This window comes from Archocentrus centrarchus, chromosome 3 (genome assembly GCF_007364275.1).
Source record: "Archocentrus centrarchus isolate MPI-CPG fArcCen1 chromosome 3, fArcCen1, whole genome shotgun sequence".
In the NCBI taxonomy this organism is placed as follows: domain Eukaryota; kingdom Metazoa; phylum Chordata; class Actinopteri; order Cichliformes; family Cichlidae; genus Archocentrus; species Archocentrus centrarchus.
The window spans coordinates 17751412-17862197 of record NC_044348.1 but is presented as its reverse complement, the minus strand read 5'-3'; the positions used below and the strand labels follow the sequence as shown (position 1 = coordinate 17862197).

Here is a 110786-nt window from a genome sequence, read left to right as displayed (position 1 = left end):
TACAACTGCTATCATTTTAAGAAGTACAGTACTGTAAAAAAAAAGTCTTGAACCACCCCTCATTTCTTTTTGCTTCCAAGGAGCCAGACTTTCTTGTAGTTGTTTTGAAGTGGTCTTGAGTAATAGCTGTCCGAGCTTTCTGAAGGACTTTCAAAGTTTTTCTTTGGTCATTGGCTTCTTTTTCACTCATGTTCAGTCCAGTCTCTTTGTACCTGACCATTCTTTTGTTTGTTCATCCACTGAACACTCACCGATGAATCATTCAAGCATAAAAAAGGCACCTAACTCAAGGGATGAACCAGTGTTGTGTCTACACATAACAGACAACTTAGCAAAGAACCAATTTTAAATCATCTCTTTAGGCACTTTTGTCACTGGCAGCCTGTTGCAAAAACACATCATTTGTATCCATTTCTTTAATTGATTCTGTGGCAACAGGTCTTATGGAGTCATAAATCCATATTTGAAAGTTTTGTTTCAAAATCATCAGCAATATGTATGAAGGAAGTCATGAGAGAGACACAACAGTGAGTGTCTACAGCCATCTGTAAAACACGATGGAGGCTCTGTCAGGGTTGGGGCTGCATTTCAGACAGTGGTGTTGGAAAACTTGGCAAAATTGATCTAATTAAGAACAGAAAAGTACCATCAAATTTTGATTTAACATGCAATACCATCTGGAAAGCATCTGATTGGCAGCAGCTTCATTTTTCAGCATGGCAATGATCCCAAAAACACTGCCAATGTATTGAAAACATACCTGGATAGAAACACATCCAATGAACACTATCAGTCATGGCTTGGCTTCTCCAGTGACCTCAACATTACTGAAGCAGTGTGGATTCATCCTGACAGAGAACAGAACAAAAGGCAGAAGAGCCTTGAATGTCTTTCAAGAAGCCTGGAGAACTCTTCCTGAAGACTGCTTAAAGAAATGACAAGAAAGCTGCCTCAGAGAGTTCAGACTGTGTTGAAGGTGGCCACACCAAATATTGACTTTCAAGATCATTAGAATTGTTCAAACTCTATTTTTACCTTATTTATTGTAATTTCATCTATGTTTGCATGTTTCAACAAATCACTGCAACATTTTCCCATTTTCCTAGCAAATGGTGTGAGGACATTTCCTCTTTTTTTTGCAGCTTTCTTTGTGTTTTGTTTTATTTGAATTAATATTTTTGTTTTGTTTTGTTTTGTTTTGTTTTGGCCAAGTTCTTAGAAAAGTTTGTTTGCCTGAGTGTGCGCACACCTGCTCTGTTTAGTACACTTTATGAACTGTTCTAGTTTCACACCACATACACATTTTCAACCATGTGCAGGCTCTCTGTGGCTGAACACGCAGCATAAAATATGGTTTGATTTTAAAGCTTTGGATTACTAAAAAGGGCTTAAAAGGTTTGGCCAGAAAGGCCAACCTTCACAGGCCAAACTGCAGCTTTGGAAAGAGATTAATACATACCTGAATAACACTAACAAGAGCCCTGCGATATACTGTACACTCCTGCAAATCTATTGCATGTTTAAGATGGTACAAAAATGCCATAGGAGCACATTTTCACTCCTGATATCTGAATGTTTCTAAAATGATAATGGTAAATTCTTCTTGTTTTAACTTATTTGATGTTTGCTTTAAATGTTTTTGATATATTTGAAATAATTTTTTTTTTTTTTTAGCATCTTATCTTGTGACACTTTGTCGTCGCTTGGTGAGGTTTTGGTTGATGGCAGTGACAGGAAAGCCTGGATGGCCTTACATTTTTTAAAGCTTTAATGAGAGCAAGACTCAGGTCATTATACCTGTACAGTAGTTTCAGCGGTGCTGCAAAATGTCCCTGGCTTCTTGTGTGCTTCAGGATTGATTTCAAAATTTTATTGTATGTTTTTAAACTTTTTACTGGGTTGGCATCACCATATTTTACTGACCTTTACTTTACCTTTCCTTCAAGATCACTGAGATCTGCCGAGCAGTTACTCCCCTGTGTCCTGAAGAGCAGATTTAAGAACAAATTGAGCTTTCTCAGCCACAGCCCCAAAACTGTGGAAAGAGTTCCCCCTCCATGTTAGGCTGGGCCCCAACTTGCAGATTTTTAAAGTATGCCTTAAAACTCAATTTTATGTTTATTGGCTTTCAACTCAAAGTGAGAGTTGTAGGTACTTAAGCTGTTTTGTGTTTTTGGGAGCCTTTTAGATGTTTATTGATGTGTGGGTATGTGCGTGTGTCTGTAGTGTTTTATTGTATAACCCTCATTTTTCATTTACAGCACTTTGATCAACTTTGTTGTTTTGAATGTGAATGTGCTTTCTAAATAAAAGCGGATTGGGAAAACCGGGGTGATCTGTATTTGTCCAACAGGTGGCAGCCTGGAATTAATAATGTAAGGCAGGAGAGCCTTCCATGGATCCATTTTAACTCAATGAGAAAACATGTTTTTAATTTACACTTTCAACACATTTTGGTTTTACTTCAAAATACGGCTTTGAATACTTTAGGAGTATTTAAAGGAAGTGAATGCAAGTCCTGCTGTTTCACTCGTCCAGTAGGTTCAGCTGTGTTTCAGTTGGTAATAAATCATGTGAGGCACTATCTTCAGTTACACAATGTGGAAATCACCTCTCTCCTACAATCTTCTGGCTTTATTGTGCTGTGTTTTTCCTTTGCTTGGATCCTTTATTTCCACTTGTCTATAAATAATTCCACTTACTTTAATGGGGTAACTGATAGAAAACTAACGACAGTAATGCGGGTGACATATAATGTGGATGCTCTTCTCAAATGAATTCAGGGGCCCTGCAGAAAAAAAAAGAAAAAAAACTCCACTGAGATCACACAGCCATGCACCCATGTAATGATCAGCAGCATTTCCCAGATTTAATAAATGGTTCCCCTGTATGATGCCACATTCAGTGACTGTTGTATCATTTGAAAACTATTGTGAGTAACAGGTTTTAACGAAGCTGGGTTTCATTTGTATTCCATTTTGTCAGAAACTGACTCAGAGTGAGTGACGAGGGAGTCCACAGTACAGGTTCAGAGCTGATTAAAAATAAGCACCAATAAGTGTCGGTTTAATTCAATTTCAATTCAATTTAAGGTGTAACAAAGCGATCCAGTGAACACAGGGATCTGCTTGTTGTCAGCCACTTGTCAGTAAGTGACAACTGAATTTCACTAAATTTTTCTTTGAGTTCAGGACTAGGCTTAATCCATGTCTGGGAAACTGTCAGTGTCTTCTGTCTTAATCTCAGCCAAACTTTATGATGTTGAGATCGGGGCTCTGTAGGAGCCATGACATCTGTTCCAGGGCTCTTCTTTTCCCTGAAGGTAGCTTTATAGGCTGTTTAATCTAAGAACTTGTGCACGCTACTGAAGCTGCAATATTAAGACCTAAACCAAAGCAGCACTGCTTAGCTGATACACTACGTTGTGCATTGTGTTGTACGTTGTATATAAAAAGCTGGATCACACCTGCAGTACAGAAAAAGCACAAAATGTCAGCTATCTGTGTAATTTTTAATGGCGGTTGCTTCGGAGATTGCTTTGAGCTGCAAGATTTCAGTCTCATCTACTCACCTTCCCACACACTTAAAACCTTTTGTATGAGACTGATGAGAAACTGCAAATCCACAGAACCAACAGTGAGCTTTTTAAATATCACAGCTAGTCATGCAGCACATGGCTGGTCACATCTCCCATAGAAGAGAAGCCCCCAGATCAATTTGTGGCCACTGTCTAAAGACAAGTTTGCATCTCTGTTTATTTCTAGAACAAATAAACAGCCTTTAAACTCAGAGTATAAACAGAGACAAGGGCTAGATATTAATTTTAATTTGCAACACAGGATATCAGCAGAAAATGTGGCCAAAGAGAGTCTGCACAATCACTGCAACAAAGGAATAAACATTTGTCCTCTCGTATCCTGGTGGGCCTCCTTTCCCAGCCTCTCATGTCCATTTAGTTTTTTACATGAATCAGTGAGAGGGGTGCCAGAAGTGTGTGGGTGGTTCTGGGACAAAGTTTACTGAAGCTCATGTAGGTGGAACAGGCTCCATTCAATAAAACATCTGGATAAGATGGGAGGGGAAAGCCCGAGTGATGCACACCCCTCACGCTCCTCATGAAGTTCACACATGGGTTTTATGACACCTTGTTCCATCAGTGATTTGTAGCTGTAGCTTTTACATTTAGAGTTTGGATTGCAGTGAAGTCCTTAAATTAAAAAATAATAATAATAATGCTGAGTGGAGAAACTTTGTTGTAATTTAGGCAGCTGGGAGCATGGCTGTTGCAGAGCTTTGATTTTACTGATTAAGACAGCTATAAGTAAGCAACAAAGGCCGGCACATGCAGAGGCAAGTGTGCAATCTAGCCCTTGCACTTGATGAAAATGAAGTTGCAAACATGTTCCCTTTTCAGTCATAACAGTTTCAGTCAACCTTGAACACCCACACCTAACTGTCCTCTCAGTCAAACGCAACCTGTCAAACAGAAAGAGGATGTGCTTTTCATTCAAAGATCTGGTCTTTAAGTTCAGGTTAAAGAGGTACTTATTTTAATTAAAGAGCCAGTGTGTAGGAGTCAGTGGCATCAAGTGAAAATCCCTCCCTTTGCAAGCATGCAGGAGAATCTACTGTGTCTATCAGGTGCTAGTAACTACTTCTAAAATGATCTCAGTTTAAACTCAATTGCCTATCCAACAGAAAACATCCGGAAAAGGCCAAACCGGTGTTTAATACTTCTTTTCTCTTGTGGCCTGTCCCAATTTTGTTTCAGTCCTTTTATTTATTTATTTCATTTTTTTTTTTTTTTTTGCTTCTTTGACAACAAGGATTGCACCCTTTCTTTTTCTAAATAACAAGTATGATAATTCATTTGTCAAAATTTGGTCCAACTTCAATGTGAAAACACAAACAGCCCAACTCTACAGCCACTATCTGCTTTATCTGTTCTTGGCTGCTGCAGAAACATTGCAGTGCGACATGGTGGGCCGTGGAAGAGGACCCACACCATATGAAAAGAGCTCATTTTAAGTTAGCAAAAATGCAACAGTTTCGAGTTTCAGGTAATTGTGCACTAAGGACCTAAGAAACTAAGGAAAATTATGCATAATCAACGTTAAATCCCTCATTCTTTTCCTTTAAATCTTGGGTCAGGGTGGAGGGATCTGCATTTGTGATTGACTAGAGTGAATCTTTGCTTATTATGAGCTTCTACACATTTTTTCCAGGCTCAGAATGGCCTTTGGAGTGTGGCTATGAAAAAAGCACAATTGGTTTGCCTATATTAAAAGCAGTGAGTCTACAAACCAAGGACTTTAGTGTGTGAATCAGAAATACCCAAATTTGCAGTCATATCTATATACCAGGGTTAGTGAAAAACATTTGCAGTAACAAGAAATCAAGAAAATCAGAAACGTGTTAGAAAGTCTGATGGGTCACAGAATATAAGAGACAGCTCAGGAAAAAATTGAAGCTAACTTAGTTTGATGAAACATGAATCATTTGATTGTGCTAGCTGAAGTGACTGGAGAAGTAATCATAGAGACGTAGCAGTTACCTATTTAAGAATGATGAGCAATGTTGACCTGCTCACTAATAACTACAGACTGTATGGCCACCAAGATGTCACCAAGACTGAGTATTTTCACTGGTGGTGTTTTGAAACTGGAGTTGAGGGGTGAAGGGTGGAGCTGACTGTGAAACTGAAGACGTCCCATGCTTCTGATTGACATGTCGTTAGGCAATCAGTACACCCTGGATAATCCTCCTTTGTAACTGTTAGAATGACCACCATTTACAAAACTGACTTCACATTTTATTCAATATGACCTGAAGCTGCCCACCAAGCCCATAAACTTATCAGGAAAGTGTTTACAGTGGTCACAGAGCAAGAGAGCTCATAGGGCCACTTTAACCCTGACTTCTATACAACCTGAAGTCTTGTTGCAACAACAGGAGTTGCCCCCTGCTGGATTATTGCCTGTCTAACGAATTGTGCCAAAGTCCCAGACTCAGAATAGGGTTTTCAGAATTTTACATAATGATTATCATGTGAAAAGAATACATGATAATGCAGGTATTATTACTAATATTATTCATGTGTCATAAACATGGAATTACGTCCTTTAATGCGGCATCCAAAGAGTTGTTTTAAAGTTACCACATGGTTTCTAAGCTTCTGCTAAAAGTTATTACAGTGAAAGAAAAAATAACTGTTATAATTTCAGATGTTAAAAGCTTAACAAGTATAAAATAATTTTTAGGATTTATGCATTTGGGAAAATGTACTGGTTTGGCTTAATTAGGCCACATAAAGGACCCTTTCCTTCTTTTACTTCTGCTTATCCCTCCTCTTTCAAATCTTGCCTCAAAACCCATCTGTTTAGACAGGCTTACTCAATGTAATCTGGCATTAATCATTAATCTGCCATAATTTCTCTTGTTTGTTCACCTATCGGACTATGCTGTCATGGATGGCACACTAATCTATACTATTGATTGATTGATTTTAGTGATTTTATTGTATCTGATTTCTGTGCATATATATATATAAAATGAAATTATAGCAAAATCAAACAAAAGTCAACATATACCCTCTCTCACACAGAATCTTGCCCAGGACACACACACACACACACACACACACACACACACACACACACACACACACACACACACACACACACACACACACGCACCTTGCAATCAGCTGGTCAAATTGTAAAAGACAAGCAGACCCAAAAGTAGCCTATAAAATGCAAAAATCTATATCTAATTGTGTTAACAAAACATGGTGCTGCAGAGCAACTAAGAAGGCAGTAAAGTCCCCCAAAACACCCAACTATAGTAGAAAAAAAGAAGCTCAATCTAAAAACTTTAAATAACAAAACCCGAGACATGAGAAAAGCTAAATCTGAGAAATACTTCTGTGGTGCTGATGTTACTCTAGGAATATACTGACAGTGAGTTTCAAAGAGGGATATACTTGACTTCTAAGTGTAATGTAAATTAAAATGTAAGGTTAATAGATTTTAAATAAAGGTCTTACACACAAAGCAGATAATAATAATACAGAGCCCACCCTGTTGTTGTTTTAATTCACTCACTGGTTTCCCTTACACATTTATAACAAATCAAATAACCATATCTGGCTTATATGCAGTGAACTTGCAGTTTTTTAGAATCTGGAGGTGTGTGGTCCTGCAAGCAGCTATGCTGTATTTTGTATTAGATTTATGCAGGGAAGATAACAAAATACAGCTTAGGTTCAGGTTCAGGTAGCTTTATTTGAATGTAGTAGGTAGATATAATCTGCAGTAGGCAAACCATCCCTCCTCTCATGCACATTTTCAAACAAACAGAAACAACAGACAGTGATTAAACGTATGCAACACGATGAAGGAATGCAAGAATTGCAATAAAGACAAATCTTTAATAAAACTTATCTAAACTGGACAGTCTTGCATCATTTCATTGCCCTTTCTTTTGCATTATAAGGATCAGTGCTACCCCACAGTCCTCTAAAACCTATGAAATGAGTCCGTCAGTGATAATAACGCAGAGAAAAAGCTGTCGTACATCGGTGTGACCCAGGACAGGAGCTCGCGCTGACTCCCGCAGCATCTCCCCCTGTGTGGGACCATCATGTCACTGCGCTCGGCGGAGGGATACAGTAACCAATGTCATCGTGGTGCTGAGGCTTTTGCAAAGCAAAAATGTCTGCCTAAGGGAAACTCGTAACTGATATATATAGAGGATATTCCCCCAGTTATTGCTGTTTAAACCCACATTTTGCTGTTTTGAGGCGTCTTGTCAGAAAGCGACTCTTCACCAGATCACCCTAGTCGGGATTTTAATCGGAAAACAGGTAAAATATCAGAGGGAGTTTGCCAAAAAGCTTTCGGACCCGTGAAAGAAGTTGGGAGTTGAGAAAGACCATCATTGCGTTTTGTATTGCGGAGCTGGAGACTGAGATTATCATTTGCAATATTTGTTTTATCTGTGTTGCCTGTCTTGAAGCGGTCTGTAATTTCCGTTTCAGTCATTTGGACGGCATTCTCTTCTCCGTACTGCTGTCTACACGGACTAAAAACCGCTGCAGCTGCCTACAGCTCGCTAGCTGTTTTCAGCCCATATGAACCAGCTAGCTAGCCGCTTAGCTAAGCGACGTTAGGTGCCTCCGCTAACAGCAGGCGATAACCATCATTATACATAGAAAACAAGCCACACAAATCGCTGACATTAACACTGTCAAGGACAGCCTGAGCAGAGAGTCGTTTAAATGTCTTAGAGCGACAATAGAGACACATTGTCGGTGCTCTAACGCGATGCTGCAGGTCCTGGCTTTAACAAGCCGAGCCATCCATTCAGAGCGCTCTCACTAACGGTCCCATCTCTCTTAATCAGCGCCGCCAAAGAAAAGTAAAGAGCAAGATTTCTGCACACTTTCATCAGTTATTATGCGCCTACTCTGTCCGTGTTTGCTGCATGAAGATAAGGCCAGAGACAACTTTACTTTACACTGATGGTCTTTATTCTGCATCCATAACAAACGCCTCCCGCGGCAGTCATTTCCTGTGGCACTAGTCCCCCTCTGCTCAATAAACCAGCAAAGATGTAATCTGATGGACTTTTGTCTTCTCCAGTTTTCTAGATCGCCAGGATGAATCCTCAGCAGCGGATTGCCGCTCTCGGAACTGACAAGGAACTAAGTGACCTGCTGGATTTTAGTGCGGTAGGGTGGATTTTTTTTTTTTTAACGCTTTGCCATGCAGCTCTGAGAGCTGTGATGATTAAATAGGCTTAATAATGACTAATTGATCAATTCCTATTAGTGCTGACTAATGTGATTTCACAGGCAACTCTTGATTTAGGATAATTGCAGTGGATTATCTGAATGGTTGCTTTTGTACAGCTGACTTACTCTAATTGTATATATATATATATATATATATATATATATATATATATATATATATATATATATATATATATATATATATATATTGTTTTTATCCTTTCAGATGTTCTCTCCACCTGTAAGCGGAGGGAAAAATAGACCTACCACACTTGGAAGCAGTCAGTTCAGTACACCAGGTAGGACCTGATCCCTCAGACCTATCTCTATAAACCCTCTGATATATAGTCTCTCTTCATCCCTGCTTGCATGACTCATAAATCTGCACATGAAGATAGGTTGTTTACACGCTTCTGATTTGTTTAAGTGCTGTTTGGACTTATTTGTATAAATGGAGACTGGAGGAAAACTGTCTTAGTTTTCAGCCTTGCATGTGATTCTTCTCCCTCGTCTGTGTGTGTATGTGTGTGTGCTTTTCACATCTGGTGCTTGAAACATGAGCTCTCCACCTGGAATTGTAGTGCAGTGCTGTAGTAAAGATGTAGAACAAAGCTCGGTTTAGGACACAGACATGTGTAAATGTTTTATTGATCTAATGTGATTATTATATATTTTTTACCCCATTGTCAGATGCAAAGATTAGGCTGTTTTTGTGTCAACGTGTTGTTAAGGATTTACTGTAAGGTTTCCTTCAGGAAAATGTAGTTAATATGTTTGTAGATTGTAGCGCCACCTAATTGGATTTTGTGACATCCTCTCATTGAGTAAGATGTGAGAAGCATTTTGATGAGTGCCCCTCAAATATACACATAGATTTAAGTGTATTTTCCACAAATTTCTGGTCTCTTTTGTTTAACTTTGTGGATGGTTTGGTTATAATAACAAGAGTTCAGCTTTTCTGCTTCTGGATTGCTTCCTATAGCTATAAACGCTACAGGACATGAATCCGAAGCACATCTATTGTCTGATGTGCCACTAGAGAAAGTCAACAATCAAGCTTTATGTGTTGTGAAAGCATGTCTTGTGTGCATCCACAAAGCCTCGTTGTCGTCAGTTATCTGCGAAACGAAAGACACACATTGAGCAGAAATGACAAAGAAACAAGAGCAGAGCTGTCACACATGAACTGTGGAGCTGACTTTTATAATACCTAATCACTCAAGTGAGGAGGATGCTGTGTGTGAGTGCATTTGTGCGCATGCACGTTTATGCTCTGTTCAGTAAAACAAATGACAAAGAAATTCTAGTGAAATTGCTCTGAGGGTTTTTAAAAAGTCCCACCTTTCTGGTAAGCTTCCCACACATAGGTTCATTCTATTTATTAATAACACAAAGTTTCACATTGTCAGCAGCGTGGCTGATTTTTAGAAACACATTCAAGGTTTTTTTTTTTTTTTTTAATGTGAACAAAATATTAGGTATACCTTTAAAAAGTAAGAAATCTGAGTAAACCACCAGCATCCTGAAAAGTTACTGCAGATTTGAAACAAGCAAAAGAGTATCAAACAGGAAATTTATTGTAGAGCTTTTTCACTTGATTGTGTCAGATTACACAGGTGAAAACCTCAGTGAACATTTCTCTAATTGCGTGTTTTCAGCAGCCAGTTTGTTTTGTCAGAGCTACAGCAAACTGATGATAAATAATGAAACATGTGATTCTTTAATGTTGGTTTATCTGCAGAAGAAGCATATGTACCAGTTTGACTGTTAATATCAATGTTGTCCGTGCACTGCATTGAAAGGCATAACTATGTGCTGTTATGATTTAATCTAGTAAGATGCTCTGACTGTGATAGCCAAAGCTCAATATCACTGCTGTGTGATCTGGACTGTTTAAAAAAAAAAAACAAAAACCCAACAACGTGGATGTGACTGTGTAATTTAAAGTTTTGGGTTTTTTAATAGATTTTATTTGCAATCTTTAAATGTAATATTTTGTTAGACATGCACTATCGTAAGCTTTTATCATCATTATGCCATGGGTATGTAGAGCAGATTCAAGGAGCTCAGATTAGGTGTTACAGTTTGACTCAGTCATGCAGACATAAGTCTCCCTAAACATATGCATTAATGCTTCCTTTTGCTTATTTCATTGACAGATTTGATCCAGTTACAAACACTAAAACTAGAGACATCTATATATTTTTCTTTTTTTTTTTTTTTAGTTAGATTTGTAAATAGGCAGGATTGTTTCTGTTCTTGTTTTCTATAGTCTAGTTTTTGCTTTCTATGTTAGATAATTAAAATGTTTTTCCACATAGTCTTAATTTAGAACTAATGTCTCTGTTGTTTTATGATAACACTTAAGAAGTTTATTTTTAATTCACAACATATCTTTGTTTGTCATTGGTAACTGTTTATTAACCACATTTGTGTGTAAAAATAAAATATCAGTTATTATTAAGAATTATACAAAAAGGTATCTTCTAGGAATGAAGGTGGGGTGGGTTTTTTAGGTGTTTTTCAAGGAAACTACCTGTGACTTTTTTAAATATGGACTCAAAGGAGTGTGACTTAAGTTAACTAAAATCGATGGATGCCTGAAGTACCTAAAATATTTGTATGTCTCTGACAGCAGAGTTGTAGAAACTGTAATTTTGCAAGTAGGGGACTGTTTTTTATTTACAGCTTCTCGTATACAAGGCACATAATATTCTTTAAAACAGTCCAAATCAGATAAATGGTTTCAGTATCAGTGTGATATGAGACCGTATACCAAATCTAAATGAATGTTTTTAGAAAGAGCAACTTTCTGTTAATAGTGCATCTAAAATTTGTGAGGACTGATTACTTGTAGGACACAGAGCTGATACTCAAGCATTTTTTAGTTACATGATATTTCTAACTTGCGTTTATGGGTAGGTGTCACAGGATACATTTTGCTGTAAGGGAAGCAGTCATGAAAGATTTTGCATGTGCTTTTGCTTGTGGTTTTTAATTTCAAATGTCTGAGTGTTTGGTATTTTTTTTAGTCACATCTTAAACAGAATTCACTGTATATTGTGGATAGGATGAGCCACTCAAAGTGCCTCACATTCAGATAATGAGACAGAATTAATTTGCAGTTTTAGTTTTTAGTGTTTTTGTGGTAAAAACTGCACATATGAGATATACCACTTTTTTTTTCCCTTCTACAAACAAGCACCCCCACAACTTTGGCTCTGCAGTGGATTGTAATTTCAGGAGGTTAAATTTAGTTTGCATATGTATGCACGTATAGATTCTGATTTAAATATTCCACTACTGAAGGCCTATAGTGGGTAAATCCCTCCTCCCTTCAGCCTACAGCCAGAGCTCATGTCTCTCTGATCCTCAAGGTAGGGGAAGAAGCACCTACATAAGTGATTGTGAACTTAAGGCAAGTGAGTGTGCAGTCATGAGTGTGGAAATTGCAGGGAATGAGGGTTTGGATTATTGCATCTCAGCTGGGCATAGCTAGATAATTGAGGCAGAGTGGGACATGCAGGACCCTTCAAAAGTGTGCCAGAGAAAGATGGATTGGAAAAAATAGCCAAAGTGGCTCTAACGGAGATTCATCATTTCTCTCCTCCAGCTGTGTTGATGCAAATCTGATGAGGGCATTGACTCTTCAGTGGAGTGGGGCTGCTGTGAAATGGGTAATTTTCATTTAGTGGGTATGTAGTGGTACATTTGTTGGCTGTGACCAGCAGCTGTTGTAGGTTGGTTTGTCAGTCAGACGGATCCCAAAATGAAATGTCTTATTGCTGGTCGTCGCTACAAAGAGACTACAAAGAGAGCATCACTGCTGCTGCTTCACTTTGAGGTTAGGTTTGTGTGCAAAGCAGCAGAGAGCTGAGGCTGCAGTACGAGGTGTGAGTGGGTTTTCACACTTGGCAAAAATGGTTCAGTTATTAATTAGCGGATTGATGTCACCTATCAAAAACAAATACTCTTGTCTGCAAAGTCAAGATAGGTTTAATTGATTTAGAAATACATAACAGAGAAGATACATGCAGTATGTAAACATGAAGCAGTTGACATTGTTCGGCAGCATGTAAAGAAAAAAATACCCACTGATTGGTTAATAACAGTTAGCAAGGCTGATAGCAGCATAGTGTTGCAGTGCAGTGCTACCTCACAGGAAGAGGGTTCTGGGTTTGAATTCACCGACCGGCTCCGGCCCTTATGTGTGGCATTTGCATGTTCTCCCTGTGCCTGTGTGAGTCCTCCATATACCCCGATTTCCTACCACGGTCTGAAGAAGTGTGTTCGGTAAAGGGGTGATTCTAAATTGGGTGCTTGTGTGAATGTGAGCGTGAATGCTTGTCTGTCTCTCTGTGTTAGCAGTCTGACAGACATGTTTACGCCCTATGAATAGGCTCCAGCCGCCCCTGGTGGATATCAGCAAATAAAACAACGTTTAAAGTGGCTAATATTTGTCTGGCCAAAGGTTTAAGATAGTTATAGCAACAGTTCTGTGTCCCCGGAAGAAAATCAGAAATAAAAAAAAAACAGCAACCCAAAAACAAACAAAAAAATATCAGGTATTAGACAGATTGTTATAAGGTGTAAGTTCTGGGCACCAGTTCATAAAAATCGCAAACCATACCTGATTTAAATTTGGCTGATCTCCCCCATTAAGATTATTTTCACATGCACCTCTGGACCGTTATCAGCTATTTTTAGATTGCTTCCTGCATGTCCACTTGCATTATGTGCTTTGTGATTTCTACACAGACCTCAAACTTATTCAGAGAACAGACATAAAGTTCTCTTTCAGACTGACCCAACTTTCCTGTGGAAGATCACCGCTGGTGATGAGACCTGCGTGTCCAGCTACAAACAAGCAGTTTTCAGTTAAAGAATCCCCAGTGACAAAGCACGCAGGCGACGAGTGAAAGTCAGGAGCACATCCAGGAGCATGCTGTTTAGTTTTTTTTTTGTTTTTTTTTTACATCCACAAGGTTGTGCATAATGAGATGTCTGAGGGAGAAGATTCAGAGCAAACGACCTGAACTGGGCTTAATTCCTTTGTCTTGTGTTAACAGTTTGAGGTTGTACATAGTGGTCGTGGACATAGTGGGGATTGTGGATTGTTTTTTGGTTAATGGGTTTTATTATTTATTAGTTTTTTCTTTGTACTTTGGTATTATGTACCAAAGATTCTCTGTGAAATTCATTGTTCCTGTTTATTATCATGGTCATGTTTGTTTTGTAGCCAGTGTTTGGTCAGACCTATGGGCATTATGACTTTCTGCAAATGGGTGCAAAATATTTTAAATTACACGTGTGGTGTGTAAGGTGGAATTTACGGTTCAGCGTGTGGCGTGCTTGCCAGGGTTATAATAGTTTTGGATTTTACATTATAGTTTAGTTTTAGTTAGTTTTTACTTTTTTTTTCTCTAATTCAGTTAGTTTTAATTAGTTTTCAGAGTGGTTTTTCTCGTTTTTATTAGTTTTTATTTTTGGTTTCATGCTTAGTTTTAGTTAGTTTCAGTATTAGTTTTAGTATTTTCATACCTAATCAGGTGCAAGATTCAAGGCGCAAAAGTGACTATTGTGTAATGAAAACTTGACAAAAGATACCGTTTAAAGAAATATATTCAACAACCAGCTGTTCACAAGACATGCTAAATGTGTGTAATATTAAGGACACACATGAACATCAACAGGGAGAAACAAAGAAAAACATGAATTCCCAAACTCAATAAATTCTACAATAAACTTCAGCATCAGTGCAGCAGATTAACAACACCTACATGTGGTGTTTGACAAAAACAAACTCTTTGAAGGAGTCAAAGCTCAAATCCAGCTGCATTCTGATGTTCTCACCAACTGATGCTGCTTCTGTTTTGGAGCTAGCTTGGTTAGATGCTCGCTAATTAAACTTGCAAGGTCTTTGCGGCCTCTGTACATAACCTACGGAAGTTGCCGACCTCATGTTCACATTTATGCTTGAGTAGCTGGATTGTGTGTGTTAATTACGTTGTGGTCGTGTGCAGGTGTTTTATATGTGGCGCAGCCTGGGACTTCTTTTTTGGTCTTTGCTCTTTGTGCTCAGTTTTTTGGCTGCAAACATATTTGTCCCTGTTTTTTTTTCACTTTCTTCATTCCTTCACGTCCATCCTGATAGTTTCAGCAGTCTCCTACCAGGAATTTGCTGACAGTTGTGAGTCCTTATATTGATGCTTTGATTATTATTCCTGATTGTTATTCTCTCACTGATAAAGTAGCCAGAAACGCACAAGGACGCAACAGTTCAGTCACAACGTTCTGGGCTGCATGGACCCGACAAGTAGTCCCGTTTCTCCAGAGGCGCAGGCCAGGTTACCTGGTAGGATCAGAGCGGTTTCTGTAGCCGTTGTGCGCTTCTCAGGTGGACTTTGATGTTGCTGGTTTTTCCTGACTGAGAAATGTTCCGCACATTTTTCATCATCCACAACAAGACTTTTGATTCTATCTGTGCTCTTGTACTCAAAGAACCTCCATACGGGACTCTGCCGCTTTCTCGGCAGACCGCAGCCATTACTTTGCGGACCACCACGGTGAGCACGCACATGCGCACGCACTCACACAGTTGTCCTCTGGTGCTCCCAGCCTAAACTCGGAGAGCGGAAAAAATGATTTCATATCAATCCACAAGGCTTAAAAAAAAAAAAAAAAAAAAAGTAAATGAAAGTCAGTTTATCGATAATTTCAGTTAGTTTTAGTTAGTTTTGTAAACTCACAATTCAGTTTTAATTATTTATAGCTTTTTCCTTTTAATTATAGTTTTTATTTATTTCAGTTAACGACAATGTTTTTTCAATTTCAGTTTTCGTTATTTCGTTCGTTTTTGTTAACTATAATAACCCTGGTGCTTGCTGTCTGCTCCAGTCCGGGGATGGCCCATCTACCTGCAGAGAGCTCTGTTGTCAGAAGGGGGGAGTGTACAAAGTATGTGGTACAATCAGTCTGTGGGGTATTCTTGCTTGTGCTGTTGTTGGTCCATCATATGAAAAGTGCCCACTGCAGCCACTGTGAACGTTTCATGGTGTATTTTTTTATCTTTGAAGTTTCCCAGTGAACTTGCTGTTGCCCCCTTCCCTTTTCCGGACACTTGTCAATCAATCAGCATTCAACAGACGCATATGTTATCCGCTTCCAGCAACGCACTATTAGGAGGACTGTGTACGCAGACGGACACATTTGTGGGGCCATAAATTAAGTGTAGCTTATATAGAGTAATAGAAGGCTGATATTGACCCTGTCTGTCCCTGTAGCAAACTATTTGATTCCTTTGATTCCAGTTTCTATTTCACATTATTATTATTTGTGTGAAAACATTTGCCACAGACACAATTTTTATCTTTCTGCCTGATATAAAGCAGGAGGATATTGTTGTCCATCTGGGCATCTAGCCGTGAAGTTTTACCTTGCCAGTCTATAGACTCCAAAACCACAAGGAGTAGAACCATGAAATTTGGCATACATGTTCTTTACTCATCAAAAATGTGCAACGGAATATTCATATTCCTGGATATTTAGTACCCTTTGTACACTTTGGCTGTATTTATCTGAAGTGGAAAGTAAACAACATGGATGATTTCAGGCTTGCAAATTAGGGAAAAATTGCTTTGTAGAAAGTATTAGAATATCTGCTGAAGGGGTTTCTGTTATGAAATTGGGCTTTTATGTTATCCAGACTCATAAATTTGTTTTATATTTTCGTGAATGGTGGGAGGCTATCCCCATCGGTGAGGGGTCTTGTTACTGTTTGTACTGCTCTAAGTTAATTTACACAAGACACCATTAATAAGTCCTTAAGCCCAAAAACCTTCTCCAGATCAACAGAACAGTGTCAGTGGAAGATGATACTGGGTTGCAGACACCATGGTTGATTTGTGTACTAGTGCATTGTGGTGTGGTGTCTCCATGGACAAGTCTATGTGGTCACCAAAAAATGGCAGGGATGTTGACATCTGCAGGGAGCTGTCAAAACTTACTTCACTCTGACCCATGTGAACCTGGAAAACTAGCAGACATAGAAATGATATCATGCCACAATATACACCAGAACTGAGTAGATCCTTTTACAAGAACCTACAGCAGTGCTTCTCAATTATTTTCTGTTACGCCCCCCCTAGCAAGAAGAAAACTATTCGCGCCCCCCACTCCCCACTGTGACTATCCATCTCTGCATAACATTTTATCCTTATTAACATTAAAGAAAAAAAGAAAGACATATGGTCAAACTTACAAAGAATAACTTTATTAAATCGTGTTTTAAGTCTGCAACAGAAAAGATTTTAAGTGCATCATTGCCTGAAATTAAAAATAAATAAATCCTTGTTTAAACTGTAAACACGTTTGACCAACTAGACACAGCAAACACACCGGTCTTTCCTCTTCTCCAACTGTAGTGACAGTGAAGCCAAGCGCTAAATACGCTTCGTCGTATTTCCTCGTCTTAGCTTTCGGGTGACTTTCTTTTGTCTCATTATCTTTGTCTCTCTCCGCTTTTCTTTTCATCCCTGTTAAAAACTTTTTCATGTTGGGGGTTGTTATGTTGAATAACGGAGGCTATAGGCAGAACGCAGTCGGAGCTTTCTGTTGACTCAACACTGCTAACCAAGGCAAACCTGTTGTCTTGTAAGTCATAAAATGTTGCACTGTCGCAAACGTGACAGAAGTAACAATGACAGCGCCACTGCCGCCTACTGTAGTGGATGCGCAATTACACTTTATACTAGTACGGCCCCCCAAAAAAAAGCCTGTTCCCCAGGGTCACACGCGCCCCCCCAGGTATCGCACCGCGCCCCCGAAAGGGGGCGCGCCCCACTATTTGAGAACCACTGACCTACAGTAACTGCATTACTTCATGAGTGTTAGGGTGTTTGCTCAAAGCCCTCATTTACTGCATTAAAGGCCCCATGGTAGAAACGTAGTGTCAGTACACCTTTTTTTATTACTCGCTGATGACATACTCAAACAGTAGTGTCCCACCAATATCTGGCAATATGGTTGAGATATGTTCATGTTACTCTGCTCTTCTCTTTAAAATTCCCCAAAGTTGGTTTCAATTTAGGTGTCATACCTGGCCAGGCCTTCTTCAGGAACTTATTTTGTCTTTCGCTTTGGATAGTTATGAGCCTGAAATGCTCCTCTTCTGCTCGTCTTCTGGAGACCGGAAATAATTTTTCCATCTAGTGTTTTGAGATATCCACATGCATACATGGTGCTGTCTCCCTAAACACCTTTTGGATCCTTGCAGGCCTGGGTCGTCACACTGCCACCTCTGTGCTTTACTGTTCGGATGTCATTCCCATGCTGGAGCTCATTTGATCCAAACAGATTTATCTCGGCATGCCCAGTATTCATCAAGCTTCTTTTCATGTTCTTTTGCGAAATTTAATCCTGCAGTTTAGTGCAGAAGAAAAGCTTTTTTTCCTGTTCCATAGAGGTTAACATTATGCTCTGTCCTTCACACTGTGTGAGCTGTCACAGAAACGCTAATTTCCATTGATAACCCCTGTGGCAAGTCTGAAGCCTTTGCTTGACTTTTTTCAGAGTAAGACTAGGCAACTACCACACTGTCTGTTTTAAAAGGATGATCATTGTGGCTCGCTCTGTACCTCCGTATGATGGCTGTAACTGATTATTAGTTGGCCATCTGTTTTTCTGCATCTTTTTCCATATTGAACATTTAGATTTTTCAGTTCCTCTGCCAGTTCTTTCAGAGCCATGATCCACACATGCAGTTAGATACAGTACTGAGCTTTGAGACCCCAAATTCAGTTAGCTGGGGTAATGCATAATAGTTTCAGACTTGTCATACAGATGTTGAGGTCTCTTAAATGAGTGGTAACACGTATATTTTTCATATTCATGACAAAATGTGTTCTTGTCTTTGTACATAAGAATAATTTATTTATTCTGAGCCTCATTTGTTATGAGAATTAAGTCAAATAGTTAATTTCAGATACTGCCAGGACCAAATGGTCCTTTTTATAAATGCACAACATTCGGTCTGCGGTTTTGCCGCCAACTGTTTTTGAGTGATGGGAAGTATTCAGTCTCAGAGGGAGTAGGATCATATAGATTCTTATCACCATAACTGTCACTGGTAATGAAATTGTAAATAGAAACACTGATATTTAGCCATTTTTTTCCCCTGCAGTTTGCTGAGCGGACAACCTTTGACAGTCTTGTTGCATTTTCTTGCATCAGTAATATTTAATTTAACTCTCGAATCTTTTCATTTGTACAAAAAGTGCACAGGCAATTGTGTTGGATGACTTTTAACTGAAACTGGGTTTGAGGAGGGTGCAAGCTGTTCATGAATGATGCTGTAGAGCAGACTATAACCACCCTGCTTACAAACATGTTGATAATGATTTGATGGACTGCATACTGTATATTAGGGATGGTGATAAATTTACCAGTCAATTAAACTGGAGAAAAAAGGGAGGTGCTCCTGTCTTATCAGGGCTGCAGTCCCAGGTGATGGCATCGTAACAGTTAAACAGTATTATATATTACAAAATAGGAATTGGTAATTCTGTTGCCGTAATGAAAGCAGCATTGTTTGTCTAATCCAGTTGTTCCCAAATGGGGTGCCACAATGCAAGTCCCGGTCTTCCTTAGGATTTAGTCAGTTATTATTCTAATAGTATAATTTATCAGAAGTTTGCTAACACTAACATAGTGGAAAACAACCCGAAGAAGCACTCTTAGACCAAATATTTCTTAAAAGCAAAATGCTGAATCTGAACTTGAGGCAGGAAGGCCTTTTGCTGGACTGTGTAGAAGTGTCTGGAAAAGGCAGCAGAGACAAGTTTAGGGCTAAAAAGCTATAGGGATGGGTGATCATATTTGGTGGTACTTTGGTAGAGTGCACATGGTTTTTTGATTTTGTTTATAGAAAAATATTGATTAGAATATTTTAAACCGATCCTTAGCACTGAGTACAACTGGTGGGGCAGCACTGATTCTCCACGTTTCATTATGCTTACATTACAGCTAGTGCATTTGTGTTTCCTTTATCCTCTTGTATCAGTGAGTAATCTCATTGTGGTGGCTGTCTCTGTGCTGAGAAGGGGGGACCCTTGAGCCATTGTAGGAGATGGTAATCAGACGAGATGACAACCAGTGGCCCAGACTGCAAACACTGACCATTGTTACATTCAGAGTGTAAAAGGCCTCAGTTGGGTGACAGTATGCCACCATCGTGTCATCACATTACCAACACTAGTAGTTCAATTAGTAACATGAGTATCATGGCCTCAAATGTGAATGACAAAAACCGACAAATCACAAAGGCAAGACAAATTAACTTTATAGTTTGTCCACTGAAGAAGAGGAAATGAATCTACTGCGTGCAAGCAGCAAAGCATCATGTTTGTCAGGATGAAACTTATCTGTTGCTCTGCTCACTGAAGCGTGATTTCTGGTTACAGAAATATCACTGACTTTCTGTTTAAGTGTATAATTAGACGTACGAGTTTTGTGACTAAGAAGTTCTTGGCAGCATGGAGGTTGAAAATGGATTAATGACACTTGGGAAAAAAAAAAGGCAACTGCAGTATCATTTAAGAGTGGTATTTTTTCTTTATCTTAAAATCGTCGTTCCACATCCTCATCACTTTTCAGTAACACCAAAGGGCTTTGTTTGTGATTATTAGCTTTATTGACGCATAAAAAGTTCCTGGTAAGCTGTACTGAAACTCATTAGGTGAAATGAAACATTATGTGTAGGGCTGCAGAGCTATACTTTGATGTTGGTGAATCAGAGGACCATCACCAAACATGTTTAGATCTGTGATTATGGGTTTTTTAGCTGTGCATAATTAACTTCTGTTTTTTATTGAAGTTGTTTGTTTCACTTGGGTAAATATGGTTTTTGGGATTTTAAGCCCAACTTTGCTGCCTATCATCTGTCAAATTTCAAGTGTGAAAAGAATCAGTTTAATATTAAAAAGTTTTGTTTGTTGTTTGCTATATTTATTATTTTTCAGAGCGTACACAATATTTATAAAATCTGATATTCTTTATTTGAAGTTGGAAATGAAAAAATGGTATTGCATTTTAGTGAGACAGATACTATTACAACAGGGGCAATCAATAACTTCGAGAATATTGATGCTTTACTTGCACTGCAGTTATGTTTTCTTTGTGGAGACTTTGGCTATTACTGCAGTACAATAATGTTCAGTCGAGGCATCAAATATTTGTTACTGACTATATCACATAAATTAGATTGTAAAGATCAGATATTGTATTTTTCAAGCTATGCCAGATGCTCTAGCTTTGCAGATTGGTTGGTGTTATTGATTTTATTTGTTTATCAGTTTGACTTTTGAAACCTTCAGGTTTTCTTTAATTTAGAAAATGAGTTTTATCACATTTTTAGTGCTCAGCTGTTTAGCCTGCCATACATCAAATTATCAAGTTCCTGGTTGCTTTGTGGTACATGAGTCATTAGTCACTTTCCTTTTTCATTTATTAAAAAAAAAAAAACCCAAAATATCAGTGGTAAAATAACCACTTTTATGGCAGTTGTCTGTTTGTGAAATTAGGCCATAGACTTGCTCTTAATTTATAAATTAGCATTGCCAACTTGTATGGACGACTCTGTTTATGTGACCCATTGAGATTATTAAGTTCCTCTTTTCCTTCTTTTTTTTTTTTTGAGCTCATTTGTGGCAGCCATTTAAGTGCTGCAGCTAGGAACTAATCTCAGTAATTATTGTCATCAATAAATCTGAATTATTTTCCTACAAATTCTTTTTCCTAGGTAAAATATCAGAAGAGTAACAGCAAATGCACATAGAGTGTTTGTTTAAAAAAAACCCCACAAAACTCAAACATGTTCAATTTATAATGAAAACAAAACAAAAAGGAAATAAACCAAAAACACTAACAAAAAAGTCAGATTGAAAGAGAAGTGACATTTTGTTAATCCTCAAGGCACCAAGCTATTTTAGCAACTAAAATCACAGACTGGGGGCACTTACATGACCATTTTACAGTATTGTTTGGCCTTTTTGTGCTGTTGACAAATACTTAATCACATTGAGAAAATAAAAAAAAAAACCCAACATGGGTGGTAGATTTAGTTTAAATAAGTAAATGTATGTTTATATATAGCAAAATGTATTTACATTGATACATTGACATTAACCATGTCAACCATCCATTGCGTAAAAAATAAGCGTATTACTGCATTCATCATTAGCCCTATTAATTGTATAATGAAAATTTGTTAAGCCAGATATTGTAATATCAAATATACCCCAATATAGTAAGGATTTAATAACTTTGATTATGGTTGCATATTTGCTTTTGTTATAGTTTAAATATAAATTTCAATAAATGTCACAAAATGACATGCTTGGAAAAAAGTGATTTTGTAGGCTGGACTAATCTCCCATTGCCTTAAGTACATTTATAGAGATATTTATCAAACTTTGAACTTGAGATACTGTCCCAAAATACAGTAAACTTCATGTGATAATGTGTCAGTGATATAATGTAATATTAATAAGGTAAACATCACAATTTGGAAATGCCAAAATAAGTATATTTAATAAGATATTATTGTTGTGAAATGAAAATGATACAATGCTTTTATAAGGTGTTACAGGTGCATAAACACTAAACATGGGTTGTTTTAGCCCTGGTAGGTGGTTGCCAGGCAACATGATGAATTATAATATGTGTTATAGATAAGAGATGCACCTGTGTGCCAATTTTGGTTGCTCAACTCCTGATCTTGTAGGAGGAGTTTGCAAGCAAATAAAAAAAAAAAATTAAGGTATAATAGTAGGATAAGTATGATATATTATTAGATCATACCTAAAGTGTTTCCTTTATCTGTGGCAGATACTCTAAAAGGTTCTCGTGTAATTAATTATGTTTTTCAATAATTTTTATGCAAAAAAAGAGTTAAAAAACAAATTGTACAATCACAGTTAAATTTTTAGAGACCATTCTTGTCTTTGTCTTTAACTTCTAACAAAACAAATTTCCTTTGTTAGCTACTGTCATTTCAATGCCAAGGTGGTACCAACAAATTAATAGCAACTTGAATGAAATGATCATACTCAGGGTGATTTTTCACCCTTTGTCACATCCATGCTGTTGTTTGAAAATAAATCTAAACAAACATATGTTTTATAGATGTGTAATATTTAAAATACTCTGTGCAGAAATGCTCAAACTCTTTAGATTACTGAAATAGCTGAAAATTGTCAAAATGAGATGTCTAATTATAGTAACTCATAAACACATTACAAAGAAATCAAAACCCATGATGTTGAAAAATATCCATATATTTTCCACACATCTTTCAACTAATCTTGCCACATCAGAACAATGGAAAGATGTGATGGAAACATTTCTATGGTTAAAAATATCACAAAGAAAATACAAATATATGTCTGGGGTCATAAATGAAGGTTGAACTGGTGAAGATATAAGCAGATGTCGTGTTAAACACAACCACAGGGACACTGTATAAACTAGTCTTGTTTGAGTGAAGCTACAGGTACATGTACACTGAACTGTGAGCGTAATCGTGACTTTCTGACTGAGTTGCGCCTCTCTTTTTCTGACAGGTATGGATGAGCGGACCACCCAAGCATCTTGGACCCCAGGTGGCGAGTCTAGTCCTTCCTATGAGTCCAGCCCTTCCTATGAATCCTCACGGGTAAGATGACCCACACGATAATTCTCTCGAATGACCTTTCTGCTCTGCAGCACATTGTTTAACACGTATTACAACAAAGAGCTTATCCCAGCACCATTCTTGGTGTTGGACTTGTGATGGACATACCGTATATCTCAGGACTGATGGAACCTTAGCAAACACTGGAATCTGAGTGTCTAACATCATTACTGAATGCAGTGGAAATATAACCAAGTTAAACAAGGGATATGATTGAAACTAATGATTTTCTTCATTATTAATGTTCCATTGTCTGTTTCCATTAATTAGTTAATTAAACAAAATATATTTATTTTCCAATCATATAAAAGAGAGAAAAACAAGCAAATCTTTTCTTTTGAGAATGTGGAACCAGAGAAAGACATTTCCTGCTTGGATAATGGTCAATCAATTTTTTTTTTAATCTGTTGACCAGTTGATTCAGTCAAACAACTGAGGCTCAGAAGAGGCAGATGCTTTTGGTTTTACATGTAAAAACTTTATTGTTCATGAAAACAAGCCAGTTTAGTGAAGCTGTACTGCAGGGATACATGGTTTGTGGTCATCTCTGTAAGTAGCCTCTCTGTAAATGTAAATGCTAAATGTTAGTCTTTTTTCTAATGATGGGAAATGGGGATCTTGCTTAGGCCTAAATCAGCAAAAAGTAAATGAATCAACTTATTCGTGGTCATATATCCAAAGTTATTTAAAGAAAACGGTAAGTCTTGTGCCAGAGTCACATTAGGATTAAGTTCTTTTCTTCTTTCTTTCCATGACTAATATCTGCTGATGTCCAGCACTCTGTTACTCTGTGCAGAAAAAGTAATTTTTCTGTGTGTCTGTGCAGTTTGTTCAATACTGCTGATTGTATTTTTCAGTTTTAGCCTATAATCACAGGCCTGTGTGAAATAGAAAATTTGTTTAAATATGTGGAAGTTTTTATGAAATATCATGAAATTAAAAATGTGATAGTCACGTGGCTTTATTCATGATTACCTAATCCACTGTAAAGCATATCTTCAAAGTATTCTCAAGTGCAGTGCATTTTTAAAATAATGAACAAGATGTGTGCATGTTCATTTCCATGTGAAAACTGTATCTCTTTGTTTAAGTGAGAACATCTCACTGTTTGTGTGAGCAAGTGTGAACAGCTCTCCCCATTTGTTTGTCCCTCACACATTGGTTGTTCTAGTTGCCCTGTATGAATTTCATTTAATGTCAATCTCCTGTCACTTTCTATTAGAATTCAGTTAAATGTCAGAGCCACTCGGGCTGCGTTACCTTGTTTATTTCTCTGTGCCCTTCCCGAATGAACATCTACAGGCTATGGTAACATAGGCAGCTTGATTTGAATTATAAGACAGAGACGCTTGAGATATCTTTGCTCCAGGTGCATATAAATGAGTGATTCTGACATTACAAGGCACAGCATCAGCCAGCAGACAGCTGTTTGCACCTCCATAAGGCGTGCATGTCAACACTCAAACACAGCTGCGTACGCACCTTACAGATTTGATTTATATACCCTATAGAATATTATATCCCACATATGCGGGTTTAGGAAAGAAGCAGCATTTCGTGTAAACCTTAGTAGACTACAGTAATCTGTTGAGATGATTACAGGTTTTTCAATGAATAATGCATTTTGAGATTGTTTTACAATCCACATCACAGTGACTGCTACTCACAATCATGGTTGACAATCTGAAATGTGACAAAATTAGATTCAGAGGAAAGTCACATACTCTTTAAAAAAATATACATATTTGTCATTATTTAAAACCAAAAACATGCCCATAGAAATGAATAATCAAGAAGCACTCCAAGAGCGCAAACCTCCGTGAAGGCAGCTCATGCTCTGGGCATGACTTTTAAGGGAATAGTGTTGTATTTTATTTATATATATATATATATATATATATATATATATATATATATATATATATTAGGGGTGGGACTTTAACGCGTTAATTTCGATTAATTAATTACGGGGAAATTAACGCGTTAAAAATTTTAACGCATTTTAATCGCACTTTGCACCGTGGAACGTTTCTCAGTGCACGAGTTCCCGGCATACAGATTATATCGACACACAATGTCCAAATTAGGGGCCGCATCCTGCGAAGGACCCGGCCCACGTCTTTCGTAGCCCACGAAGACCACAAAGGCCAGAAGTGAGCGGCTAGCCTTCATATCAGCTGCCGTCACCTCTGCGTAGCTCATGTCGCCTAGCAACCGTGAGTGCGAAGCACAGCTGTGTAAAGCAGCTGATTAAACGGAGAACGAACTTTTTCTCCTTTTTGTGGTTTAATTTTAAGTCTTTAATTCAAAATAAGCTGTTAAAACAAGCATAACACATTTCAACATCAAGGAATACAGCTGAGAGAATGATTAATTTCCAACTATATTAAGTGAGACATTAATGTTGAATAAAACTATCCAGTTATGATGCTTAACTTTAGTTTCAGGAGTTTGCTTATCACAGGAGCACTTCCACCTTTCGTTGGTCTGTGTAGTAGACTGGTGGGAAAATAAACAAAATTTTGAAGTTTAAGCTTATGTATATTGATTCATTCATCAACTAAACTTAAATTAATATTTATCATGTCAAATATGGAAATGCGATTAAAATGCGATTAATTTCGATTAATTAATTACAAAGCTTGTAATTAATTCGATTAATTTTTTTAATCGAGTCCCACCCCTAATATATATATATATATATATATATATATATATATATTCATTTGGTTTTCTTTGTTCTTTTTAAACACTCTTTAAGTTTGTAGTGCAGTAAAAATCAGATAAGCATAGTATTTGATTATATAACTGTAGGAGTAGGTAATGGATAATAGGCACTGATTTGTAAATAACTGGACATAAACAATTAGAACTTATTATATATTATACTACAGTATATTTCTAACTAACAAGGCAGTTCATTCTCTTTCTCCTGACAATGCTTTCTTTAAATATATAATGCATTTTGGGGTCAACTTGAAAGAAAGGCAGATCAGAGGTCAAATGTGACATGATATTTGGATGCAAACTATAATGCAATAGTTACAGTCCTCATATACCATTTCCTAAATGTTGCCAATGCAAACAAAGGCAGTAGAATTTTAAGCATAGTTTTAGAGATAAAAGACATTTTAAGAAAGTTTGACCTTATTTGACCTTGAAGATCTATTTAGAATCCCAATATATCATTCCCTATATGCCTATATGTTGTTAATACAAATAATGGCAGTAAGAAACAGTTTAAAATAACTCTATATGGCATTATTGTCACTTTGACCTTTAGATCAATCTAATGACCTTAAAGGAAAGGTCAGAAGCCAAATGTGACATATTTTAAATATTTATACCATAATTTTTGTGTTGACAATACACACCACACTTGTAAGAATCATAGTTTCTAAGGTCCATTTTTGACCTATAAATCATGAAGTTCCCCTTGAAGACCTTGGTGAATGTAAGCCAAATTTAATGGATTGTTAACATGACCCCACTCCCCTACAAAGTTTTATCAGAATTCATTCAAAACTTTTCGAGCTATTGTGTTTATGGTCCATGACAGCAAAGAATTGAATTAAATGGAAAGAACAAAAATAATTGAATGGAAAGGTGAAACTTAAGCTTATTACACCCACCACGTTACCCACAATTTATTCTAAAAGACAACACTTTTATAACTAGATTTCCACAAAAACAAAGACTAAAAAAATCATAAATACATTATCAGTGCAGCCAAATTGTAAGACTTGTAGTTTAATGAATATTCTGTTGATTTATTGGTAGCTTTCTTCTGTAACATATAAACTGGAATGTATGAGATTGCACATGCAAATATCAGAGGGACAGCTCAGGTTAAGTAGTTTGGAGATAAAGTTAGAGTCACGGTTGAGATGGTTTGGACATGTACAGAAGAGGGCTAGTGGATGTATTGGACAAAGGACGTTGAAGATGGCGCTGCCAGGCAGGAGGAAAAGTGCAAGACCCAGAGAAGATTCATGGATGCAGTGAAGGAGGACATGCAGAGGGTTGATGTGACAGATGAGGATGCTTGGGATAGGTTGAGATGGAGGAAGATGATCTGCTGTGGCAACCCCTAAAGGGACCAGCCAAAAAAAGAAGAATATAGCTGAAGTTCCAAATAGTGAAGTCAGCATACAGTATGTACAGTTAATCCCTGTGAGCTAAAAGCTCAGGCTTCAGATTGCTTGTTATTTTTTTTTAGACTCATACATTTTTTCGCCCTATGGCAGCTGGGATAAGTTCCAGCACTCCCGCGACCCTGAATTGGATAAGCAAAAGAAAATGAATGGATGGATGGATGGATGGATGGAAACATTTTTGTAATGCCATTGAGAGCGGACATCTCTAATGCTACAGTCACACTAGGGGAAACAGTGGTTGAAGACTGCAAATTGACCTACATTATTTAGACTGTGTGCAATGAACTTGCAATGCCAATGCCTTTGAAAGGATTGCTTCAAAGACAAGGTCAGACAAGGTCTGTGACTACTTGCAGTCAGTTGCTGTCTTCCACCGACTTTGGTGCATCAAAAAAAATCTGTTGCCATCTACATACACGGAAATTCACATTAACCACTAACATTCAGAGTCATAGGTTTGAAAGAGAAATTTAGAAATTCCTCCACAAATAGTAATGTTGTTGCTGCAGGACAGTGATTTAACTTTGAAATGGCTTAGGAGATCAGCAGCTTTGCTTTTATATAGAAAGGTAACCCAAATGCAGCCAGTTGGCGACCAGTTAAAATTAATCCCAAAGGGGCATCTGATTTGTATTTACTTTTTCCTTAGTCAGATGGAGACTCCGGTCTTATTTTTACTGTGCTTTAACTGTATCTTAACATGGTCATCTCAGGCACCAATACCAGCTATTGAAACTTTATGTTAACGAAGAGCAGGCAAGAATAAAGTTGGCTTAAAGAGAGGGTGACCTTAAGGGGAGATGAACTAAAACAGTTTGTTTCAGAGAGTGGATGAAGTAAGGCCTGGTTTAAGATAAAATAGGGATTATTTTGAATCATGTTAATCATGCAAAGCTACTCTAGTAAAGTCCAAGAATAAAAGTACAGAGGTAGACATGAATATTATAGCCCACTTTCAGGCATGATTGCACAAAATATTAATATCACATACTAGGAGACAGAAAACTCTTTGTGTTGATTCCTGTGCTCAATGCGCTGCATAGCCACAGGAACACTGCTTTAATTTACATTTTAAACAACAGCTCTGAACATGAATGCTGACCAGAAGTCATTTATCACTGCAGGAGTCTTGGTAATGGTGGCCTATTGCTAGCTAACTCTTAACACTATTATTGGCCACTCAGGTAAAAGAAAAGCCCATCACATGTCCAGAAGAATCAAAGTCAACAATACTAAATTGATTTTGTCTGACAGTACTGAAGTCCAGTACTGGCTGGAGGACATAGTTTGTGTTTACTTTGTAATCAATAACAACTAAATAATACTTGATTCAAGCAGATTAGAGCAGTGTTTTGCTTAAATTTACCTAAATGAAAGCTGTAAAAATACTGACGCACCTGCAGTGGAAATGGATATGCCGTATGATGCAAATTTGTAGACAGGCTAAATATTAACATTGTTATTTTCATAAATGGAACATTTAATTTGTTTGTTTCAAATCCATTTTTCCATTTAAGACTAATCTGTCTTGTGTTGCCTGTAATTAATTTCCTAACCATGTTTTTCAGCTTTCTGTGAATTGGCACACGAGAGATATATAATAAAGTATCTTGGATAATTTAACCTAATTGTAATCATTAATTAATTACTTTTTGCTATTAGATTAAAATATAAAAGCTAATATAATTATGTAAGTTACTATCTTTTCACTATCTTTTGTTGCTCTTGAGCACTCAGGCATCCTTACCTGCAGGACAGGTCATAACCAGAACAAGGCAATATTAAAATCAGGTGGTGCCAGTAAAAGTCAGTCACCCTGATTTTTTTTGTGATTGCTAACTTTGCATTAACAAGTCGTCTGGTGAAAGGTACTGTGTAAAGACTGAGAGTTTCTGGCTGATATAATTCAAATACGTGTATTTACTGAATCACCTATCCCAGCAAGAGCCTGACATTTGCATTGGCAATTTGGAGAGGCTTTTCTACTAAGATAAACTTTAAAGACCTGTTTGTAATTAAACCATCATTTGTATGCTTCTGCATCTTTACAGAAGATGAGACTTTTAAATTGAGCTGCAGAAATCTTGTCGTTTTCACCTTTTGAAACTTTGTCCATGGAGATTTGACTAAGTGTAATTTCATTACTTGTTAAACGAGAATCAAAAAACTGATTAAAAAACAAGACTTACTATCCAAGTCTCTTGGAAGAAATTCGGAGTGCTTCATCTTTCAGTCTGTTACAAAGGGAATTTAGTGTTGTCCCTGAGCTTGTTTGAGCTGCTGCTACGAGTGTGTGACCAGTCGACTGTGAACAGTCCCGAGCCCTGCCGTGCTGACCTTGGCTCCCAGCCAGCCGCTGTATCCTGGGCAGCTGTGGCTGTAGGCTGGCGGTCTGACAGGCAGGGCTGTGCCCACTGCCGCCGCATAACAACCCCCACTTCCCTAGTGCCCTGCCCCAACTTGATGCTCGACCCCACATGCATCCATCATGACCATATCATTACTTCCCAAGCTGCCACATGCAGCCACATATTCACCTGGGATGCGGCACAGTGTGTGGAAGAGATGACTCTTTAAACGCTGTGGCGAGCGACTCGGGAATGAGGCGTGAGCTCTGGCCTGTACACTGCCACAGTGATCTGACATTTATTTAGCCGGTAGTGCTAACGTGGCCCCGTGGCACAATGACAGCGTGTGTTAGTGTCTTGGATGGATGTAGGCCACCAGTGTTTGGGAATGATGAGGGAACTTTGATTGATGATCTAACAGTCCCAGTGAAGCCACAGTGTGGCTGCATGAACACAGACATATGTAGAAACATACACTAAGCCTGGATTGACCGTTACCCTCCTTCTATTTCCTGCCCTGCTCACTGACCCTGCTGGTCTTTTCCTGCTTTACGGTTATAAAACTGAAAGGAAGTCCTATTATTGGGTGGTCAGCTATCACCAAATGCTTTCTAATATTTATTATTTATTTAAAAGAAAGATAGTTTCATATTTTTGGGAACCTTTTTGACAATAATTATGTAAATATATAATTCAATATATATATATATATATATATATATATATATATATATATATATATATATATATATATATATATATATATATATATATATATTATAGAGTTAATTCAATGTTCTCTGCAACACCATATGTTAAATGCATCTTTTACCTTTAAGGGTGAAAGCAGAGGAAAATGGCTCTAAATCTCAGTTCAATAAGGAGAGATCATTAGGAGGAATTGAACATTATTTATTGATATACAGAATTCAATTGAGCTATTTGGCGATTAGGCTCCAATGGCCCATCGATCCAAAATGAAATCCGAGCAGTAATAGAAATTAGGGTAGGACCCTCAGAGTCTAGACGCTGTTGGTGGTGAAGATGGAGATGAAGGCTTGGATGGAGCACTGAGTAACTTGAGGTGAGATGGAGATGAGGAGGTGGGTTGCACGAATTAGTCTCCAAGGCAGAATGACAGGTAAGTGGTAAGATTTAAAGTATGCAGAGTGAAGACTGACTGACTTGAAGAAGGCAGGCAAAGAGATGATTATACTAGAAAAATTATGTCAGCTTTGAGTTTGACAGCATGGGAAAGCAGAAGTGATAAACTAGCAGCCAAACACCCAGGAAAGGAGACAGAGGAGTGAATACAGATCTTCCTTATTGTTGTGTATTTTAACAACAAAAACTTGGAATTTTGCATTGAATTTCATGTCAGATTTGGGTTGGCTCGAGACCTTTAAATAAATTAATCTACTTGCTGAGATGACTCATTCATCTGGTAGTGGGACATAAAACAGCAAGTTCTCTGTGGAAAATTTAATTCAGTAAGCAGCAATTTGCCAAAACACTACTGTCAGTCATAGAATGTATATTAAAGATTCAGGTAGATAACCTGCCATCATCCATTGGAACCTGGACTCTAGAAGTGACAATATGTGGTCACTTCTGTGCACCCATAAACTATTGGTGCAATACACAAATACTTGCTAATTAAATACTTGCTAATCAAAGCGCATTACATTGTAAGGTAAAGACCCTACAGTGATTACAGAGAAAACCCAACAGTCAAAACGACCCCCTATGAGCAAGCACTTGGTGACAGTGGAAAACTCCCTTTTAACAGGAAGAAACCTCCGGCAGAACCAAGCTCAGGGAGGGGCAGTCATCTGCCGTGACCGGTTTGGACTGAGGGGAGAGAGACAGGACAAAAGAGACGCTGTGGAAGAGATCCAGAGATTAATAATAACTCATGATTAAATGCAGAGTGGTGTGTAAACAGAGTGAAAAGAGGTGAATGAAAAATAAATACTCAGTGCATCATGGAAACCCCCCAGCAGCCTAGGTCTATAGCAGCATAACTAAGGGATGGTTCAGGGTCATCTGATTGAGCCCTAACTATAAGCTTTATCAAAAAGGTATGTCTTAAGCTTAATCTTAAAAATAGAGAGGGTGTTTGTCTCCTGAATCCAAATTGGGAGCTGGTTTCACAGAAGAGGGCCCTGAAAGCTGAAGGCTAAACAAACAAAACGAAACAAAAAGAAACTTGAAATTCAGTGAGCAAAACTGGAGCACAAACTTCTTGGACATGCTGTACCTCACAGCAGGCCTTATTATTTGTCAGATAATTCCAAACATGACTGAGAGGTTCAGTTCAGTGACTACCTGTGAGGCCTTGCCACATCTTCACTAACTTCAAAAATTCACCCCTCATGCAGTTGCTATTAAGGGGTAAACTATCCTTGAAAAACAAAACTTATTTTTTTGTACCAGGATGTAGACATGTTTGTTTCATAGCTGAAGTTTGGCATTTTAGCATGAGAGTCTGTGGGGATTGATTCGCTTTTGAATCCAGCCTCAAATGGCCATTAGAGGAAGTGCAGTTTGGCGCTTGTTGCCAAGCTAAGTGCTGGGAAAGTGAATTTTTAAACTGCCAGTGCTCACTTATTTTCTACACCCGTGAGACATGGCTACTGAACTGTTTTTTCTTTGCCACACTTTTAAAATCCTGGCTAAACCAGCATGTTGGCATAGTGTGTTAACCTTACGTTAGATTCAAGCAGATATATTGGTCTCTGGTGATCGATGAGGGAAAACCAAATCCCCTCCCCCTTGGAAACTAGTTGGAGTGGATGCATTTAAGATTAAGGATGAAAACAGTTTTAACAAGCTGACAATTTGGTCCGATATCAGCCTTTGTCAGACTTTTTCTGGCCGTGAGCAGTTTTTGCCAGGCAACAAGCAGAGACTGTTGAAAGCTGGTGTTTTCCCAGCCAAGAAATGTTCAACCCGAAACCACAGGTTTTTTTTTTTTTCCTTGATATTTGCGCAAATTGAAGAAAGGAGGACAAAAGTAGAGCTTCTCATATGTTTTTATGTTTATGTTTTATGATTAGGATATATTTTTGTTGTTTAACCATTATTTCACCTAACTGTCTGTGACTGTAGCTCAGTGGTTATCACTTTACTCAGCTTACTTACAGAGAGTGATCAGATTGATGCTTTTTACTTGTATATGAGAAGAAATGTTTTCTGTATGTGTAAGTCTTTGTGTTTGTGTGTTAGTTTGCTAGAGCTTCTCACGGGGCTGTTGTTGTTATTGAGTCAGTTCATGGTGTGATTAACAGTGAGCGCGGCCTGGCAGAAACACAATAGGGAATCTCTGAGGATTCCCTCGACACAGCACAACACTCCATTGCCTTTGAAATTACTCCATCACCATCCACTCACAAAAAGATGGATAATAAGATTTAGTTGTTTTTTTTTTTTTTTTTAACTGTATGTTGAATGCAGTGGGTATGAGTTGGTGAAATAGGTCCATACAAATGTATGCCCACTGCTGCTCAGTCCCTCTGGTGGGAGTTAATGTAGTTTGGGAAGATGTATTTGACTGGAGCACAGGAGGATTTTCACAGGGCTTAGGATTAGCACTGTAACGGAGCATCTTTTATTACATGGGACCCCAAGTTTTCAAAAACCATACTGTGACCAATATTTAGACCTAAGCTCCTGAAGCTGATAACTGTCATGAAAAGGCACTGTTAAGCTGCAGGAGAAAAAAAGGCAATTTTTTTAAGCTGCAGGTACCTGGAAATGATGGATGATTGCATCTCTGTGTTTCTTCTTCTAAACAACACCATCTACAAGCATGAAATAATGTACAAACCTATTACCATATACACAAAATGGTTGAATCCAAAAGAAAACTTTAAAAAACTGCATTTAGAAGTTATCATTTTATAGAAATGTGGATATATTGAAAGTGGAGTTGTTTGCTTTGTTTTTCTTTACAAAGAAACAACACAAAGTTATTGATGGTAAGACGGCAGCACAGTGTTCACATGCTGAGAAATTTAGTGGCATGTTTGTTGAATTTGGAGACCTGTTTTAAAGAGCCCAGCTCTGAAAAGGTTTTGGGTGACCTGGCATCCCATTGGAAATAATTACTGACTATACTGTATTGTTAGTTAATATTGGTAAAATTGGCAAAAACTTGTCAAAGTTAATATGGCTTGTATGCATGATAATACATAAAATAATTTAATTGATAAAAGCGACCAAAGCAATCACAAAGAGGCTTTTGGTGGTGCATCGTCTTTGTGATGATATCACTTAGCCTTCCCTAGAAACTGATGATTTCAAAAGGGCCGCTAAACAGTCTCTAGGCTTTTGTGGCTGAGAAAGTTTCAGTGCACAGCTGCTGGCCTGTTTGGGCCGCTGATGATGTTTCCACCAGTCAAGTTCACCTATGGCACAAACTGTCTGAAATGAACCCTAATTAATGCTTTATTCTTGCAGTCAGTATTTTCACGTTCAGATATATAAAATCCTCAACACTTGCTGCCATTAGCACTATCAATTGGAATCCCCCCTGGTCACCCGTTTGGTACTGAGTGGCTCTGTCAAAATATTTTTTATGCTTTAATCCCTGATTAGCGACTAAAAATAGAAAATAGACCTGCAATAGACCTAAACATATTTAGGAGGACAGGTGTGAATTCAAAGCATTACAACGTTAAGCTCATGCAGCCACCACTTTTTCAACAACACTGATAATACAACAGCAGCAGGTGTTTTACGTGCAGTCTGTCTGCACAGGGGCGGCAAGCGCTAAGAGGCGGAGCCGTTATTGAGACGGTGAGCTCAGGTGGAGCGAAAGGAAACGTTTTTCTAGCATCCAAAGCAACAGGGAAACAGCTGGAGGAGCCCTTCGTCTACCACCTGATCAGCAAGTGTGAAGAAAAGAGAACTTTGTAGCTGCTCCACCCACTGCTGTTTGTTTCACACAGCAAAAAATTGGCAGTTACGCTGCAGAAGTTAAAATATGCAGATGAACTGTAAATAAGACAAAAGTATTTCTTACTTACGATTGCTTGATTACTCAATGAAATAATCGATGGAATACTCAGTTACTAAAATAATCGATAGTTGCAGCCCTATTTTAAAGCTTTGGTTACTATTTATTTTACATATTTAGATTATGTTTATAAAATATAAATTATGCTATAGCATGTATTAAGCCAGCAGTATGTAAAGTAATTAAAATAGTTTTTTTTGTGGGACAGTAAAACTATAAAAGACTTAACTGGCATGGAGGCACAGTGGAGAAAAACTCTTATGTTGGGCACCGAACAAAAAACACTGAAATCACAAAATAAAAAGAGCAAAATTTCCAAATATAACACTAACACCTGCAGTTGTCATTTTCATAACACTTCTACAGTTATTATTTCAGTTTTGAATACAGAGGGGTGAACTTACTCAGTAAATATTTGTGTTCTCAACATTTATGTCTGGTAGTTTGTACTTCCACAAGATATTTCTTAATTTTCTAAAATGTAAACAAAAGCAATGCAGATTGTGGTTTCTTATAAAAAAAAAAAAATCCACTGAGTTTTTGTATCTTCATGGCAGATACTGGGGTTATAAATTTAAAAGTATTATCAATGTGAACTACCTTTAATTTTGGGGGGATTCTTTTGCACATCTTAGTGGCATAAATTGTGTTCTCCTCTTGCTAATTTGCAGTATGCTATAGCAGACAATTATCAAAGTTGCACACTAATGTGCTTAATATTCTGATCTCTTCCCTCAGGGCTTCGCAGACAGCCCTCATTACAGCGATCATTTGAGTGACAGTCGATTAGTGTCCCATGAAGGATTGTCCCCAACACCTTTTATGAACTCAAACATAATGGGTAAGTAAGTGACTCCTTTCAACTCACCCTCATATGCCCTTTGGTGGTGGAAAGACATCATAAAAAAAAAAAAAAAAACTGATTGAGATTAAGGCACATCATTTTCTGGAGGTAGCAGGACTGAAAGGCTTGCCAGACTACAGGACAATTTTCTTCCCTTCCCTCCTGGCTTTATTTGCTCTCTTAATCCCCCTCCCCTTTCCACATCTCCCTCTTCCTCCTCCTGAGATGACCCTCCCCCAGGCTAGGAGTCACACCATCAGTATAGCTTTCTGTCATAAGAAGCTGTGTCCTAGACATCGAAACCGCCCTCAGCTGCTTCCCACAGCAGCACGGTTGTGTATTGTTTGGGTGTAGGGTTAAACAGACTGTTGTATTGAAGACCTAACTGTGAAACAGTAAAACTTTTGAACTGAAAGTAGATCATTAAATTATGTTCATTCAGGAGTTTTGCAGTGTTTGTCCATGGGCTTGTCAGAGTCTTCTATTCCTCATTGTTTGTCTGACTGAACCTTGTTTGCAGATACAAATGGGAAGCGTTCTCTTGTGTTTATTTACATATTTAATTGCATTAGGTTTACTTTCATTATTATATTTCCGAACCTTTACCAGTGTTTCTTAGCTTTAATGCTCCAAGCTTTTTATTGTGACTCACCCTGCATTATTAGTATTCATTTAAACACAAGCAAGTGGATTTACTTTTTTCAACCACATAGTTTGTGTTTTAATACTCAGTCACCAATTTTTAAAATACACAATGTTACTGACTTAAAATATGCTCTGCTATTGTAGCAATTAAAAGCTGTGTGTTATGCAGCTCTTTGGCCTGGCATCATTGTGATGTGTAACCACTCGACAGTTTTATGGCTAACTACAGCTTAGCCCATTATGTAATGGCCCTGGAGACTGGTTTCCAAGCACAGCAGTTAGTTCACAAATGGGCAATACTAAATGAAACGTATTGTTATCTTTCCTGTAATTGATCACATGACTACTTCCCACCCACTGCCTCTGTGCATGCATGTGTGCGTGGTTGTGTGTGTGTGTGCATGTGTGTAATTGTGTTCACCAGCTTCAGAATATGGATGTGATCTGTTACAGTGATATGTCAGAGTTGGGCAACATGATTGTAAACTTGGAATTGCCTTTGCTTATCACAGGATGGGAATTTAGGATGACTGTGGTCTTATTAAATTGTTGTTCCATGGTAATATCTGCACAGATTTATAGTTTTCAGCACCCTCATTAAGGCATGTCTGAAAGGTTATTCCTCATAAATGCAGATGGTAGAAAAACCATGCTGTACTGAAATGTACAGTTGGGAATATAAATTTTGTATAGTGACATATTTTTCACAATTTTGGCTTTTTACGCCACTACAATAGATTTGAATTGAAACAGTTGAGATGCAGTTAAAATGAAGACTTAAAGGGGTTGAAGCAAAGTAAAAGTACAGCTACACCAGTGAACAGACAAAACAAACGCCACTGTGGCTTTCAAGTGGTTTAAATCTAATATATTATTGGCCATTAGGGGCGCTGTGGAGTGTATTGCGATCAGACCTGTATTAACTGTGTGCCTTTCTTACTCATGTTCTAATATAATGTAAAAATTAACACAGTTAAAAACCCACAACTAACTGTCAACAGGGCAAACATCATAGCACATGATAATTTCTAACCTTATTAATCGCATAGTTCCAAATTTATGCAGAATAGCATGCTGGGCAATTCTAGTAAACCGGGTTTCATAACAGTCTGTAATAGCTGGAAGGTTCTCGCTGCATTCAACAACAGTACAGACAAAGAATGAAGAAAAAGCTAACCTGTCACTCACAGCTAATATAACAGGTGTTATTCCTCACAACACAATCATTTGAAAGAATAAGACAGAGGGGTGATTTTTTTTTTTTAAGCTGTACTTCATAGCTCTACAACAAAACGTGGCATTACAGCAGTTTATGCAGAAATAAAATTAGCAAAAATAATTACAGTACTGTGATAAACTGTTAACTGCCAGAATCTTAAAAAATACTTTGACACAAATTTTTGTAGCTGCCTTTAGTTTTGAACACATAACATACTTGTTCATTGCAGAATATTCCATAAAACTCCTGGGTTGCTTTTGCTTTATGTTTGGGATGGTGCTGTCCGATCAGTGTTGCTGGATTTCCTAGAATATGAGCATATATTGTAGCTCTGTGAACGTCAAAATTAATATGGCTGTTTCTGTAACTGTGTGAAGCCAAGAAACATCTCAGCATCGGAGGGTGTTGTATGCAGCATGCAGCATGCAGCAGTTGGCTTTTCCATGAGATATCTCAAGATATTGTGTTGGGTAATAAGATATTTGCAAGTGCACAACCCAGAGTACTTTGATTACTCTGTCATCTGCATGCCAGAGAGTAATGGATTTGCTAGGTTGAAGAGGTGATCAAGTCCACTACAGTTAATTTGTTATTTTGAATTGGCCAAGCTGTTGCTGTACTGTCAGACAAACTATGCCCAGTGAATTGCTGCAGATGTCTGAAAACAACCCAGAGGTGGCCAACACTCAGTGTGGTGTGTCGGGGCCCTGAGGACCACTTCATATTTCCTGCTTCTCAGTCAGTGTATTGTTCCTAATCGGAAGCTCCCAGTCCATAACTCTTAATGACATTTCCATGTTTACATGGATTTGTTTAGTCTAGTTTATCAACACAGTAGATCTAAACCAGGCATGTATGAGAAATGCTGCTTGGAAATTTCCCTTGGAAAAAATACCAACTACAATATCTTTCATGTCCTGTGCCCCCCATGTTCTTTCCTGTTGCCTGTTAATTGGGAAGTCATATTACTACATGGATAAATGCTCAAGATTTAATTTAATGTATTTATTTATAGATCACTGAAATTTGACTTATGTGCTCATTGTGCTTTTCAGCTCTAACAGAGCACCTTTTACTGCAAGCATTCGCCCATTCACACACACTTTCATCCTTAACAAACTGCTTCATGTTGAAATGACTGCTCACACTTCTCTAAATTATTTCACACAGCCTGTGTGAAATAAGCTGCTACTGCCTCTGACATCTGCACATCAAACTCAAGAATAAAAGTAATAGTGTAATCAAATGATACAAGAGACAGACAATAACTGTGTACTGTACAGTATTTTAAATTTTTTATATTAGAATGTACATGTGGTTAAGATTTTTGTCTTTGAGAGAAAGTGCTTGTATGTACGGTATGCAGATTGTAGTACATACATAGTATTGTCTGTACTTGGCAAGGCTGAGATTTAGTTCAGTTTCACAAACATTTTTGTTCTGTGTCAGTCAAAATATCACATCACACCTACTTAGAACCTCAGAAAATTTGTATATACACAGTGGACCTCTGTACTGGTAATTCCTACGAGCCCCAACACCGTAACTGTCGATGACTACAAAAACAGTGGAGAACATAAACACTGATTTAGTGCTCATTATACGGCAGTGTTGTGCAACATAATAAGTCATATAATAAGTCATAAGTTCTGTGTTATTAATGAGGGAAGGGAGAGGTGAGGCTGTAAGTCATAGGAGGTAATATATAGATATAGGATATGGTTTGTTCTGTTATTTTTGCCATTCATTTTAAAACAGAAATTTAATAACTATTTTTCCAAATTGGCATGGTTTTAGTCGAGCCTTGTCAGGAGCATTTGTTCTGAAGCTGAAGAACGGGTGTTTTCATTGAATGCTAGGTAGCCACTGAGTGCCTAATGCTGATGCCGTTCTCCCTGGGGGGCCAGGTCCCAGTTAGGGCAGGCTAAGGGTCAGCTCCTCAGGGCCTCACGTGCCACTTAACCCCACCCCCTCGTGCTAAAATCCTCTTACTGGCTCTCACGTCATCCACATCATACTGCCCAACAGGTGGTAGCCACATTGTTCATGTGCAGAGCACATAAGAGGTAAACTTTTTCAGTCTCAGCCATGTGAGTGTGCGTGACTCAACCACTCATGGCGTGCCTTGAGTACACAGGCTACACTTGGACAGGTAGTCAGAGCATTCAGAGAGCACATGTGACTCCTGTGATCTGATACACTGAACATTTACTTTATGATTAATTGCTGTGGCTAGAAAGCTCATTTTATGAAAGCTCTGTCAGCACAAGTTATATTTTCATACTCTGGTGCACATATTTAAGTATTACAGGTAGCAGTGTTTGGCAATCCTAGGATTTAAATTGATTTCTTAGTGTCACGATTAATTTCAGAATCATGTCTTGATTGAAAACAGTTTTCATTTTGTTCAAAGTAAAGAAGAGACGCTGCATTTTAGCTTTCCCCTCAGTTATCTAACAGGGAAAACGCTGATTACGGGTGCATGTGAATCTTCCCCTTTATTAATTTAAGTTACCTTCATCATGGTGTTTCACTTTTGGGCTTCCTGCATCATCCTGCAGTGGATGGCTGCTTCTCATTTGCTCATTCTAAATGTTTAGCCACAGAGACTGCCACCAGTTCACAGCCCTGACAAGGAATGGTTACGTCTAATTACCTGCTGAAATTTTTTTTTTCTTATGATGTGAGCTCGATATAGGAAAGTCGGTAGGGGAGGCCAATTTCAAGCAATCTGGGCAATTACCAGAGGCGATGAGTTAAAACTGCACTCTGCCCCTTTATTTTTCTCTGTGTTGTGAGTCTGCGCTGCTGAGTGTTTGCCTTTTTGTCATTATTTACTCAATGGACTGATGCTGTTTTTCATTAAGTGTGGTAACCCATTTTATTTTCTGACCTGATGTTAGATAAAGCTTTAAAGTTACAAAATTAGTAGGACAGAGCTGATGAAGCTGTTCACAGCTGTCATGTGTCAGTTTAAAAACAGAGGAAATATCTTATAGGGGCATCAAAGGAACAATAAAAAATACTCCAGGCCTCCTTATTGTTCTATTTATTTAATGTTTTTCAGGCTAAAATTACTGGCTATGTTAATTTTCAACAGTCTTTCTCTTTCTTGTATTTTAAGGTCTTTTTGTATTCAGGGTGGTCTTGGCTTGAGATATAAAGGCAGGGACTGTGATTGGAGTGCGGAAACATAAAAGAATCACAGTTGTAGTTACAAGTTTGTCAATACGAACAAGGTCACCTAAAAATTGTCTGGATTTCTATGTGTTTATTTTGATATTACTCTCCACACACGAACACCCACATATACTGAAACATTGATTTCAAAGTTAAGAGCCAAAGCATGTCCATATTTATTATGAGCTGGGTTTTATGTGGGATCTCACTGTGAATCCGTGGACCACTTTAGCATCAGTTCTCTCCAGCCATGTGCCCAAGGGCCCGAGGCGTGATATCACTACTGCTGAGTTGTAGTTTTACTCCGCTCACGTTTCTCTGGTGTGCTTCATGTATATTACTCATACAGCTTTAGCCCTGCACGATAATTAATCAGCTTAATACTGTCATCATTGCATCCATACAGGCGCGTGCACCGTCTTCCCAGCCTGTCAGCAAACATGCGGCTTTAATAATGTGACTCCCTGGCAATGATTGCGCTCCTCTTTTGTTTCATCCTGCTATACACTTACAGGACTTCACGCATTTGTTAAACACAAAAATAATAATAGTTACGATGGATACTTTTAGTTATTTTGATATAAATCCTGCAGTTGGTGTTTTCTCTTGTTCCCACTTAATTATCCTAGGGCAACAAGAAAGTGTTTCACCACATAGTACTGATGTTAAAATGTGGGGTTTTTGTTTTGTTTTTTCCTCCCAGGAAATCATAGCTGGTGATTCTGTTTACTCACTGGGTTTCATTTTGACAGCCACTTATTAAAATGTTTTGTTGTTGTGTTTTTTTCCACGTGAATAAATGCTAAACTGAGGCCACAGACATGTTTTCAGGGCTGTGCTACAAGCGAAGAGTCCTCCTTTGAACTTGTTTTCATTCCTAAGTCATGTATAAATCACTGTTTAATTTGTGATTATGAGCTTTTGAAGATCTTAAAGAGTTGGTGACTGATGGGGCACTTAAGGAAGTGTCAGTATTTACATCATTACAGAGTCTAAACATGTTGGGGAACAAAAATGAAAGCTTGTAATTTCTCTTTGTTGCATTAATAATAGATTACATATAAGCCTTTTTAGTTTTGTTAGTGTGGTAGCTCCCTTGACAAGTTAAGGATCCTTGATTCAATCCCAAGAGGAGACATGTATCCCTTTGGGATTGTGTCAGGAAGGGCATCTGGTGTAAAAATCTGCCAAATCAAACATGCAGAGCTACCTGCTGTGTGAATATGGGAGCAGTTGAAAGTAGCTTTCTTTTAGTGTGATGGATTTAAGTACTAGCTCACATTTTTTTTTAGAACATAAAACAATTTCAGTTCAGTTCAATTCAATTGCAATTTATTTTGATCATGTGAACAATATACAGAAAATCATTTAGGAAAACTAAAAGAGACAAGAAATGTTATAGCAAGTAAAGTAAAGCGTTTCTAGTAACAGAATATATACACTGTGCAAAATACAAATTATCATCATGTTTTACAACTCCATAACTTTACTTCCACACATAACCAAGTACCTCTAGTTATGTAAAGTTAATTTAAAAATTTGAATAAGGATGAAGTAGCAACTTGTTAAACAGTAATGTACTAAAATTAAACACGTTCCCCCTCATTCTTTATACCTCTTTTTGAAATGCTTTATGTTTGGACATTACTTCCACAGTTTCACTCCACACACAGAAACACAAAATCTTTCCCTACTAGTGCGCACATTCACAGTTATTCACAAATATTTTAACTTATAAACTGACTGTTTAATGGTTACTTTTTGCTTTCATGGTAGCTCTTTATTATTGTTGTATTCAGTAACTGCTCAGTTCAGTGCAGTTATTCCATGAAAAGTCAGTGAGTTATAATTTTTCACTCACAAGTTCTAGATGGTATAGATGAAGATATCTGTGTAGACTTCATGAAGCTGAAAGGTCCTGCACGATAGAAATATAGATGGGAAAGACAAGTGTTAGATTCCAAGACTACACATCGTCACTGTTGTTTATGATAGAAGCAGGATGACAGAACAAGAGCGTAACACTAAAAAATTTCAGTTCTCACTCTGGCACTGAAGGCTTCTATCAAAATATGACTATATTAGAAAATAGTTTTAACCCAGAATGAATCACAACTAAAAGATGATCCTGGTTTTAAAATGTAGATTAAAAATGAGACATTTTCCCACCCTTCCCACCCATTTTCCACCAATCCCACATGGTGATATGACCCTTTAAAGTTTGCGCCTTTGCAGTTTTCTCCTGTGAATTGTGACACAATAATTAAAACATCCAGGTTATTAATGCTTGGCTCTATTACTCTACATCTTAGATGTTAAATTGGTGCCGTTCTGCTGTTGAAACTATGATCTATTCCACAATAGATGCTCAAAGTTGGTTATAGAAAAAAATCATGCTGAACAAAAGTGATATTTTGGCTTTAGATTGTGACACTTGGAGGGGGTGGAACATTGGTTTGTTTGCAGTTTGTAATGGAGGTTAAATGTGTTCATCATCCCTAAAAATTGTCTGTGGATATCTCCTGTACTTAAGAAGTCAAAGGTTTAAAAATGGGTCCAAAAGACTTGAAGAATCTTGAGGAACAAAAGGAATTTTTTCTTTAACTCTTTTGGACCCATTTTTAAACCTTTAAGCTCCAAATTTTTAATCCAACACAATGAACTTTCAGGGGCTACAACCTGGAAAACATTCATAGTATTATGGTAAAGGATTGCATGTCTTCACTGAACACACACACAAAAAAATGAGGTGATTCTGCAGTGGGAGACTTCTTTCAGATTTAAAAGAGATTAAGAGATTTTTTTATTAGAACAGCATATTGCTGCCCTGGATTCATATATGATCATTGTCTTTTGTCCACTGTTGCCAAGTCCTTGCTCATAGGGGGTCTTTTTGAATGTTGGGTGTCTCTAACTATTGTTTGGTCTTACAATATAAAGTGCTTTGAGGCGACTGTTGTGATTTAAAATTGAATTGAATTGAATAAGATTGCTGTTAAAAAAAAAAAAAAGTAATATTAGAGATCTAGTACCAAAATTTGTGAGGGTGAAATTCTTTTTTCTTTACTTTCTTCCCATGTTTGCAAAAATTATATTCTTTTTCATTGCTTTAAAAAAAAAAAAAAAAACCAGTAGAACCTAAGAGTGGACCTGTTTATAATGTGATTGGCTTTTTAAAATGCAAAGAAGACACAGTTTTTTTTTTGGGGGGTGGGGGGGGGGGGGGGGGGGGGGTGGGGGGCACTGGTTAGTCTTTTGCACTGGGAAAGAATTCATCTCTTCCAGACTTTCCCCTTTTCATGTCTAATTGTTCCTCAAGATGTGTCAAATCCCACTTCACACTGGCATCCCCAGTGTGTTTTTACTGGGGCAGGTGTCATGTGCTAATGCTCTATCCCACAGGAGACCCTCCTCATAGCCAGGCTCTGATTGTGGCCAGGTGCTGTTCAGGTGTGCACTCAGTTTCCAGTGCAGTGTGGGTCACAGGTGCTGCCAGTGCTGCTCCCTCTTCCCTCTTCATACCCAAACTCTCTCACATACGCACGGATGCAATTTACTTCAAGCTTTCACAATAAGAGCAGAAAAATTTTTTTTTACTTTATCAAAAGTGATGCGGTATACATAGACTGTGTGTGTGTGTGTGTGTGTGTGTGTGTGTATGTAGAGCAGAGATCAGAGAAGGGAAAATGAGGGGGTGTGTGTTGTACAGTTTAGTCATTATGCAGAGCTGCAGGGTGTGCTTATCTATTACTGTGGTCAGTGGAGCATGAAGAGCTAAAGACGAGCTGAAAGGGTGCAAGTCCTGTTTCTCTTAACCCGTGTGGCCCACATCTCCCCACACATCCCAGCCCTCCCCACCTCCACACTTCTCTCGGCCCCCGCCTTGGCCCTGCCCGGCCCCTTCCTGCCTTGCTTCCTTAGGCTCCGGCCCCCATCATGTGACTGGTGAGATTGACCAGCTGCGGAGGATCAGCTGTAGTCTAAGTAAGCCTCGAGGGCTGTCTCTCCATAGAGGATAGGAGAGTTGTGGTATAGCTAAGGTATGATGACATAATAAGTCTCTGAGAGGCAGCTGCAAGGGTCAGAGCACCAAAGTTATATTTTTAAGCAGTGGAAAGGTGTCTTAATGTTGGTACTTTCAGTTACTTCAGTTCATTTATATGAGGGTAATGCTTACACGTTGAATTTACAAGGTCAAGGCTATAAGATCCTTAATTACATATATGCGTTTGCGCAACAAAAGAGTCAAATTCTGTGTTCGAAAAAACTTTTCTTTAAAAGAAGTTTTTATTAATCCGAATCCTTCCTCATTGTGCTTGTTTCCGTGTATATCCCACATCATTCTCTCCTCCCTCCCCCACCGTTCTCTCGTTGCGCTCGTCTCTTGCTGCCTGCAGCTGATGCCAAAAGAATGTTGGGGATTATTTAATACAAGCACAACACTAAAAGGGAAATGATTCATTGAGAAGAAATGATGTTAGAGGAACACTTTGAGTCTGCTAACTTTACTGCTTCGCATTGCTTTGTTGATAGCATTGTAGTGTTATATTTGTGTAGCTCTGGTACACAACCCCCCAAGAAGCCAGTGACCATTGAATTGTTTGTAAAAAATAAAATTCCTGTCAAGAGCTGTGTGTATGTTAGTCACAGTTAAATAAGATTGCTCGGCAAACTTTTCACATGATCCCTATATGCAGTAAATGTTATTTGTGTTATTTAAGTTTGAAACATTATACTGTGTCAGCATTGACTTTAGTACCACTGGTATTTACAGATGTTGTCTTTCGATCATTCAGGTTAAGCTCCTGCTGTTTTCAGTTGAGGCCAGTTGAAATAAATATCCGTGTTCAGCATGTGTTACTGTACACACCTGTTGGACACTGTGGCAGATTCTGCTACATTCAGTTAAAAAAAAAAAATGTTGTCACATACAGTGTTGCATTAGAGTCCATGAAAAACAGAAGAAATCTTGTCTTGAGAGCTTGAAAAAAGAAGGCAGCTGGACTTCTTGAGGTAACTGGACTAAAGAAGTCCAGTTGTACCCCTTTTGGTAGAAACATTTGAACCCATGTTGGGCACAGATGGGTGACAAATTCATCCTCAGAGCTTCTTTTTTAGCTAACTCTACTAGGACAACTGGAGAATGCATGAAATTGACCCCTGGTTCCTGCAAATCAATCTCTGCAACACAGACAGGTCAGGTTTTAGGTGAACTTTGTAGTTTACCTCCAATAAAGCAACCAATTGCTCACTACCTCAGAAGTTGAGTCCTTGTTGAGATGAGCCACAGAAAGCCTGGCCCGCAGTTGTTTTTTAATTCTCTTGCACACCCCTCCTCTAACTCCCGCCTCCATTTTTTTTTCACGGTCACAACTGCCTGCCCAGGCGTCCTGTGCCCATGCTGGGAGTGCTGGCAAACAAAACACTAGATAATGTTACACTCCCGTCTTGTTGGACTGTAGTGGATTGTGATTGGATAATAAAATGCAAACATTTGTTTCGCCTTTACTCCCACTTGACAATGCCTGACATTTTCTCCTGTGCTGGCACAGCCCCGAGAGTGTGAAGTGTGGGAAGTGTAGAGCGAAGCATGGCTCTGTGAGACTTTTTTTCTTTCTTTACTGCCATGAAAACGGGGGTGGGAAGGTTTTTTTTTATTTATTTATTTATTTTTTTCCCAACTTAAAATCAGCAAAACTCTTTTAAATGGCGGCAACAATTTGTGCCCTCATGCAGTGCCATCTACACAGAGCGTACTCATCAAAAGATTTATCCCCTGCAGGCTGTTTTTTGGTGTTTTATTTAGTGCAGGCTTTTGTTCTGAAGACTGTTCACGGTTTTTAGGGGTTTATCTGTGTAAGGAAATATGCCCACAGTGCTTGGAGCTGGATCAGCATTCCTAACCCATGTGTGTATCCTTCCTTGTCCTTCACCTCTCTTCGGCTCTATGTTGTTTCATTGTTCAACAGTTGTTTGGCGTCTAATACCAAACATGAGCTTGTACTTTGATGCAGCACACTGACTTGATTCTAATAGCCGGCTGGGGGATATTTCTTCAGCTTGTTAAATGTGCTCTTGTTTCCCCAGACTGCCCCTCTGTCTCATCCTCACAGGGATGATGGTGCTGAGCTCACACGTGAATCGGAGATGCAGGGGAGCATGTTAGTGTCCCCACTACATCCAGCATCTATTACAGTGTTGGTGTTCACGTGGTGGGAGACGTTATTAGGGAGCTCATCGCCTTTCTCCTCTGAGAGAATGGATGTGTGATTATGAAGTCATCAGCTATGAACCAGTGAGGCTGCGGAGAAGCACCCCTCCTCATGGGTCCTCAGGGTGCCATTGATTGGTGACCATGTGTTTGTGCCTGATAGACTGTGAAATGGTGTGTTGCTGCACGGCTGTGTCACACCTGCGTCCCTCCAAGGTGATTGATTGGTTTGGTCATGTGGAATGTTCCCATCTGGTCCACAGTAATGCATTTTTTTCCCCATTTGTGCATAACAAGCACTGGCAGGAGAATAGTTGGGCTTGGAGAAAGGCAAAGGCCAAGCGAGAACATTTTCCCCTGTCCACCTCCCCCTTTTTTTTCCTTTTTACCGAGTTAGAAGAAATTCGGCTAGACCGAGCAACGGCACCTGATTATCCTGGGAGCGGATAAATACAATCAGGAAATCCCCATCTCTCCTCTCATATAGAGATGGATTTTAGGGGAAAATAAAACTGTTTAGCTGGTGTGAAGGGCAGCAGCTAGCAGCTCTTGATTTTCAAAGTCATACTTCTGTGCTTAAAAAAAAAAAAAAATGCACAGTAAAACAAGGGATGTCTTTGATCTTGCTGATTTCAACACCTTCTCTTGATTAGTAACCCCTTCTGGATTTTTAGCCTCATCTAAAAGCAGCAGAGTTTTTTTTTCCCCCCTGAGCAAAGTGTGTTATTTTGTTCCTCCTTCTTACATTCTTCCCGGTTTGATTTCTCTTAATCCCGGTCCCTCGCCTTTAATTGATCTATTCATTCCACCTAATGGCTAATTACACATCAGGCTGCGTGAGCAGATGCATTTATCATCATAGTACGTAATAATCAGTGACATTTCAACAAAGAAAAAAATAAATATGCAAATAAGAACTCATTAACATTTGCTCTTGCTGTTTTGAATAATGTTGGTGCTGACAAGGCTGTACGCAGAATTGATGTTGAGCGCAGGGTGAGGGAGTCATGTTTCCTCAGTGCTTTGTGGCTATATTATTTTCCTCTGTCCTACTGTTGTTCCTAATGCTGGGCTGTAGAAATCTTCCACCAGTGCACTACCTCCCATCCCTGTTTCCTCACATGCACACACACACGCACACTGTCCTAACCTCTAACCCAGCCAGCTTTTATTTACAGTCTAAAAAAAATATGCCGGGAAGCATCAAACAGATTTGGATGCATGGATGTACACAAACTCATAAGTGAAGGAAACAAAAGGAGGCATGTTAAAAGTTATGGGGAAAAAACGATTGAGTGTACATCTGATGTGTCCTTGTACCATCTCTGGTTGCCAGAGGAATGTATTAGTAACCATGGAGCCTGTCTAATTTTACTTCCAAGGCACCCAGACAGGCCAAAACATTAGTGTCATAATGGCAAAAGTAACCTACTGACAGTTTATCATTTAATCATGTCAGAGTCTGGCTCCTCTAGTGCACTTCTTTCTGTGGGGTTCAGCTGAAAGCATAACATAAAGCTGTATAAAAATATTTATGTTTATATTCTAAAATGACAGAAATCTTAATCTTGGCTTTAAAGAAACCTTTTCTTTCTTTCTCTTTGTTTTTTTTTTGTGTTTTTTTTTTTTTTTTTTAGAAAAAATATTTTCAGTTAAGGAGTTAAAAATGCATATATTCTTGCCAATAAGGTAACACAGACTCATTGCTTTTACTATGTGTGGACCAGTTGTGCTTACATCTGTAGTAACCCCCAATGGCCCATTGTAAACCAGGAAAACCATTGGAAGTCCTCACATAATGACACATATATGCAAGGACCCACAGGCACAGCAAAAACAAACTAACTGCATCGGCGTGTGATAAGTTCACTTGCTTTCTACATAAAGCACAATTCCTCATCCTGTATAATGTGTTTGTTTTCATGGTCTTGACTTTCCTTGGAGTGAGGGAAACTGACTCGTTTCTGGATGGAAAAAAAAAAAAGAGGCCCTTGGAATGCATCTGAGAGGCAGTGAAGCACGCTCACTAATTGGCTGTTTTTGTGGCATGGATTTTGAATTGATCCCTGGGGACGTTTAGGTCACTACCTCTCACAGTATCAAAATAAGGGGCTGGACACAGTGCAGTGTTATACTGTGCTGCAGTCCTATGATCAATAAGGAGGCACCTTATGAATGACTGGACAGTTTTGGTTTTCATACTTCAAAATTCTCTGTTGCACTAGCATAGGTAGATGAAGCTGAACTGGCTTTCAAACATACAGTTAAAATTTTCAGTCTATAAAACATGAGCTACATTTTTAACGATTTAATGTGCAAATTGTATTAAGCATTTTTATAAAACATTATTTGCTATATTTTAAATGAATTGTGTTTATTAACACCCTGTGATTGACTAGCAGCCTGTCCAGGGTGTGTCCTGTCTCTCAACATTGTGTCACATACTAAAGTGAATAGGCTAAAGTTGATGTTTCAGCAAATAGGGAGATCACGTGTTGTGTATCTGATAGCTAAACACTTGTTGCTTTTTAAATGATGTCTTATATTAACATATATTTTACTCTTTTCAGTTTATTAACTGATATGAACTGATAATCTCTATCTTTAACACCAGAGTGGTTGTATGAGGCCTCAGTCATGCAGCCCTGGGGACTGGTTGGCAAACACTGGTCACCTTGGAAAAATGTGTATTCCACGACTGGCTGGCAAGTGTTTGGGGGAGGTTGTCAGCTGTTGCTGCGTAAAATCAATTGCAAAGAGGGTGCTGTACCAAATCCCTCCTTGTGGTTGCTTTGGTCGCTACTAGATAGCTTTGGTCACCTGTTGTTGGCATGGAAGATGTTGACTTGTCTGCAAACATTTGCCAACTACTCGCCGAGCTGTAGAGAAGCTTGAAAAGTGTGACACATACCAGAAACAGAGAAGGTTCTCCTTCAAAGTAAAAGTTGTGCCTTTTTGAAATGTGTTTGTTGAAGTGGTAAGGAAGGCCCGATTATGTTCAGAAGATGGCCCCCTAGGCAAAATATTGCTTTCAGGGTTTTCAATTATTTGTACTTTATACTTTGACTGTTGCAGGATAACACATGTGGAATTCATTTTAAGCAGTTTAAGAAGTATGTTGCCTCTGAGATTGGTGGGTTAAAGTTATGAAATAGTAGAAAACATCTACAGAAATCTCCTTGAGTGAAACACCAAATTCCCACCTTGTGTAGTGCAGCTGTGTAACAGCTAGTAGTGGAAACAGCTGTCTAGGACAGTACTGAATATCTTGCTTGGTGAGTACAGCAGGTTATATCATGAGGAAATAAGAAATTCAAAACAGAGATATGCTCATCCCCCGCAAAAAACCTAACTTAAAGGGATAACTGACAGAAATATGCACCCTCTTGAGCTGCAGTGGGATAACCTGCCAGAAGTTAATGTATCAGGGTAACACTTGCGAAATTTAGCCTGTGTGTAGAAACAAGCCACTCTTGATAAAAGGCACATGGCAGCAGCCTGCAGAATGGAAAAACAGCAAAAGACAAAAAAGCTTGAGGAAAACAATTGTTCGATCTGGCTCAACAATAGGTAAACTAAAAAAGTAATAGAAGTGCTATATTTAGCAGAAACTGGGCACAGAGGAAACCATGTGTGTCATCTAAAGCACGATGGTCGTACAATAGGGCCGTGAAGAGCCAAATAATTTGTCAGATATTCAAGTTTTTCTGCTTCACTGTGCCAGAAACTTTAGAGGGGCACGATGATTCAAAAAACTCTGATGAGAATGGCTTCACTGTAAGTGTGTGAAAAACCTTACGTGGCACTACTCAAGCGATGCTTTAAAATCTGTGGAATGATTCATGATAGCTCTTCACAGCCTGTGCAAAGGTGCCAGTGACAAACTACAGTGCAGTGTTTTGAATGTGTGATATCAATGCAGGGAAGAAGACCTGAAGCTGTTAAAGCATCCAAAAGTGTCTCCACAGTGTGTTGACATAGAGGGCTGAGTTTGCTATGCCTTCCATCCATCCATCCATCCATCCATCCATCCATCCATCCATCCATCCATCCATCCATCCATCCATCCATCCATCCATCCATCTATCCATCTTCTATCACTTATCTGGGTTCGAGTCTAAGCACAGATATCTAGACCTCCCTCTCCCTGCCCACCTCGTCTGGCTCTTCCAGAATACTTTGGCGTTCCCAAGCCATCTTAAAGGTGTAATCTCTCCGGTGTATCCTGGGTGTGCATGGGCCTCCTCCCAGATGGACACACCCAAAACACCTCACCTTGGAGGTACTCAGGAGGAGGCATCCTGCCTGAACCCCCTCATTTGGCTCCTTTTGATGTGGAGGAGCAGCGGCTGTACTCCGAACCCCTCCCGAATTACAGAGCTCCTCACCCTCTCTCTAAGTCTAAGCCCAGACATCCTACAGAGGGTGCTCCATTTGTTCACTTTTATTCATTTAATAATATTTGGATGGGTAAATACCTTTTCTAGTTAGTTGTATGGGTGCAGGATTTAAATTTTTTGGGTTTTAACTGAACTGCTGATGTGCTGTGTAGCCCAGGAAATAAAGAGACTTTCCTCAGTGAATCAGTCGCGTTCTGCTGAAGATGGATCCTCCACTGCAGTGAAATTGTAGTTACACCTTCTCATCTCTGAGCAATATGCTAATGAGCAGCTTTGCAGAATATTTAAATGAGAATTGATGTATTTTTTTTCACTCTTGAGATTGATTTTTCATTGCATTGGGGATATACTGAGTGATGGCAGTCTGCATACATACATTCATATTATTGATGGTGATTGCGGTAATTAAGCCACTTCACTCATATTGCTTTCTTACATGTTCTAGCTCTCGCTAGTGTTTTAAGGCAGATAATGAATTGTGCTTCCTATCAATCACTGCACTTCAGTGACTCATTAGTGGGCCTGTGACAGCACAAAAAGAAAACACATGCTTTAGTCCCACGTAGAGCTGCACAGAACAAATGGGCGTACTCAGGAAATAATAATAACAATATTAGTGTTGCTCTTGTTGTGAAGCTGTGATCACACAGGCTTGCACAGAGGAGGGAAAACAAAACACGCCCGATAACAAGCCTCAAGCACATGAAACGGTTAAATCCTGCTTTTATTTGTTTGTCCTTTCCTCACAGTAGGGATGCGCTTTAATTTATAAGCTTCAAACTTAAATAATTCAATCATGAATGTACAGTTTAAAAACTTACTTTGAGTTGTATTCATTAATGGGAAATTCACTTTAATACAGTGACCTATTTTCCTCGCGGTAAGTTGCAGTATTTGTGCGTCAGACAGAAGACAGTGTCACTGCATGATATTTTATTCTGCTAATTTAGGCTCCTGGCTTTAGAACTGGCCAGCCCAGCATTATGTTCCACTTGATGTATCACTTTGTTCTACTTTACTTCAGCATCATAAATATGAATTCTCCTGAAATTTGTGAGTAAATTTCTGTAAATCTACATCACACCACAAAGAGATTTAAGCTGTGTTTCTACACCACGCACAACACAAGGGACTGGGGTGTTTGCTGAGGGCAGCGATGAGATACATGAGAAGATAAAGAGGTTAGAGCTGAAGGATAGTCTAAATAAACTAAAAGCCTTGCTCATCCATGACCTCTGTACATGGTCCTGAACTTAATCCAGTGCTGCCACATGGTTGGTCCTCCGAGTGCTGCTGCAACCATCTCTTCTTGCTGGCTGATTTGTGAGAAGTAAAGTGCAGTCTAAATGGGGGCTGTCATGTCTTGTGGTCTAACAGGTGCTTATGCTGTCTCTCGAAATTTGTGGTTTTGACATTTTGGGTTCTCACCTATCAACTAAAGGTGAGACATTTTGGGTTCTCACCTATCTCACCTATCAACTATAGATGAGAACCCAAAATGTTAAAGCCACTTGATGAATCACCTATACCTATATTTTATGTATTACGCCTGCTGTTTTGCCGTGTGCTTTTCCATCCGTCTATCAGTCTGTCTAGTTCAGTAAGTCTTTCTAGTTTTTGCTGCTGGCCCCATCCAGCTCTGTATCCCCTGACACAACCAGCAAATAAAAGCTGAAGTAAACCTGTTTCCGAGTCCTGCATCGTGGGTCCATCACCTGCCTGCTACTCAGTGCTCCTTGACAGCATGTTAGTAGACTTTGTTCTTTTAGGCTCCGGTTTTGTGGGGCTGAGGTGCTGCTTCTCCGTGTCATAGCGTAAACTGTGACTGTTTTTACAACCACATCTGCTGTTGGAGTCTCAACGTACAACACTGACCATCAATTATTCACAACAGCGAGTGTGTACGCAACAGAACACATGCTTGCAATGAATATTCAACTCTTGCACTTGACCGGACCTTTCTCTCTTGAGGACATTTTAGGAATGAAAATGAATTTCACTAAACCACCTTCAAACATTAGGCAGAAAATAAAGACATTAATATTCTCTTTCAGAGGAGACATTTCATCACCCTGCCATGATGAACGTTGGTGGTTACCGACAACTTAATCCTATTTCCTTTTGCAAGAGCGATGGCTCAGAACTGTTTCACATTATTGTTAGAAAAGAAGCAGCTTTGCCAGTTAAACCATCTTCTCTGATTTCCTCAGCTTCCCTCATCTCTAGAGACAGTCTGCACAGATGCACAGCAACTGTCTCCTGCAGGACTGCTCGGATAAGCACGAGTAAATTCTCTTAGATGTGCTTCTGTGCCTCTGTTCACTTGCGCATGTGAAAGCACTGTTCAGATCAGTCATTGTGTAACAAAAGATCTGGACTATGCAGGTTTTTAATGCAAAAAAAAATATTTACCTTGTCCCCAGAGTAAACAGAATTTAGTTCCAACACTTTTGTCTGTGCTTGTAATATTTGGAAGTCTGACAAAAATAATGTACGATGCCGTTAAAGTTATTCATCATTCTCCCAGAGGAGCTCTCATTTGTTTGTTTGTTTTTTCCAAGGGAGTAAAAGTGCTGAGTGTGGATATTGTGATGCGTATGATTCATGGGTGTTATGTACTAAGTTTTATTTTCCCCGACGGATGCTTGGGACCCTTCCTCTGAGGATTTGACACAGAGAGACGGACTCTGACAGTTGTATCAGTAATTATTCACCAAAAACATACTTTGCATACTGAGAACTTTTAGAGTCATAACACAGTTTTACAGAAATAGTGCAGGTGTTGCATTTTGTCTGTTGAATGGTATTTGTAACGGAACCTCTTTTTAGTGGAATCCAGATAAAGAAACTTGACTTTGTATGACTGAACCATTTCCTGCAGGACAGTACAATTGAGCCCTTGAATGTAAATGATAGACTCTATAAAATATTTTGGTTTCTGGATCTCACATTTTTTCCACTGCTACATTGGGTTTTTGGAGCCATGCTTAGACATGAGGGTGGAGTGCTAAGTAATCAACGAACACTAGCAAGTCTGGTCAGCAAGCTGCATCCGTGGACTGTGTGGGCAGGTCTCACAGACACACATACCTACTAGTTGGTGTTAAGTAACAGACTAATGCTCCATTTATACTTGCTGTTGTTGCCCTAACAAACGCTGGCATGCACCACGGCTTTGGTGTCGTTTCGACTTGCTGCACACCTCTTGAATTTTGTAACCTGGGATTTCACAGCTGGGTTGAAGACAGGAGTGTACAAACGAGTTGGACTTTCCCACCATTTCAGTGATAGGTCGGTACAGGAGCTCAGAGATGTTTTTTTTTTTTTTTTTTTTCTAGGAGGTGCTGCGACAGCTTGAAAAGATGAGACTTTCTGCAAAAAACTCAGTTATCACTTTCCTTCCTTTTTGACTTCTTCTATTCCTATATACTAAGACTCATGAGGCATGCAAAATTCACACAGAAGGGCATCAGCTGGCCAATGGATTCAAACCCAGGACCTTCTTGCTGGCAACAGAGAGGCAACAGTGTTAACCACTGCACCACCATGCTGTCTAACTATCCAACTATCCATAGATACTAAAACCATTTCCATACAAGGCTGTGAATATGTTTATTACTGCTGTAAAACTGGGGATTTTAATATGCAAGTCTATGAGGATTGGCTCATTTTTGACAGCTTCGAGTGACCATTAGATGAACTGCCAGGAACTGGCTTCAATTTTCAGCCCTGGAGGTTTCTGCTTGATGTACATCCATCAGTCCGTCAGTTAATCCATCTACTGATCCCATCCCTCGTTCTTTGTGTCCTTCTTTTTCCTGCCAGCATTAGATGATATTACAGTAGGTAGCAGATGAAAGTCAGACAAACTGAGCTGTTTGCTTCAGTAAAAGGAACAACAGCTCTAAGATTTGCCAAAGATATTTTATTACTTCTCTGAAAAGAAAAACATTCCCGCTCGGGTCCTTGAATGGAAGTTCCCAAGTCATGTTGTTCATCAGATGTTATGTCAGTATACTACGGTGGACTTTATATACTTTTGTAATGTGTACATTTAGTTGCCTGGAAAAAAAAAAAAAGAGTATTTCCTTCACAATAGTAAGCACATTTAAGCATGCTTGCGGATTATTTTTCATATAAAGCCTTCGGTTTTTCTCAATATGCCGCCATGAAGACATCATCTGACTGAAGCAGAGAAGGTGTTCAACAGGTGGAGTTGTGACTTAGGGATTTAAAATCTTTAGATCGAGAGGGACAACGTGTGAGGCAACCAAACTCCCTCTTACTCGGGACTGCTCAGCTCACAAGCTGCTGCTCCAATGTGGCTGCTTTTTAACGAGCACTATGCAACTGTCTTTGTACTAGAAAACCTCGAGAGGCAAATGTGTGACCTTAAATTGAATAATGTGAAAATGCTGTTTTAACTAAACAGGTGCAACAACAAACAAATCGCTGTGAGTAAAGTTAAGAACACATTGCAGCAGCAAATTAAGTGTTCGTTTTGTGCTAAAGACTTCACTGCCGGTGAAATACCACAGCCTGTTATTAGTTATAAAACCATCTGTGTTCCATAAAATACTATATTAGTAATAATTATTTTGTGTGTGTTTTTACAGGTAAATCAGAGAGGGCTTCATTTCTTGGATATGGCAGGGATCCTGGTGCATCTGGCTGCCAGGTGAGTCTCACATCGAACGTTCGGCTGTCATTGCTCCTAACAGGCCTGTACTCCGTTTCCATCCCACTTTTAAAATAATTTACTTTAAAACAAGTCAAACATCCATCCATCCAACAAGTCATGCAATATTTTTAAAATTGTTGTAGGCAGGCTCATTGAAGCAAAAATGTTTTGTGAAAGCACCGTGCAGAAAAGTGAGCATTAAAAGCTAAACAGACCCCATACCTGAGGTTGCTGCCAAGCTATAGACTGAGATAATTGCTGTATGGCTGTCCAAGGCTAGATATTACCACAAGTAAGTACAAAAGTAATTCCACATTTCCATGTTAAAGGTTTTGTTTTTTGGGACTTTTTTGTAGCTTTTATTTGATAGAGCAGAAGGAAAAGTAGGGAGAAGGGAACATGCAGGAAATGGTAGTGGGTGGAATCAAAACCAAGCCCTTGGAGCCTTACAGCATAGAGGCTGCCTGCTCAAACAAGTGAACTAAAGTGGCACCCTCACATTAAGGAGATGAGACCCCTGTTTAAAGTCCCCTTTCACTGTAACTTCTCTTTGGCTTTCTAACTGACTGTGCTGTTTTAGACATTGTGACTAGGCACAGAGGAAAGGGTGCACACCTGCAGCTTCAGAGATCTGAGATTAACCAACTGACATCCAGTCAAGCCAAATAACTGAATAAGATGGTTGATCTCATGATTTACTTGCCACACGACCTGTAGTCATGCAGTTATTTTACTGTAAATCATGACTTACATAGTTCCCAACAGGGCTCAGAAGAGAGCCTGAGTATCATTTGCACCTCTCTGCCTCTTGGTGCTGAGGTGTACTCACATGAGCTACAGCTCCTTAATATTTAATATCAGAATTTTGTCTCAAAGTCTGATACTAAACTCTGCATTTAATAGGGAACTTTGTACAATCTTAAGATGTATTCAAGCTGCAAGAGTTGAATCAATTATTCTTGTGTGACACGACAAACATCTGTATTTGCATGTCGTTCCTCCCAGACTGACTACAGTCGCATAAAGGAGGTCAGACCCAGTGCTGCTGCAGGTATTCAGTGTCACTGAACAAAGGCAACAGCAGAAGTGGGTCTGTTGTGCCATGTGAAAGCTCCAGCACCAGTGACTACTTGTTTTTTTTTGTTTTTTGTTTTTTTGCAAACAATTTATTTATTTATTTTTCTTTTCTTTTGTATTACAGCTTATGTATACTTTTTTTTAGTCATAAATAAATTTGGAACTTCGACTAGAAAAGTCTTAGTGGTAAACTGTGTCAATCCTCAGCTTGCAAAGGAGAGTCCAACAGGGCACGCGAGGCGAGTTTTCAAGCCAGCTACTACTACTGCTCATCAGTCTGAGTTGACCTCACTCACACATTCCCCGCTCTCTTCATCTCCAGCCGATTACTCTAATTAGACCAAGCTCTTAATTGGGTGTCTTAACCCAGTTTTTCAGGGTTGTAGAGATTAAACAGATATTGGTGACAGGGTAACATGGTAGGCTTTCAAAAGCTGGCACAGTTTGTCCCCTCATGCAAAATAAGCTAATATGTGAAATGTTCTTTTGAAACAAATTGGACATCTAAATCTGAAGTGCGCCCATGTGTTAAGTTCCCACCTGAGTATATGTAATAAAAACATGCAAAATTTTACCTTCAGACTATGAAAATTTTCCAGCTAATAGTCCCTGAAGCACATAGGTGTGCTGAATTACACTTTTTAATTGTTTTTTTCCAGTATTTTTGAGCCCTCATAACTTGTTAAATGCAGGAGATAGACATAAAATTTTTAGGGCTGAAAAATGCATTTAAGCTTGCAAACTGCAAACTGATTCAATTTTATAGCCATTAAATTTGAATTTGTTTTTGCATTTTTGGCCATAGCAGCTTTTATGGGCAGTGGAGAGAGACAGGAAATGGGGGAAAGATACAGGGGAAGACACGCAGGCAAATTGGCGACGGGCCGGGACTTGAACCCGCGCCACCCGCACCGCGACGCGGCATATGTATGTGGTCGCCGGCTTCACCACTAAGCCACCCAGGCGCCCCGCCATTAAATTTTAAAGCCATTAGCCACGGATGCTCAAAGTTTTTGGACAAAGTTGTATTTAAATATAGACAGTTAGGGGGGGAAAAAATGACTGGTTTAAACTCAGTTTAGAAAATAAAAGCTGATCATTTCCTTTAGTTTTATGCTTTTGTGTGTTTTTGTCTTTCAGTCTTCTTTAAGGTCAGACATCGGGTTGGCAAGTCCAAGTTCAGTGACTACGTCAGGGAAGTCCGCTACTCCATTCTACTCCTTCACTGCAGCTAATCCAAGAAGACGTTCTCTACCAGATCCTCCAGCCATCGGTCAGTGCCGTCTTGATGACTGAAAGAAAAATGCTCTAAAATGACCAGCACAGCAGGTTTTACAATATTTGAATTTTACACTGTGTTCCAAAAGTATGCCAGGTTTAGATAAAGACACCCTTAATCACTCTTTTTGAAAATTGTTTTTTTAGCTCACACTTCAGTAGACCCAATTACATATGCTTGGTCATTCCAAGTTCTTCTAACCTGACCAACACAGATTTGCGTGTAGAAATTCCAGGGGAAAGAGGGAAAAATACATTTCTTAATGGGAATTATGCAAAATTTCAGGTCCCTACTGTCATTGTCTTTCGTTTTCTCAAAAAAAAAAAAAGGGATGAGGGTCTAGGTGTTTTTAGAGCACTGTTTTTGAGAGACCATTTTAAAATTCCATTATCTAGAAAACTACTTGAGCTAGGTCCTTCACCTTGTTTTGGGTAAATATCTGTTACTATGGCTCTATGAACATAGACTATCAGGAGTGTAGCTCAAGTTAATGTACAGTTATGCATGCTTGAAATCCCTGAAGTATTTGTCTGTCCAATTCGTAGAAACCACAATATGGTGTTTTATTTCACGGTACTGTAGATTGAATTTGAAAAGACAAACAAACACATTTTCAATGGGATAATTTCTAGTAATATTATATCCAAAACCTGGTGTTCTCTCTCATTTCCTCTATATGAATTTTTGAAATACTTGTATTCATGTGTGGCAGCAATGAGGCTTTGTTTCAAATGTTTGAGCCTTGGGATGTCTGTGTGACTATGCGTCAGTTGTTTGACCATCTAACATACATCTCACAATAAAGAAAGACTAACGCTATCACTGAAACTAACAAAAACTAAACTGAAATAAGTAAATATGCTCTAAAAAGTGACCAATTTTATGTATTTGTCTCAAACTTAGCCAGCCCTAATATTAACACACCCTGCTTTGGTGTAAAGAGATTAACTGGCTTCAATCGACATTGCAGGTCAGCGTCATTAGGCCGCTTTGAAAGAGCAGCGAAAAAACAAACAAGTTTCGACATATTTCTCTGTCATGCCATGTAGGATTGTGTGTAGTTTTATTCTTTATGTGAAAATCACAAACCATGCTTGTTAGGATTTTGTTGGTGAGTTATGGCTTGTGTACAGTTGCCTCTTTACTTTTTTTTTTTGCCTTTGAATGAATACACTCTGCTTTCATCTTTCCACAGATCCTCTCCAAACAAAAAAGGTTCGCAAGGTCCCTCCTGGCCTGCCTTCATCTGTGAGTGGAAGATCATCTACCTCTCATATAAATAGATTTCACAGTGAGCTCACCTAAACAAACACACTCACTCAAACACACACACATATACACACATCTTTACTGCTCACACACCCTCCCTTTTCACAGTTGTACACACAGAGCGCTCTTGACAACCCTGCCGCACTTCTTGGATTGAAATTGTGTTGTCTTTGTGAGCCTTGTTCAGCGGTGACTCCAGTGGCGCCTGTTTGATTTTGACTTTCAGTGTTTGTTGTTTACATGCTTGTTGTTTTAATCTGAGCATGTAAAGGTCTCTGTGGGCGACAACTTCCTGCAGATTTTTTGGTGTCTTGTGCAAAAGCACATGCATGTGAGTGTGTGCGCGTGTGTGTATGTGTGTGAATACACATGTGGACCTTGAGGTGATTGATTTTCAGTGCTGCCCTGTCATAGTCTAGCCTCCTCACAGCCTCTCTTGGGAGAAAGAGAGGCTGTCAGAGCGGATCCCCAGCTCTGCTCTTTTGATGTTTAATTAGTCATTACGTAGCCGAACAGGAGGACAGACAGAGATTAATAGCACAGAATATCTGAAATTTCTATTGGTAATGATCCCGGTGGAGCAGAAACCATTAGGATGCAGAGAAGTGTGGAGCTCAGCTTGTATTCGCTTAGACAGGGGGTGTTGGAGTTCATTAATATGCATAAATCACTAAGTCAGATGTTCATTGTTAAAAACCCCGGTGGATCGGCAGAGGTTTTTTATTAGGCTTTGCTTGAATTCTTAGAACTAGAAGACAAGGATTTGTTTTCCTTTTTAATCAGAAGCAACTGGTTTACCAAAATCCAACATTTTCTTTCCTTAAACAATGACGAGGTTTCTTTTCTTCTTTTGGCGAGGGAGTCTGAGACTGGATTTGCCTTGCAGAGCTTTGATAATCATCACCTCTACTGCTGTTACTCTGAAATTAAATATGGAACAGGCCACCGAACATAAAAGGGTGGCATGTGTTTTGTTTCTGGATTTGTATTTGAAAAGAAGTTTGTCAGAGCATGAGGGAGAGAGCAGTCCCTGGCAGGAGCAGGAACGTGTGCTGCCTTCCTCTTAAGTAAGTGATATATTTGAGGTCTTGTCAGACGTAGGGAGGGAGGCAAAGAATGGTTGCCTCACGGGTTACATCTCTTTGTTGTGTAAATGGACGCTGGGCTTTTATTTGTCAGTACTTAACACATGGGCGCAGGTGCGGTTCTGTGACTCATAAGAGTACAATCAAGCAGTACAATGCTAGATGGGGAAAAACAGTGACAGAGGATGGGATAAAATACAGCTTCTTCTTGTCACTCAGTACAGCTCAGAAGATAAAGCCTGGAGCTTGGAGGAATTATCCCAGTTAGTCTTTGATCCCATTTGAAAGAATAAAGATGGCAGTGTTGAATAAAGGGCTATAGGTCTCTTTTTACCTGCTGACAGAGAAAAGAAAACATAAAGCATTTTTTTTCTCTTTTAGTTGGCATATGTGGAAAAACGTTAGAGTGGGAGGTTGTGTGGAAGCTTTTAGTAGCTGATACATTATTGCTTAGTGAGCTAATAGGAAGCAAAGGTGAGGCATGGGTGCAACAACTACTGGATAGTGAAAAGTGCTACCTGCGGCCCTTAAAAGTGTGTCTCGTGAGTGTTAGAGGGAGTGTAAGCTGTATTGCCTGGGGATGGTTATCAGCTGAGACCCGTGCTTGTATTGCTGGCTCTGGAAGGAGTGAGGGTGCCGTTGAAGAAGTGCCGAGGGGAAGGTGCACCTGGAGTCAGATTTACTTTGCCAGAGGCAGCTGTGTGAAGAGCCTGCAGCGTACCTGTAAAGTATGAATGCAGCTGCACATGCCACCGAAAGCTTTTGCTTGTGTAAGCAAACGTGAGAGCCTCACCAGAGACTTGAATAGCTGCTTGATTTAAAAAAAAAAAAAAAAAAAAAAAAAAATCAACACAGTGCTTCCCATCATTATGTGTACTGCTGGGAATTTTCTTATTTATTTATTTCATTCTCAAATCCCCTCTTTATTCCCCAGCTTGTATTCTTGCTCCTCAGTCTAAAAATAAATTTAGGAGTTTTAAATCAGATGGGCAGTGTAAGATGCAATTCCAGGCGTGATGTGTGTGTACACTACATGATGGAGCTGAATCAAAATATTTACGGGAGCACTTCCTCTGTGCAGTTAGGTTTTGACACTGCAGTGCACCGGGATGTGAAGACTATCTAGACGGGCCAGCTGGTGATTGCAAATATTTAAATGTTTATAGGGCTTTTTCATCTTATATACAGACCCCCCCCCCCCCCCCCCCCCCCCAGCCACACTCATACTTTCCTCTGTGGTCTGCTGGCTGTGTGCTTGCAGACGTGGGATTCTGCAGTGGCTGTAATCGTGTAATTGTGTGATGTATATGCCTAGCAATATGTCATTTAAAGGATTCTTTAAAGCAGTTTGTTTATTTATAAATTTAGAGTATATGTAGCTTACTGCTTTGTGTGATAGATAGAGGTCTTTGTTGTGCAAAGCATTAGTTCTGTTACAGTAGACACCTTGGTTTTTATTGGCTGCCTGCATTGTTTGACTGTATAAACTGAACAGTGAATATGAAGGACAGAGCTTGTTGTCATTGGACAGACAGGCTGCTATGCCGAGGGATGCTGATGGGCAGCTGCGTGGGCACCTGTCTGACAAGAGGACTGAAGGAGGAGAGAGAGAAAGCTTGTAGCTTGTGGGGGAAAGTTGCTTCTTGTAGGATATTTATGGGAATCTGCAAGGGCATGGTGTGTATCTCTGTGTGCATGCATGTTGAGTTTGTTTGTGTAAATAGTGTCGTCGTCGCCCCCCCCCCCCCCCCCCTTCCCCCCCAAATCCCCGCCTTGTCAGAGGCACAGCGGCTCGATGTGACACTTCCTCCCTGGCTTTGGTGACGGTATGGCTGCAGGATGAGAGAAAGAAAGTGGTGGGCTGAGATTCAGCTCCCCTCAGGGCCTTTTGCAAGCGAGAACTCTGAGTGTGGATGACAAAAAAGATTGACATTTGCTTTTGACAGATCAGTCAGACACCCTTGTTTCTGAGAGATTTGTACTGTGCGAGCTGTAAGAAAGGAAGTCTGCTCTAGGCTGTGAATCTTAAGACCTAGAAATGTTCCTTGCAGTGTTGTCTGATGCATGACTTTCAAACGGTATATTTTGCTCCCTCTTTCTCTGTCTCTCCTTCTATCCATCTGCTGTTAACAGCTCAAAGACAAGAATAATACTGTACTGCAGCATTAACCTAGTGTTCCTGTTGTTGAGAGAGAGCAGCTCCTTTTTCTTTCTTCCTTTGAACCGTAGCAGGATGGGACAGTAACAGAGCTCAGGGAAGAGATCTTAGATGAAATGCATCAGTAAAGCCCTTTGTAAACCCCCACGAACACCCTAGGCCTTTTAAAGTTTCCGGCAAAATTTGATTCTGGGGCCACCCATCAGAAAAGCAGAAAGCTGCATGTTTTGTGTTTTTGCCTTTTGATATTCTGATGTAAATCCACAAAAACATGAATTAAACAGTGACCCCCAGAGGGATGAACATTCTAAACAAACATACATGCATACACTTTCAATTACATCCTGAAGTAGTCTGCTGATATTTATTTATAGTTTGTCACTAAAGAGAGATCTGTGACCAGTCAAGTGGTACAATTTAATGACTTCCAGTATGAAACAAGTAAAAGATTTGGTTACTAATAATAATGATGAAGATAATAATAATAAATAAATAAAGATTTACAAATAGTGTTTTGCTCACTGTTTTTGTTCTGGATTTGAATACTATAATTGCCCTCATTATCTTCAGTCATAAAATGTAAGAAGTTAAGGGTTAACTTAACATACGTGTTTTTTACAGTAAAGTGGGATATTTGCGTGTCCTTGTGTTTAATAGCTGAAATAAACAGCTGTAATGAGCTGAAGGTGTTTATGATAAGTTTTGTTCTTAAACTTAAATTCAAATTCTTTCTAAATAAACCTAATGTGGATAGAAAAAAAAATCTTGGCACCAGAAGCACACCACCACCTCAGACAACCTAAAAATTTTATCTTTTTTGTTTTTTGGTACTACCTAAGAGAATCTTAAAATATTTGTCATACATCTTATAGTCATTGCGTGTTATATTGCAGCTATATTTTTGTTTGCACAGACAACTTAAACATAGTGTTGTCATTTGTTGTTTGTGTTGTTCTAACCTTTATAAAAGAAAAAAATAATAACAGTTTCTTGTCATTTTTTTTCCCCGTGGTATAAAAAATGGTATCGAGTATTTTCCTGACTTGGTATTGAGTTTATAATTCTAGTATCGTGACAACCCTGCAATATATTCTTCCTGCTCAGCTTAAAACAAGCAGTTCCTGCTTCAGTGGGTTTCATACGAAAAAAAGCGTCCAAGCTGCAAAATCCATGTTGTCTTCTTTAATTTTATTTCTTAAAAAGTAACACATGAAAAGCTAGAAATACATTGTAATATATTCCAGATGTGTGTGTAATGTCAGCAATGAGGTGAATGCGCTTTATCTGTATTAACAGGTTATTTGTTCTACAATTTACTGTAGCAGAAATGTAAAAATGAGAATTCGGTGTGTATTATAAAGTCCAGTGTGTTTTCTATATATCATTGGTGTGTATGCTATTGTAGGTGATAAAACTGACAAGGGCCAATATTTTAGGCTTTAACTTGACCCCGGTAATTGAGCTCCCCAGAGATGGCCTCATCAGATGGCTGATTAGATAGACACCCTTGGTTTGACGGGATGATGCTGAACAGTCGCAGCCACCTCTGGGACCCTGGGCTTTGTGTTTATCTTTGTTTGGGTGGCTGAAATTTACCACTGACATTAGAGGCTGCAGATAATGGAACAGGCAAACAATCCAGAGGCCTGACCTCTTTCATCTGTGAGGAGAACAAGGAGTTAAAAGGACTAAGAGCACAAAAATAATGCACAGATTAAAGTCATTACTCACATTCTGGCCTGTTGTAAATTATTCATGTAGGCCTTGCGTGAGTGTGCGGCATTAATGCAAACCTTGATTTGAGATCGCTGGCAGACTCAAGAACACAGCCTGTCAACAATCACTAAGTCTGTTATTTAGAGACCATCTAAGGATGGCTGCTGTGACCTGGAAAAGCACATCACTGAACCACAGGACTCAGTTGTAGGTCAGAGGTAATGTGTAATGTGTGCATTAGTGAGGGATAAATGAGACCAGTGTAATGATGATAGCACATCCTACAGAAACCATCCAGGTTTCTGAAGGATGGTGGTTAGTTTGATTCCTGAGGCAAAGGAAGTTTATTAGCTCAGAGTTGACCACAGAAGTATTTTAATGTAGTTTATTCTTGAAGAGTTTTAGGACACAGAGAAATAAATAAGCTTCATAATATCAGTGTTAATGTTAAAAATGGAACTGTTCATATGCGGGCACAATATATGCAGCTGCATGGTTACATTTTTTCTCACCTCTGCCTAACGTGAGCAGACAGTTGGAATAGAGTGCCAAAGAATGAGTCCTAAAACCCGGAAATGAGTTAGCATTTTTGCACGTCTGGTTCTCTTGTTTCAAAGTTGATGGGGTTTTTTTGTTCGATGTCTAAGAATAAGGTCTGCTGTAATCACAAGCTTTAGTCATTTTGACATTTTGTTCAACAATTAAGCAAGTAAATACTCACCTTTTACTATTCAAGTTATAAATGTGGTGTAAATTTGTTGAGATTATGCTGAATTAAATGTTAAAGAACTGCACACTTATATTTCACACTATAAACCTAAAAATCCCATTACCTTTTTTTGTCGAGGGAACCAGGGTGATGCTAACATCCAGGTTGGCCTACAACAAAAGTCATCCCTGCAGCACTCCAGAAGGATGAAGGAAGTTTTCGTCATGCAGTCTAAAATACAAAAGAGCAATTTAAGGGATGGTTTTGCTGCAGAGAAAGACACCCTGTACATCTCCATTTCCTGCAAAATTCTGGCAGAGGATCATATTAAGATCTTTTGGTGTAGTACCCTGATCCTCCATCTGAATCACAATTTTTCCCACCGGTTTTTTTTGAGCCGTGTCCTTACATTGCACGTAGGGTTGCATGGATAGCAAGTCTGTCTCCAACTTAAAGCTTCAGGCCCAACTCTCTGGACCTCTGCATCATCCTGTTTTCCCCTTGATTTTATTCCTTTTCTTTTGGCAGCCTTTATTAGATAGGAGCAGTAGAGGAAGACAGGAAATGAGGGGAAATGGAGCAAGGAAATTACATATAGTAAAGGTGCAGCTTCATCTGTTCACATTTCACCTAATCCCAGGTGATACTCTCCTGTGGGAGATGATAACCTTATCTTATTTTAAACTGAAAGTTCTGACCAGAAATAGTGATTTCTGTTTCTGTTGCTTTGATGCATCCGGGACGTTGATTAGCTTTCTTGTAGTCTTCATCAGCCCTGCTGTGTGCTGTTAACAAGATAAGTTACACCGTTAAGATGCCCAGTACTTCCAGTGAGCATTGTCCTACTTGTGTCACAACCAGTCATGGGTTTGCTTTGTTCATGTAGAAAAGTTTGTCCTCAGAAATCCAAATCATATGAAGAATTAAGATGGTAGTTATTTCAAAACGGCAATACTGGGCTACCATTGGTTATTTCTGTATCCAGTGATGGAGTGACCTGCTGGGTCCTGCCAGAACAAAAGAGTGACACCCCCCCCCCCCCCCCCCCCCCCAAAAAAAACAAATGAAAATAATCAAATGAAGGATTCCATCCTCACCTTTTCACTAGCTTTCCTTCTGTATCGCTCCATCTCTCTCTCATTCTCTTCTTTCCATCTGGTTTACACGTTTTTCACATTTATTCTACATTGTGAAACAAAATAGATCTCTGTGTGAGGAGCAGAAGAAAGTTTGGGAGGAAAAAATGGAAGCTTCTTGTCAGGAAAATAAAGTTATTAGTTTGTTTCTAGTTTCTCTACCATATGGTTTTGTACAGATGTCCAAACACAACACAAATGTGTTATGTAAATTTTTAAAATTCCTTTAATTTCTGCTAGCTTGGAGAATGAAATAAATATGGTTAGAAGCTTTGTTTTATCATTTCCTGCCATCAGACTTTTAGTCCAAGTGCCTAATTATTAAAATGTGTGCAGCCTTCTTGTAAGTATGATTGAAAACATAACACGTGCGGATATTTCTTTTTATACAAACGCTTACTCATTCCAGCTGAGGATAGCCACCATCTATCTGTAGCGTCACTTATATTAAATTACAGTCTATAATGTGAACATTTTTGTATCACTGCTTGAACATTTTTGCGCTACAAAACGGGCTTTTGAAACAACAAGCACAAAACCCACAAAAAAAGAGTAAAACCTTCTGTTTTATTTTTGCTTTTCTTTTGAAGCCTATTATTAGGCTTCACTTAAAATTTCAAACATGTGCCATTCATGTCTGTCATAAAGAGGTCAAAGAGATTCACAGCAAAAGAGCAAACAGGCCTCCCATCACAGCACTTTCAAGCAAAAGGGAGGTGCTTCTTTCACTTCTCTGAACTCTTCAAGCGCAAAACACAAAGAAACCAGGATCAACCGTTTGATATCTCATGGGAAAGAGATTTAGCCCCTGTTAAAATATAGGTTAGTTTATGTTTTAAGTTAATGTCTATTACTTAATTTACTGTAAATAGATCCAAAAAACCCCCCAAAAAACTCAGCACTCTCTTAGAAGTTTGTATCATCTGTAGGTGACAGTGTGTCACATTATCACACAGCACATCTGTGAGCTGCCGTTTCAGGTAACAACCAGTTTGGAGAGAAAATCGTTATGTATTTCTCAGCATTGTTGCGAGAAAAATCTGCATTGACGGGACTGAATGTCTACCATCCTTTAAACTGAATGTGTACACACTTGCCGCTGTGTGTATGCTTAACTGCAGAGTTTGACAGGTTTCTCTGTGCTTGTCCTCTCCTTTGGTCAAAGCATCTCCATTTCTATCAAAAGCATCTCTGCTTCTGCTCTCAGAATTCGGGATCGGGCTTGACATCACAAAGCTGTTTGTGATTGAACGGATCTGCATGAATAGTGTTTGCAGTCCTAACAACAGTGTTTATGACAGCTTTTCTTTGTATGTGTGTTTCTGCTCTGGGTATAGAGATGAATAATGTAGTGAGGGCTCAGTGCTGTCGTTCCCAAGTTTCTTTTTTCTCCCTTCAGTTCAAGTGCTCCACAAAGGTCTGCTTCACTCATCTCATTGTTCATACACATTTGTGTTTATTCGGTCCTGTTGATCCACTTACACTTTCTAATGCTATTAGCAGTAGCATATAAAGCCTGTCAGCTCACTTTGAAGCATCAAATTCCTGAACACCTTAAGTAACTGACTTATTTTGCTCTGACTTTTGATAGTTTTTTTATGAATAACTCATATGCAAGTCATTGAAACAACGAAAATTTCCTCGATATTATAAAGTTTGTTAGTTTTATTGTCATAAGTATTTTAATAATGTTTTTACTGCAGTTCAGTGTGCTTAGATTGCAGGGGAATTTAAATTTTATGACTGGACTCAATTATCCAGGCTCTCTATTCTGTTGTGTGTGCAGATGTTACAGTCAGACATAAACACACAAGCTGACACAGTAACAGTAACTATACAAAGATCATTTAATCCTTCTTAGACACGAAGTGTGCAGAAATTGTTTCTAAGGGTATATTACCATTTAATTCAGTCCAGTTAACAGCTTTAAAGCTCTGATTAGTGAGCAGATTTTTGTATTTTTTGTAGTTTGTGATAAAAGGGGTGCAGTTGAAACTGAAACGGTGAGGAATTCGCTGTGATGTTGCGTTAGTAGCTAATTCATATCTTCAATGAAAGTCAATGGACTTTGATTTTTTATATGTAAAGAAAAGGTAAAAATTCAGCAGTACTATGCAAATAGGAAATGCATTTCAATTTAACTTAATTTATATATTTAAAAAAAAAGCATACATAAAAATAGGACTAATAAGCCTGTTTTGGATAATCATCCATCTGCTGTTTTTCTGGGTCCAGGTCAGCTTGCTTTAGAAATTGCTGTCACGCTGCCAGTGTGCTATAAAAATATTAACTATCACACATTGGCAGTGTTACCACTGTCTGGGTAAGGCAGGTTTCATCGTATGTAGTATTACAAAGGTCTTTTTGTCATGGCCGGGGAGGAAACGGACGAGGAAGGACTCACATGAAGGACTCCAGAAGCAAACATAACTAAAAAGGGGATTTATTTCAACGGGGAAACACAAATACAAAAACCTTGGAAGGGAGGCACAGGGAGACGAAGGGCAGGCACAGGGAACACAGGAACATGCGGGCACAAAACATCAACGACGCGACAGAGAACAAATGAAAACTGAGGGCTTAAATACACAATGGGTAATCAGGGCAAGAGGAAACAGCAGGGAACAACAGGTGAGGCAAATGAAACTAATTACACAGGGGAAGCAAAGCTAAACACAAAGCACAAGGAAATCACATTGGCAAAATAAAACAGGAAGTGATAAACCAAGGAACACGCAGACAAGTCAACACTGGGAACATGACAAACATACAGGGAGGACAAACTCAGGAAATAAATTAACACAAAACGCTGGGCCAACGGCCCAGGACATGACAGTACCCCCCCCTCAAAGGCCGGCTCCCGACGGCCAAAACCAGAAACAAAACCAGACAAGGGCGGGAGGCGGGGGACCAGGAGGGAGGGCCCGAAACAAAAACAAAGACAGGGAGCAAAACAGAAATCACAGGGCGTGAACAAAACAAATCAAACCCGGACAGGAAGAAAACAAAAACACAGGACCAGAACAAAAGGCGACGGCACAAGGCCGGAGACAGTCCAACAGGGGGCCGAAACAAGGAACAGTCCAGGAGCTATGACAAAACAAAAAACAGCAGGGGAAAAAACAGTCCACAGTTCAGGGGAGTCAGTGGGAAATCCAAAAACAAAAAACACACAGTTCAGGAGGCCGCAGAGGCCAAGGGGCCACAAAGCAAAATCCCAACGAGGGAGGCCGACCGCGCTCCCAGCGGCGGCGGCGACGAGGACGAGAAGGAATCACTGGAGGCCGACCGCGCTCCCAGCGGCGGCGGCGACGAGGACGAGAAGGAATCACTGGAGGCCGACCGCGCCCCCAGCGGCGGCGGCGACGAGGACGAGAAGGAATCACTGGAGGCCGACCGCGCCCCCAGCGGCGGCGGCGACGAGGACGAGAAGGAATCACTGGAGGCCGACCGCGCCCCCAGCGGCGGCGGCGACGAGGACGAGAAGGAATCACTGGAGGCCGACCGCGCTCCCAGCGGCGGCGGCGACGAGGACGAGAAGGAATCACTGGAGGCCGACCGCGCTCCCAGCGGCGGCGGCGACGAGGACGAGGGGGAGTCACTGGAGGCCGACCGCGCTCCCAGCGGCGGCGGCGACGACGAGGGGGAGTCACTGGAGGCCGACCGCGCTCCCAGCGGCGGCGGCGACGACGAGGGGGAGTCACTGGAGGCCGACCGCGCTCCCAGCGGCGGCGGCGACGACGAGGGGGAGTCACTGGAGGCCGACCGCGCTCCCAGCGGTGGCGGCGACGAGGAGGGGTCACCGGAGGCCGACCGCGGGGCGTGCGGCGGCGGCGACGGGGAGCAGACACTGGAGGCCGACCGCGGGGCATGCGGCGGCGGAGAAGGGCGACCCCGGGCTCTGGTGGGGAACCCTCGGGTGACGTGGAGCGCTCGGACTGAGCAGAGACCCCCACCGGCTCGGACTGAGCGGGACCCCCTGGCTCGGAGCGCTCGGACTGAGCGGAGACCCCCATCGGCTCGGACTGAGCGGGACCCTCGTGCGCGGAGCGCTCGGACTGAGCGGAGACCCCCATCGGCTCGGACTGAGCGGGACCCTCTGGCGCGGAGTGCTCGGACTGAGCGGGACCCCCTGGCTCGGACTGAGCGGAGACCCCCATCGGCTCGGACTGAGCGGGACCCTCTGGCGCGGAGCACTCGGACTGAGCGGAGACCCCCATCGGCTCGGACTGAGCGGGACCCCCTGGCTCGGACTGAGCGGAGACCCCCATCGGCTCGGACTGAGCGGGGCCCTCTGGCGCGGAGTGCTCGGACTGAGCGGAGACCCCCATCGGCTCGGAATGAGCGGAGACCCCCATCGGCTTGGAGTGAGCTGAGCCCATGGGCTGAACGGGGCCTACATAGTGAGGCACCGGATGCGTAGGCTGGGACCGCGGAACAGGGCACACTGCTGCTTTATTGAGCAGCAGGGGCTGCTCGAGGAATAGCAGAGGTGCAGGGGACTGCGTGGAAGCAGGCCGGGAGACGACTGGCTGCGTGGAAGCAGGCCGGGAGACGACTGGCTGCGTGGAAGCAGGCCGGGAGACGACTGGCTGCGTGGAAGCAGGCCGGGAGACGACTGGCTGCGTGGAAGCAGGCCGGGAGACGACTGGCTGCGTGGAAGCAGGCCGGGAGACGACTGGCTGCGTGGAAGCAGGCCGGGAGACGACTGGCTGCGTGGAAGCAGGCCGGGAGACGACTGGCTGCGTGGAAGCAGGCCGGGAGACGACTGGCTGCGTGGAAGCAGGCCGGGAGACGACTGGCTGCGTGGAAGCAGGCCGGGAGACGACTGGCTGCGTGGAAGCAGGCCGGGAGACGACTGGCTGCGTGGAAGCAGGCCGGGAGACGACTGGCTGCGTGGAAGCAGGCCGGGAGACGACTGGCTGCGTGGAAGCAGGCCGGGAGACGACTGGCTGCGTGGAAGCAGGCCGGGAGACGACTGGCTGCGTGGAAGCAGGCCGGGAGACGACTGGCTGCGTGGAAGCAGGCCGGGAGACGACTGGCTGCGTGGAAGCAGGCCGGGAGACGACTGGCTGCGTGGAAGCAGGCCGGGAGACGACTGGCTGCGTGGAAGCAGGCCGGGAGACGACTGGCTGCGTGGAAGCAGGCCGGGAGACGACTGGCTGCGTGGAAGCAGGCCGGGAGACGACTGGCTGCGTGGAAGCAGGCCGGGAGACGACTGGCTGCGTGGAAGCAGGCCGGGAGACGACTGGCTGCGTGGAAGCAGGCCGGGAGACGACTGGCTGCGTGGAAGCAGGCCGGGAGACGACTGGCTGCGTGGAAGCAGGCCGGGAGACGACTGGCTGCGTGGAAGCAGGCCGGGAGACGACTGGCTGCGTGGAAGCAGGCCGGGAGACGACTGGCTGCGTGGAAGCAGGCCGGGAGACGACTGGCTGCGTGGAAGCAGGCCGGGAGACGACTGGCTGCGTGGAAGCAGGCCGGGAGACGACTGGCTGCGTGGAAGCAGGCCGGGAGACGACTGGCTGCGTGGAAGCAGGCCGGGAGACGACTGGCTGCGTGGAAGCAGGCCGGGAGACGACTGGCTGCGTGGAAGCAGGCCGGGAGACGACTGGCTGCGTGGAAGCAGGCCGGGAGACGACTGGCTGCGTGGAAGCAGGCCGGGAGACGACTGGCTGCGTGGAAGCAGGCCGGGAGACGACTGGCTGCGTGGAAGCAGGCCGGGAGACGACTGGATGAGTCGAAGCAGGCCGGGAGCCGACTGGCTGCGTGGAAGCAGGCCGGGAGACGACTGGCTGCGTGGAAGCAGGCCGGGAGCTAGGAGATCTGGCTGCGTGGAAGCAGGCCGGGAGCTAGGGAGATCTGGCTGCGTGGAAGCAGGCCGGGAGCTAGGGAGATCTGGCTGCGTGGAAGCAGGCCGGGAGCTAGGGAGATCTGGCTGCGTGGAAGCAGACCGAGAGCTAGGGAGATCTGGCTGCGTGGAGACAGACCGAGAGCTAGGGAGATCTGGCTGCGTGGAGACAGACCGAGAGCTAGGGAGATCTGGCTGCGTGGCGTGGAGACAGACCGAGAGCTAGGGAGATCTGGCTGCGTGGAGACAGACCGAGAGCTAGGGAGATCTGGCTGCGTGGAGACAGACCGAGAGCTAGGGAGATCTGGCTGCGTGGAGACAGACCGAGAGCTAGGGAGATCTGGCTGCGTGGAGACAGACCGAGAGCTAGGGAGATCTGGCTGCGTGGAGACAGACCGAGAGCTAGGGAGATCTGGCTGCGTGGAGACAGACCGAGAGCTAGGGAGATCTGGCTGCGTGGAGACAGACCGAGAGCTAGGGAGATCTGGCTGCGTGGAGACAGACCGAGAGCTAGGGAGATCTGGCTGCGTGGAGACAGACCGAGAGCTAGGGAGATCTGGCTGCGTGGAGACAGACCGAGAGCTAGGGAGATCTGGCTGCGTGGAGACAGACCGAGAGCTAGGGAGATCTGGCTGCGTGGAGACAGACCGAGAGCTAGGGAGATCTGGCTGCGTGGAGACAGACCGAGAGCTAGGGAGATCTGGCTGCGTGGAGACAGACCGAGAGCTAGGGAGATCTGGCTGCGTGGAGACAGACCGAGAGCTAGGGAGATCTGGCTGCGTGGAGACAGACCGAGAGCTAGGGAGATCTGGCTGCGTGGAGACAGACCGAGAGCTAGGGAGATCTGGCTGCGTGGAGACAGACCGAGAGCTAGGGAGATCTGGCTGCGTGGAGACAGACCGAGAGCTAGGGAGATCTGGCTGCGTGGAGACAGACCGAGAGCTAGGGAGATCTGGCTGCGTGGAGACAGACCGAGAGCTAGGGAGATCTGGCTGCGTGGAGACAGACCGAGAGCTAGGGAGATCTGGCTGCGTGGAGACAGACCGAGAGCTAGGGAGATCTGGCTGCGTGGAGACAGACCGAGAGCTAGGGAGATCTGGCTGCGTGGAGACAGACCGAGAGCTAGGGAGATCTGGCTGCGTGGAGACAGACCGAGAGCTAGGGAGATCTGGCTGCGTGGAGACAGACCGAGAGCTAGGGAGATCTGGCTGCGTGGAGACAGACCGAGAGCTAGGGAGATCTGGCTGCGTGGAGACAGACCGAGAGCTAGGGAGATCTGGCTGCGTGGAGACAGACCGAGAGCTAGGGAGATCTGGCTGCGTGGAGACAGACCGAGAGCTAGGGAGATCTGGCTGCGTGGAGACAGACCGAGAGCTAGGGAGATCTGGCTGCGTGGAGACAGACCGAGAGCTAGGGAGATCTGGCTGCGTGGAGACAGACCGAGAGCTAGGGAGATCTGGCTGCGTGGAGACAGACCGAGAGCTAGGGAGATCTGGCTGCGTGGAGACAGACCGAGAGCTAGGGAGATCTGGCTGCGTGGAGACAGACCGAGAGCTAGGGAGATCTGGCTGCGTGGAGACAGACCGAGAGCTAGGGAGATCTGGCTGCGTGGAGACAGACCGAGAGCTAGGGAGATCTGGCTGCGTGGAGACAGACCGAGAGCTAGGGAGATCTGGCTGCGTGGAGACAGACCGAGAGCTAGGGAGATCTGGCTGCGTGGAGACAGACCGAGAGCTAGGGAGATCTGGCTGCGTGGAGACAGACCGAGAGCTAGGGAGATCTGGCTGCGTGGAGACAGACCGAGAGCTAGGGAGATCTGGCTGCGTGGAGACAGACCGAGAGCTAGGGAGATCTGGCTGCGTGGAGACAGACCGAGAGCTAGGGAGATCTGGCTGCGTGGAGACAGACCGAGAGCTAGGGAGATCTGGCTGCGTGGAGACAGACCGAGAGCTAGGGAGATCTGGCTGCGTGGAGACAGACCGAGAGCTAGGGAGATCTGGCTGCGTGGAGACAGACCGAGAGCTCGCTGACACTGGGGCCTGAGAGGGAGCTGCCACTACTGGAGCTACAGAAGGAGCAGGAGCTGAGGGAACTGGGACCAAAACCGAAGGACCTAAGACAGGGGCTGAGGGAACTGACTGAGAGGGCACTGAAACAGCTGACACTGGGGACCGAGGAAGAGTTACTGGAGCTGACTGAAGGCGAGGGAGAGCGACTGGAGCTAGAGCTGACTGAGACCCTGCTGCTGCAGCTAACACAGAAAACCGATGCGAAGGCTTGGACCTGGTTGCCCCCACCCGCGGCACAGGAACGGGTGCAGAGGTCAGCCCGTCCGTGGCTGCCCCCACCCGCGGAACAGGTACGGGTGCAGGGGGAGCTGGAGCCAAGGGAGCGGGAGCAGGGTGAGCAGAGGGAGCTGGAGCTAACTGAGGGGTCTGAGACTGCGACTGAGGAGGAGCTGGAGCTACAGCTGACTGGGAACACTGCGACTGAGGAGGAGCTGGAGCTACAGCTGACTGGGAACACTGCGACTGAGGAGGAGCTGGAGCTACAGCTGACTGGGAACACTGCGACTGAGGAGGAGCTGGAGCTACAGCTGACTGGGAACACTGCGACTGAGGAGGAGCTGACACTGGAGGAACTGACACTGGAGGAACTGACAGAGTGCTAGGGTGAACAGACATTAGGGAAACCGACTGAAGGCTAGAGGGGCCTGAGTACGTCAAAACTGGCCGCGTGGAAGCAGGCCGGGAGACAGAAAGAGCAGACTGCGAGCTAGAGAGAGCAGGAGCTAAGGGCGTTAGAGCTGACTGCGAGGAGACTGACTGCGAGGAGACTGACTGCGAGGAGACTGACTGCGAGCTAGGGAGAGGAGCTGACTGCGTGGAAGCAGCCTGAGGCACAGCTGACTGGGGAGACTGAGACACAGCTGACACCGGGCACTGAGAATGCGCTGACACTGGGGACTGAGAATGAGCTGACACTGGGGACTGCTGTAGGTGAAGGGTGGAGGTTAAGAAATCCTGCACTAACCCATGCAGAGAGCCAAATAACCAAGGGTAATCATCGACTAGCCCTTGCAGCTGGGCCGTGAGCTGTTGCTGTTCCTGCTCACATGGGTCAGCCAGAAGGTCCATAACCAGTGAATCCACCCAACAGATAATGGTCTGCTTTGCCACCTCAGGGAGGGGAAAGGCAGGGGGGTGACGGGAATAATTGTCCGCAGGCATAGTAGCGTTGAAGCCAGTGTTACTCACGGAAACGGAGGATTGGGTGTGAAGTGGTGAAGCGGTCCGCGGCGTTATACCGCTCGGGTCTCGGGGTGCCTTCCGCCGTTGCTGCCGGGAACTCCCTCTCCTCCGCGGCTGCCGAGGAAGGGAGGGATCAGCGAAAGGGGAGGCAGGTGAGTGACGATGACGGGGACTGTTCAAAGACGCCGGGCCCCCCAGCGCTAGACGAGTGCCGTCGAAAAAATTGGAGCCGGAGGAGGTTTTGTAATGGTCGCGTCGTTCTGTCATGGCCGGGGAGGAAACGGACGAGGAAGGACTCACATGAAGGACTCCAGAAGCAAACATAACTAAAAAGGGGATTTATTTCAACGGGGAAACACAAATACAAAAACCTTGGAAGGGAGGCACAGGGAGACGAAGGGCAGGCACAGGGAACACAGGAACATGCGGGCACAAAACATCAACGACGCGACAGAGAACAAATGAAAACTGAGGGCTTAAATACACAATGGGTAATCAGGGCAAGAGGAAACAGCAGGGAACAACAGGTGAGGCAAATGAAACTAATTACACAGGGGAAGCAAAGCTAAACACAAAGCACAAGGAAATCACATTGGCAAAATAAAACAGGAAGTGATAAACCAAGGAACACGCAGACAAGTCAACACTGGGAACATGACAAACATACAGGGAGGACAAACTCAGGAAATAAATTAACACAAAACGCTGGGCCAACGGCCCAGGACATGACACTTTTAGATTTAATGTGACGAAACCTGCATAAACCCTTAATTCATGGTCCACTCATGATAAAGCCAGGAGTTTGGGAGGGTGAAGGGTTTGAATCCCTCGTGCGCCCTGCACTCAGCCCTCCCTAATTAGAACCAGAGCTTCTTAGAGGAAACAATCTTCCTGCCTGATGACATCACCGCTATATCCATGCATGAGGGGGGGGGTGACCTCAGCCTGTGGATTTGCTCGGGGTTTTTCAACACCCAAACAAATCCCAAGAAAAGCACCTTGTGATGACTTTGGTGTCTTTAGAGAGGATCGCGTGAACAGGTGGGTGGAGCTGAACCTTCACCTTTCAGCAATATCGAGGCTGTCAATCATGAATTTAAATTGATGAAATCTTTCAGGCGTTTTCTCTCCTACAGTCAGTAGTGAGAGGAATTAGTTTGCTGTATCCTGAATCAGGCAGAACTTGTGTGTGTGGGTGTGTGTGTGTGTGTGTGTGTGTGTGTGATTTCCTAAACAAACGCCTGTTTGTCCCTGCTTTCATGTGTTTTCCTCGCAACACTGTGCTGTGTGTCTGGACTTGTTTTAAGATCCCTTCAAACACTTCTATCATGACCATTTTCCTTAAAGCATCAACTTGAAACAGTGCCAGATATAAAGGGGTAACAACATGCAGAGCCAGTGTTTTGGATGAGTTTAAAAGAGCCTCTGAGAAGAAAGGGGGGATAAATAATAACAGTACTAAAAGCAAAAGCATAATAAAGGCCTAGTTTTCTTAGGGAAGTGGAAGCTTTCATCTTTCTATAACAGTAATGTTCTCAATGAGTCTACAGGCCTGTGTTTAGTCGAGCAAGCTTCGAGTGGTACACATGAAAGGCTCCAGTCAGGCTGTACAGACCGGTCTCTTGCTGGAATATGGTATCTATCCTCTCTTCATCCCCTCCTTTCTTCTTGTTCTTCTCTCCTTTACCCTCCACCCCTCCTTCTCCTCCCACATGATAAAGGTAATGGGGAACTGTGTGGCTTGCAGTGACGGTAAACCATGGTAAAATGGCTGTCAATGTTATGCTCCCACCCACCCACCCCCTTAGTTCTCCCCCGTCTGAGGCCCCCAGGGTTTAGGAAATGGAGCATTATTTTCCTGTTGCGACGTCACTAGCCAACCCCTCTGCAGCTGTTGCATGCTTTACAACTCGGTGTTTACAGGCACTCCAGCTAAAGGTCTCCCTGCGCTAACACCGAAACTCTCACATTTCATAAATCCACTTTTGTCTCACTGCCTGGTTTTGGATTTGTGGGTTTTTCTTCTTGTGTGATGAGCCATCACTTTCTCCCATTAGTGATTCCTTATTGGGGTGCAAACCATGTGTGGGGACAGGTAAAATGAGCTTTCAGATGGTTGTTTTCTTCCAAAAAAAAACCACAATTCACCTCGCTGCCTGTAGACTCATTTAATCATCACAAAAACAAAAAGATTAGACGCTCAGGATTAAAACGTGCGGAAGAGAACAGGCTCTCTGCACTTATTTTAAGCACTCATTTGATCGCCTTTGAATTACACATAATAAAACCCTGCTTAGAACTAAATTATTTTAGTTCCAGTTTGTCGGGGTTCCCCTGCAGAAAATCTGCATTTTTCTATGCCTGGAATTAAAACATTTTTTCCCTCTCTTTCTAAATCCGCTCACACATTTGTTTTCCGTCCCACCCACTTCCCTTTATCTTTTCTATACCCACCTCCCCATTGCCTCCCTTCCCCCTCCTCGTCCTCTTCCTCTTTGCCTCAGCACTTAGAGGCTTAAGGGAGGGATGTACCACATGAGCCACTCCCTTCTTACAGCCACCCCTTCCCACAGTATGGAATGGTACAATCCTGCTTTGCATAAGTTTCCTCTGAGTGGGTCTGTGTGTGAAGGCCAGTACTGAAAGAATTATTAGTCCCTTTTGAACGGTTTGGATGTATGTCTAGAGAGAAAGCTAGCGTGCCACTGTACTATATCTTTATCACTTAAATTGTTAAAGCTATAATGTATTGCGCCTACCCTGTCCCTGGAATGGGCAGTAACTCTTTAATGTATTACTACAACGGGAAATCGGTGAGTACTCTCTCTGGGAATGTGTGTTTGTTTGTGTGTCTGAGACAGAGAGGAGCTGTACAAAGTGTGCATGTGTGTATGCAAGTGTATCCCTTTGACTGTCATTTTTTATTTCATCTGAAGTTTTCCAATTGATTCCTTTGAACTTTTAAAGCACTTTGTCCATCTCCCTGTGTGTGTGTGTGTGTGTGTGTGTGTGTGTGTCTGTGCGCGATGCTCCTCTGACTCGTTTTCCACTGCATCAGTTAAAGCTGTCTCACAGGACAATTAAAACAAGTGACTCAAACCTGTTTGAGACTCAAACCACAGCAACTAAATATTCTAGGTTAGACATACAATAGAAGTTTTGCCTTTTTAAAACATTTTTCTCTCATGCGGAGAATGAAGCAGAGTAGCAGAAAGTTTTTGCAGTCTTGAATTATTTTTACTGGCTGCTCTGGCTGCTCGCTTCAGCTCCGAGACTGGGTTGAAATAATAACAAGTAGGAGTCTGGGAATGATTAAGGGAAAGAGGCTGCCTGTTGAGGTTAGACTTTCCTGTTTGCAGATTGAGCTCCAAGCACCAGTGTTGCTGTTATTCCATCTGTTTTTAATCACTTTGGCATTCTTGACGCCATGGGGAGCCTAATGTGATTTCTGAACTTTTCTGTAATGACCTCTTTGATTTTTGTTACTCTGAAAAGCTTTTCTCTGTGAGTGCTTTTGTGTCAATACATGCATTAATTAAAGTGTGCTACACTTGGAACTGTTGTACTGAGTTTTTGCAATTTTTTTTGTGTGTGTTAACTTGTAAGTGTAAAGATTAGTTGTGCGTGAGATTTCAGGTGTTTTTACTGTAAAAATCCAGTGGACTTATGAATCTGCTCAAGGGCAGTCTCACAATGGCTGAAGTAGCTCTGCAGTGCATTTCAGTAATCCTTAAATAATGATCTTGTCATAAGCAAATTATACAGGCAGATTTCCACCTGTCACTGCTCTTGCTGTTTTTGCTATTATATAAAGGGCATTTGAAAGAGAAATGAAGAGGTTAGCTTTTTTATGGCATTGTATTGAAAAGGTCATGATTACTCATACTTGTGTTTCAGCTTTCTTCACAACCCATTACGGCATTTCCCTTTTTGTTCTCGCCACACAAAAGATGACTTTGATCTTTTTCATATTAAGTATTAACAGGCTTGTGTTACATTTGGTGATGGGGAGAAAATTGATAGCATGTGGATGGAATGGGCAAACTTTTATGATCAAAAGCACTTGTTAAATAACCACCAATAACTTTTTTTTTTTTTTTTTGCTTGCAAGGAAAAGAAGTATGGTGCTCATTCTTTGCATCGACTTGATCCACATTAATTTGTTATAATGCAGAGTTGCATAGCAGGCTCACCATCTGGAGCACTGGGAGAATTCACAGTGGGCCATTGGCTTGTGAGTTGGTGGCACAGTACCAATACAGATGGAGCAGCTCACTGAGCTTTCTTCCGTTGCCTATTAGTGAAAAAGAAAAAATTGAAGCAAAAGCCCTGCAGCAATTGTTAGACCCTCTTTTTTTTTTATTGTTGTTGTGGTTGTTGTTTTTTTTGCTTCACAGAAAGCCATCCTCCACAAGTGGAACGACATAAAATTAGATCTGAAAATAGTAAAAACGCTAATGTCACAACATGTTTTCTTTCAAGTGCCACATGCCTGTTGTTGCTGTTGTTGTAGTTGTTGTTGTTGTTGTGGTGCAACAGGTTGGATCCTGCTTTCAAGAAGCTAACCCTAATGTTCCCCAAATGTGTTGCTGAATTGCAGTATGCATGCTTGACTAAATATCCAGCACAAAGTCAGAGTATATGTATTGATGGTACTGCATGCTGTGATTAGTCAGCGAAGTTGTATTTCTGCCAAAAGCAAATTTTTGTAACATTACCGACTGGAAGGTATTTTTCTGCAGAACAGTTTCTCCTTTTTCAAGGATTCTGACTTCCAATAGAAAGTGCACTTGGATGTAAGTTTTAGCTTTTTAGTAATTTACATGTTTTTATTAGAGATAATATAATAGAATACACATTATTTTTCTCCTCAGATGTATCCATCTCCTTCAGCTGAATGTTTTCTTTTAGTCAATTATTTTTTTGTTTGAGAGCTTTTACTGTTTATATTTTAGTTAAATGTGAATACACTTAACAGGCGTTTAAAATTTTAAATACTTGATATGCTCATGTAAGGTTTTGGCTTTCATCGCTAACTCGCAGGCTTGCAACATCAAAACATTGTGCCACTAAAAGTTGGTCTTTGTCTTGGCTTAATGTCACGGTTTTATGCATAAAAATACTGAAACTTTTATTTTCCAGAAAAAAACATTGGCAGATATCACACACAAATGTCGAACAACGCCCCTCTAAGAGAGCAGACTGAGCTCAGCTTTAGTTTGAAGAGGCATTGATTCATTCTAAGCCCTGTAAGTGTTTAAGATTTGGACTTGAAACAAAATGCCCCAGAGAGTTGGTTCAATTCCAAGTAAAGACGTACCATATAAAAACAGGACACGCCATTAAGTGTGTTTGAACTCTTCTCTTTGAGGTTTTTTGGCAATTAGACTGACTGATTTTTTTCCTTACTTTTATTTATTTTTACATTTCCCTTCCCCTCCTGTTATTCTGTGACGTCCTTTGTGGTGGTCGACAGATTTTGTTTCAAGATTTGATATTTTGATTGGTGTGGCATGAACTTCAAACACAGGTACCGCAAGGCTCAGGGGCACGTGGGAAGGTGTGGAGGATATATTTGCAAAGTCGAAGCAGAGGGCTGCTGAGAGTCAAGCTTCTGAACTAATAATTCAGTGTACTATATTTAGCTGAGTGTTTTCTCCCACTGTCAACTAAAATCAGAAGACTTCATAGATTATCATTAACTTAAACTTAACTTTAACTATTTGTGATGTATATTATGATTAGTTGTGTAAAAAAAAAGAAAAAAAAAAGTTTATATATTGATGTATATTTTGATGTTGATTTTATTTAACAAAAAACGGCTGATACTCTGATACCCGGCGTAGGTCTGTGTTGGTGTGCCGATCCGTGTGAGTGACGGCTTTTAATTAATGGCCTTGTAAAAGGAAACCCAGGCGGGCCCTCTCCTCCGTAGGCCTGGCGGAATGAGGCACCCGGTGTTTGGGATGGTTTATTAATGCTTTGACTGGTTAGCCCAGGGTAAAAAGGACAATTACCATTATCCGCTGCCATATGCTGCCCATTGAGCGTCTGACAGAGGCAAAAGACAAAGCCCGGGTTCCCGTGTGAGGCTAACCTGAGATCTCCCTGGAACTTACTATCAACCCTGGTCACATGTGTAAGCCAGAAGACCCATGAGGGTTACACCCCTCCCAGAACACTTTAATTACACACCAAGACAACAGCGTGCTGGAGTCCTGCTCACTCAGCAGTCTCACTTAAGCTGCATTTTGATATGATGTTCACGTGTGTGCGTGCGTGTGTGCGTGCGTGCGTGCGTGTGTGTGTGTGAGCGAGTGTTTCAGCTTGTGTACTTTGTTTGTGATGCATATTTTCCATCAGCACCCTGTCATAAAACAACTTAAGTAAACAACCTTTGTGGCCATCATCACATCCACGTGCATTAGGAACCAATTTGGAGGAGTGAGCTGTCAACATCTGAGTGTGAAATGAGGCCATTAAACGTCGGGTTTATCTTGCTGAGTGGGGACACAAGCTGGAAATATGCAGGTGGAATCAAGCTGGCAGGTCTGACTCTGATTAGTGTTACACGACAGTGGGGTCATCCAGTCTTGTCTGTGGGAGGGAGAATTCATCCAAACCTTTCCTCCCTTCTTCCCTCCTTCGTGCTCTGCCTCGCTCCCTCACCCTCCATCTGGAGTGGATGAAGTCAGAGACCACATCACTGGTGTTTGGACTGCAGTCTTTTTGATCTTACCGCCCAGATTGGCACACACTCACAGCTGTACAACAGCGTGCTCATTGTGCCTCTCCTTTCCCCCACTAGCTTGCAGGTAGAAATATAAAGAAAGAAAAGCAGGCTCTTTTTTGTTGAGCTTATTTGATTTCTGCCTCTCCGGGAATGCTGTAATTTGCCAGGCATTTAGTCTATGCATGTAAGCGGGTATCATTATACTTCCATTAGAAGTTGAGTTGATCTGAAATGCAAATACTTCTGATAATCCACTCCCCCCGTCATGAGCTTGATTGCTTGCTAGTCATTAGAGTGTGTGTATTTATAGTTGTAGGGCTGTTTCTGCAGTGAATGTGTGCGTATGAGAGCACATACTTCTATACACCCTAATGTGATTGTGCTTTGCATTTTTAGGGAACATGTTTACTTCACAGAAACTGATATAACAGAGCTGAAGGAGTTTTAACAACCTCATACTGTGTGTGACAGTTGAGCCTCGGTATTGTACACCCCCACAGTGCTTTAGTGTTTGCTTCTAATGACTGTAATGTTCTCCTGGCAGGTGTACGCACCATCTCCGAACTCAGAAGACTTCAACAGAGATTCACCTTCTTACTCTTCTCCAAAACCCTCCAGCAGTATGTTTGCAAGCACTTTCTTTGGTAGGTTCAAAGCAAAGTCTCCATGTTTTGGATGCACCAATCTTCCACTGCTTATTTTTAGTTCGCTTTTATTGAATTTGTGCACAATCAACTAGATCCAGGTTTCTCAAAGTGCAGCCACTGGCGGCCCCGTGTAACAGCCTGCAGCCTGCAAGTGCAACAAGGATTAAATACACTACTGTATATTTCATTCATGCTCAATTCATATGATTTAGCAGGGCAGGATGAGACCAAGTGAGTATTTCTGTAGTTTTAACCATCACAGCTATTGATCATTGAGAAATGTCAAGAAATCTTAACAGCCACTTCACATCACCAACCTATAAACTAGGACAAACATGACATTTACCAACATAAACCAGATGAGTGCATTCTTTCTGCGTGGGCCTCAAGCTTTTGCTGCCTCTTTAAACTACCATTAAGTTACAAAAACATTGAGAACCTCTGGACTAGATTAAAGTCAGTGTGGTATGTTTTCATCATTTTGTTGTTTATGAAAGTGAGTATATGAGTATATATTTGTGCCATTAGTTTTCCTTGTTATTTCATTTGAAGTTTTTGTTTTCAGTTCCCTTTAGTTTCACTTGGTTTGCAGAGAGGTTTTGCTTTTTTGAGTTTGGTTTTTATTAATTTTAGCATTGTTTTTAATTTATTGTTATTATAATGTGTGTGGTATTTGTCAGGTGTCAGAAACACTTAATGTCATGTGTCATAAAACGTCATCTACTCTAAAGCCTCCTGATGTTTGTTGATGTTTGTTGACATATTTGACTACACTGGCAAATACTGAAATTAAAGAAAATTGCCTGATTTTTTTTTTTTGTTTGTTTGTTTGTTTGTTTTTTTAGTCAGTTGTCTAAGATCACAATGTCAGGATATATTTCAGCTGACTGAAGTGTTTTGCTCATACCTAGTCTTAGTTTTATTAACAGTTATAACCTGGGTGGTTATCACAAACTCTAAAACCACTGAACTGAACATCTGCATATGTTTCATTTTGTAGTTTATAAGTTGCCAGACAGATTGAGTTGTTTTAGCAGTTTATTTTTGTGTTGTTAGATGTATGCTCAGTTTTTACTTCAGCGGCATTGTCTCCTATACACACAAAGCCTTCTTCTTGCTGCTCTTAGCGTTTGTGTTATCTCAGCTGTGTTCAGGACAAGGATCATGTTTCAGTCCCGAGAGGGAAAAAACACTAAAAAGTGCTCTTTGGGTGACCCCAAGCTTTAAGGGTAAAGTTAGAGGTTAGCTGCCTGTCTAACATGTTTTCTTCAGTTCTAATCCATTGTATGCTAAAATGACGTGTTCATTGGTTTTAGATGGTACCCACAGTTCGTCTGACCCATGGAATTCGTCCAATGGGATCAGTCAGCCCGGCTATGGGGGAATACTTGCAGGATCTTCATCTCACATGCCACAGTCAGGAAACTACAGCAGCCTGCACGACCGTTTGGTAAGCACCACCGCTCGGCCAGCGGTACTTAGGCTTATGAATAATAGTGTGTATTGCTGAACACATAGCACATATAAATTCTGTTTAAGCCCTGCTCTCCCATAGTGCAACTCCCTCAATTGTAGGGGTGGGGTGTGTGTGTGTGTGTTTTAAGTTGTCTGGTTATTATCAGTGAAGACACCGCTGACCCTCTTTGTGTCAGTGTTTGATCTGTTCTCGTCTGCCTGCCTGCTTCACTTGGCAGGGCATCACAGGGAGCCTGCAGATGCTGCCTGTCCTCTCTTTATCTCTGTCCCTCCCCCCTACAGTAACTTTTACTCCATCACAGCCTGAAACATGTCAAAGGACAGTTTTAATTTAGAGAATAAATAAGTTCTTATTTTCTCTCACACACAGAAACACTTTTATGCTTGAAAACAGTGCCTTTTTTATCTTCCAGAATTACCCCGCACATTCAGTCTCTCCAGACATCAACGCCAGTCTTCCTCCCATGTCCAGCTTCCACCGAAGTAACAACACCAGCACTTCGCCATTCGTCACTGCAGCGCACACCCCGTCCGTCAACTCAGCCGATGGGGTCATGGGTATGTTCTTGTGTTAACAGTTCTGCTGCCTGCTCAGAATGAATAATTACTGGCCCACAATGTAATCATAGCTGAATGTCTGTTCTGTAAAGGCATTGAGTCATACAGTGGGACAGCTGCTTTGTGCACCATAACTACTCTGAATTCACAATTACAAAGCTTTGCTCTGTGTTTTCCTAGCTGCTGCAAATCGGGGGACCGCCACTGGAAGCTCACAGACCGGAGATGCACTGGGCAAGGCTTTAGCCTCGGTGAGTAACACTGTTCGAATCAGTTATGTCTACGATGGAATATGTTGCCTATCAAAACTGAGTATTTTCTGGGTAGCATCAGTGGTGCTTAAGGCATTCTGGTCAACTTCAAAGAAGTTTTTGCATTTCTAGTTGAGTCAAGTGTGAAACTCATGTCTAACTTCTTTGAGCCCTCAAGCTCAAATGATTTGGATTTTTCTGCAAATCAAATCAAAGCAGAATAATCGTCCCTTTTTTTTTTTTTTTTGTCTCTAAAGAAGGTGACCTCTGTAATCATGCAGGGAATTAAATGCTATACTGACCGCTGATTAAAAAAGCCCAGAGGACAAGTTTGTAGTTGTTTTTTGGCCTAAGCCTGGATAATTGTGGGCTTAAACTAAGAGTATTCAAGAAAGGCAACTGTACATTAAAAAAATACTCCTAAAGCCAGTGGATTACACTTCAGGGACATCCTGTAATGGTTCAGTCCTTTAGATTGTTTATAGTGTTGTGTGTTGAGAACAAGCGTGGACTCACAGGACAATGTGAGAATTTGAATTGAGTGGACAAAATGAGAATGTATAGGTATATTTATGCCATAGTTGTTCTGACATGACTGCTACTTTTTATCCTAAACTAGTGTCATTGTTCCTCAGGGACAGTATTTGCTGTTTCCGTTTACCACACTGGATGTTATTTTGTTTAAATTTTGCTTTTGATTTCAAAGCTATGATCCTTATTTGTTCAATAAAATCCTCAAATGGTGTTTAACGTGTTGCGTAGACATTTTGGTATTATTGAAAGCAGCATTTTAATTTTGCACATGGCACGATCTGTTCGTTTAGGAGGAATATTTCTTATGAGTGTGAATCCAAAATATGAGAGTTTGGGCATGGTAATAACAAATTAAGTCCTTTATATTTGCAGACTCAATTCTATTAGCATGACAAAGCTGGAGTGAAATGGACACGGTTGGACTAGGGTGGGGGTGGGTGCATGGATCAGGGGGGCACAGGGGAGTTTATAACTGCTGTGGCTCAACTCCATGGGCCCCCCCTTTGTAGAGCTTTTGTTCTCCGCCCTTTAAATTGGCCGTGCTTATTGGCCCCATGCCGCCTGCGGGAGCGTAACTGATGATGAGGCGGAGCTTCATTTATTCCAGTAAAATGAGCCATGTTTCACTTTGAATGCAGCGTTATTAGCCAGTGAGTGAAAAGAATAGAAAGTCATATATTGTCGGGTCAGAAGCCACGGTTATAAACAGCTGTCGAGAAACTAAGAAAAATTTGGAGATTCGTTTTGAGTTTTATTGGTTTCCAAAGTAGAGATAACCGCGTTATTAATCCTCCTTAGTTTTTCACTAAATTGCATGTCTGAGAGTGAAATTGCTGAGCAGTGAGAAGCTCTCTGCTCTCCGAGCATAGATAGGCATAAATACTCATTCTTCCCTTCAGACAACGGCCAATCCTTCTCCACGCTCAGCGACACACTTCAGTGAAACCTCCATCCTGATACTCCGAGTTGATTGAAAAACTAAAGCCCAGAGATCAAGATTGAATAAGGAGATTATTAATAATGAGTGCATTCTATCATCCCCACAGAAGTCGAACGGTTTCCTTCAAGCTCAATTTGATCTTAACTTGGAGGAGAAATCTCTGTGGATCTGTTGTTTTTTTCTCTGCTAATTAGTCAGGATCCATCCATAATACCCTGACTTCTCTGAGGCATGTTCCATTATGGCACAAATATCCTCTTTTTAGAGAGGGGGAAAAAATGAGAGATGTGTTTGTGCTTTAATCCAGCATTTGTTTAAACAAATGAAATCCCAGTGAAAGTTCTGAAGACATAATCTCTTCATTCCCTTGTGATTGACGTGTCATCCTAAAACTCAGTGACCTCAGTGTAACCTATCAGGATGTACTGGCACAATGAAACTACCATGATTTGTCCTTTATTGTAGCAATAAAACAGAAATAACTCAGATTTAACTTTTTTTTTTCTTTAAATAGACTGCAAGGTTAAGAAAGAAGCAAAAATGAACAACGGTTGAATACAGAATGGTTTTGATATATGGCTCAAGAGTATAATCTCTGGCTACAGGCTGAATTGTGGCCCTTGAGGTTTGCTGTGGTTGGCTTAACGGGGTTTCCAGGTTGGGCGTCTGCACCATTTGAAGCAACACTGGAATAAGTGGAGTGACCTCTACAAGCACAGAGTCTGTACACAAGTGAAAACAAAGTGTGCTCCTTTAAAACGGCCCTGTTTTCCAAAAAGAAAGAAGAAAGCAATGATTTGAAAGTGATTTTAAAGGCTTAATTTAATTGAAAATAGTACAAAGACAACATACCTGGCTTTGAAATTGAGACAGTTGGTTGTTTTGTTTTAAGTAGCTTTGGCTAATTTTGCATTTGATGTCAGGAACATCGTCTCTTCTTTTAACAGGGCTCTGAGGTGGTGTGGGAAGGCGTTAGTAATCAATTCATGGCATGAATGAGGCCTTCATCCTCATGAAGGATTCATTCATGCTGAGTGCCTTCTTAGAGAAACACATTGACATCCAGGTGATGTCTTTTTTTGGGGGGGGGGGGGGGGGGGGGGGGGTAAACTCTTGCTTATTTCAGCAAGACAATGCCAAACTACATTTTGCGTGCATCACAAAATTGTGTAGTGAAAGTCCGCGAGCTTGGCTATGTTGCCTGCTGTCCAGGCCTGCCACCCATTGAAAACATTTGGTGCATTATGAAACAAAATCATGGCAAAGCAGGCTCCAAACTGTTAAGATGAAATCCCTTATCCAGGAAAAATGAAAGAACATTTGGTTGTCATATAGAAGAGGTGATGCACAGTGGTAAATATGCCCCTGTCCCATCTGGCTTCAAATTCATTTTATTATTCTTATGCTGCTGATGCATTCATGACTTTTAATCCATCTTGCCTCTCGTGCTGTCTTCTTCTCTGCCCCCACAGATTTATTCACCCGACCACACTAGCAGTAGTTTTCCATCCAATCCGTCGACACCTGTGGGTTCTCCTTCACCTCTGACAGCCACAGCGGGTGCTGCCTCAGCAGGTACCGTGGTGACTGCTGCTGGCACCCCGTCTGGAAGGACAGGTAGGGCACCAGTCTTTGGAATTTAATCTCATAAACACTGTCTCTACACATACCGGCAGAAACTGCTTTATAACAGCCTTTTTTAACAGGTAAAGTGCCTGTGACACACTCCATGGCTACTCCTTTGCCTGGAATAGTCAAGCTAATTGTCAGGTTTTGATGAATTTGTCCCCAGTTTCAACTGTGTAAGGACAGTAACACACACAAAAGGCAGGTCTTTAAGCTTTTCTCCAGCTATGCTATGTTGATTCATGTAGTGTAAAAAGACTGGTTGAAGTGGGAAGCAAATGAAAGCATTTGATTAATAAACTGAGTCTTGTTCGGTATTGTCATCCCTCTGGAACAGCTGTGCTAATCACAGGTAAGCATGCTGACAGCAGCTAAAGGAGGCTTCTCCAGGAAAGTATGTTGTCATGTGGCTGCTGGAGGCATTATCCCAGATAATTATTTTTGCTTTATCTCACATCATTAGCAGAAACATCATACACAAAAATGTGGCTGTGCCTGCACCATCATGCATCTCAGGAATCAAAGAAGAATGAATGGATTTAAAGATCTGCGTTTTACCCAACAGTCGCAGCTCTCCTTGTGGTGGTCATTGCATATAGGGCCCTATGACTTCAATTAATTCAATTAATTACTTTTACTCTGTGCTGCATTAGTCGGATTAATTAAAGCCTAAGCAGAGTGAATTGTGAAGAGTTTCCCTAAAACTTAATTTAATACCCCTTTTAGCTTCAGAGCATCTCTAATCATTTGGTCGTCATTCTCCATGCTTTATCTGAGCTGGGGCGGTTAATACCATTTCTACATAAATCCATCCTAAAAGAAAAGCTATAACCAGTGAATTCATGATGAGTGTTTAAAACTGAAGAAATGCTAGAATTAATTTTCAAGTGAACATGTTCCAAGGAAGTTTAATCTCAAGCAAATAGAAGAGATGCTTAATGCCAGATTTATCTGCTGGCTGCGGCCTTTCTGCAGTCCACAAGCACAGACATGACTTGTACTGAAAGCATAAAATCTGTGTTGCATGTTTATTTTTCACCATAAACACACACCTACACCTTAAAACAGTCCCTCATTTGCTTGTCCGGCATCTATAACTGGGGCTTTATTTTCATAGCTGAGGCAGCCAGTCCACATTGACTACCGGTGACATCACAGAGAAGTTTTGGCTCTCTGCTTTTTAGGAGGAGCTTTGCTCATGCTCAGAAATTTAAACGCAGCCAACAAGTATGTTCACAATTACATTTAGTTTTATTTTGTATACTGTTGTTTCCTTTAAGTGAAAGAAATTTTCAGACAAGCTCTGGACTGACAGTGTCAAAAAAAAAGCTGCAGCTCTTAGGGTGGTGAAGGATTTAAAAATCTTGTATTGAAAGTGTTTGAAGTGGGTTTTGAATTACTGAAAAGCTTTTAATATTTGCAAAACTGTTTTTATGTCTTATAATTGTAGCTCATGGCATTTATTTATTCTGCTTTGTAATAAAACACAGTTTCGGGAGTAGATTTATTGTTATATAATCCTGCTTTTCCAGACAATTGTTTTTGTATTAGTTTGATTTTCTTTTTTTTTTCTGTTGTTTTTTTTTTTTTGTTTGTTTGTTTTTTTGTGGATGGGGGGACCAGTTTTCCTCTGAATTGTAATTATTTTCTGCAACAAATTCAGAGAACAAAAGCAGGAAAGTAGTAATGAAAACAGCGCAGCCCATCAAAGGAGATCCTGTTTGTACTATTCTATGCTTTTAAGTACTGAAAAAGAGATGTGTTAGAAGAATATGGACTGTCAGACATGTTGACAGAAGCAAGAGAGTAATGGAAAGAGAATGAGGGGGACAGTAAGGGAAAGCCCAGTGTGTTGTTTTAACCGGCAGTTGTGTCATGTGCGGTAATGGAGTGGCGACAGCTGTCTCTACGTATGCCCCCCTCTTCCTCAGCTGTTGCCCTGCCCCATGGACAGCTGTTCCCCCAAGACACACACGCGCGCGCATACACAACCAGGCTGCAAAAGGCCCTGTTTATTCGCCAGTGGGTGAAGGAAGGTGGCTGTGACTCAGCTGATGAGGATGACGGTGATGGGTCTCTTGACCCATTTCCAGTATAGCATGCCACACCTGAATGCTACAACGATGTGACAAGTTCCAAAAAAAAAAAGACATAAAAGAAAATATTGACCAATTCAGTGTTTATTTGTATTAAGAGAATTCATATTATATAGATGAAATATATAAAACACTTGTGCCAAATATATACATCTGGGATTATAGGAACTTGATATAATTTCACTAATTATTTGTACTTAATGTGCTTCTGGGGTTAGAAAAAGAACGATACCCTGAAATTGGCCCAAAATTTGGCTAGTTGTTGATGTAAGTTGCAAAATCCATTCATCATTAGGATTGCACCAATATACAGCACATTACTCAAGGCTGGTTTGTTCAATTAGCCTTCTCCGGTGCTCTTGGGGACCAGAGCTTCAGGCTAATTTTTCATAGCCGCCAGCCAGCAGAGGCTTATGTGAAGTTCCTGTCTCACTCACCTGGGAGAAAGCTGAGGCAGAACAGAGACTTTTTCATTTCCTCCTCCAAAGTCACTTTTAATAGTCTGTTAATTAAAGTCGGCTTTTCCAAGGCTGTGTGTGCATATGTGTGTGTAGAAGCATGAAAACTCATAAGACCACAGAAGTTTAGTTAGACATTTCATTGGGATGATTTAATGGAAGTTCCCTGAGCTTGAGAGGTGTGATTTTTCTAGTGTTTGTCAAAAATATACATCAGGTGGTTATTGCCAGTGCAGTTTCACCACTTTTAAAAGCTATAGAGTTAAATTCAGTGGTTTATTATGCACTTAGTCTGACTATATAGGCCTGATATAGTAAAATTGAGGGAATAAAAACACTCCCATCACTCTGCTCACAGTGGGGACCTCTACACCGCTCTGCATGCTGTAGCTTTGAAGTGACTCTTTACATTAAGAATAAAAAAATCATCAGCATTCTTCAGGCCCCTCTGCCTTCATCCATTACTGGTTATTTTAAGAACTGGAGATCAGTACAGTAAATGAATTTCTAGAATCAAACTAATGGAGGGATAACAGAAACAAAGTCTCCTTGTGTAGACTGTGCAGCAGTGTGCACCGTTTACAAGGATGTGGGCTGGGTTTGGCATCCTTACACCATAATAGACACCAGAAGAGCTTGGAAAGACTACGGACACCCTATCCTACTCTGTAACTGACCTGGAATAGTTCATTATTGTCAAAGTCCATTAAGGTTATTTAATTGTAGTGTAATGCATTACCTCTTGTTGCACATGGCAGGCACTACTTGGATAATTGTGCTTCAGAAAAAGGAAAGAAATAAATGTTGTACTGTAGCTGGAAATGTGATGAGCAGATGTGGATTCCTTTTCTTTAATTTACACCAGATCAAATCAGCTTGATTTGCTTTCCTGTACTGGCCTGTAGATTCAATTTTTGGCTCAGATAAACCTCGAAAAACTCACTGTGCCAAAGATAAATTATAATCTCCCCTGTGCAGATTATCTTGGATATCTCCATATTTAGATCATGCACATAGATCAATGCACAGTTCTTTATTTAGAGCAAAGAGAAAGAAAGTGCCAAATTAGATTTGGCTTTATGGAACAAATTAGTGAAATATTCAGACTCATATATTTACAGATGTGAAGTCTGTAAATTACATCAAGAGAGCTGACTTTACTGCCACCGTGTCAAAGAGGTGTTCCACTGACTAAAAACAAAAGTGAAAGATATCCCAGGAAATGATCTTTCTTCAAAAGCCGTGATGAAGTCCAACAAGAAACCACGCCAAATTTTGGATTACTTGTACTTGATGTGTTTGCATGTTTCTGGAATAAAATTAGATGTGAGTAAAACCTAGACATGAGCGTGATATTTTTCTGTGCTCACATTGTTCTCATGCTTATTAATGTGCAGATGCAGTGTTCATTTCAGGGTGGAAGTGGGAGTTAGTCAAACCCTCTGTTGGCTCGTGTGTCAGGATGCAGTCCAGCCATCAGGAAGTGATGCAGTTAAGCTCTAAAAGATAAAAATATCTCACATAGAACAACAAGAGACCAGAAAATCAGGATGTCAGTGTGTTATGGCGGCGTGTTATTGTGTGTGTCAGTCAGCTTTTTTGTGTTGGTGTACCAGGATGTGGGCTTTTGGCCAAGTTCATATGAAACTAAATCAGATCATTGTTAACACTGACCTTCACTTTGTCCCTCCTCAGGTACCAACCAGTGGCCCCGTGCTAGTGGACAGACCCCCTCCTCTCCAAACTATGAGAACTCCCTTCACTCACTGGTAAGCTCTCTGTCCACCTCCATCTTTCAGTGAGAGGAGGATATGATGGATGCTCGCTTTAGATAAGCTGCCCATGAAGGACTGAGCTAGCATTACAGGGAGATTCCTGTCTGACAAATGTTTTTTTCTGAGGAAGGTGGGGGTAGAGGGATAACCAAACTGAACAATACCTGTCCCTCGGGGCTTGCCATCTGTCCTCCACTCTGTGGGCCGGGACTGGGATGACAGTTGGGGGATGGGTTTAGTTATGGGGGGCTGGTGTGGGGATGGCAGCTGTTCGCTGAACTGCTTCTCCAGAATTCCTTCGCTGCCGTACGGCCAGAGCTGAAGATCAGATTTCATCCAGCCTGCTACCTGATGCACATGTCATGTGTTTACATATTCTGCTGGGAGATTATTTCAGGGGTAAAAGTACTTAAACAAACGTACTATAAAAAAGCACAAAACTCTTTACATGATAACTAAAGATAGCATAATATTTATGTCCTGTATGTCCTCTGCTGGTTTGCAGTACATCTTAAACTGGTATTCTGTGAGTTATATCCTACTTGATGATAACCGATACCATATCAGTGGTGCCTCATGACACAACAAAAAAATAGGTTTTTTTGCTGCAAGCTGGGAAGCATACATCCAGATTTAATATATAGGATCTGATATTTAGCATTTTCTGAAAAATCTATATTTAACCTGACAGAGGTGTGTCTTAAGAATTCCCAAACATTTCTGAACCATTTCGGCTTGTAAGTAGTTAAAAAAAAAAATCTATGGCAGTTTTTTATTGAACGAATAATCCAACTGGCAGTCAGTGAGGGGAAATGTTCATTTGTAGTCAGCAATGTTCAAAAGTGTGTTGAAATGAAATCATGGAGCACAGTCCTCTGGTAGTTAAGACAAAACTACTCGGAACATTGGAAAGTCCCAGAGAGCTCTCGGAAATGGTGATGAAGCTCCTTGAGGATTACGAACAAAATGACTAATTTTGTTGGTGGACTGGGCTGTGAACGGTAGTTTCATTCGTTTGAGACGACATTTTAAAAAACAGCAGACTTTGATAATCCACAAAGCACACACAGCTGGATGAAATGAACATAAGAAGGCAGCACAATTACACATAGTTGTTACCAAGAACATTATTTATTCCAGCACATAAAACAACAAAACACAAAAGCGGCTGGTGTAAAATTGTAAACTTGTGTGCGATGTAGTAATGCAGAAAATGTGACCATTGCTGTGTTAGGGGTTGGTAAATGCGCAGACAGCAAACCATTTTTATCTTTACAAAGTGAGTCGTCAGCAGCCGTGTGCTTCCTTCTAAATCCTGCCTCTTTTTGTCTATGTGTCTTCACGAAAACAGTCTCTACCCACAGCGTGTTTGTAGTATTTATAGATTCTGATCTTTTTATTCTTAATTCTGTCTTATTCTTATTTGACTTTGCCAGAAAAACAGAGTTCATCAGCAGTTACATGAGCATCTCCAGGATGCCATGTCTTTCTTAAAGGATGTCTGCGAGGTACTCTTCAGATAGAGTCTTCACCCATTACGTGTTCCATACATCGTTTTGTTTTTTTGCACAAGTTCGACTACATTCTTCACAGTGAAATGCACTTTCATTTATTACTACTTATGTTGCCTTATTGTCATGTTATGTTTTTTTTTTTTTTTCTGTAGCCATACCAGCTTGCAGTAATCAGCTTAGGTGCAGATGACAATGAAATTAAGTGGTTGCAGTGCCTCTCTTCATTTTAAAAACAAATTAGAACATATGTTGACTTCTGCAACTCAAGCTGAAATGGCTCATTTGATCTTGCATTTGAATTGCCTTCTTTATCTTTAGTTTTTTTTCTTTCTCACCATACAATCAGCATTTTCAATTTTTGTCCTAATGTGCTTATACTAAGCTGCTCTGTCCTCCTTTTCCTCCCTTCTTCCTCTCCCTAACCCTTCATTTCTCAATCCCTTTGGTCCTCCCAGTCTCGAATGGAGGATCGTCTGGACAGATTGGATGATGCAATCCTTGTTCTGAGGAACCACGCAGTGGGCTCCACCGCCAGTCTGCCCAGCGACATACACAGTCTGCTGGGACAGGCACAAAATGGGCCAATAACAGCCATTGGACCAAATTTTCCTGCCTCTGCATTGGTTCCAAGTCGGACTGTAGCGATGGTATGATAACTTCATATAAGTATTTATTTATTCCTGTATGATATCCAAACTACACCACATAAAACACCTCAGCCACCTGCTCAAAACAGGAGAGCTTTGAGACGTTTTCCACAAGTGCACAGTTGAATTTATACCGGCATATTTTCCATAAGTGTAATGGCTGGCCGAAGGCTCACCCTCCTCTTGAGAGTGGCTGTATACACAAGGGTGAAGGAGAAATGAGGAAAACAGGCACAAAGAAGTGAAGCTGTGCTTTGGTGAAGGACGTGTTTGTGTGTTGTGCTCCTTCTAGAGTTAAACTCGAAGCCTCTTGAGAAACAGGGGAATGCAGGTCTCGGTATAAATCATGATGTGTTCACCCATCCTCCATCCGAGGTATTTGATTTTACAGAGCCAGGAGATTTGAACACATCTGCAGTGGAAATTAAAATGGGATGACTCGTCCAACTGTAATCTGGAGGTGTTTGGAAAAAATTTGGGACACGCACATTAAAACTGACTCAATTTTAATGTGGGAAGAAGTTTAAATTACTTTTATGTAAGATCGATGATGGAAGGAAAAGTTTGACAGTAAAAGATGAAACAGCAGCTGATGAGTTTTATGATTTGGTCACAGATTTAGAGTTGTGGTACTCCAATAAATCATGCTGGCTTTATAAAAGCAAACATTTTAATTAATTTATTTACATTTATTTTTGTATCTGTCTATAGGAAACAGTACTTTTTGATTTTGACATTTATAACTCAATTAAAATATGAATACTTTTTTTTAAATGAATCAGATCGATATATTTGTTTTATTTATTTTTCCAACTAACACATATTTTAATTATTAACTGCAGACAGTAAAATGTCATAAATTAGTAAAATAGTTAGTGAAATATCAAATTACTATCATGCAGAAAGGCAAATCGGTACAATCTGAAGAATGTGATTTTTGTTTGTAAATTGATTATTCACCAGTTATTAAATATTTGCTGATTATCCTTCTGTGAATGGACTCATTGTTTACATTTTTTCCTCTAAACAAACACAAACACACATTTTTAGTAAAGTATTTTCTGCTGCTGTCAGTTTGATGGAGCCTAAAAGAAAGAATGAAAAGATGCATTTCTTCTTTATTATGTTATGCAGACTGACATTTTAGTGTTTGTTCCTCACTTCTGTTTTCTTGGCAGGATCGTTGAAGCTGAGCTCTCTTATAGAAATTCATTCATACTAAACGCAGTTTTGGTTTTTGTTTGTTTTAAGGTGGTATTTTTGTTGTTGGTCGTTTTCACTCTGACGCTGAGGCTGTTGGGTAGCTTGCTTTGTCCCTTAACAAGAATTTTACTGTGGTTGTCAGAAGAGCTCAGTTTGATGTATTTGTTACAGAGAGCTGGGTTGTGGCAGTGATGTTGACTGACTGCGACTGTGAGATAGAACATACTGTGTCTGCACTAACACAGCACTTCCTGTGTGGGAAGAGGTCCCTTCAGACAGGGCTCAACAGCCTCGACACAGCACAGCCACAGGCTTTTTACTCCGGCTGTCACCCCGCCCTCTACCCCCTTCCACCCCTTTTCATCACTTCTTTTTAACAACCCAGGAAATCTGAATCGTTGGAAACGTGTGTCTGAACCCGCAGCCTCCACCCAAATAGAGGTCCTCAGCTGTATGGTAATCAGGCCCAGCCATGAAAATGGCAGCGTTCTTTTCTCGCCAGAGCCCCAACCTCACTCCTCCTCCTCCAGACAAAGAGTTGTTTGGACACCTGTTGAGAGCACAGCAAAGATTAGCGTAGCGCTGGGGAAGGGGAGGATCTCGGAGTGGTGAGGTTAACAGAGGCCAACAGTGACTGGGGATCACATTCCAGAGGAAAAGAGGGAGACACTCTCCACCCTTAGTGATGATTTCTCCGCCTTTTCTCAGTCCTTTAAAAAGGAAATCAAATAGCTTGAGACCATGTGGTAAAGGAGGGGCTTTGTGGCACAATGTGGTGGGAGTTGACCATTTTTATGTTATGAATGTGAACAAAATAACAAGGAGATAGTCAGACTTTGGAGTGGGTTTAGCTTGACTTTGTTTGAAACTGAGCACAGAAGGATTATTCTCCTTGTAGACATGAGACACAGACGAGTCCTCAGTTGTGGTTACAGAGCGGGTAGCCTGAGAATGTCACAGCAGTTAGCAGTGACACTATTGCTGCTTTTTTATTTGTGTATATTTTCTGCCTTTCATTATGCATTATAATGTTGGTGTGGAGAGAATCTCCAAAGCACCCGCAGGTGTTGGTAATGACAGACTTGAATGGGTGATTAAATGCAGAACTTGTCCCATGCTCTTATTACAGTTTTTAATAGACACTTTTTATTTTAAAAGCATTAAAAAAATGTTAAACGTGTAAAAGCACTTTTTTTTTTTTAATCATCACCCACTGTGGAGGGCTCACCAATAATTACAAATAGGTATAACTAAGGTTCCTCTTTTTGTTTAAAACTGTGGGATTTTCCATTTTAGGCTCTTCTTCTGTTTTATTTTTATGAACAGTCTCCAGCGAGTGTCTGCCTGCTTCCTTTCTTCTCATGTCCTTCCTCTCTGTGTTGCAGCAGGGTGGTGACGATGCTGCCAGCCTGAACAACAGCCATGGAGGCCTGCCCAGCGCCGGCTCTGCATCCAGCACAGAACTCAATCACCAAGTGGAAACATTCAGAGGTCAGATCCATCATGCCATCTTACCAAGTCATTGTGCGCCCCACACCCCACGAATCAACATATGTATGACGCCTTACCTCTACGTTTGCTTTACTAATAACAGGTCTTACTTCAGGCCTACCCGGGCAGGTTCCCACAACCCTGGAGCTGAAGGTGGAGAAACAGGACAAGGATGAGATGCTCGACAGCATCTCCACCGATAACAAGTCTGATGACGAGAGCGACAAGAGAGATATGAAGACACCCAGAGCAGGCCCACGCACAAGGTGAGAACCTTTCAGTATGAAAACAAATGAAATATTTTTCAGAAGTGAACATAGGCTTGGTGGCACAGTGTGAGGAAAAATAAGAATTATTAAAGAACCAGGCCAAGTCTTGCCGACCAGGATATTTTAAGAAGATGGCAGAAAGGTAGGATAAGGCTGTTGTCTCCCATATATGACAATAATCTGTGCAGGTAGTGGAAAACTACCAGCGTAATGAAGTCAAAATCTAATTTACTTTTTCTGTCATTAATTGATTTAAAATAGGAGGACATTTATTTTACAAATTTCAGTGTTTGTCATTCTTTTTGTCAATCAGTTTTGTCAATTTGACTCTTGTGAATCACACATTCTCATCAGACAAGTGACTACATATACTGCATTTCCTCAGAAAACCTGCAGCCAGTTAAAAGCCAGGTCTCTGATAATGGCCGGGACACAAACAAACAGTGACCACCCCTAAATAGAGGATGGGGTGAAAACAATCCTGCCAGACTGTCAGTTTTTTTGGCATTACTGCAAATGTTTCACAAACATGCACTCTTAAGAAGCAACAGATTTTGCTAGATGCTGAGAAGGCACGGCTTATAATCCTTTAATTTTAAACAGTTACGCAGTTTGTATCGCAGCATCCCGTGGGGCAGTTTGGAGGTCTGTTTGTCAAAGCTTGTGGATGTTAACTAAAATGTTGTTTTAGTTTTGTTCTTTTATGGTTACAGTTTATGTCTTATTGACTGTCATGTTAGATTCGTGCAGCTGGTTTGAAGACCTCAAATTACAAATATATTGTAAAGGTTATTGGTTACTGTTGTTTAAGAAGTGTTAGACAGTAATTTATTAAGCGCAAATGAAAGCATGAGGTTTGAGGTTTTATTACATGAATATGATTCAAACAAAGACACTTGGATGTTAAGGTGCGCCTCTAATGTAAGCCTGCATGCAAATGAAGTTTATTATTATTCAGTTATTATTTGAGAAAATATGGTAACAGGTAGTTTCTCTTATATCTCTTTCTCTTGTCAGATTTAATCGTTTTTAATATAATTTTTTATTTTCAATCAGAGTCAGGGACCTCTGTTAGTCATATCTATTAAGTTGTGCTTTTCCCTTTAAAACAGTCTTGGCTGCGAGCTGATGTCTTCTCTCTGCTGCAGTATCACTGAAGACGAGGATCTGAATCCCGAGCAGAAGGCTGAACGAGAGCGTGAGAGGAGGATGGCTAACAATGCTCGCGAACGCCTGAGGGTGCGAGACATCAACGAAGCCTTCAAGGAGCTGGGTCGCATGTGCCAGCTGCACCTGAAAAGCGAGAAGCCCCAGACTAAGCTGCTCATCCTCCATCAGGCTGTGGCCGTCATACTTAGCTTGGAGCAGCAAGTCAGAGGTCAGTGTTGTGGCGCTGCTGCGGCAATTAACTTGGAATGCTACATCACATCGAATCAGCGCTGACTCTTAAAAACACTGTGTGTTTTCGCACGATATTCCTGCAGGTGGTAATTTAATTTCAGTGTCACATCCAAGGAGGATACTGTACATGTGGAGTTATGAAAAGAAAAACTAGGGAACACTTCACTTCACGGCGTTATCAGAATATCACAGACAGTAAAGAAACTGCAGGGAATTTATTCGGTTCAGCTATGATAATACAACTGTTTCCCTGTAGTGTTGTATTTATAGATACTAAAGGTTAGTAATGATAAAAGATATAAGGGTAAAAAAAAAAACAAAATAATCTGTTTCTCTGAACCCACAGAGCGAAATCTGAACCCCAAAGCAGCCTGCCTTAAGAGAAGGGAGGAAGAAAAAGTATCTGGGGGCTCCAGTGATGCCCAGCCAGCCCACACAGGAGTCCATGCAGGCCTGACCGACACACCCAACCCCATGGGCCACCTCTGAGTACGAGACAGGTACTCTCAGATCTAACTGCAACCCAGCCATCCATTATTTTCAGAATGACTTAGAATGTTACAATCTTTTTCTCTAACAATTGATTAATCACTTAGTTCATGTCAGGATATCCTCTTTTCTTTTTTGATCTACATTTTGCATTGATAACATGGTCATCGCTTTCATCCTGCGTTTCAGGGCTTTTCCTGGTTTAATTGATGTTTAATGATTACATAGAGCAGCATGACAAACCTTTTTTTTTATGTTTCCTAAAATGTCAAAACTTTGATACTAACATGCAAATACCAGATTTCATTTATTCATCTTTATTTTCTCTTAATTTTTAACTTGAAGATATCAAACTGTTGAATTATTGTTGTTCAGTAATGATGCAAATAGACTAATAGTCACTAAATGATTAAACTTTTGATTAAAAACACCACTAGTTTTACCAGAAACTATCGATCAGTCCCAAACCATACAGCATTAAAGAGTTTAAGTCACCAGCCATAACTATGAGGGCAAATTTTGCTGGCATGCGTGGCTGTGCTGAGCGGGGTTTTCCCCTCACGGCTGAGAGGTTGTTTAACAAGGTTTTGGGGTAAAATATTGTGCTATTTATTTGCAGTTTATGCGTCAGAAATGTAGTTCTTGAGGTATCTGCAGACAGTGAAGCTGAGATAACAAACTTGAGAAATATCGGAAAGTCCGGTTGTTCTTGGTGGCGTCACTGCTTGGCTGGGAATCTGCATCTTTGGCAGTTTTTTCACATACTGCGTCACAGTTTAGTAAGGCACTAAGTCTGTGTTACCTCACTTAACAGAAGTGTGTGCATTCACTCTTATTTCTGGCCATTTGATCAACAAAACTGTGTTTTATGTTTCAATAAATGAACCCCTTTTTTTTTTTTTTTTTTTTTTTAGTCTTAGTCCTGGTGATTTTTCCCTTTGGAGGGAGGTCAAAAACTTATTGTGTACTTATTGGTAATTCGTCTGTTAGATATAGAAAAATGTCCATCACAAATGTCTTACAGCAGTTACTTAATGTCTGATCAGCCGGTTTGACTGTAACTGACTACTGGAGTGAGAAGACAGACTTGTTTTTTTTTAAATAAATATGTAAAACAGCAGGACTTTAATCACTGGTCGTGGTTTCTAAGCTAAAATTCAGCCAGCCTCAGCTCAGGCCCTTTGATGTGCACCTCTAATCAGTGTTATTTCTTTCCTTCCTCTCCCCAGATCAGAGCGATGCAGATCATTTCTGTCCCGTCTGAGTCGGTGACCTTGCTTCCCAGTGACAGACAGGACTCACAGTTTGTGACACCAATTGGAGGAGACAGACCACTTGAAGCAAAACGACGAGTCTAACACAGTCCAATCCTAAGATTGAAGTAGAGCCAAGCGTCCAGCTCCCTGCGACCAGATTCCATCTGCAAATTTCTCCCCCACAAGAAAAATCTTCAGCACATATCACTGTCTGCAAGAAGTGTGTTGCTTCTGAACAATCAGAGACTTCTCAATCTCCTCCAACCGTATGTGGAAATTGCCTTGTGCCTAATCTAAATTGACGAATGCATTGTAACAGCAATTGTTTTTGTTTGTCTGTTTCTTTTTTTTTTTTTTCCTATTTATTATGTTATTGAGCTATAAAGTGTATGTCTAAAGGGAAAGTTAGGTAAATTCAAAGAGAAGCTTTTCAGTCGATCTATAGTTTGCCAACGTCGTTAAACCTGAGCACTCCACCCTGGGAAAGCTTTGAGTCTGATGGAAAAATACTAGAGATTAATTTATTGGCCAGTTTAGAGTGATATTTATACCCAACTGAAAATCACTATGAGCTGTTAGCTGAAAGACAAAAGCACCCCATTTAAAAAATTTTTAAAAAAGATTATATATTATTTATATTATTGTTTTCCTCTTTCTGCCACTAGCCGCATGTAAAACCAAAACTACCTATGTTTGTTTCTGAGCAGTTTAGACCCGTTTCTGTGCTACTGACCAGCAGATAACAGGTCCGGCTACAATAGCGTCGACGATATCGGAGGTGACACACAAACGGCAAACTGTAGCTTTACTGAAAGCTCAGATTTAGGGTTTTTTTGTTTTGTTTTTTTTTCCCAGTAGTGAGCAGTGAAAATACAGAGAGCAAACTTTTTGCAAACCTTAGCATTCCCTGCATATTTTAGTGTCTTAACTAAAGGAAGAGGGGATTTCAGCACCTTTCATTCCTTTGCCATATAGTGTTAAACGTAAGCAGTGACATATTTTTGCAAATTCTTCCTCCTGACGTCAGCACAGAAGTGGCTTGTTTTTTTTTGTTAGTTATTTTGTTTCTGTTTTCTGCCACCAGCTAATCGGAGATCACTTAATGAAGACGTTTTTAAAAAAGAAAAAAAAAAAAAAAAAAAACAAACGACGACCACAGTTTCTCCTGGCCTGATGAACATATCGATTTTCTTTCTGTTAATATCTTGAGACATTAAATTCTAATAAGCGCAGTTACTCTGAGTAAAATTTAGTTATGCTTACTTGTTGTAACAAGTCCTTTCTGTCCAGCATTATAATTTCCAGTTTCAGTCAGCAGAGAAAACCTATAAGTTATTTCCAATGAGGTTTTGATGGAAGCTGTGCTATACTCAGTACAGTAAAGCAGACTAAGCATTTCATGGATTATTCTGAGTATCATTGAATTGTAGCATGATGATGATGATGATGATGAACAAAAGCAGGATTTTTTTTTTTGTTTTTTGTTTTTTTTTTATGTTCCAAGACATCGGTCATGGCTTTATTTCTTTTCTCCCTATCAGTGTGCATGCTTTACGTTTCTCCTTTTATTGAGTCTTTGGTCTTAAGACTTGCTTTATATTCCATTTATTTCTTTGTATATTGTGTTCTGTCATTATTTACACCTTAAACAAGACTGCCGCAGTCAGACTGAGTATTCTGTACAATAAAGGGACTTCAATTAGAATGAAGAATGCCACAACATGAGTTTACATTAAATATGATTTAACAACTTCATTTTAGTGAAGACAAAGACCTGATCAGTTATTGTGTGTTCTCTGACTGAATGGGGCATCGTTCATCATTTCAGTATTCATGATCCTGTATTCATGTTGGCACACTTCAAGGGTATAATGTATGTCACTTCCGGCTCTCTTCCCCTCATTTCTTTTTTAAATTCCCCATTCTTCCTGTATTTCTTTGCTCCTCTGTTTGCCAAGTTAGACTTTGCTGTATCCCCAGATGCTTTCCCTTGTATAATATATGAAAAAAAAAAGAAAATCAAAAGAAAAAAAAACATTTGGCTTATTTTTCACTGTAGTTAGTCTTTTATACAATAATAATGTAAGAATATTTCTTGAATTCTAAATATTACTCTTTCTAGATTTTTGAAAGCAAAAGTTTTGAGTAAAAAGTTTCTTACTTTATTTTACTATATTAGATAGTAAAATGTACGGTTATTTACCATAACCTGTCCATTATTACAAGAAATTTACAAAATGGCATCTCAAGATCACAGCTGAACTGCTGCTCGTAGTTTAGTTCTTAAAAAGACTTCGTACGAGCTCCAGATTCCTAAAAGTGCGATCTCCATCTTATTCCTCAGTCTCCGTTGTTGATCAATTTAAAAAAAAAAAAAAAAAAGAGAGAAAGAAAAGATTTGTTCTTGTGTCAAATAAAAGGTGTTGATGCACATCGAAAAACTGCGGCAACAAGAATTTGAATTTTCTGTCTTTTTCAACAGAAAAACACGATGTATATAACATTTATGTTGCAATAAATGTGCCATCTTTTTTTAAACTCAATTGTATGTGCATTTATTTCTCTCATTTCCTCTCCATATTTACATTTTTTCACCTCTCCATGATCTTGATTGTGTTACAATGCACAGGAAGGATGAGCTCGGAAACAATGGAGTTAAATTAGACTTCCTTATTGTTTTTGTTTTTTGTTTTTATTTTGAGACATTTCTACAGTGGATTTAGGCCAAATGAGTGTTTTATAGTATGTAACTCTTTTTTGAAAGTAATACCAGTGGACCATTGTAGTCTGTATGAAAAGTACTATGAATATATGTTTCTATTTTTAATAAAGTGTGATAGCAGCGTACTGTACATGGGCTGTGCTCCTACTTTTTTTTATACTTATATTTACGCGTATAGAGACAGTTCGTCATCCCAGCCACAAAAAAGGGGAATGCATGATACTTAAATAATATTTGAATAACTTTGGTATATATTTGACATTAAAGAAATGACATAAAAACCACCCAGCACTGAATACAGTGCTGAAATTAAACTTCCACAGCCATATTGAAAAGTACAAACCTAAACAGTTTTTTAATAAATGGTTTTGGTGAAAGTGGCTCTCTGTTACCTGCTGCACTCAATCTGCTACTTGTGCTGTGACTGAAGCTAATGAATCCCAAAAGCGTTGTGAAAATGCTGCTCCGAACCTGGAGGACTATTGTGCTGTAAATCTCAGGGCCCGTACATCTGCACAGAATTATCTTCATGCAGATGTAAGCATGGAGAGCACTCATCACATCCTGAGAGGTCTGATCTCGATTCATTCGTCTGACTGAGGTGACACTCAGAGCAAAAGTGCTGACTGCCGTTCCGTCTGCGGTGAGCTCAGTGATGCACCGTAAATCATAACGGTGGCCTTTCAGTGTTCCTTGCAGGGATAAACGGAGCATGTGAGTGTGCTGGGCTCTGGCGGTGGTGGTTGTGCATGTTTTCTGTAGGAGTGGGACCACCATGTCTGAAGGCTGACTTCCTGTCATGGCTGCTGGCTGAGCCAGCTGACAGAAAGTCCTTGGCTCGCATCCTTGAATCTCAACCAAAGAGCCTGCTGCTCCTCCTGCTCTAACAGTAAGATCATCCGCCTCTCTGCTACTTTCAGGATGCATGCTGCACTGAACAGGCCTCTTGTCTTCTGTTTCAGTTTCTAATCTCAGCTCTTTAAGATTCAAGGCTTTTTGGACATTTCAACATAGTGAGGAGAACAGGATATTATGTGCAGAGACTTCACAAAGACACAAAGCAAGTAGTTAACTGTCAATAACAGAAGTTTAGGGCACTAAATAATAGTAATAAAACAAATACTTTCAGATGCTCTGAGGACCACAAAGTGACTGTTAAATGGACAAAACCAAGGCAGTGCAATAGTAAAAGGTTACTTTTACTTAAATGCCCACATTTAAAGCATTAATGGCTGCTTCTGGACAAAGGGGGAAAAAAAAGCAGTTCTTGTTTTATATTAAGAAATTCGTTAAAAAAAAAAAAGCTTGAGGGTTCTGAATTGGACACAAGACTGATAACTTCTATCGTTTGTCTTTTTAGTATCAAATTCCCTCAATGAAGTATTCAGGGAAAATGTGTCCATGAGGACCAGTAAGTCAAAGTGAAGCTTGATAAAGTTTACCTTTGTATCCTCTGTTATTTCGTCTCTATGATCTACCTGAAAGTTTTCCACCCACTGAAACCTGCCAGATGTTCACTGATGTCATGGTTATGGTATATCTACATGCTAAAATCTTTTGCCTTCTTTTGCTTTAATTCTTCGTGGCGCAGATTCAACAAGGTGCTGGAAACATTATTCAGTGTTTGTCCATATTGAAATGACAGCATCACAGTTGCTGCAGATTTGTTGGCTGCCCATCCATAATGTGACTCTCCTAAGTGCTCTATTAGATTGACATCTGGTGGCTGTGGAGGTCATCTGAGTGCAGTGAACTCATTGTCATGTTCAAGAAACCAGTTTGAGATGATCTGAGTTTTATGACATGGTGTGTTATCCTGCTGAATGCAACCATCAGAAGATGGGTACACTGTGGTCATAAAGGGATGGACGTGGTCAGCAAAAATACTCGGGGAGGCTGTGGCGTTTAAATGACCCAAAGTGTGCTGAGAAAACATCCCCATGACATTACACCACCAGCAGCATCCTGATCCATGCTGTTATCATTTTAACACCACAGCAGAAATTGAGACAAATCAGACCAGGCAACAATTTTTTAATCCTCAGTTGGTCAGTTTTGTTGAGCCCAAGCAGATTGTTGCATCAGTTTCCTGTTTTTAGCTGACAAGAGTGGTACCCAGGGTGGTCTTCTGCTGTTGTAGGCCATCTGCTTCATGGTTCAAGATGTTGTCTGAATCAAGGTATGCAAAAGATGCTCTTCTGCATACTTTGGTTGTAATGAGTGGTTATAGCAGCAAGGACAAGACCATCATTAGTTGATGAATGTGTCATGCCCTGTGAGGGCGGTCCCTCCATGGAGCTGCTCCACACCTGTTCTCCATTGAGGCAATCAGCACAGCCTTCTTAAGATGACAGCAGACCTCGACTCAGAGCTGGATCATTGACAGAGTTACAGTCAGTGTCGGCTCAGTATCAGGCTAATGACTTACCTGTTCCAATTGTCTTCTCTAACTCCTCGTCTCTCACCTCAGGTCAGCTGTGGATTCCTGCCCGCGCTCCATCGCCGCCACCGTCTTGCCCCCCCGCTCCTGCGGACCCTTGGGACCACCGTCACTCGTATTCCTCGTCGGAGGCAGCCTCTCCTCTCCCTCAACAACTCTCGCCCCTGCTCACTTCCCTTCGCACATTCTATTGTTAATAAACCTGTTAACGCTCACCCTCCTTGTGTCTTTTCGTTCTGTGGACGTGACAGAATGATCCAGCCACAAACTGACGCGTGGACCGCCAGCCCCCTGGATCGGACCATGGCTCTACAGGAGGAGACTCTCCAGCGGCATGAGCACATGCTGCGGCTGGTTTCCAGCCAGCTGGGCGCCGCCACGCAGCAGCTCGCGGAGCTGAAAGGTATGCTGGAGGCCACCGCATCACGAACGCCCTCCGCTCCCCTCTTTTCGGCTCCACCACAGCCCCAGCTGCCGCCGGGAGATCTCCCGGGACCAGCCGGACCGATCGAAAGAGCCCTTCCGACTCCGGAGCCTTTCCATGGGGACCTGGGAAAATGTGGGGGTTTTCTCACCCAATGCCTGTTTGTTTTCCAACAGCAGCGGACCGCATTTGCCTCAGACGGCACCAAGATCGGCTTCATTCTCGGATTACTACGGGGACGGGCGCTGGACTGGGGACACGCGGTGCTGCAGAAGGACCCTGGAATTACTTACCGTGAGTTCCTATCTCAGTTCAAAGAGGTGTTTGATAAGGGCTCCTGCCCGGAGGCGGCCGCGCAAAAACTCATAAATGCACGCCAAGGAAAAAGAAGCGTTGCAGACTTTTCAGTGGACTTCCGGATCCTCGCGGCGGAGGCGGGCTGGGAAGAAAAATCGCTCAGAGGTATATTTCTTAACAGCCTAAATGAGGAAATCAAATATGAACTCGCCACCCGAGACCTGCCGCCATCCCTGGGGGCTGTGATCTCCCTTTGTATTCGCCTGGATGATCGCCTGAGCACCCGGCGCGGGCTGCGAAACTACAATTCCCATCAGGCCTCTCGTCGCACGGCCCCGGCTGATCGGGATGACACCCCGGAAGAGGGACCAGAGGTTGCGGGGACACCTGTTGGCCTGGTGGAGCAGCCCATGCAGCTCGGTCACTCTCGGCTGTCAGCAGCGGAGCGCCGCCGGAGGATGGCGAGCGGTGAGTGTCTTTATTGTGGACTAAAAGGACATTTCATTAATTCCTGCCCGACTCGGCCAAAAGGGGCCGCCCGTCGGTAATGGTGGGGATACTGACGGGCGCGGTCAATGCTAGTCCCTCCCAACCCAGGTTAACCATCCAGGCAAAAATTAACCTTCCTCCCGAGAGTCATCCGGCGCTCGCCTTAGTGGACTCAGGGGCTGAGCAAAATCTTTTGGACCGTGCTCTCGCTCACCAGTATGGTATTCCCTTCGTCCCGCTTCCTCAGCCGCTTCAGGTGGTTGGCCTAGATGGCGCCAAACTTTCCACAATTACCCACCGGACTGACCCCATCTCGCTCACTCTCTCAGGTAACCACTCTGAACTAATCTCATTTTACCTTTTCGAGTCTCCCCAGACACCCATCGTTCTCGGCTTTCCTTGGCTTCAACGACACAATCCACACATAAATTGGACCACTCGGAGCATCTCTGGATGGAGCGAGCAGTGTCACCTGCGATGCCTTAAGGCCGCTACTCCCTCCGTCCCGCCCGCAGCATCTCCCAAGGACAACACGCCACCCGACCTCTCCGGAGTGCCCGAGATATACCACGACCTCGCTGAAGTGTTCAGCAGAGATCACGCTGTCTCCTTGCCGCCTCATCGCCCCTACGACTGCGCCATCGACATCCGCCCGGGGGCTCCCTATCCCTCCAGCCGCCTGTACAGCCTTTCCAAACCGGAACGAGACGCTATGGAAAAGTACGTCACTGAGGCCAGGGCAGCTGGTCTCATCCGGCCCTCCACGTCTCCCTTGGGGGCCGGATTCTTTTTCGTTGCCAAGAGGGATAAGTCTCTCCGCCCATGCATCGACTACCGGGGCCTCAACGCCATCACCATCCGGAACAAGTACCCACTTCCTTTACTCACCTCCGCGTTCGAGCTACTACAAGGAGCCACCATCTTTTCGAAACTGGACCTCCGCAACGCTTACCACCTCGTTAGAATCCGCAAGGGAGACGAATGGAAAACAGCGTTTAATACACACCTCGGTCATTTTGAGTATCTGGTCATGCCATTCGGACTGACCAACGCCCCCGCAGTGTTCCAGGCCCTCATTAATGACGTACTCAGGGATTTCATTAATCATTTTGTCTTTGTGTACCTCGATGACATCCTCATATTCTCCTCCTCGTTACAGGAACATCAGACACATGTGCGGCAGGTGCTGCAGCGGTTATTGGAGAACCGCCTGTTCGTGAAGGGGGAGAAGTGTGAGTTCCATGTTGACACCACCTCTTTCCTGGGCTATGTCATTGAGAAGGGGCGGGTGAGGGCGGATCCTGTCAAAGTCAAGGCCGTGTTGGAATGGCCAACACCCGCTGATCGCAAACAGCTGCAACGTTTCCTGGGTTTTGCCAACTTTTACAGACGCTTCATCAGGGATTACAGTCGGATCACCCTGCCATTAACCTCTCTTACCTCTCCGAAAACCCCTTTCAGGTGGACGTCTGCCGCGGCTGAGGCCTTCCAGCTCCTGAAGGACCGTTTTACCACCGCCCCAGTCTTGCTCCAACCCGACCTGTCACAACCCTTCATCGTGGAGGTGGACGCCTCCGATGTGGGAGTAGGGGCCGTCCTCTCTCAACAGGCAGCAGGTAACCTTCAGCCGTGCGCCTTTTTCTCTCGTCGACTCTCCCCCGCCGAGAGCAACTATGACGTCGGGGACCGCGAGCTGTTGGCCATCAAGCTGGCACTCGAGGAGTGGAGACACTGGTTGGAGGGCGCTACACATCCATTTCTGGTGTGGACGGACCACAAAAATCTGGTTTATCTCCGATCGGCCAAGCGACTCAACCCCCGGCAAGCCAGGTGGGCCCTGTTCTTTACCCGATTCAATTTCACCATCTCTTACAGACCCGGGTCCCGGAACGTGAAACCAGACGCCCTCTCTCGTCAGTATGCCTCCCCGGACCACTTCTCCCAGACGGAGTACATACTCCCACCTTCCTGTGTCATAGGCTCTATCACCTGGGAGATCGAGTCGGCTATCCAGACGGCCCTCCGGACTGAACCGGACCCCGGTACCGGCCCTCCTAACCGCCTCTACGTGCCCTCCCAGGTTCGGGCCCAGGTTCTACAGTGGGGCCACACCGCTAGGTTTACCTGTCACCCAGGGGCTCACCGAACCGTCACCTTCCTCCAACGGTATTTCTGGTGGCCCTCGCTGATTAAGGATGTCCGGGAGTATGTGGCTGCTTGCAGTACCTGCGCTCAAAATAAGCCATCGACCTCCTCACCCGCTGGTCTCCTCCGGCCCCTGCCGACCCCCAAGCGGCCCTGGTCACATATTTCTCTGGACTTCATCACCGGCCTTCCTCCCTCTGAGGGTAAGACGGTCATCCTTACCATTGTGGACCGTTTTTCTAAAGCTGCTCATTTCATTGCACTCTCCAAGCTCCCCTCAGCCCTGGAAACATCCCAACTGCTTACTGATCATGTCTTCCGCCTGCACGGCATTCCTGAAGACATCGTATCCGATCGAGGGCCCCAATTCACGTCTCGAGTATGGAGGGAGTTTTGCAAGTCGCTCGGAGCCCAGGTGAGCCTGTCTTCAGGTTATCATCCTCAGACTAATGGTCAGACAGAGCGTACCAACCAAGAACTCGAGGCAGCGCTACGCTGTGTGGCCTCCACCAACCAGGCCACCTGGAGCTCCCATTTGGCGTGGATCGAATACGCCCACAACTCCCTCTCGTCCAGCGCCACCGGCATGTCACCTTTCGAGGCCTCCTTGGGTTTCCAACCTCCCCTCTTGCCCACCATCGAAAGGGATCTCCAGGTTCCTTCCGTCCGACACCACCTCCGCCGCTGTCGCCGTGTGTGGCGGGCGGCCCGGTTGGCCTTACAGCGCACCAAGGACCAAAACAAGCGAGTGGCAGACCGACATCGGACCCCGGCGCCAGCCTATCAACCTGGCCAGAAGGTATGGCTCTCAACCAGACACGTGCCTATTCGGGCTGAATCTAAGAAACTCGCCCCTACATTCATTGGTCCATTTGAAATACACTCCCTTGTCAATCCTGTCTCGGTCCGGCTTAACCTCCCTCGCAACATGCGTATTCATAACGTCTTTCATGTGTCCCAAGTGAAACCTGTCTCTACCAGCCCTCTGTGCCCGCCGGCAGCCTCTCCTCCTCCGGTGCGCATCATCGACGGCCATCCGGCCTACACCATCAACCGCATCCTGGATGCGCGCCGCCGCGGCCGTGGTTATCAGTATTTGGTGGACTGGGAGGGCTATGGGCCGGAGGAGCGCTCCTGGGTGTCCCAAACG

At 41.5% G+C, this 110786-nt stretch overlaps 1 protein-coding gene across 6 annotated transcripts; it reads left to right on the top strand.

Moving 5' to 3' along the window:
* The first annotated feature begins 7718 nt into the window (after positions 1–7718).
* tcf12 (transcription factor 12) lies at positions 7719–103657 on the top strand. 6 transcript variants are annotated; one of them, XM_030719636.1, is made up of 21 exons: positions 7719–7864; positions 8643–8731; positions 9021–9093; positions 23413–23504; positions 35786–35888; positions 56163–56224; positions 58445–58577; positions 59779–59831; positions 83033–83132; positions 84452–84585; positions 85025–85169; positions 85350–85420; positions 88367–88511; positions 92770–92843; positions 94286–94357; positions 94819–95010; positions 97602–97704; positions 97808–97970; positions 99122–99351; positions 99721–99874; positions 101093–103657. In XM_030719636.1, exons 2-20 carry the CDS (start codon positions 8660–8662, stop codon positions 99861–99863), a joined length of 2160 nt encoding a protein of 719 aa, XP_030575496.1. In that variant the 5' UTR covers positions 7719–7864; positions 8643–8659; the 3' UTR covers positions 99864–99874; positions 101093–103657. The 6 variants fall into 6 exon arrangements, with proteins under 6 accessions (XP_030575496.1, XP_030575488.1, XP_030575512.1 ...); XM_030719628.1 differs by having other exon boundaries at positions 97599–97704; XM_030719652.1 differs by lacking the exon at positions 94286–94357.
* The last annotated feature ends 7129 nt before the right edge of the window (positions 103658–110786 follow it).

What these genes read in the sequence shown, in the direction of transcription:
- tcf12 (XM_030719628.1), top strand. Translation starts at nt 8,660, where the DNA reads ATGAATCCTCAGCAGCGGATTGCCGCTCTCGGAACTGACAAGGAACTA. An exon ending in CTCAGCCGATGGGGTCATGG is followed by an intron (nt 85,170 to 85,349) that starts GTATGTTCTTGT and finishes GTGTTTTCCTAG; the next exon opens with CTGCTGCAAATCGGGGGACC. An exon ending in CCAAGTGGAAACATTCAGAG is followed by an intron (nt 97,705 to 97,807) that starts GTCAGATCCATC and finishes TACTAATAACAG; the next exon opens with GTCTTACTTCAGGCCTACCC.